The sequence below is a fragment of the Symphodus melops genome, assembly GCF_947650265.1.
Source record: "Symphodus melops genome assembly, chromosome: 10".
NCBI classification, from domain to species: domain Eukaryota; kingdom Metazoa; phylum Chordata; class Actinopteri; order Labriformes; family Labridae; genus Symphodus; species Symphodus melops.
In genome coordinates, this window is record NC_136700.1 from 3,803,113 (window position 1) to 3,925,065 (window position 121,953).

The following is a 121,953-nucleotide window of genomic DNA, read 5'->3' on the forward strand; positions in this document are numbered from 1 at the left end:
TGAGACTCTAACGGCCTAACTGTCTTTGTTTTGTTTATTTGTAGACGGTAAAACAGTCAACAGAGCCCGTCAGGTCATTTTCCAGTACTTACAACGTTGCCTTACCAGATGAAGGTACTGTGTTGTCTGTGTTTGTGGGTTCATATTTTACATCTCAAAACAAACTTGTAACTTTTTTGTTTACTTTCGTCGAGACGTGAGATGTTCACGATCATATTTTACACGTATAAAAAAAGTCAAATAAACACAGATGAGAGTGTGTGTGTGTGTGTGTGTGTGTGTGTGTGTGTGTGTGTGTGGCGTCAGCGTCTTTCTGTTTGTTTGTTCTCTCAGGTTCGGAGAGTGCGGCCCAATCACACCTGGGTGAAGTGCATGCTGAAGGCCAGCTGGACCAAAGGGGCATTGGGGTTGCCATGGAAACAGCCCAAACACAGAGAGCTGGAACAGTGCATCAGCACAGCCAGCAGCAGGGACTCACCATTTCCCAAGAGGAGCAGACAATCCTGCTCTCTCTGGACAGACTCAACCAGCAGCTGCACTGTGAGGACTTTGCTGACGCTCTTTGCGTCAAGACAGAACTAATCGAATGGATTGCTGTGATCTGTTTCAATTCTTCTTCATCTAAATGCTGACTCAACTTTCCTGCTTGTTGTTGTTCGTAGGTGTGCGGGAACATGTAAAGGCGACTAGTGGTACACAAGGCCGTGTACTTGTTGATGCTCCCTCTGTAAGTATGCGATCTGATTGGCTCATCAAACAGGGTGATTTGACCCTCTTTTATGACTTACCTTCTCTCCCTCTTTTCAGACCAAGGAAGTGAAAGTCACAAACCATCACAAGCGCCGTGCATCCTCAGCTCACAATCGTACTCGATACCAAAAGAAATTGTGAATTAAAGTCTCTTTCCTGTATAATAGCCTCTTAACAAGCACTTTATTATCCTGTAAAGTGAGTTTAGTCTCCTTTACAACTAGATTTACCCAGCAGAGTGACCAGAGATCTAAAGGATCATCATCGAGGGACTGTACACTGTAGAGACAACGAAACACAAGCAAAACTTAACCATAGCACAGGTTTTGAGTTGTGTGCTTGCCTTGTGCATGGACAGTAACACTGTGTCACATAAAGACTGAAGCTATTTTTTATCCACTTAAGCATCAAATTATAAGTGCCTATGTAAATGATGCTGGCTTAAAGGGGATACGACACCAGAACTATGTCATCAAAGTGAAATATATCTATATTATATAAGATACGCTTTTTTCCCCAAAACGAAGCATTCTGTATTTATTTATTGAAGTAAAACTGTAGTCTGATTGAAACTGTTCAAACCATATCCAAGCTGCACAAAATAAAGGTTGTCCATCAACGTAAGGATGAATTGACGGTGTGCAGTGTGTGTTTGGCAGTGTTTGTGGTTTCATCACATTTACACAGGTGGACAGAGGGCGGACGTAGTTTATAGAGAGAAGTGTTGTAATGACGGAAGGAGAAGGTGTGTTTGTTGATGGCTGTAGAAAGGACCATTATGTCTTCTGCACTCGACTCAACCTACTGGCTTAACAAGGTGAGCCTCTGCCAGAGGGCCTCTTTAGCCTTCCTTTGCAATGACATCCATTCAGAACTTGTCTCTTGCTGCTTCGGGCCTACATTTGATAATGCACCATTAAGGTCAAGTTTAAGCCTATCTGTATTTCATTTAAGGGTATCAACGCCACTTTTTGGTGTCAAATAAAGTTTGATAAGAGTTATTTATAAACATTCCTCTATCTGTCTTGCCAGAAAATAGGTGCAAACGCTGCTGAGATTACTGCTGTCAGTTGAGTTGCCCCTCCCTCACCAACATGTCTGGTTCTGCCCAGTCAGAAGGCCTGTAGGGACTTGCTGCAAGAGGTAAAGGAAGCCCATACTCATTTGAAGAGTGAGGCTCCGGTCTGTGATGACACTTTATTTCGGTTTAACTGCAGGTTTCTGGTTCCGTATGCATACATTATGGAGTTTTTCAAAAGGAGCTTTAAACAATGCTGAGACTGTGGTGTCTTACTGACATGTAGAGTCTTATATCATCTCCTTGTTACTTTACACCAGAACTAAGAACAGACACAAAGAGAGAAAATAAGCTCAGCCTTCGTGCATAGTGATGCCTGCAGCAGCAGCTGAGGCCTTCTGACGGGTTGAAGAAAGTCAAAAGGACAAAAGATGTCCACTGTTGTTATTTGAGGAGGCCTTGAAGTGTCACTTCAAGCCACTGGGCATTGGGTCGCTGAAGTGGAATAACACACTTTCTCTATTTATCATGATGATTAACTCATTCAAGTGTAGTCAATACATATGTTGGGATGAAACAATCAGCCCAACCATGCAACCTGTCATCATCGCTACTTATGAATTTTCATTTCCAAAAAAAGAATAAAATGGAAAGTCGAAAAAAAAACAAACAAACCTGTCATTGATCTCATCGCCTCTGTTTGTATCGGTGAATAAAGCTGAATGCACAGATCCACAGATAAAAGACCAGATGAATCATGTTCATCGGTGCATAATATCTGCAGAGTAGTAACCAAGCTGTCTCTGAAATCTATTCCCTTTGGCCTGCTACCGTTCATTTTCATTCATTATACCAGACAATCCATGGCAACTTAATGACATTTAAGCTTTAAACAGCACAACACCCAGAAACTCAACAAGAAAGGGCAAGAGAGCTGAAAATAGGGGAAGACATTTCCATAGATACAAGTTCAAGCTTGTTGCTTTGGTCCGTAGTGAGGCTTAGTCTCACAAGCATTTTGTCATGTTTTGTTACCGTCCATTTAACATGCAATGAATGAGTGTCTGGTCTCACTCAGTTTCTGGTCAACAGGATAATAAGTTGGAAGCATGTATAAAGATAAAGTTTGCTGGATATGAGGTAACATGTTCCAGAAAACTGCAAAAAAAAAAAAAAAAAAAAAGAGAAGAGAAGAGAAAGAAACATAGTGTTGCTAATAACTGGTCACAGTTCAATGCACACATTTTATACCTGCAGATTTAAAATTCTGCAAACAACAACTTGAGAGTAGAGATACTGAAATGGGAAGAAAAAAACATCACACAGAAAAAGTGTACATAATAGAAGATTTTACAAAGATATATAGGCTACACATAAACTGAGAAGACATGCAAGTGTCCGTGGATATGTTGTACTTGATGTATTATATCTAATTCAGACAGACGTGCAAGTATTTGGGAAAACTACAGTTTGCCTGTTTATTGTTATCTGTACACGTCGTCGTTATGTTCCCTTGAAAGGCTGCAGGTGGCACTCGAGCTCCCATCTGCCCCTCTGTCTGTGGCAACACTGTACGTCACTATGTCCGATAATAACACCAGACCTAACGTGTTTTAAACAGGGAAGACTCATATAACCGCTCTGTCTTTCAGAGCCTCACATTCATTCAGGAAAACAGAGCCCCCCCCCCCCCCCCCCCCCCCCAAAAAAAAAAAAAAAAAAAAATCAAGCTACCAAATCCCAATGAGGCTGAATCCGAGGGGTGAAGACATGTTTACCAAGAGGGACCAAACTCTGCCAAGTGGGTGGTCCCCTCAGGGCAGCCGGGACACTGCAGTCCATCTCTTCAATGTGTCTGAGTACGTTACAATGATGTGAAAATGAGCACTTTCACCAGAACAATGGACATCTCTTGACCGGCAGCATGTGTGCAAAGAAAATGTCAGTCATAAATCAAAATATGAGGGCTGAGCTCAGTTATGAAGTGGCCTACAGAGATAAAAAGTTAATAGAAAGCTGTGAATTAAATGATTCTGTTATGTGCAATGAATGACACTAATTAATCGGGAGTTGATTTCATTCATAAATTAACCTATACAAATATTTAAATGATACAGGACAGGCATAAACAAACTTAAAAGTCCAAAAATGCCTGTAAGTCAAGCTGAACCTGTCGCATGCTGCTTGTTTTACACCATTTTATTTCGCTCATCATGGATGTTTCAAAGGTGCAACAGTCTAGAGATTATTTTACAAAACAAAAAATAACATGCAGCAGTGTATGTGCGCACATTATACCTGAGAAGTGCATCTGCTGAGACGCATAAGCGTGATGTCTCTTTACTGCAAGAGGGCAGCGCTTTAATCTGTTCGTAGGGGCTTTACAGTGTATGCGGGTATTAAATGGGGCTTCATAATCATTCATTCATCGGATGTATGGGAAAAAGAGTTGAAACAGAGCCTCTGTTTCCAAAGAGAGTGGATCTTGACAAAATGATTTCTCAATGGAAGAGGGGCCTCATTTGCATAACAATTGTGGGAACTGCATGGATCTACTTTTCATTAGCACTGTAAAAAAAAAAAAAGTACAATTCATATAGCGATGAAAGAGTGTGCTTTGGAGTAATTGTTAAAACTGTTGAGTTGTGAAAATGTATCTTGCCTCATCATCCATATGTAACATGTAGGCCTAAACACTTACCAAGCCAAAAGACTTACGTTATATAATGAACACATTTAACAAATAAGCCTGGTTAAACTGGGCTATTGTAAAGCCTGTTCGACTTCTAATGTAACCTAGATAATCTTAAAAAACACAAACTTGTTCATAGACAAAAAATACATTAAACAAACTTGTAATAGTCCAAACAAATGGCAGAATCCACGTCTAAACATGAGGGTTCGGTCAAACAGTCTGGAAGGTGAGTGTGTTTACTGTTTGTTGTTTATTTTACACACCTCTACATTTTGGCCAGCAAACGAGTGACAATTCAGTGTTTTCTCAAGTGGGCTCCAGCTGAAAAACCAAGGAGCAGCATGGGTCCTTTCCGTGTTCAAGAGATTGCAAAGAAAAAGGAGTGTCCATAATATTGTCGCCTAATCAATGAGACTGATTTTGACCCTTCAATAATACAGAATAACAAATGTATAAAACCGAGCAATTGTATTTTTAGATTAAAAAAACAAAACAAAATTAAATTCGCTTCTATGTAATAAATCTGTTCTTAGCGCATTGTTTGTCATAGACTTAATGGACGTTAATTTTATTTTAGATAAACTGGAAGAAAAAAAAGTGAATAAATGGTGTGGTCCCTGAACCGTCCCGGGCCCCTGGGCTACACTGACTGTACCTTTAACACTCACGTCCCAATTAGAGTGAAGCCCCGCCCCTAAATCAGCCATCCCATGAGTCATAAAGTTTGATGTCCTGCCCAAAGTTTAGATCCGACTGGAGCAAAAGTTTTTTTTTCTAGAAAGTGAGCTGCGGAGATTTCTTGCACGAACTATGAACCTTTTTTGTAAGACTCCTCTCTGACAGTTTCAGTCGTTTGAAACGCAGAAAAAGTTGGACTATTCCAACGAAGCGTTTGTTGTTTTTTCGTCTTTTGTGGCTGGCCCTGCTTTTTTTTTTTTTTTTTTTGTGGAAAAGTTGGGGCCGGACGACAACACAGATTCCTGTGTGGAGTAGATATGCGCTTTGTTACACTGACAAGTATGCCAGCAAAAAACAACAGGAAAACGCTGTGTTTCACTGCAGATTTCGACAGCTAACACACTTTGGAAGATTGAAAAAACAGATCCTGATCAACTTTAGAATGACTCGGGGTAACTTTTTCTGAGTGTCGTCGATATTCCCTGATTTCCTGCTGTGTGAGAAAAAAAAATTGGGATTGGCGCAAACTTCTCTTTTGTGAGTTGTTTTAAGAGACAATTTCGGACTCATAAAGTTTGCCGACAGTTTTGGGGGCAATGGATCCGAACCAGCACAACCCTCCTGCCGGACACCAGATCGTCCACGTACGGGGCGACTCTGAGACCGACCTGGAGACACTTTTTAACGCCGTGATGAACCCGAAAAACACCATCGTGCCCCCTTCCGTACCCATGAGGATGAGGAAACTGCCAGACTCCTTCTTCAAACCTCCTGAACCAAAGTCCCATTCCAGACAAGTAAGCCCGCCCTGTCTCTCCCCTGCCTCTTCCCAGAAATCACGACTAACCTCAGGCCCATCCTGTAGGGGCTCAGGCCTACAGTAGGCTACGTGACTTGTAAAGTCAGTCTGCAGTTTGCAGAATATTTTGACTTCATTTTAGTTTAAGATAGTGCCACTGTTTACTGAGAGGATGTTTGTTGTCATATCCTAAAATGCAGGATACTATCAAACTTTTGTGCGTAATTGGAACTTATAACATGATTATTAACAATACACTTTCACACGTTTTAATGTGTTTGCAATAAACAACTTTGGAATAACATTTCCAACCGGTCTGTGTAACATTTGAATAAACATCACTGCCACAAATAAAAACACCTTTTAAAAAGGGGCCGTGGAGGCTATGCGTAAAAGTTGTAGTATCCATAAGTGAATTATCATTTCAGTCTTTTATCTTGGCTCAGCAGGCCTTCATTCTGCAAAAAAACAAAATAAAAATGCATTGGACCGTAGCTTGATAACAGGCTATTAAAAGTGAGGTGTCAAATTGGCTGAATCCAAAGTGAAGTTGCTCATGTTTTCGAAATGTTTTGTTTATTTTCATGACTGTGGTGTCGAAAGTTCAGCGTCAGGGGAAGATCTTCAAACAGAGTCTCTTCAACTGAGCTGTTTGCAATAAAACGATTTGTAATCAGAAATCATATGATGGTTGAATTAGTCCTATTTACCCCTTCCCCTCCTCCCCCCTAACATCCTCCACAACTGTTGCTTGTCGTCTGTTGGAGTTTTATCGCCATTGCGCATGCGTTGCTGTGCAGCGAGTCTGCTCTGTCCCATGTCCCACACAAGCCTGGCTTCCTCCAATCCCCTGACTTTAACACCCAAACGTGCAAACAAATGCACATGAAAAGAAATGGTGAAATGTACTTTTAGACTGATACAAAACATATGAGAAGTTACTGAAATGTTAGGCATGTGTAGCCTAATATGCATTACAACAATGTCTTAGTGCAGTTTTTATTCTAAAGTACTATTCCTCTAAACTGTAGTTTTTTAAAATACTTATAAGAAATGTCACAACATAACTGTTGTAATGTCCTATTACACTTAGCATTTATCATATGATTTGGTTTATTTATCCTATACAATTATTGTTATTTATTTGAAAAGGAATGAGTCAAACAGATTACTCTTTTACTTTCCCCCCTCTGGGGATGAAGAAGATTTGTAAAGACAGTTTAGTTTATGGTGACAAATTTCGGCTCTTTAAAGCAATATAAGATGAAACCTCCCAAGGGAAATCACAATGTTTTGCTTCTCTAACCACAACACAGGCCAGTACTGATGCAGGGAGTGGCGGAGCACTCACACCCCACCATGTCCGAGCCCACTCATCCCCAGCCTCCCTGCAGCTGGGAGCTGTTTCTGGTGGCTCCCTGTCTGGCATGCCCCCAGCAGGTGCCTCCCCTCAACATCTCCGTCAATCGTCTTATGAGATTCCTGATGACGTGCCCCTGCCTCATGGGTGGGAAATGGCCAAGACAGCCTCTGGCCAGAGATACTTTCTCAAGTAAGTACTCCAGTAACAAGTGTTATCTTGCTGCTCTGCAAAGTCCGATGATAGCTGCCGGTTAAGTTTGCAGTATGAGTTTGTTTTTGAAAATGAATGGATTGATTCAAAAGAAGGGGTCGGGACTTACATTATAGGCAAAATGCATGTGGTCTCCAGCATATACTGTGTGGGAGCTACTTGAGTATTCTACTTCCTTTCAAGAGCGACATAACTGAGCAAGAGAAAAAGGTCAAATCTGACTTTTCAATAATGGCCAAGAAAAGTCCAAGATGCTCAAGAAGTGGTCTTTAGCTGGGACGCAGATTCAACCTTCAGCTCTGTTCAGTGCACACTATATGCTGACAGTAATTAGCTACAGTGCACAATGGTGGTCAATGTGCTACAAAAGAGACAATTGCAATAAATTACAGGTTATTAAATTTGGTGGCCGCTGCAAACAAGAGAGGTCTTTTGAGGGACTGCTGCTGTATGTAGTGTTCCTTTACTCAGGTTTCAGTCGAAACAATGGAGCTTTGTGGCTCCCCAGACAGCAAAGGACAGACAGCTCTGCAAAACTCATCTGCCATCCAGCAGCTCTCTTCCACATTGAAGTTTCAAAGTAACTCTTTGGAATAGTAGGTAACAGGTAGAGCTAAGCCTTTTGGCACTTTCACAGGGTTTATTGGTTACCTTTTTGGATCACTTCATATCTATTCCCTTCCCTGCAGTTTTGAGAAAGATGAATTAAGTTGCTCATAACAGTTACATCGTTTCCAACAACTTAAATTACGATATATCTGCTCATGTGAAATGTTCATACGCTTATGTTTAGAGCGATGTGCAATTAAAAGTCTAATGAGAGTTTCTATTTCAGGCAACGTGTTGTCACGTCAAGGAAATATTACTCTACACGATAGCCTCCAATTAACTTTTATCCAAAAAAAGAGCTTTCAGGACCAGATGTTTGTAGGTTTGACATCTGGAGAACATCTGGTCCATTTTGATGAGGCTCTTCTAAAGTTGTACAAAAGGAGTAGGAGGGGGAGGAGAGAGAAAACACCATTCTCCCAGACTCTCCCATGATCAGTGCAGTTGTTTAGAAACTGACTGAGCTAATGACTTTACACACAAGGAAGCAATTTCCTTAACTAGATTTGGTTGTCCAAACTTAACTGTTACCTCACATAACTTCTCGTTGAAATGTTTGTATAGAATAAGTCAATCATTTCTGTGGGATGAGACTCGATGCAAACAACAAACTAGAAGCACACACGTCTGAATCATTATCTGGAAGTTGTCGTTTTAGCACAGTTTGAGTCAACCCACCCATTCCTGAGAAGTGTGCAGACTGAAGGCATTGCAGTAAATCAGACACATACTGTTACTCCTCAGTGAAGGCAAAATAAATCTGAATATAAAACAATAAGTTCACATTTTACCAGATATTAAAAGACCATCTTTTCTCTTTACAAAGAGGAAACATGTAGTTAATAACTGTCTGATTTAGGAAAGCTCATGTGTTGAAATAGTCTTAAAACACCAAGCGTTCTACAAACTGATAAAGATTTGTGTCGTATGAGTCGTTGAGTCGCTGTGTTCCTGAATGTGTTTCAAATAATATGATACAATCGGAGTGGTACACACAGTGTCTGTGTCCGAGTGAGCCCGAGGAGACATCTTCATACAGCGAGCATCAGAGTGCAGATATTTGATCTGGAGCACAGCCGGCCTCAGCAGAGCTGCTGCAAAGACACTCCCCTATTTATAAACAGGAGTAGTCTGAGCGAGACGTGTTGCAGGAGGAGTGAGGCAGAGCGAAAAAAGTGTGTGTGTGTGTGTGTGTGTGTGGGTGGACGGGTGGGGGGAGGGAGTCGGTCAGCAACTCGCTGAGCAGAGAGTGGGAGCTCACATTTCACTCAGGTGACTGCTGTTGTCCTTAAAGATAAATCAGCTCAGGGTGAATGTTGTTTTTTTCCCTTGGAGAACAATATTTCTATCCCCGTTCTGTTGACTTCAGGATCATATAGTCGGTCACGATTGTCCTCAGTGAGTCACAGCGGCCCTCAGATGCCGATACCCGGCTCCCTTTAAATGCAAGGCTCCGTTTGGTATGAATGGATCCATGGCGCTGTGATGGTGCCTCCTTTGTGTCAATGGAGTTAAATGGCAACCATGTGGAGATGACTAGAAGAGGGGCCAAGAGAAACCCGGGCCCTCCCTTTGTCCCTGCAGTGAAACAGTGATCTTTATTCAGACCACAGGCCTGTTGAGTCTCATGTGAGCCTTCCTAAAATAGACAAATGGTTGACATGAAGTTTAAAGATGGCGGCAGAGGCAGCAGCTTTCTTTTGTTTCACCTTGTTCTTCACATCTGAAATGTTATGCAATGTAAATAAATGACCAGTGCTCATGTAACAGTGCTTACACTGAAAGAGATCATTTAATAATAGTAGTCAATTCAATTATTTATCACAAGTGTTTTTCCATTCTCAAATGTTAAGACTTCAGGTGTAATCAATGTTTATGTCGAGACAAAGAACCGATCAAATATCAAGACGTTACCTCATGCACCCAAACATTGTGATTAGATATATCTCATAAATGAATAAGACAGTTTAATAGTAACTTTGACTGTTTATTAGTTGATGCCCAAATGTGGGCTTTCACTTGCAAAATGTATCCGGTTGTTACGTTATAAAAACAAAAAGCCGAGGCTATGAGAGGACTGGGAGAAAGTCAACAGAGTCTGTTGACCCTTCCTCTTCTTTCTTCCAGCAGTTTGCTGTGGCCTTTGATTTATGACAGCAGGGGCAGGGAGGTTGGGTCACCTTGCTTGGTGCTGGGAGGGGGGCAGGGCCCGTCTCTAGGGCTGGGTCATAAACTAATGAAGGTTTCTAATTTAGACACACCGGTGAACTAGGAGGGGTAATCACTGTTTCCGGGCGCTTATTAAATGCAGCTTTGAATGAGCTTTTAGTCCGTGGGAAGTCAGCCTTAAGCAGAGGAAAGCTTTGGGGGAGCAGCTATTGTGCGCCCTCAGGGGCAGGTAGAGCTGTGTGTTGATGGACACTTTTGTCTTTTCTCAATTGGATTTTAAACTGTTTTGATGAGCCTGGTTTCCCACGACCAGAACGGCTGACTGGTGTCTCTCCAAACATAACCAAACAGTGATAGTAATTAATCAAAGTAACCCTTCTGATCAGAACAGTTTTTTTTTTTACTTTGCATGTGTTGTATTAGTTGCTAAAGCTGTGTTTCCTGTGTGTTATAACACTGTGAAGTGAAACACTCCCTCAGCATTACACCGACCGAGATCTCGTCCCTCTTCAGTGTACACTATCTAGAGTTTCCTAAACATCTGTTGCACTAAGCACAAGTGGAAGACAGCCGCTCTTGGAGCAGCAAAGATCAAAGTGCTCTTTGGGATCTCGTGCTTTTTTTGTTTGCAATAGATATCTGTGTTAGTCCTGATTTAGATTAAGAGGGGATTTCCACCAAACTGTTGTACCCCCTCACTAATAAATAGCATATCAAACTGAAATGACTTGTTCTTTAAGAACAATAAAAAAAAAAAATCAAAGCAATTTCCTGTTTGTTAAGAAAACCGTCTTTACACTCTGCATCACAGTCTCTTAAAACTTAACGAGCCTCAGACTATTCATGATGCTCCATGTGTTCTAAAGTGTTGTGAAAATGATGAAGCCAAAACAAACTTTTTGAAGCATGAAGTGTGTTTTTAAACTCCCGCTGCCCTTTGACAGACACAAGCTCCATTGAAGTACAAACTGTAATTGTTGAATTAAAGCTGCGAGGAGGAAGTTGTAGTGACCTGGTCTGCTTTATGAACATGTCCATGTTTCTATCGTCTTGTAAAGGAGTAGTGATGATGACTTGTCTGTCCATTGGCTTAACTGGGTTTAGGTTATCTAGTTGGTCCATGCTGATCTCAAATTGAACATTTAACTTCAGCATAAACAATAATAAAGGAACATCAGCTGTATCTTGTGTTGACTAATTTGCTGAGGATTGAGGGGAAGGAATTCAGCCTTAGATATCAAACTAATCTGTTATTAACTGGCGGCACTCACTCAGTCCCAAATGGCGGTGGGCAGACTGCACCGTAAGTCTACGTGAAGCCCTCATTTGGAGCAACTTTGTGTTTGACAAACTTTTGGTTTATTGACCACACACAGAAAAGAGCCTTCCTGTTCAACTGGGGCCTGTCAGCTCAGCACACAAATGGGACTGTGAGAAAGTCAGTCTTGTGTTTACCAAAGTCTTGATGTAACACCTCTGTTCCAGACATCAATGGTCCCCTCTGTCAGCGAGGGCATCTCCACAGAGATGTAGTATCTGAGAAGTGTTCCCTCTCAGGTGGGCTTCAGAGATCCTTCAATGACTTTACCTACTGGACTCAATTCTCCATGAGTAACAAAAAGGAAGGGGAAAAAAAGGGAAAGTATGTCACGAGTGGCTTCATGTGTGTGAGAAAAGCCCTTCTTTAAATCAGTAAACACCAGTTTTATCTATATTGTTTTATTTTTACACGTAACTTATCAAATTCCAAATTCTGGTATTGTGATAACTTCGTCAACAGAAAAAAAAAAGTCAGATGACAAAAAGTGTCAGATTGGTGTTGCGTGGCACTTCATAAAGCCACACTTTGAAATAATTACACTTTTTGATGAAGCTCTGAAAACGAGAGCTCCATGTAGTCGTGTTGCTTTGTGAATTAGCTGCTTTAGTAATTAGCGTGATGCTAAAAACCTGCCTTCAAAGGGGAACTTAAAGCCACAATAGGGTCACAGAGGTTGCCCCAATAATCTCTCTTGATGATGTCCTGCTGATAGAGAGGCAGCCAGGCATCCTCAGTCGACCAGAGAAGAGGTGGTCATCCTCATCTTAGAAGCCTGATTACATCTGGCCTCCCTCAGTGCACTCTTAAGTCATCTGCTTTAACCACCTTACAAGCTACTCCCTGGGTGGAGCCACTGTGGCCTGAGGAGCCCATTTTTAACATTTGACAACTCAGCTGTGGGGCGTGTTTCATCATTGCTGCACTCCCCATAGCTTCACTCCCCAGTTTAACACAAGTGAGATTAAGTTCTTTGACATCTGTCTTTGAGGAGAGACAGTTTTAGTCAAAGACAAATTGACTTGAACCAGTTTCGTCAAACAGAGCTTGGATCTTCAGTTTTGACAGGAAGCCGAGTTTGTTTAGACACGTGTTAACCACGCAGTGACTTCTTCTTGGATTCTACATTCTCCTCAAAGCATTGAACACAACATTTTTTCATGGGTGAAAAAGGCCGCCTGTGTGTGAGGAAGTTTGTCATACTGTAATCAGATGAGTTCTGTGAAACAAGTGCAGCATTCTGTCTTCTTCCATTTGATCGCTATTACGTTCAAGTCCATTTATTATGGGGTCTTCAAAGTCTTAAAGCATTTTTCTAAGTACAACGTTTTTAAGTCATACATTCTCATGATCCATGGCACTGAAAAATACAGAAGCTTCAAAATAATCAGATCTTCAGTGATAACTTAAAAAAGCTGCCGGGAGAGAAGATAAACACAGAAGAGCACAAAAACATTGGCCATGTAATGAAGCGTTGCCAGTTTTTTTTCAAGTTAGACAGTTTTTTAACATCGTGGTCATTAAAAAACTGTAATGACCTAATATTGGGTGCCTATAGGACTTTTTTATTTGTTATCATGGTTTTGATATCGGTATCATTTGATCTTAACTAGCATTTAATCAAACTTAAAAAAAGGTATCTTGATCACCAGTCATGTAAGACCAGTAAAAATAATGTCATACTGATGTTACCTATTTAATATGAAGTGGTCTTAAAAACAGAAATAGCCTTGTATTTCACTCTAAGAATCTTTGAGTTGACCTGTTGCTACTCAAAGAGAGGATCTATCTAGAACGCCGAAAGTCTATGGGGAAGATTCTTACCGTGATTGAACTCAAGAAAGTTGAACAGCAAATCATTGTAGCAAAGTCAAGTTTAGCCTTCTTGTTAAAGGTCCCCCTCCTCTCTTTCTCAGCAAGACACATTATAAATAACACTGGCACAATAAACGCCACCTTGATAATTGGGCCATCAGTCAAGGAGATGTCAAGAGACTGGGTGGATCAACCTCTGTGCTCCCTGTGCTCAGCTAAGCCACAGTCGACCATGATGACAGCTTCGGCAAAAGTTAGCAAGTGAAGCAGCACACTGCAGGAAACCCGCTTGATAACGGGGGATGTTTGAACCACATCGCCTTCGCCGGAGTACCTGGCCATTTTTAGAAACCTTTTTTTTTTCCCCTGAAGAAGCTAATGACGGGTCATATTTAGTCTTTGGAGGTTTACAACAGGACAACACAAACCACACAACAAAACTTGTGTCTGAGCAAGTGTATGTTTCCATCTTCTTGAATTGAAATGAGATGTACTGTCTAAATTAGTAAAAACATTTTATTTCAGGACAATCAACAAATCCTTTTTTTTTTTTTTTAGTAATGCTGGTTTTAAAGGTTTGAGTTTGTCCCTGTATACTCGCATTTTCATATATATTTTTAACTTCATCAATACACTCGCACTGTTAAGCATGTGAGTTTGGAAAACTGTTCGGAAAACTTTCCAAACACCTGAACATTGTTTTATTTAATAGAATGTGATGCCGTTGGCGTGCTGAAGGCCTGACCCACGATCAATTTGTGAAATGTCCACTGCCCTGCCCCGGGGGATTGGGGGAGGGTGCGTCGACCATCCTGCTGAGCTCGCCGTGGTGTCAGAGACATGTAAAGACAACACCGAGCAGTTGTGACTGTCGAGGTTGCAGATCATCAGCAATTCCTAACAGCAACTGGTGGCCTCCAGCCGTCCCAACAGTTGCCATGACATTGTTTTGTTTCATGTTTTGCCTACAGGAAGCGGCGTATAGCCCGGACCATATAGCGTCGGGGCATGTGGAGTGAATGGATTATCTTTTAGTTTTAAAACCTGGTGATAAATAACAGGCTCTTGGTAACTTATTTACCAGTTGTCTGAGTTCCCACACTCGGCCTCTTTGAATACAGTACTCTGCTGACTTGGGAGCGCTCACATTGTGGCGATTTTATCACATGCTTGTGTTCTGTCTCCTCTGTTTTGACCTGACCTATGTTTACACCGGTTTTGATTGAATTGAGCTTTAAAAGTGAGCCTCCTCAGCGAGGGTTTGAAAGACAATTCATTAGTTGTACTTTAATCAGTGTTAAGAGGAGCACAAGGTAAAGGGAAGAATTAGTTTTGTGATTAGACATTTGGAAGCTTGGAGGTTGTATATTTCCATCAGTAGTAACATTTGTGTTGATCGTGGTGTACCAGGATGTGCAGGCCTCTCATTTACGATAAGCCCTCCCTTCCCTTATCCCAGTCTCCTCCCCTGTTTTTCCCTCCCCTCCATAATAAATGTCATAGTTTCCAGAGTGGGAAGGAGGCAGAGAAGTGGGGGGGGGGGGGGGGGGGGAGGGCGGGCGCTCAGAGTGTAACAAGACCACAGCAACTAATGCAGCCAATGAAATTCAGAGGGATTGCTTCCGTGGATGTTTTTCTCCTCTTTCACTCTTCTTTTTCCTTTCTTTAGTTGTCTCACCCCGCTCCCTGTGACCCCTCTTTCTCAAGGGGCCCCACCAATCTGAGCAGTTCCAGCTATTTTGCTTGGTGTGTTTGTGTGCGTGTATGTGTGTGGTGTGTCTATGTGTGTGTGTGTGTGTGTGTGTGTGTGTGAGGGCTGGGGGAGGGTTCACTGAGGGATTTGGCAGCTCCTTTGATCAGTAAAGCATAAACAAGAGGGGGCTTCAAAATGGGTTGCATTGTGTGTGTGTGTGTGTGTGTGTGTGTGTGTGTGAGGGGGGAGTGCTGAGTCAGGCCCTCTCGCTCTCTGGCCTGGGACAGAGCGCAGACAGGCAGGCTGGGATTACCGCAGAGGCCAAGAGAAACTCTCTGAATCTCTCACTTCAGCCAGCTGTTCCAAAATCTGGACGAATGGCACTTTGGGATCATATGAACAGTGAGATGTGAAGAATGGCTGTCAGTGGAAAAAGACATGCAGGACATGATTTCTGCAAGGTCGAAAAAGAAAAAAAAAGAAAGATCCCTGAGGTTAATAATTAGGTCTGATTTGAACTGAAGCGTTATTTTTGTCATGTGTTTTGAACCAGTTGAGCCAGAGTTACACGATAGACAGAGTTGTGTTTCTGTACAAACAAGCTACCAGGTTTTGGTGCCTATTTGTTCGAGGTTAGGGGGGTCCCTTAAAGGGGATGTTTAAAAGAAAATAAAATAAAAAGAACAAGTGAATAGCGGGGTTTTAGGTCGTAGCTCAGTCTGTGCCTTTGTCAAGCAGGTGAAGGCTTTGTAAATGTGGCGCCAGATTGTTAAAGCCCCTGACACTCCACAGTGTCCGAGCCACTTCCAGGAAAAAAGACCCCCTGCGTTGAGCCCTGGGACTGACCCTCCCTCAATAGAAAGGGTCCTGCTCGGGAGAGGAGGGCTTCCTGTATTAGCTTTCCATCTTAATCAAGCAACAAGTACCAACAAAGCACTAATTATCAATGCCTTCACAGAATGCAACACAATGTCCCCTCCCCCAGTCCCCACTCCTGTCCCAGCAAAGACGAGCTATAAAATAGACGGGAGCAGCGCTGTCTGATGTTACAATAGTTGTTTTGAACCAATCATAGCAGCGGATACATTTTGGAGGAGATGTATTTAACTAACCTTGGACAAGTTCAGCTTGATTTATTTGAATTTTCAACTGTTGTGCTGGTTCAATTTCTGAAGCTTTATTTTAGTTCAGAATGAACAAACTGGTTAATGTAAAGCCCTTTGGGAATCTGTATTGTGGCTCTAGATTGAGTCCAACCAGACACAGCTGAGTTTCCTGTTACAGTCATCGTTTACAGACAGCAGGAGTTAGATTCAGGGTTTTCATCAAAAGAGCTCATTGTAACTTCTGAGTCATCAGTTCCTGGACATGACCTGCAGTTTTGAATTGATACGGCCTCTGCTTTGAACTCGCTTCTGAGGGAAATCACAGACTGCATAAAACATGAACGTCGTCTCAGCGATGTCACCCATTAGTTTCTGATATTGATCACGCTCACCTGACTTTTATTCAACCAAGAAACAAGCAAAGGGTTTGAGCTCGTCTGTGATTCAACTCTGCCACGCCCCTAGGTTTCATAACGTTTAGCCTGAAAATCAAGGAAATACTTTTTTTCATCTTAAGTGGACATATGAGAAACTGCAGTGTTTTTTTTTGTTTTGTTTTTTTGCACTATTGCAATAGCTTGCTTTTTCAACACTGGAGGTTCCCCCTTGGTAGAAATACACTGATGCTAAATGTTTGAACTAATGTTGTACTTTTTTTGTCTCCCTACAGCCACATCGATCAATCCACCACTTGGCAGGATCCCCGCAAGGCCCTGCTCCAGATGAACCAGGCTCCCCCGCCCAGTTCTGTACCAGTGCAACAACAAAACCTTATGAATCCAGCCAGTGGTATGTAAATGTTGATTTTCTTGAATCAAGTTTCACTATATCAGCAGCAAGTTATACAGCGTGTGTACAAACAATGATTGCAGTCTTAAGTCAGAACTACAAAGCCTTGCCTTTTTTTTTTCGTTGATTTTCTTAAATCTTATGCAACCTCCAGTCGAAGTTATGAGCAGCCTCGTCTAGTTCTTACAAGTCACTAAGACTCTGTGTACCTCCGTTTTGTCTGTGCAGTTGGAATTCGCCCGAGGTGAGGTAAGACAGGGGTAGAACGTGACAGGTCCTGTCTGACATGTTTGGGAGCTCCGTGACTCACAGATTACAGAGTTTATAGATGAAGTATCTCTGTATTTTCAAATCATCTCTGCTGCAACCTACAAGTAAAATATAAAAAAAAAAACAACTGTGTTTGTTCACTTTGATGCACTCTTAAAGAGGCTGCTTCCTCTCTTTTTTTGCTTTTATAACCATCTAGCCTTTTTCATTTTGCACTTGACTCCATTCAAGACCAAATGTCTATATGATATCCTATTGTCACACTCTATGATTGTCTTTAACTTTACCATGCTGTTAAGTGAATTATTGGCTATACTATGAGCTATTCTGCTGATACAGAGCAATCTAAGTATTGAGTAAAACACCAGGATCTCTGACATGACGTTTTCTGGTCATCCTTCAGGTCCTCTCCCTGACGGCTGGGAACAAGCTATTACATCAGAAGGAGAAATTTACTACATCAACCACAAGAACAAAACCACATCCTGGCTTGACCCACGACTTGACCCACGCTTTGGTCAGTTTTCTATTGACAGTCTTTTTAACCCCTTAGCTTCATACTTCCATAAAGCAAAAAAAAAAAAAATCTATGTTGTGCTACTAAATGAAAGCAGTACACCCACACTTCACTGTACTTACTTTAAGCTAAGTGTTTAGCTTTCTCCAGCAGAGAACTCTGGCTAATCCATAAACGTTGCATTGTCCCTATGTTAACACTGAGTACAATTCTCTATGATTCATAGTTCATTTCAATGCACTACATTGTTGGAGAGCGACTAGCCATACTATTGGTTGTTGAAAACAGATTTCACCAAACCCCCACCCTCAAAATCTGCACCTAACCTTTTGTCAGCCATTTTAGTGTTAGAGCAACAGCTGAGTTGGCCATTAATCCCCCGGGCCGAGCTAAAGTTTGACAGTTGTGCTTTCAGTATGTGGTGGCCATGCCTGGTGAATTAGTGACAGCACCAGGTACATGTGTTGAGATTCCTGTGTGGCCATGGGAATGAGCTAAATCTCCTGCACCAGAAGGAGATGAAGGTCCCTGCTTATGTCACTCTGACTCATTTACGCTTCAGGTGCCATCCTTTCATTACAACAGCATTCCCCAGGGAAGCTCACTCTGCTTCACAAAGGCAACATGTGTGAATCAGCGCGCAGCCTGTTATCCAGTTTAATTTTAGTGCTGCTTCATATAGAGCATGGGCACTTTCTTTTCTGTAGACAAGTGTTTGTCCCCCTTGTGAAGGCAGGCAGGAGAGTTCAAAACAGAGTAGTAAGGGGAGTGGGGCAGCTGGGGAGAGATGGCGGCACTGATCGGCAAACCGCTTTGAAGACTTATAAGTCTTGAAAACACAAGGCTGCTGGGCCTCCGAGAGAGGGAGAGGGAGAGGGAGACCACGTTAACTCATGATGTGCCATCAAACATAGATTACCTACAAATCAGATAAACCCACCTAAACATCCCAAACTGTCATGTTTTTACAACATATTTTATTATTTTATGTGTGGCTCATTCCTGTATTAATTTTTGATCCTGTAGCGCTAAAAGAGATAGTCAAGTGCTTTGCCATCTCTTGGTATTTTAGAAGTGAGGCTCTGTGTTTGAAGGAAAGCTTTACAGTCATATTTGAACACATTTTTTACATTTGAGCCTAAAAATGGGCTCCTGTGCTCCGTTGTCCTCTATACTGCTGCTATGTAGGTCTGCAATCATAAGCCAGCTGCTTTGATAATAGAGGCTAATTTGAGCTTTAAGAAGAAAAGCAGCAGAGTGCCTTTAACTGAGGGTTGTTGCCGGCTGGCTTTCCCCTGCATGAGGCCCAGTGCAGGCACAGCCCCATTCTGCTCCAGCTCCAGACAGACTTGAATCTCGGCCAGCCCTCTTTATTCTGCGGTCCAACTCTTAATCTGTTCCAGACCCTTTCAGTCAAAGAACTCCAATGTGAGAGGGGAGGTGGGGGTGGGGTGGGGGGGGGGGGGGGGCAGGGAGAGGCAGGGCGAAAGGGGAAGAAAGAAAAACGGAGGAACAGAGGGAAAATGCCGACGGGATAAGCATGCATCCTCTTAAAGATCCAAGGAGGTGGTGAACAGAGGGCAGGACATGAGCGCACTGTGGCAGGGTTCAAAAGGGGGGGTGGCTTATGTTTATATGATGTTTTCTGTATGTTACACTCAGGATGAACAGCATGGAAAACATAGTAGGAGGACACTTGAGGTCACATAAGGATAGCTCTCCTCTGGGAGTTAAAGTAAAGCTGTTTACCCAACACACATATGTCTGTATTATCCATCACATGCTGCTCCTCCACCTCTGCTCTCAGAGTACTTTACCAAGTGAGTGTGAATCTCAATGATGATGTCACTGCCATAAAATAGTTAAAGTGTGAGGAGGCAGCGATGAGGCACTTAAAACGGGTCAGTTTAGATTTTCCCATTTAGGTCTGTGTTGCTCCTATTTGATTTATGCAGACGGCCTATTGGGAGAAAAAAAAATACTTTTGAAAAAATTCAGCAGCAAATTAGAAAAAAAACAAGTCCTGTTAACTTGAGCGCCTTTTACAAAGCCTGTTCAATACAGCCCTGTTGCTCCCCACCTTCTGTGTAAAAGTAATTCTGCATTAAAGGCGGCAGCGAGAGAACACAAAGCTCATCACATCAATTTACCTCTTTTTAATTTCATGATTAAAATGGAAGTGATTTACTGTAAAGGTAAATGGCTGAAAAATGAATTAAACACGAAAACCGTTTTCAGATAGATTGCCGCACTGATTCTAAACAAACATGTTTGAATGACATTGAGACGGTTTCTCTTCTTTGCTTATATCAGTGTCAGAATCACAGCACCCACCTAAAGGGCTTTTCTTTAACGTGTTCAAACGACAGCAGACACATGTTTACAAAGCCCTCCGAGGTGATGTGCCCTGGTCACAAAGACAACTTCCCACAGCTGGCACACCCTCAGCTGTACCTGCCCCAGGTGATGTGCTGGTGTAATATGCCTGCCAGTGTGATGCCTGATAAGGGCTTGTGTTGCTGGCTCGTCGTGTTGAAGGGTGCGTGAAGAAGACAAAAGGCAGACAGCTTTAACTTGTCTCTTATCTGCCTAGTCCACCAGCTATCACCGCCCGCATGTGCTGCTGACTCCACACACACACACACACACACACACACACACACACACACACATACACACACACACACACACACACACACACACACACACACATACACACACACACACACACACACACACACACACACACACACACACACACACACACACACATACACACACACACACACACACACACACACACACAGACTTCTCAGCCTGGCCTGGACTGGCCTGCTTTATGCTATCAAACTGGCCCTGAACTGAACCTGTCCTTCGCTGCTATCTCACCCGCAGATGTAATTCCCTGCTTTGATATGCTCATTGTTTGTGCATAGTTCCTTCAGTAGCATTGGTTACTGTTAACTGTTTGGTCTGGGAGGGAGGCCTTGACTTCTTGACTTTGTGCATTAGTCTGCGTACAGTCATGTGTATCAGGGATTTTCTTTCTTTGTGTCAGTCTTACTTTTCCAGGACTACTCTTCAGAACCTGGACGTTTGTTATTTTGTTGTTTATTTCAAAGGAGCCATCACTCCAGACTTTGATAACAATGTTCTCTTAAAAGTGAAAGCTTACACGTGGGAACATCGTGAAATAATACAGCAAATAAAGTCTCATTGGTAAATGGACATACATGAAGAGGATCAGACATTTAATCGAAGACTGTTCAAAGTTATGAAAAGATTGATCAGTCAAAAGTGAACCAGGTGGTCTCTCTGGAAACATTATCATAAACATGCATACATCTTTAGCCTCAAGTGCCAATGAATCTTCCCCCATGTATCTCCACTCACTTTTTTAAAGTGTGGACTTCTGCAAAGATCAATCCCTTACAAATCAATAGCTGAGAACAGCGGACGGTTCCCTGATTGGGGGAGTGATCCAGCCACAAAAGGCCTCAGTATCTGCTAAAGATAAGAAACCGAAAGAAGAAACACACTCCCCAAGTGCTTCAGTGGATGTGTGTGGGAGAGAGGAGGTGGCGACTCCGTGACTCTGTGTGAGCTTGTGTGGGAGCGTATGTGCTGCAGGGTGGGGTTGTTGGGGGAAGGCAGCGTGGAAAGAGAGGCAGGGAGGAGGGGGAGACGGAAGGCAGGGTAGGGCGGGGCCACCCGAGCTTCCCAGGGAGAGCCCTGAGCCGATTTCATTCAGCTCCTGAGATAGTGTAAACAGACAGTGATTGAATGGTGATGAGAAAGGTGCCGGGGAGGGCAGCACAGAGAGGCGGCTCCGCATGAAAATTGTTCCCCTGTCAAGGCTTTGTTTTGGTTGTTGCTTTAATCACATAAGCAAACAGCGCTCTGCATTGGTTCAATTACTGTTACACCCCTTGTGGTCAAGCACATTTGCTTCTCATTCTCTACTTTAGTGATAAAATGTGTGACCTACTTTGCATGCATAGATTATTGTGTTGCTGTGCTGCTTCATAGTCATGGTTATTAGACCCACCCTCATTGGAGTGAAGAATAACGAGGATTTCAGTGGGGAACAGCTGTGTTTTCAATACACACACTTTTGTTCTGATAATGTAAACATGCAGTTAGGCTGTTAGTGCACAATGCAATTACATGTGTTGGGTCAAAGAACTTTGAAGCTAAATTCAATGGAAGTACAGTGTTTACAGAACTTTATGTAGGTCGACAAAATGTCCCATCTGCACGCTGTGCTGCTCTGCATTCATTAATCCAGTGCAGAGGAGTCACCAGGCCGAGGTGAGGAGGCCGTCAGTCTTCGGGGTTAATCTTTTGATTTGTTTAGAATGAAACAAAACGCATGATGATAGGATAAGTCATAACTGATGCAACATACAACACACAACTAACAAAGCCAGTCTTAGTCAGTGAGTGGGAGGGGATCAGGTCTTACAGGAATTGTGTTGGTTTCAGACACCGGGCTGAAAACCCGTGCTGGGACATCCCTCGTCATTACACAACCTGCTGCACTGGCTTGGCTCTTTTACAAGTTCAGCTTATAAAAAAAGAACAACGCTCAACGAAGTTGTCAGTCTTGTTATGCAGCGGTTAAATGCAGCCACGCACTGACAGGTGTAGCTGCAGAGATGCAAGTGTGGGGGTTGTCTGCTTGAGATCTAGTGTGTATCATTTTTGGTGCAAAAACTCAAAATGTTCATAGTCGAGCCTGCATTTAGCACAGCCTTAAAACATAGACCCAGATAATTGTGCCTGTATCCTCAAAAGAACTATGACTGATAGTTTTGGAAATTTTCCCTCAGCAGTACAAAAAAAAATCACATCAAATCAAAATCTTTTGTTTAATCTTTTTATTATATTTCAGTGCCAGTGGCTACATTTTTTTGATGAAAATTGTACATTTGTCCTCCATAGTTCCTTTAGGATGAAGCGTTAATAGAAAATGTCTGCACAATTTGAGTGTCAGAATATGCAACATAATGTTCTGTGTTGTTGTTTTTTGCAGCCTTGAACCAGCAAAGGATTACCCAGAGTGCTCCAGTGAAGCAGGGAGGCCAGCTTCCTCCCAGCCACAGTGTAGTCATGGCAGGCAACAACCAGATGAGACTGCAGCAGATCGAGAAGGAACGCTTGAGACTGAAGCAACAGGAGCTGCTTCGGCAGAGACCCCAGGTGAGGAATCAGAGTCAAATCTTTGAAGAAAATATTCAAATACTTGTCTTAACAAAAGAGGTCAAGGCTTTCAGTATTTCCCCATAAGAGTGGTCACAAGACGCTGGACCCCAAACTTCTCTATCGTTAAATAAGAGGTCTAAAAAAATGTTATGTCCTGAGATTTAATGAAAACATTGAATTGAATTTTAATTATGAGTCATCATTCATTGGTGTGGTGTGGATCTTAAGCCTCTTTTGATCACTCTTCATTGTTACACTACCCTACAATGAAGTCTTCTGAGTCATATGTGGTAATTTTATCACTTCCTAACAGTGATGTGTCACAGTGCCGCCCACACAGGGTGTTACGGCCAAATCCAGCAGTTTACTCAAGGCTGTGTCATAACACCCGAAACAGAGCTTTATGATTATGAATGAGGGCTCCGGCCACTTTGTTTACAGTGCCTTTCACATTGGCTGTTTAAAGTTCACATTGGAGGAAGTGACTCAAGTGTGTACATGCACCAGGCTGTAAAAAGTCGAGTATTATATCGACTCAACTCATCTTTAACCTTATTTGTCCCTGATGGGCGAGACAACACAAGGAGAGCAGAGAGTACAGGTCTGAACCGTCCCTACTGAACCTCCTCAGAGGCTTTTGTTGACTCTGTGAAGCATCTGGTGGAGAAGAAAGCTGGTTTTCATAAGGGGGTGAGGAATTTACTTGGTTAGCAAGGGCACACTTTTTTTGCCCGAAAATCAGAACTTCTCATCCATGTCAGAGCTCGACACCGATTTCTAACTTTGTCTTTACACTTGCGGGTTTTTCAATTGCATGTCTTCCCCTTAATTTATCCTTGTTTTGCTGTGTAACCGATGAAGAATCCACTCATAAAGATTGCAGGCGAGCCTCAGTTTTCCAAACCTCTGACATCCATGCTTGTCATTTGAACACAAACCTGAACTAAAAAAGGCATATGAATATTAGATTGCAGACCAGACTGTAATCAGGCCGTTGACTAGATTTCCCTAAAGTCAAGTCAAGTCAAGTTTATTTATATAGCCCAAATTTATTTATATAAACCCAAAATACCAGTCACCATTCAGATAAAAGACATTTTAAAAACAGCTGCCGTACTGTATTTGCCAATGGAGTTCAACTTTGGGACAACTTTGCCGTGCCTGCATTTATTCCACATTGTAGAAGTATGATGAAAAATAGGTTGCGATATAAGCAACTTGCCAGTGGCATTCGAGTGCTGACGCTGCTCAGTCATGCACAAAAAGAGAGGCAATAAAACTATCAAAGTTGTTTACAGTACACAGTGCTCATATTCCTGCTTAATAACAACCAGATTGTTGAGCAGCGTGCATGGGATTCTGAGATAAATGTCATTTTTCAAAAAGGAAATGCGTATAAGTTATGCAGCATTTACATCTAAAATTGAAACAGAAGGTGTACATTTTGAACGAGGCTCATTCTGATAACTCTGTGCAAAAGAGAAAAGCAGGTTCATTTCTACTCAACCACAACCAATCAAATCCTCCAGCCAAACACTCTGGGCGTCTAACAAGCCATTTTACGTCTTCTCTGAAAAGGTTACATCCCATTGGCTGCCTCCATGTTGTTGTCCATCACCCAATAAAAGTTTATTGAGATCTCATAACTCCGCCAGACCACTCATTTCATCCTCTTGTTCAAGGACTTGCAGGACAGGAGGTGAAAAACAAACACATGACTTCATATCCTCTGCCCTATCTGATTCAGCGTGTGTAGAAAACAATTGTCTCGCACTGTGGTCAGCCCCTCCATGTAATCTGACACTGTGCATGAGGGGGGAAATGGAGAGCACCATGTCGGCTGTGGGTGTGTTCATGCTTAATTCAACATTTTATGCGGTGGACAGCACAGCAGCGGCAGTGTGAGGAAGTCCTGACATGTTTTCCCGAAGCTGGAGCTGTGTATAATTAGCTTCTGAGGTTACGGGTGGGGTTGATTGTGTTGCTTATGAGTTTCGTTCTGTATCATCCACAGGAGCTTGCTCTAAGGACTCAACTGCCTATGGATCAAGATGGCAGCACGAACCCTGTGTCCTCCCCTATGGCCCAAGATGCCCGGACCATGACTGCCAACAGCTCTGACCCATTCCTCAACAGGTTGGTTTCATACTGAAGCCAACAGTGAAGCCAGAAAAGTCATATGTAGAGCAAAGAGCAAGCTGAGGTGCACTGATTGACGTCAGAGCGCTTGGCAAAGGCTCCGAATTCTCCTTCAGCTTGTCAGACTTAATGTATCCCAGTTGAGGGAGACTGTGTGCTCTCCTGTTTGATTTTGAGCTCCAGTGAGAGCTCCCCGAGTTACACAAGTTATAAAAACAGCAGAGAGAGTCTCTTGGCTTAACCCTCTTCACATGGCAGTGACTCATTTACACCAGCCGGCCTGTGCTCGAGGTTTACTGCACAACGAGGACCTCTGGTGTACAACTGCTGCAATAAAAAAAACAACTTCAGACTACCGGTAAATGGCAGTGTAACCTGTGAAAACATGTGTCAAACCACTCCTTAGTCAAAGTGGAGATGGTTAAAAAAAACAAAACAAAACAAAAAAAACAAAAACCGATAAGGACAGAAAAGGATCTGAAACCAATTGGAAGAAAGAAGAGGCCCGAGCTTTGAAGCTGCCTGTTCTGGGAAATTAATAGTAGCTGTTCAAGCTCCAGTTCTTCTGTAAGCAGATGAAGTGAGGAGAGAGCTGAATAGCAAGCAGGCCATGAGAACATGTGGTCCAGTCAGTAGACAGGCCAACCTAATCTCCCCTCCTCCCCCTGTTGCCTCCGCTCCCCTGCTTTTACAATGGCCTCATTCATCCTGCCTCTGCCATACTCTGCCTACATATTTTTCCTCTGCTAATTAGTATAGGCTTGTCAAATGTCTTCTCTCTGCCTCTTTGTCTCTCTATTGCCCCATTCATCGTTGGCCTTTTTCCTGTATTCTGTAACAGAAGTGAAGCTCGTTTTCCTCGCTGTCACTGTGGATTAGTCACCACAGTCTTTCAAACAGATATATCTGTGGAAACTGGGATGTATGCAGAAGGTCCCTGAGGGAATTAAGGCCACACTGCTACTTTCCAGCCTGTGTGTGCTTTTAATAACTCTCTGTGTTTGCTTTGTTGGATCAGTTAATTAGATTCACGCAGTTAAGTGCAGAGTAATGTAAAGTAAAGGTCATTAGGGTCAATCAGAAAACCTGACCAAGACAAAAAAAAAAGCTTTTCTTTCCCTCCCCTTTTCTTGAAATCAGGATGTTTTGAGTGAAATTGAAGAGTTTCACTCAGACATGTGTCTTTCTTCTTGTATTTTTTAGCGGGACCTACCACTCCAGGGACGAGAGCACAGACAGCGGCCTGAGTATGAGCAGCTACAGCGTCCCTCGCACTCCAGATGACTTCCTCAACAGTGTAGATGAGATGGACACAGGTAAATAAACCCTCGCTGCAGGTGGTGCTTCGTTTTTGTTTTTTGTTCCAGTTTAGTTTTGTGTCAGGATACAGAGTACTCAGGTTCATGAACACTGAACATATGGACTCTTTATTCAGTTTGTTTGGTATTCATTTATCATGTATGCTCTTTGGTTTTTTGTTACTTGGTCTGCCCTCATGGAAAGCGTTCTTAGATCTTTTTAAAGTAACTGTGAACCCTTTACAACTTAAATAGAAGTTTCAAAGTCCCTCAAAGAGTACAACAACTTTCAAAAACTTTCTCTCTCATATCCACAGCGCAGCCTCGTTGCCTGCTTAAAACACTATGTACATGTTTAGCCCCCTCTGCTTGTTGATGCTTTTCTTCACATGGTGATGGTTTTGTTGTATGTGTGCAAAAAAAAAACCCCACATCCCCAGCTCTTTATTACAACATGGAGACAATATATTTATTTTATTTTACATTCCGTATCTTTAAGAAACTTCTGTAGCTGTCTCCCTGATTTATTGTTGTACTTGCTGTTCTTTAGGGGACCCTCTTCAACCCTCCATGGTAACACAGCCCAGTCGCTTCCCCGACTACCTGGACGCCATTCCAGGGACAGACGTGGACCTGGGCACCCTGGAGAGTGAGAGCATGGCAGTGGAGGGCGAGGAGCTGATGCCCAGTCTGCAGGAGGCCCTGAGCTCGGACATCCTCAACGACATGGAGTCCGTGCTGGCAGCTACCAAGATCGACAAGGAGAGCTTCCTCACATGGTTATAGAGACCCGAGCGCCTCACTGCTCTGCCTCCACTCTGAACTGCTGCCTGCTCTGATCTGTGAAGGATTCATAGATGCTTTTACAAGACATTTCAGCAAGCGTCTCTGTCTCGGCATATAAGGCCGACCTCTTTTGAGGCAGTATTTTTCCTGTTCTTCTCACTGGTGTGTTATCTCTTCATTTTGTCTGTGTCTTCAAGGCTGGCCCATGAACAGACAATTACGCAAGGGTCCCCAAATCTTCCACAGGTCTGTCAGTGAATCTAGGGCATGTTTACCCTGATCTTCCCCTGGTCTCCCCTCATAACTGAGCTTGGCGAGTGCATGCGCTCTTCCTCAAGGACTGCCGTCATCAGCTATCGCCTGGAGTCTCTGGGGCCTCCTCCTCTTACATTATAGCATCAAGCAGCAGTGCTTATCTGAAATAGGGGACTGTTGCAGCTAGCTTAAGTAGCTTTATATTTGGCCTTGAAACTTTTTATTCTTCAATTTTTGTTTGTTTTTAACAAGCCTGAGAAACCAAAAATGATGTATTAGAAGCATAAAGAACAATACTGATTTGGAGTAAAGGTAATGTAAGGCCCAGTTTGGACGTGTTGGCTTGGCTGGGGGTGTGTTGTGTTTGAGAGGGGGGGGGGGGGGGAGGGGGGGGGGGGTTGTTGGAGCCTGGGGACCGACTACATTGCTGCTTGGCTGTGCCAGCAAGTCTAAGTTAAACCTTTGATAGATCAAGTGCCTTCAGTTGTATTTTTTGGGACACGAACAATGACTAAGTTTTTGTAAAGCAGCAATAAGCATTAGGCTGTTTCATTATTATCAGCCACTCTCTCCTCTGTCTTGTGTTCAATAATCAAACTGTATTTTTTATTTTATAAACACATTATAAGGGGATTTAGGGATTTCTGTTTTTTTTTTTTAACCCTAGCTTCTTTGTATCTCAGTCTTATCCAAGCCTTATTCATGATTCATTCTTTGTTTTATCATTTTAGTATTCTTTTATTTTAGGTTACAACATATGTATGATAGCTTAGAACAAATGGCATTGTGCTTGTTTTTATCTTCTTTCATAGATGAATTTATTCATTTGAAACATGGCCGATCTTCACAGCATGTTACTTCATCAAGATGAAGTCTGCCAAGACACACATTGATTCAGTTTGGGCTTTTATAACCAATAAGCTGATTCTCTCATTTACTTTATACATTACATTTAAGTGTTATTGTGTATTTGTTGATCACATGCAGCTTTTACTATCTTCCTGAACATTAACCAAAAAGGCAGATCTCTCAGCTAAACAGAAACGATAGCTCTGTGATCAATTAAACATTGTGATGACATACAAAACACAAGAGTTACAGTGTTTGAAACATTCTTCCCGAAGAGGGAGATGAACCTGGAGCCGTGCTGGGTGTTTAGAGAAAACTAGACTTGGACAAGTTTAAGCAGGTTGAAGAGTCATGTCGAGGGATGTAAAAGGCCAGGGTTTGACTGATAGTAGTGAGTTGTGCAGATTGGTGATTTTTTTGTGTGTGTGAAATAATCAAGAAACAATCAGTTATTATCTCAGTCAGGAATTGTTGTGGCGGATTCCAAAGATGTTTTTGTAATAACACACATTTTTGTTTCCATTTTCACAGAGTCCAGAAACAGTATGATGTGTAAATCAGCCTGTGTATGAACACACTGTATAAGCTAATGAGAACATGAGGTTGGTTTTTAAGTGTTAATGGACATGTATGAATAGATCTAGCTGAGAGATTCTTTTTTTTTAAGACGAGATGGTTGTTTTGAGTGACTAACCCTGAGATTTAAGGAGGAGGTTTCAGAGCAAGTGATTTTTCTATAAACACTCACATGTTTACATTCTGACTAAGAAACTGCGACAGCCACAGCGACAATTCTCTCATAATCACATTATATTGATGTTTACAGCATGACTAAATCTTTGCATCACGGCAGTAACTGTTGAACGATCAGACTCGCAGGTTGTCACACTGATTCCGTTGCCGCCAATCCTTTAATTGGAGGCTTTAACTTGATGGAACAACTTTATTTTTAGATCAGAGAACATGAACATTATTTCTATCTTGTGTGAGAAACCTCTTTCTAGTTTTGATTTCACTGATCATAAAATCACGTATTAATGATGGTTTAAAGATGGATAAACAGTGTTGGTGAGAACAATGCAACTAAAACGAGTGGTACACTACAGTGCTTGTATTGCACGGCTACAGTTTTCATTCAAAATGCAATGATGCATTTAGTCATACAGACCTGATTTTATGCTAACTTAGTGTGTAATAGTCAGAGCATATTAGCTGTTGACTGTCTTGTAGCAGTAGAACTAATCACACAAGTTAAAGGATTTTGTATTTAGAGTGTTCTAAATGCACATGAAATGAATTTATATTCAGTGATGATCTGTTCATTTTTGATAGTTATGTGCATGTGTTTTAGAGCAATAAATTCAGTTACATTATATCTTGCTTCATATCATACTTTGAAATTGGCCTGAAATAAAGTATATTCTTTGTGGTAATGATGCCTCTTGTCTTCATGTATACACGTATGTTTAATGTGCATTACCTTTTCTTTTTTTTCTTTTTTTTTTAAATAGAAGCAGCTTTGCAAAAATGAATGTCCTCTTCATGTTCACAACATTCAAACACTAATTTATGATATACACACACCAGTGATTAAAGGGCAACAATGCTTTAACAAGAGGTACTATGGACACGTTGGTAAAAATACAATAAAATACATTTACTCGATTATTATTTCATTAATTAATGTTGAATACTTTATGCAGCTATAATATATCAAATATTTGAATTGTGCACCTGCACAGGCAGATTTAAGAGAGTGCATTCAGTTTTATTTGCATATGAGTTTAGGTACATTATATAAGTTGATCTAGTTTTTCACCATTATGATCGAAGCTGCAGAGTACACATTTACGTCTTATTTTGAAAGGGTTAGGTTAGCTAAGGGTTAGTTTGTGACCACTGGAGGGCAGTATAGATAGCTAGATAGATAGATAGATAGATAGATAGATAGACGTATGAGTCATTGATAATAACAAGGGAAACAAAGAGGTCCTTACAGGATGTTTTAGAGAACAAATTCAAATAAAGAGTGTTAATTATGCTCTGAGCATTTTATTTACGATCATTTCTTTGTTTAGTGTTTTGTTCAGATTCAGCTCTGAATATCTGATGAGGGATTTAGAAGAGTTGGACTCTTGTTTGGAAGAATCTGTCTATAATTTAAAAACTAATGTAATGATAATACAAATTAAAGCATCTTAATATAGCTCAAGCACGGCAAACAGGATATTTGAAGTAAGTGAGTCATGTCTTTGGTTTGATTGAAAACCGAAATGAAATATTGAAAAAACAAAACAAGCAAAAAAAGTTTTATATATTCATTTATTCAAATCATTTAATTAATTACATGTATTATAATGTCTCATTACTATCCCAATAATTATTAAATATCACATGAAAAAAAAACCCTCTAATGGTTACATCATTTAAATCGCATCAAATTCTACCACAGATGAGTAAGCTTGAAGAAAGTAAGAAAACATTGTTCTCTGTGTGAATGGTAACAAAACTTCTGAAGGTCAATCCCATGTCATGCTAAATAGTGGATGCAGATTCAGAAACATAACCTGGAATCCCAGCAACACAGCAATGTTTTCTTTTCACAGTGTGAATTTTATCATATACGACAGCACTACAGCATGAGTATGACAAACAAACCACAAGAACTGTGACTGCAAGAAAAGCACTTACATGGCCGTTTTACCAGGAGCCAAATGTGTGTGGTACTAGGGACAGAACACAAATTCTTTCACAGTAAATACAATACAAAACAATACAGTATACTAGGATAACAAATAAGAGTTTATAAAATTCCTTTTTTAAACAGTATTTAAAAAATGTTTCCCCTTGCATCCGTTATCTCTATAACTTGAGGTGCTGGACTTTTTTTCTTTTTCTTTAAGCGATCTCTGAGCAAAATTCACGAGTGACTCCCGAGAATCTCATCCAAATTAATATCTTTCATCCAATCATCGTTCCCCGAGCCTGATTTGAGCAGAGAGTCGATAAAGTCTGAGTCTGTGTTGATGCCTGGAACTGTGTTGTCTCCCTCAGGGAGGAAGTCAAAGGTCAGACGGTTTGCCCGGTTATTCTGAAAGCTGCCAGAGCTGGGACTGGGCTCTGCAAAGGCTCCTGCTGGCACCCTCTGCTCAGGAGAGGCCTGGTTCAGGTTTCCCACTGCTGAAGGAGATCCCATCAGTGGCTGGCTCGGTCTCAGGCCTGTGTCTCTTATTGAAGTATTAAGAGGGAGCATCCCGATATCTGAAGCTACCTGGTTGGGAGGGCCGATGTGCCTCTGTTGGTACGGATGGTTCTGGATGTCGAGCTGTGCACCCTGAGACTGAAGGGGATTGGGAAGCCGCCTAACACTGAGTCCTGTTGTCACTTGTTTGTTGGCTGAGCCCCAGTTGACATTTTTCATCAAGCCTCCGACACCCTGTCCTGGTGCCCCGGAGGGATGCAAGTCAGCTGTTATTCTGGGGTGTTGACCACCTCCTACATTGTTCATCCCAAAAGAATTTCCGCGGACGTTCGGGCCTGGAAACCTCGTTTTATTCAGATGTAGTCCGATTCGATTCTGATTGTTATGCTGCTGGAATTGACCAATACAAGAACTCGTGTGACAGTCGGTCCCAATGCTAAATCTGCGATCTGATGGTGAAGGAGTCATCTTGGAAGCGGACCCACTCTGGAGGTGACAAGTCATGGAGTGAAGGTCATTCTCAGGGACACTGCTGGAAGACTGGGAGGAGTTTTGACCTGAAGAGAGTTCAAGAAAGAATCAGATTATGATGATTACACTCAGTTAGCAGTTAAAGCCTTCCTGACCCGTGAGAGCTGAACGTACCTGTGAACACGTTTCCTTGCTGAACTCCCACCATACTTCTTGACTGCTTGTAGTCAGGGGGCGGTCTCGTGAGGTGACGACTGAACTGATCGTGCATACTATCTTTGTCCTGAAATGAAAGACAGAGTTGTGAAAACTGTTCATTTGAATAATTCATTCTACCAAATGAATTCAATCTCGTATTAATGTAGCATACTGAGTTGTTAATGGTGAGCTGTTGCTGGTTTAGCTGTCTCTGCATGGTTTTATTGGCCGGGCCTTTCTGCTGGTTGTTGGGTGCTGGAGGCCGTGGTTGTGACTGAGCTGTCAAGACTCCTAAGTTTCCATTGGTGGGCAGCCTTGGACCAGGAGGCACAGCCTGAGAATAAAAGAAAATTATTATTATAAATTATAAAAAAGGATTTTATGTTGACTTCAGTGGCGCTTCTTTCTTTTTTGTGTGCTTGGAGATCGGAGTTAAGATTGGTGAAAGCTCTTGTTGAAGTACAAGAAAAAAGAAATGATGCATCAATATGTTTCGACCACTAGAGGGCAAAACTCTACAAGGTATTACAGATCTTTTTTCAAAGATGCTATTCAACCTTCAGAATGTGGTAAAGGCGACTCCCTCTGCAGATGAAAAAGGAAGACTTGGAAGGCCCATTTTTTCGGAAGGGGGAGCACCAGCCCTCCTTAAGGCTCGCTTCTCCCTTGATAATTGTGTCTAAAGAGAGTGGAAAGAATCCCTGAGACAGCAGGAAATGTGTGCCAATGGGGAGTTAAGCGCCAGCACCATGACTACCTTCATTTAATAAGCTCTCCTCTACTGATCACTGTGTTGTGTTTGGCAAGAAGGCCTTCCATCCACTAGAAACCCATTTGGCTCGTGACACTATCACACTGATTAATATGTATTCGGCAGAACTCAAATGAAACAGCGCTATCCACACTAGCTTTTTGTTTGAAGTCGTGTCCTGAATGCATGCTTTTGAAGATACGTTTCACATCCCTGGGTGTTAGAGATGTAATTTGTTCCTGTTCTGCATATTTTTTAGGAGCGCTGCCGCGGACCATCCGAGCGCTCCAAGTAAAACCTGTCTTTCTTGTGGACACAAGGACACTAACTTTGCTCAGGCTTTAACTCTGCACGATCATTTGTCATGAAAGAGGTTAATGTGCACCGAATCAAAGTCAACACGCGCTGTGTGTACAATGTCAGTCGTTCTGTTGACTCAAAACGTTTCCCAGGGTGAAATGGATTAGAAACCCAACCGTGCATTTAGCAGAAGCTATTACTTAGAGGACAGATTCTGTGCAGAAGATGAATCTCTACAGGGTGGTGACTGTGGTCCCAGAGAGGGAGAAAAAAGAGGGAAGTGTGTGTGTGTGTGTGTGTGTGTGTGTGTGTGTGTGTGTGTGTGTGTGTGTGTGTGTGTGTGTGTGAATGTTAATGGCTGGGGCTGAGATTTGGAGAACTAACAAGACAGGATGAGAGAATCAAGGAAGTTGAAACTCATCAGGAGTCACAAGCCTTTTCAGGAGCTAATATTCGCCTTCTCTGCCTGAGTTCAACCCACACAGCAAACCAAGCATTGCAATGAGGTTACACAGGGACTAAAACATTAAAACAGCGGTTTCTCCTGTTACTATAGAGAGCAGAGTCACTGGCTTTGATCCACTGCATGTAGTTATTGAGACTGTGAGAAATGTGACCATCAGAGTGTTTTCCTTGCAGAGGTACACCAGAGAGCACTTATCCTATCTTTGTTGTAAGAAAAACCCAATGAGGAGAGTTTTAGAAAGCACAACTGAGTAATCCTCTCTGTCATCCCGATGTGTCATAAAGCTGTTTTCCATGTTTTTTTCCCTCCTCTCATTCTTCACAAGCTTGTTGTTAATGAATACCACATGTGGCTAAGGCCTCAGAGAAGGAGCCGGGTGATTTAGTCTCCCATCCTGCAGCAGAGCAGGCAGCTGACAGTGATCCAGGCCCAGCCTTGCCGGCTCTCACACTGCACTTCCTCCAGTCTGGACCCATGACGCTGTCCCCAGGGAGTGCCTCGGCATCTGGACTTGGCTGCAGCTCCCTTTCCCAGGAAACAAGCACTCCCTTCACAGCGCTGCCAGAGTGACCTGGTAGTCTCAAACCCCCCTGGCCCCACTCTTATCCGCATTGAGGATTTGGTGCCACAAGATCATCAACAAAATGTTGAGGTATTTTAATAATTTGCAGAAAAGCAACCTTTATCATAAGTCGCCATAATAATTACAAACTACTAATAACTACTACATACTGATACTAACTAACACAGGTTTGTTCATTTTCAGGAAAGATAGTACTCCACTCTGCAGAAAGCAAAGAAGGAGCTGCTGTGTAGTAGTCAAAGGGAAATCTGTAAAAGCTGAAGCTGCTCACTGGGATGATGAAACTGCTGCCAAGTGCCTATCCTCACTTGATCTAACAGGGTTTTCTTATGCAGAGCAGACGCATAAGTCACTCTGGAGAAGATCGTCTGCCAAATATTGTAAATAACCATCTGAATGTACATTTTTAGAAACTATTAAAATACAAAGACACAGGAAACTCTCAGCAGATTGAAAAAGAAAGCAAAAGAATCATGTGACGCTTAAATGCATGTAATGTATGTAAGATGGGTTCATTTTTCTGCTGATGCATGGTCGTGTTATAGTTTTTCACAACAATAAAATCATACAAATTGAATTTTTAAATTTGAAATGAAAGCAGTATGTTCTCCAAAGGGGCATAGATGGGGAATTCATATTATTTCATGATAACAAATCAGACCGTTCATTTGAATACATTTGTTTTTGCTAATTAGACGTTGGTGTAAGCAAAAAGTCATTTTTCTATTTTTTTTTGTCTTGAATACACACAATAGCTACACGACCGATGTGACGAGTAACACTCAATTTTGACCTTGAAAATGCGCCGCTCACCACAACCACAGTAACTCAGGTTTCATAATGCATTAGTGTCCTCTGCTGTGTGCTGCCACAGGATGCATTCCTACTTTAAGTGAGGTATTATTTATGCGTGACCTCATAGCTGGAGAGTTACTGAACGATGGATTTTAATTTTTAACATGGTTTGACTCAGCAGCCGATTATTGACCTATACAAAGCTTTAAACACCGAAGCTCACATCTCTGGTCGTTTTTTAAAAAAAAGGTCGTCAGCTTGGCTCAGTGGGAGGAAGTCCTCGTCTTGATGCCGGTGTTACACAGGGGATCAGGGCACTCTTTCAGGACCTTTATTTCTCTGCCATTACTAATTCAATTCACTGTGGGAAGAGACTCTGCTGGTTTTTTCTCCTCGGCGTAAGCTGTCCCTTCCTCGTTAGCTCGGCTTTTAACTCTGTCCATGCTGAATACAAAACACCTTATCAGAATGTTGTACTCTTCTGTAAACTTCTTCAACAATATTCTAATTTGTCTCCCCTTTTAAACAGTATGACACTGAGATCTTTGCTACCACATTCCAATTTTAATGAATTCATTTTTTTTAATTTGTAACACGATCATGAAAACACAATGTCCTTGGGAAAGTTGCCTCATCAAACTGTTTCCCCCTCGTGAATTGGACCACATGTGAACGTCCTCAGCATTTTAAAAAGGTGACTGAGCTTCTGATTTTATAAGCTGCAAGTTTTTGGAAAACTCTGCTCTCTTCATTCATTTATCACTATCCAGGACTTTTTCATGATTTGATTCCCATCTCTTTTAAGACTTGTAGGCTTTTTTTCATGCCTCTCTTTTCCTCTATAATTAAAGTCTTAAACTTGATAATTAGAATCAATCACATTTAGAAGATCGCTCAGACTGGGGCTCATGTGCAGCAAAAAGGAACATTCATGGAACCGTGAACATTTTCAAAGAGACTGAAAAAAGGTTTAAAGACAACAAACATCGCAAGCCTTGAACATGCACAGCCATCCTTTAAATCTACAGTGTAAACTACTCTCTGGTGGCAAGGCTGGTTCTTCCCATGCGTGATGATGTATTTGCCATCCTACCTTGTTTACTTCCAAGTCAGTAGAACTCCCTCCCTCCCTCTCTCCCTCCTCCCACCCTCTCACAGTCACTCAAGCACTTCCCTTGATCTGTAGACGTTACGAGAGCTCTCTTGTGTGGCTCGCGTGATCATTTCACACAAAGACGGCTGCAGATACTGTTTGCACAAAAAATAAAAGAGGGGACGGTCTAAATCTCCCCAATCATAACAAATCAGTGATTCAACCTCTGGCACCAGGCTAAGAAGATTACTGTCATTTTCCACCACTTGTCCCTTGTAGCTAACAACCTCCAATTAGCAAATCCCGCTGTGCATATCTGTGCCCTGACAGGGAGCCACCATGACAAGCAGAGAAATTAGAAGTCCTGCATGTTAATCTACCATGCTCTGGCAATCTGTGTCATCGTCAAAACACTTTCAGGGGAAATACATATTCAAAGGAGTCACAGCAGCAAAGGCACAGGCAGCAGCTAGAACAAAGACAATAAAGTCCTAAAACACACAGCAGAGCATTGTTGTTGTTTCAGACAGCAGGTTGGCTGCTGCGAGCGAGCTGAGGAAACAGATTGATGAGGAGGACTACAGAGAGCAAGTGTGACTGCTATGTATAATTTAACTACACCTTCTAGAGGGAGATGCTATTATTCACTTTGTTTACGTCTTGTGATGAAATCCACAAGTCATTCAAAGTCATGGCACTAGTGGGAGACTGTAGATTAAATACATAAATCAGCATTTTGTTGCACAAACTTTGTTTTTTTTGGGTTTTTTTTTTATCCTATCACAGATTATGGTTTGCCTTCTGTGGGCATACATGTCTACTTAATCCCTACAATTGCCTTCAGCTGACTCACAGAGTTGTCCTATGGTAAACTTAAATTATATCTGTGTCAATTGAAAAACCTCTAACTAAAAATTCATTTATTTTTGAAGCACTTCTGAGGAACTTTCTATTTGCATTGATTTTGGCGCCCCCTGTGGACAAAGCAATTCCTCTAATCTCTTGGCAGATATTGTACAGATTATGTGTAAGTATTGATGTTTTTTTTAACAATAAACATCATCCTTCTTTCTTTAACACTCAACGCATCACTCAAAGAATCTCTGCTGAGTAAAAACTGTCAGCAAGGCTTTTTTTTTTGTGTGTAGCTCTTAAATTGTCTGACACCTACCCTGCTTCATTGGGTTCAAGCATTTACAGTAGCTTTATAGAGATGACTAATTGTGTCACTTGTTGTCTTTTGTTTGTTTTTGTTGCCATTAAAAAACGAATCAGTTTCTCCTTTAAAATGTTGAGTTGTTTTTTTTTAATGCTCCTAATCAACGCTTGTAGATAAGAGGTCTTCACTTCAAAGTCATCTTGTGAGTGATTTTTGTACATACCTGTCGCTGTTGTGCCAGTTTGAGAGGTATCCCGGCGGGGGTAGGCTTGGGTTGCAGACAATGCGGCCCAGACGTGGAGATCTGTTGGTTCTGGAAGTGAAGAGCTGGATGTGGCTGATTATGGCTGGTCAATGGAGACTGTTGTGTCTGCTGCTGGCCTGAAGTCTTGTTCACTGAATTTGCCATGACAGGCATAGGCTGGCTGGCAGAATGTGGGGCTTTAGGACTGAAGTGCAACGTGGGTTTGGTGCTGAGAACCTTCATGTCTAAATGATGGGAGCCGTTGTGGCCATTTGACTTGAAGAGGCAGTTGATACCTTTACCCTGGGAGCCAATCCTCTGCTGGCTGAGTGGGGCGGGGCTGGAGACCTTGTCCTGGGGGAAGGCGCTGGTGGAAGAGTGGGTGGTCATAGCAGGAGCCCAGCTGGTCAATCCTGCAGGTGGTGTTTGGTGGTGGTGATGTAGCAGAGAGCTTGGCTGCTGCTGGTTCGCTGCCATCTGCTTCAGCTGCTCTGCGTGGGATATTTCTGGCCAGCAGGGCATTGCTCTGGGGTGTCCTGCCTGAGTGTTAGCTTTCTGTGACGTGGTTGTGGAAGAGCTGCTGGTGAGCGTGAAAGAGGGTCCTGCAGAGGCCGGTCGAAGCTGTGGAGAGCCCCCATGAACCTGGCCGAAATCTGGAGAGGGCTCCATCTTTATCTGCTTCTCCAATGGAGAACACAGACTGGCAGCTGCCCCTGCCGAGCTTGGCCGACCCAGGTCCAAACCGAATGTATCATCCTGCTTCAGGATCTTCTCAAACTCCAGATCATTCAGCGTTGGCACCGACTTTGTCAGCTCATCAAAAAGATCCTGAAGATCGGGGTCAATTTGACCCCCACCCTCATCTTTGAAGTCAAAAATCATATCTGAGTTTGACTGACCACAAGACGGCACCTCAGTGGGCTCTTTTTTCATTTCTTTCAGGGTCATGTTAAATATGTCAGACCCTACTCCATGGGGCATCATGTAATTCTTCCTCTGCATACCCATAGTTGAGGACCCTTGCAGAGTATGAGGCTGGGACAAGTAATGGTGGCAGGGCCCATGTCCCAGACCCCCAGGATCCACACGGACCCGCTTGAAGTCCGATCCAGAGAAACCACAGGAGACCCCGTTCTGCTTTTGTGCGTGTCCTGGTGCATGCCCCTCGATCTTCCTTCGCAAAGATCCTTGAAGCTGCAAAACACAAAGAAACAGAGAGTATAAAACACTTCATAAACACAAAGACCAGTTTATGACCAACTCGATGCCTACACTCCCACCAGTGAATAAAAAATTATCACAAAAACCATCAATTCTAGAGGACGACTGAGAATGGAGAAATCATTTTCATAGCAAGAGAGGAATAAATATTTCACTTGATTTAAACACCGTCTCTTGAGCCAATTTGGTAAAAGGGTTGGGTGTGAGTGCATTACATGCTGCATTCAGCTCAAAGTAGTACCATGTAAATTAATCCAATTTCACAATTTGCCTCAAGGACTTTACCAACTTGTGACATGTAGGGTTACTTCACCTCTTATAGACAGTGATTTCTGTCAGTGAAAAAACGTTCATGTCCTCCCTGTGATCATGTAAAAATGCTTCATTTGACAGAAATCATTGTGATGCTTCACTTTGAAAGAACATGCAATTAGACTGCACACACAAAGCGTTTTACATATTCTATACATTTATAAAAAAAGGACTATTGTAGCACTAAAAAAAGGTTTTAGTTTGAGTGCAGTGGATGGGCTGAGAAGATAGCTAAGAATCTGATACAGCTGACAGACTGCAGAGAGAAGAATAGAGTCTTTGTTTCCCTCATTTGCATACATTATATTTTTTTTTCTTTTGTGCTCAGTCAGATAGCAGAGTTTCTCCTTTGTGGCTGAGATTCTGCTTAACATGCTGCTGCAGATATCCAACTTCCTTTTGTCCTATCCCCATGTCTTTATTTAAGGTAATAAGCATACGACTCCCAACTCAAACCACTCAGTATCACTCCGTAAGACTGAGGCACTAAAAACCAGAACACAATATGCTTGTTAAAATAGCAAAAAAGAACACCATGTTTTTTATATTTTCAGAAACAGATGTTTTCATGCCTATAAAATGATGGAGCCCCTCTTTGACATGAGCCTATGTGTCATTAACAGAAACTGAATAAGGAAGAAAGGATCGATCCAGCATCTATCTGAGGCACAGTCCTGTAGACACATTATAATGACTTACTATCTGACCATGTTTTAATGTGGGGCCTGTGTGGAAACAAAATGTTGCTGATTATACACCAATCCGGCCACACGAGAGGAGTATCAGTGTGTTGCATATTTCACTGTGGGAACAAATTTGAGTCATTTCCACCTGCTGGCACACATTAGATTAAGATGATTCATAGCCTGCGGCTTTGGAGTGAATCCTGCAGTTCACTTCATTTCTACTCTGTTCGTGTCTGTATTACTTCTGCTAATGCTCTGAACAATTGCTCAAAGATACATCCTCACATTTTAATCATGGCACAAATATCTGTGTGACTCACCAAGCCTCCTTTATCAACGCTAACAGTGAGTGGACGTTTCTACATATTGAGCGGATGTGGATGGATGATGTTGATTATGTATGGTGGAGATGTATCTTAAAACCAGGCGGACATTGAAATGATCAGTTCTATTTAGAGGATCAAACGCTGGCATTGCTTTCAGCTATGTGAGTAGGAACCATTAGACTTTATGATTGCAATGGCTGCAGGATATTCACTGATTTTCTAGCAACAGAGTAACAATTTGGTAGATTTTAGTATTACAATCATCTTACAAACACCTGAAACTTTCTTGAGCTCCATGACAACGCCGGGGGAAAAAGCTGCCGTGTTTAGCCAAAGACAAAAAGAGAACTGAGATTTATGAGACCGATGTCAAAGCCAAGCATTAGTGATAAGCATTAATGATGTGTTTTTTTTAAAACAGCACTGCAACTGGAGGAAGAAGCCTGTTCAAAATGTTAGTTGATGGTGAATTCTCAAATGTCCCTTTGACATATGAAATTTAAGTTCTTAATGTGTTTTTAGAAATGCATTACAATAGAAAAGTCTTTCTTGCATTGAAATGTTGTCATTTGTGAATAACCATTTATTAAAGATCTCTTAAAGGCACGGTAGGTCATTTTCTCCAGATACACTTTTTAAAATGTTGGTTGTAATTGCCTTAAAGTCCTGACAGTCATTAATAACTCACGTGCTCTGAAAAAGAAACAAAGTAGCAGTAGCAGTTGTAAACACGTAAAAATGTCAACCAATGTCGGAGCATGACCACGTTTTAAAAACCAATCAAGCCTCTCTACACCATGCATGCACAAGCCCACACTCAAAGCATGAGCTGAAATCAGCTTGTGGACCAATGGCGCTAGTGAGGGGCGTGTCTTTTCAGGAGAGCGCAGAGGGGAGGGGGGTGGGTGAATATGGAGAACGGAGAGGATGCTACTTTCAAAATCAAGCTAGTTTTCAAAAAAATGACCTACCCTGCCTTTAAACATAGTTATCGTTTTCATTACTTGACACAAGGGCAAAAAGGGGGGGAAATGTGGTCTAATGGTCAAATCCATTCCCACAGTTTACAAACTGGGCCCACAGATAGCTAATCTATTCACACAGACTTTTGAGCCACCTGAACAGATTTACAAACAGCTTTTTGTTTGTTTCTTACCTGACCCTCCAAGGGGCTCGGCAGTGATCAAATACCAATCAACATAAACATGGGGCAAGAATAAATATACAACTGACTTTATATGCAGTGCTCTGAATTTGAAATGCACAGTTTGTCCAAAAAAAATTTATCATCAATCATGAACGTTTTGTCAAATAATATTAAAGGGAAAATGCAATGCTCACAAAGAAAGAGCACTGCTGTGTAAAGTATCATTTTCCACAAAAGTGAAGCACAGGAAAGAAAAGTTCTTGACAGAAAAAAAGAGAAAAAGAGAGAGAAAGACATCAGCTGATGTGATGGCTGTGTGTCTGGATAAAGTCAAACTACTTTGGGGACACGTACAGTTTCAACTTGTAAATTCAACACAAGTTCATCTCCAGTCTTTTTCACCAGCTCCCTGTTGGCCTCTATCTCTGAGATTCACTCACCCCGGCTCTCCAGACTACTGGACATCTGTTTTTTTTTTTTTTCCTCGAGATGCAGATGAAAACAGTACTCCTTGTGTGTGCAGCTAATGCACACTTTCTCTCCAACCACACGGCTCTTTCTTAAGGAGACAGACAGACTCTCTCCTCATGGTTCAAGGCACAGTCTGAGAAAACACATCATGAATAATGGAAAGGACAGTGGACATGTTGCAAAAAGTCATCGAGAGGTTGCCTCACTACTGCCTCTGTGCCATTTAAAGGTGGAGCCTTGTGGAGCACAGTTCTTAGTTCAGAATTCATTATGCATCCTGACACTTTGTTCGTTTAAAAGAAAAATAAACAAACTTATAAATAACCCAAGACACCGTGTTTTTAATAATTTCAGAAAGTGAAGGACTATCTTATTCACTCGGCTCTCTGGCCTCCTAGCCGGCCTGAAATCCTCATGACAGATCTCCAAGTGATCTGAAAATAGATTTTTTGATTAACATTTAATGAGCTTAGAAGCTCTGAATCACTTTGAAAGTGACTCCTGCTGCATGAGCGGCTAAAATGTATGCATTATATACACCGAGCATCTTAGTGATGAAAGCATCGCAGCTTACATTCCCCTTCCGTTTTGGCAAAATGTAATTCAGCCTCGGTCAACGTCTAGGAGGTTATAGTGAGTTCACTTTTATTTGATTCTTTTATTGCTACAAAACCCTCACTACATCATTTGTTTTGCCAGAAGTCACGTCAAAACTTCAACACTTAAATTACATAATGGTGTTAACAGATTGGTTTGTATCATAAAAAAAAACATTTTGATCCTTCTTATTGATGCCCTTTGACTGGCAGGGAAGAACCTGACCTTGGCCCTGTCAACAGAAGCTATCTATTCCTGGGAGCTAGAGGGCTGGTAGCTCGTGTGTCAAGCTGAGCAGTGTGGTGATGCTGAGCACTGTGGATGGGGCTCCGGGTGAGCCATCACTGGGACGCAACACCAGGCCTCCTGGTACCATCTGTCAGTCCGGTGGCACAGCCCTGAGAGCCCTGCATGCTTGAAGAGTACAGGTTTGAGAGTGTTCGAAGGTTTTTTTCTCTTGGAGTACGAGCATGAGCATGAGCATGTGGCTCAACAAAAGATTGAGCTCACCAGGCTTTAATCTATCCACCAGAGCCCTAAAAAACATGTTGCAATCCGCTCCAGTGAGGGTGAGAGAGAAACCATCCTCCCAGCATTTGAGATGGAAAAAACAACAACCTTTAAATAAAGGAATAAATACGACTATTGTGTTCCTAGGGAGACATAATATTGATGTGGCTCTGCCGGTTGCATACTGTTGCAAGAGGGAATTTTCAAAAGAGCCTTAAGACCAGTGCCAGTGATCAGCTGTCATATAACATTCAGATATCTGCCTGCAGAATGCAGAGTGCGGAGTGCTCAGTTTAATTATAGGGTTTCTACTAGCTGTCTACAGCTGTGAGCTATTACACTATATCCAAAGAAATTGAATAAAACATCTGGGTTATCTTGAAATTCTTAATTATTTAACAGCAAGTCTGCTGCAATGGAGCACATCATTTCACAAGGTATTTAATAATTTCAGATAAATGCAGGGTCTCCCGTTTACAAGACAGTGTTTTCTATTGCACAATCCCTCTTTGTTTCTAAGCTGTAGCTCCCATCTATTCAGTACATTTACCTAAAAGGCCACCTGAGCACTCGTTGTGATATTAATCAAGACAATGGATCCAGAAAACCTGAAGTACTTTGAGACCAGCAGCAGAGAGACAGTACTGATCGTTTTTTTAAATCTTTTATGGCTGTCGACTTGTTTTTTTTTTTTAATCTAAAAGGTTTGATATAAAAAATGTGCAATGCACTTTAAGAATAAAGAAAACGATAGCACTTTGAGGGCAGCAGTGAGCCACTATAAACTGACCCAAAATGAAAAGATATGTCAAACAAGTGATGACAGTTCAACAGGAAATTCTTCACCACATATCTGTTGAGGCTTCATTGAGATGAAAAAATGTGCCTCTTCTGCCCCTGGAATTGAATCAGTAAAACGGTCATTATGTTTGGGACAATGGCTTAGTTGCTGACACAATGATAACATGTGTTGTCTCGATCGTTATTTACATAAAGTAGAGTGTTTTTTCTGTTTAAATGAAGCACGTGACTGTTTCTAACAGGGCATGTGCAGTGAGGTTACACAGAAATGCAAGCACAGGTTCATGGTGTGCTTTCCTAATCAGGCTGCCGCGTGTTGGGACGAAGCAGCATACTGCAGAGGTGGGCTACTTTTGGCTCATCAGCACTTTGCATCCCCACACTTCCTGACACAGTTGTATTAGATTGAGGCTGCCCTCCAGAGAGCAGGCAGGAGAGGAGGATGAGCAGCAGCGGCAGCAGGAAGAAAAGAGAAGCAGCTTTGTGGCAGCCTCTGGGAAATGGAAAAAAAAAGATGATAAGAGCCTCTTTGAAGAGAAATCATCCATTATGTTTACTGAAGGCAGGTTTTTTTTTTTAACACTTCATGTAGCTCAGCTCCAAGATTTCATAGAGAAATTTGCAATTTTAATAAAAGGCATCTTGCATGTAAAAAATCCTGTAATGGACACGTCCCATTCAAAAACCAGCTCTCCAGGCACAGCAGTCCTATCAGTCCCGCTCTTTGTTCTGAGTCAGGTACATCAGTTTAATGTGATATCCCCGAGGCCAAAGGAGGCAGCTCTGAAAATATGCATCAACCTTGGAAAACTACAGTACATGTGGCGCCCATTTAAAAGAATCACAAGCAGTGCAAATATCTGTGCACTGGTTATTGCAAACCCATCATAGGGATGCTCTGACCTAAGGGTGCAGTGACACGATAATCACAACTGCTCTTATAGTCCAAACTTGACCTGTGTTTATACAAATAAATTATCTAACAGAACATATTCTTGACCTGGGCAGGATGTTTAAAGGTCAGTTTTTTTTTCATTTGATTTAATAAAGGTTTATTCTCTGAACAAGAAGAGCTGGGGCTCCTGGTCCGCAGAGTCCCAGGATGACAGGACAGCAGTGAGGTGACGCTGGGAGTAAATATGGGATGTGTTATTGTTTGTGGGAGGAGGAAGGCAGATTCTGACAAGACATCACGAGGACCAGCTAGGCCACGCCACTGCAGACATACCATAGGTCACCAACATTGCAGTGACAAGCCGTCACATCACATCACCCATGGCCATGTGGCTCACAGAGCTCCTGACACTGCTGTCGCCTCTCATCTACATGTCATTCTTAACCACAGAGACATCCACTGTGAGGAGGACCGAGGGCTCGCCGCTCTCACCAGCGGCCCTGTGCAGCATGCATCACTGTAGCTTCCAAAGCAAAAGGGATTCCTTTAACCATCGCTTCCAAGTGGGGAAACGACATGATACAGTTTACATGCTGTAATACACCGAGCGAGCAGAAGCGGAACTCTACATCATGATCCCAAACTGCTCATCACATCATCATTTGTTCCCAGTTTAGACAAATTAGACAAAACTGAATGTTGCAAAGAAGAACACTTTCCAGAATTTACCAAGCCCAGAGCTAGTCACACGTACGCATACCGCTCTTGCCTGCCAACAACATATAGGCTGAGCTGCTAGTCAAGCGCTAAAAGGGTTCAATTAAGTGGTAACACAGTCGAACGTTCTCATTGGATCCACAGCAAACATGCTGGGAACGCCCTTTGTGAGCCATGGCTTTCCCAGCCCACATCTAAAGATCTGCCTGCCGCGCGTCACAGAAGTGCATAGACATGATGAGGGAACATCTCAGGCTGGGAAACTGCACCTGGGGTCACACTGAGCATGAAAAAAGAAAAAGGATCATGTAAAAAACAATGAATGTAAGGCAATGTGAACGTGAATAACACGACAGCATGACGTCAAAAGTTTCAGGTGCATCGGTTAAAACTGATGAGGCGCATGAGCTATTATTTGATGGTTTTAGCTTCTGTGGAAACAAATCCCTTGTTAAACAGGTCGAAAGCTTTCCGAGAACGTTTGGACCCTTAAAAGGCCATTTCCATACAAACATGAGTACCTTTCTCCCAGCAACCGTCAAACACAAGGCCTGCCTCCGGTCATGCCACAGGAAAAGGCCCATAAGCAGGGAACAAGTTCCCTTCCTGTTTTCAAAGACGATTCCTATGGCACGCAGAGCCGTTTCCTGCTCGCTAGGCTCATTTCACCATCTCCAACATCTGGCTGCTCTTCAGCATGCAGCTGCAGGACGGTGAGAGCCAACAGTGCCACTGCTGCGTTGAGCAACAACAGTCCAGTCATACAGTATGTCAGACCACTAGCTTGACTCGCTAGTGCAAGCTGTCTGACTAGTGTGTATTAATCATGGCAACCAGTAACTGTTAATAAGATCATCTATAACTGTACCATATTTACTTATTATTCAGTTCTTTTTTATTTCACTGATCATGAATTATTTCATACTGGCTTTCAAGCACAGTGACAGCAGTTCCAAATCAGGAAATCATTTTTGTCAGTATCTGATGTGATTACAGCAAAGTGCTCTTTAGCATCACTGTGATGACTTCCTGGTGAAACAAGGATCCATTTTATATCCCGTGGGAAACATGGGCTGAGTGGTTAATGCTGCTAATGCTGCTTCACTTAGCGAGGGCTTGATAAGCCTCGCGCTTTTAGAGAGTCGCCACACATTTAGTGTTTTAAACCGCTTCAATAGAGAAATCATGGAAAAAATCCACGGGCTGAAAAGCGTGTGCTTGTTAAGTTTTGTCATCTCTCTCGGCTTTCACTTAAATTATACACACGCGTTAGGAGAGACGAGCAGACGCGCTAATCTGCAGTCATGCTCTGGAACAATCTTCTGCTGGTTCGGTTTGAAAAGGGACTGCAGCAGCTAGAAAGTAAGACGAAAAAAAATAAATGAGTGGGAAGCTTTGTTTGACTCCCACTACTATCAGTTCTGACATTCCAAATAAGGCCTGTGTCGACCGGCGCTGGTGGAGACGGACACAGAAAACACTGCAGAGCTCTCACAGGCTCCAACCAAGGAAAAAAGTGTGTTTGGTGGGGGGAGACACTGGGGGATCATGGTGCAGAAAAAATGTGACCTCTAAAAATGTATCATCAGCCTGACATTTCCCAGAAGGACTAAAAAACAAAAACATCACATGGTACCGATATATCTTAGGTATTAGTTAGATTCAAGTTTTGATTAAAAACATGATTTAGTTTACTTCTTAACTGTTTACTGAGATCTGAACATGCAGTGTTCACGGTGTTAAGACCATTGAAAAGTCTTTGGATCAATTAGACTTCCATTTAAAAAACAAACCCACAAGAGCAGTAAATTAAATTGTGCATGGGATAATCCTGCACACTTCTGGCTGCAAATAATTGTTTTAAATAACTGGCTGGTTGGAACTATAAATCATTGTTACGACATACCGTTGTTTAACTGTGTAGTTGAACAGTTTTACAATCTCATCACAAAATCCAATTTTTCACAAAAGGAAAAGGAACATATTGAGAAAACACTTGTTTGTCTTTGAGATTCACAATGCTTCAGGAGTTTGCCATATAGAGCCTGATTCACAAACAAGGATTGTACAGTTTTAGTGCTGGCTAAACCAAAGGCTAACTGTGCTGCAGAGCAAACAGCATCTCTGCAGCGCCCGTTTAATTAGTCATGATGCAGTCCAACACTTTCTATGGAACTGGGCTTGACTTAAAAACACTGATGCTCAGATAGAGTTGAAGAATTATAGAAACTAGCAGTCTGCTGAGAGTAGTTGGAAACAGCGCAGTTGCATTTGTAGGAGATGTCCCAAACAAACTTTCCAGGAATCATGACAACAATTCCAACTCTGTATGACTTATAAATAATGCTCTTTAAATGAAGTCTGACAGTATAACTTTGACATTATTAGCCTGTCATTAATAAATATCCAGGGGTTAAATCCGTCTGGGGCTGTCAGCTGCTTTCCTCTTCATCCACATGTGAGGGGAGGGCTCAAGTCAATGGTGCAAGTGTTGGCTTTTTTCTTCCAGTTGCTTCATAACGGTTTGTTTTAAACAGTGAAACTCATCATGTATTTCTGGTCTGGCCTCTCAACAACCTTGAAAAAAGTTCCCCCCTCACCTTTGTCTTAGCACCACTATCACAACAGAACTGTGCTCCACCAACATGAGAGCACAGCTCCGGACAGATAGGAGTTGCCAGAAGCTTCTCTCCCCATTCAGATGCAAAACTCGATCAAACTGCACGGAGCAGGAAAAGGTTTTGGGAGTGTTAGCGCCTGTATATCATCAAGGCTTTCTGCATCGCGAATTAGACCTTGAGACGCAGCTGTTAGCAACAACAATCCTTTCTTAGTGAATCCAGCCGTCAGTGTGATGTCTGATCTGCCCCCTAGTGGTCAAGACTTTAGGCTTTTTGTCACCTATGTGCCCAAAGAAAATGAATAAACAGCATTTAAGGGATAATTAAGAGCAATAAGGGGATCATTCATTAAAAAGCTCTTCACTGTCTGAGTAAGTGGTGGCTCTCGGTGGCAGAGAGAGTTCAAGGTTGCAGCAAAGCCGAGTCTCTGAGCAAGTTTCTGCATGCATGCAGCTCTGGTGTGTGTGTGTGTGTCTCTGTGTGTGTGTGTGTGTGTGTGTGTGTGTGTGTGTGTGTGTGTGTGTCTAAGTAGGCCTTGTGAACCAACGCTTAAGGTCTTTCTACATGTCACAGCTAGTGAGAGAGACTGTGTGCTCTCAGGTAATACAGGTAATCTGTCCAAGTGGAAAAAAACAGCTTTCCCATGATGTGATCACTGACAATCATTCAAAGTTAATGGAAACACTTAGCAGCTGCTTGATTTCAAACTGATTATAAGGACTTCATCAAGACAACAGTGTAAACAATGTCTCTAATAGGTTAAGTGTCCGACTTGTCCCCTGCACCTATAGTCACATCTGATCAAATACACTTCCAGTCCATACTATGGGAAAAGACACACTGTTCTTAATAGGGGACATTTTATCAGAAGGTTACAGGTGAAGGGTGTAAGTTTAAAGTTTAAAAAGGACAACTCTTCAGAAAACACAAATCTGCTTCTCAGCATTTTTGAAAAAATGACATCCACTTAGGGTTCAACGGTTTATAAAAGTCTAACTTGCTTATGCCTGGTATTACTTCATGAAATGTTGGCCGACAGTGAACCCTCAAAATCCAGCTGATGGTGTTTTCTCACTGAACTCCTGAATATGTTCCAACATGTGTGGGGTCAGCCAAATGTTTCACCCTGACTTTACCCCAAGTGTTTCTTGCTATAGCGTCCGAGTAAAGTCTTGATGTAAAGTTGGGTTGAGCTCATGTGAGAACACAGTAGGTAATATCCCTGAAAATCCACTGCAATCGAGGCCGATGACAAAATATCTTGTAAAGGGTGAGTGACCGCTAAGCCACCCCCCCCCCCCACCCCACCCCACATCCGTGTCCAGGGAAAGTCTCCCGCTGTGAGTTTCTTACGTGAACAGGTAAATCAGAAAGATTTTAGGGGACGGACAGTCTATATCTTTGAATTGCAATTGTGAAACAGCCAGTCATGAGAATGCTGCTCAGAAAAGGATCTCAGACCATCCTCAGAGTGTGCAAAAAAAAAGAAAATAAAGGATGTGGCCATACTCCATTTTCCATGTGATGAAGAATGAGCAGGAGAACAACAGACTGACTCTCATAAACTTTGAGTTTTGAAATGATTAAAAATACAAGTCTATCTATTTCTCACCTCTAGTCCTCCCTACACAATGTCCTCAGCAAGAAAAAGGTTGTTACATGAGGCTTAGGATATCTCAACATGTGTGCATCAACAGGAAACAGGCAAACAGGAAACAACCTGTGCCAACCTTGTGCAATGTAGAATTTAAAATCCAAAGCAGCATCATGTGCGACGACTTTTGTATAAAAATGGGTGACATTTCATTTCAACTAAAAGGAGCATCTACCTTTAATGCCAATGTGAAGAGATTTGGGATATCACATTGTTCATTATGCTGCTGTCACATTAAATTACATCCTGTTCACTCACAGTGGTGTCAATGGAACTATCTGCATTTCCATCCCAGGATATGATATTTGGTCTGGGTGGGAGAGATTATCCTGCTTGCTTATGTGGATTTTACAGCTCAACTGGCAAGGCATCCCTTCATGGGCCAGACATCTGTTTTTTTTCTTTGCTTTGACTACATCAGGCAAAACAGATGAGCCTGGTGATTCAAACTCAGCCAAGGCAGCAAAACAGGGTGAAAATTCCCTCTTACTAAGGGAATTTATTCACTGGGAATGATGATGAGGACACACACAGATAAACGCCGATAAAGTGTCAGTCTTTAATCAGCGCTTTGAAAAGTTGTTCTGGTATAATGTACTGTGAAGAGCTTAAGGGGAAAAAAAACATACGTATTGTATATTTGGAAGCTCAGTGGTCCATTTCAGGACAATCTCTTTTCTAAAATGAAATCAATTCTGTGTGGATTAAAAACAACACTGCAGGTAACCTTCAGGTAGCCTTAAACACTGTCATTTCTTTACAGAACATTTAGATCACATCTACTAATACTGGTCGCCTCTTGCTTGTGCAATAAATTTGCTTGCCTTTTGGAGGCAGCCTCACATGCATGCTTTCAGTTTGTCCCTGTGGGAAAAAAAAACTGGTTCCTCAACACAAAAATCCCCCTTTCAAAATGATTTTTCCCATAGGTTGTCATAAAAAGAAAAAAGAAAAAAACGTTTAACTGACGACAGAACACCTTCCTCTATAAACAATGTTATCCATTTTGCTGATTTTGTAAAACCAGGCCGGTTTTATATTGGCTTCACTTTCAAAGTACATTTCATGAATTAGCCTCCCACACCAGAGGCCTTCAGGAGAAAGTGCAGCATGTTCACTGTGAATTTAGAAAGTAACATGCCAGATTACTAAAAGCTGTTTATGTCTAACGTAGCTGTTATAATTTGCCCTCACTGTAAGGAGAAACTTGTTATTTGAACTTTAGTAAAACTTGACAGTGACTGAATTTCAGACAAGTTCAAATCAGTTTGTGCTCATTCAAAAAAAACACAACATATCTTTGTGACACATTTTCTAAATTTGAACAACTTCCAATTAGTTTAGATGATATATACAAAATGTGAAGTTAACAAAATATTGACACTAACTTCTTAAACAATGAGTTGTAAGTAATCATGGCTGCATGTTCTTTACAGTGCTGATTCTACAGGCTACATCCAGCTCATGTACTGTGATGTGAGATCTGAACTGCTGTTCATTGTTATACTTACTTATACAAACTTTTAAATTCAATATATAAAGGAATAATATATATATATATATATATATATATATATATATATATATATATAAACATAAGATCCCTTTTGCCTGACTCAGTACTATCATGTCTGCAGAGCTTCCCTTAGATCTGTACACGTCTTAAATAAATAATTAAAGTGTAGTCATTGAGATGTTCAGGTTTTATCTCATAAATCATAAATTCACACCCAATAAAAGTGCATGCAGTCAAGATAAAGAAAACTGATACAGCCTGTTAGCTGATGCCTCTCTGGACTAGCGATATCATTGGACGGTACAAGACACTGCAGACTACCTGAGCACTCATCCTGCTGAGATAGGAAAGAGTAAGCTTCAGTTCATTTACCACATTCGACCGAGCGTGTTTGTATCTGAACCACAGAACACCATGCTGTTAGGTTATGGCATAAAAAGGCTGGCTTTGTTGCCGGATGTGGGAAAAACATCCAATAGACTCTAAAAAAAGCACAGGAAGGAAACTGGGGGTGGGGTGGCAGCGAGTAGCAATGGGGGTGTGGTGGAGGAGAGTGGGAGTGAGAAAGGAATGTTCTCTTCACTCTCTTTCTCCTTCTTGTTATCATGCATGCACACACATAATAACCCCACTTTCTCACTAAAAGCTATGAGAAGAATGTGGCATCACGGTTTGTCTCTGTGAGCAGAAGGGCCGAACAATGAGCCGTTACTCGTTTATTAATCATGTACTGTCAATTCCACGTGAAGGTTTTTTTCTATTTACAAAGCCCAAAACCAGGAATAAGAACGTTTACTCCGGGGGGTTTAACAATCAGTACAAAAAACACACTCTGTATCATAAATCCCTTTGAAAGAACATGTCAGAGCCAATTCATTTAAAGGGGCCCGAGTACTGAAACTATTCCATTTCAAGCTGTGAAATTCATGCAGACTGACCCTAAAAGCTTTCTGAGTTGGCTATTCAAAAACACACCTCACAGAGAGAGAGAGAGAGAGCGAGAGAGAGCGAGAGAGAGAGAGAGAGAGAGAGAGAGGGAGAGGGAGAGAGAGAGAGAGAGACCACCCCTGTCAGACAAGGAGGTTTGGGGGGGGGGGGGGGGGGTCTCAGGAAGCAGGATATGACATACAAGACCAAAACGGAAAAGGCAGAAGAAGCATCACAGTTCAACGCTATGGTAGCAAACTAGCTGTGTTAAGATCAGAGTACAGAGAAGAAGATGATGGCGAACAGAAAACATGATGAAGCACTTTTAAAATGTTGATGAGATCTCGCCAGGCCGGGCGCACGTCGCGCACTACAAGCCCTGCCACTTGCCCTGCTGTGTTCTGACATTGGCTCGACCCCATAACACAAACAAGGAGGGCTGGCAGGAACCGGGTAAAGTCAGGGTGAAAAATTCAGGAGGTTTTCAGGAGTTTTGTAAAAGTGTGAAAGCACTATCAACGCGTCCAAAATGCTGTTAAAACAATGAATCAAGAACACTGTCAGTGTTCTCCCAGTACAGAAGAACTCTGTTCAGTACGGACTTCTCTGCTTCATCAACAGAAACATTTGTCACAGAGGTTCATCTCGTGGAAACAGTGAGGATTTCATAATAAGTTGATTGATGATCCCAGAGCAGCAGCACTTGACCTAGCACAGAACTCCCCCCCTTTTTTCAGAGTGATATGTTTCTTTAAGGGTCCACTTCACCAGCATAATGTCGATTCTAGTACGGACCACACATACAGTCGTTCAAAAGGACAAGCAGACTCCACACGTGATCTGCTCCAAGGCCTATCTTTGTTCATTTTGGCGAAATGATCCACATGAACACATGTTTTGTAAAGCGTTCGTGTCTTATTTTGGATTACTCCGAAAGCTTACTTGAAAGCGTCTCCCATGTCGTTACTGGATTTGCTTCTTTAATTGCTTTCAGAGTCATCATTATCTTTTGGAGGGAGCGTTTACCTCCTGGCTTTACCAGATGGATTAAACTGACTTCAGACAGTGAAGACAAATGAGATCCAAACTTAAAAGGGGCCAAAGCAACATTTTGCATGAATTAAGAGCCCGTTCTTTACGACCTTAATAACATGAGGAGACCTTTCACAGAGACGGTGAAAAGAAAAACCCTACCTGGCGCACAGGAATCTGCTTGGTTCTCTTTTCTATGAGCTTATTTTACAGCTAAATACTCGAAAAAATCCCCAACACAGTAATGAAGTCCAGTGCACAACAAACTGTCTACAGTTTTCACAACTGTTTGGCAAATCACACCGCATGAGGTCATGATTGTTATTGTCAGCTGCATGACTTCAGCGTGAGACTCCATGTTTCTGCTCATTACACCTTCATGTAATGCTTCGATCATCCCATTCGAATGCAAACAGAGCAAACACATAGCATGTATGTTGTGAAGCATTTTATTTTAACAGTTAGGTTTCATGGTCTTTTTCCAATACAACTTTTTAATCGAGAAAAGTTTCAGGATCTGAGGGTCTACTCCCACCACTGTCACTGCACCATATACCAGCGGGTTAGGCCTTGTATTATTAATAGTATTATATATGTTTCTAACAAGAAACACATTGAGTTTTAAGGCTGTTTCCTCATTAATTGAAAAACTAAAAGCACAGTAACCTGAGTAATGTCATATATCTCAAATTGAAGTAAACACTATCGGTACTTTGGGGCTTCTGGTGTGTCAGTAGAAGAAAAACTTTTAACCAAGACTTCCTTTTCCATGCATTGCAATTGCTTACACCCCAAACAGCAACATAAACAGTGAGAAGTGTGTTCTATGTCAGCTGCACTTGCATGCAGATACTGTACCTGTTTGCATAAAGGCTAAATCATCTAAAGGTTATAGCAGATGGGTTCCGGGATTTGATAACAGTGGATTGCGTTCAGCCTCTTTTGTCTACAACAGTACAGTTTCCCTGCAGTCTGATTTTTCCAAAAGCAAGTTGACAATTGGCATCCAACTCCAAAAAAAGACAGCAGAGTACTCCCAACACCCCAAATCAAGCGGCATGCCAGATTCTGCAAATGTTATGCAGAATCTGTGAGAAGAGATTACTGTCCCTTTAAAGGCCAGCTTCCTTTTTTAAAACCAACTTTGCGATGACTGGAGAGGACAGATAAAGAGCAGAGATCTCGCACTAGTTTCATCTATGTGAGCTCTGTGGATGCAACAGCAGTGTCTGTGTGCCTCAAGGCAAGGTGAAGAGAGAGCAGGCGCCAGAGCAAAGCTGAGCACCGTGACACCTCACCACAGCACAGCACTAACACAAACATTCCAGCTGCCACTTCTCAGCCTCGCTGGCAGAGCCGAGGCCAGAAACAAGACCATCTATGTTCCTCCTTCCTCCGTATCTGATGCTCCAGACAGGCCGGTCACACCGTCTGACACAGAACTAAGATTTGACGGTTGTGTGGATACACAGGGCAAATAAAGCGCTAAAATAAGCAATAGATAACGGATGAGTCTGATTGATAAGACAGCTGAGGCATCAGTTCCCTATGGGCCCCGCCTGCAGGTCAGCTGATTACCGGGAGACAATGACAATATTTTGAAAAGTCAAACTCAAGAGCTACGTCTTCAGTCGGACTTGACTTTTATTTGATTTTAAAGAACTTTGTACACACAGTATCTCTCTGACTTGTGTTTGACTCTAGAGAAGGGGTGGGGGTGGGGGAGCTCTCAAATGACTAGCGTTAATTCACATTTATAGCAAAGTCACTGAAACAAAAATACTTTATTAAGTTTACTGTGCTTATCTCTGATCACAGCAGAGATGATGTGAGTCAGTGCAGTCGAATAAACAGACAACTGACAGGCAGGAAACAGTTGTCAAACCCTTCATTGGACGGGAAGCAAATTAAAGATTAAGGAATGTACAATACGGTGAATTAACACAGCTTACATCTTGTGTCATAATATCTGTGTTTGCCTGTGTTTTGTCCTCCACATACGTTGGCTTTCCACATTTACTTTATATAACCGTATAATGGTCTGAACGTCCGCGCCCATGTCTGTCTCATATTCTCACGTATCAGCAATGTTCTTGCCGAGAACAATCGTATCAAAGCAAATGATGGAAGCAACAGTCAAACCTGCAAGATAGAAAAAGAAAAAAGAAAAACTCATCTGAAGTTTTCCACAGAAGACCAAAGTGACCAGGCTGACTGTGGTGCCACCCATGGTCCTCCCAGAATCAAACTGCCTCCAAAGCAATAATCAAACCAGTTAGTTTAACCAAAGAGAAGAAACAACAATCCCTGGCTGTTCCTCTAGCTGGTGATGCATATTTAGTCTGAATAAACCTACCATAGGCTCAGTATGTGAGCTTCATGTTCGAGGATGGAACAGCCTCCACCAGATGTAATGTTGTTCATAGTGTTAGCTGAGATGGATATATGCGGTTATGCATCTCAAACACGTCTTTAAAACAGATACGTATAATGTATTCTTATGCTAAAGTTGGTCTATGTTTTTTTGACATTTACTTCTAAGACAATGTCAGCCACAACATTTCAGACAACTGTTTGTGACTTTCAGCTTTACTGTACACCCCCCCCCCCCCCCCCCCCCCCCCCCCCCCCCACACACACACACACACAAGTAGCAGGGAACACAACATTACTTCAATGCAAATGGAGTTGAACTGTGGCTTCGACCTCCGAGCCGAGCCGAGGAGAGGAGAGGAGAGGAGAGGAGAGGAGAGGAGAGGAGAGGAGAGGAGAGGAGAGGAGAGGAGAGGGTGGAGAGAAGAAAAAGTGAATGCTCTAGCCTCTTTTCAGCACTTTGCAACTCTGGAGCCTGGGAACTTCAGCAGCTTGGCCCAGCTCTGAGAAATATCCTGAGCTGTAATGTAAACATGTCTGAACTCTGATCTAGCATGGCCCTCCCCTCCCCCTCCCAGTTTAACCCGGCATTCTGCGCACAGGGTTTGCCAGTGACATCAGGAGCCCACTTTCTCATTTCCTGAGCAGGGTAATGACCCTGGGGAGAATAGGCTGTTTGAAGTCCTGCAAATAAAGCTGCTTTGCTCTGAACCCAATTGTTCCTCAGCAGAGGAGCAAGATGGCTGATTATATTTGGGCTTCAAAAGGTTTTTGCGGGCTAAACAGATCTTGTTTTGAGGCTTTCAAAACAGGCGAGATGCGTGTAAAGACATTCCAGCAAGGTGAGGACAGTGTCAATGTGTAACACAGAAACAGAAGTGGACATCCACACCCTGTTCTCCAGTGGCCGCTGTGATAATCAGATATGTTTACAACAACAGCTGCAACAAGTCCAGGAAACTCTGACATATCAGGTGGCTGATTGTCTGATAAGTGTGAGAACAGTTATAGATAAGCTCCCGTGTTATCCAAGCACCTCACGACTGTCAGCTCCAGAAACAACAACAGTCATAGTTGTCAAGTGGGGACAGAATACGTTAGGCAGAAATGGGTGAAACCAGTGTCTCTCGTGCAGGCGCCGTCGTAAACAAAGTGACAAGTACGGCTTGCATGCAGTCTGTCCCCTCAATTCACCCTCCACGCTGAACATTAAATAAACCTGAACATGCTTGTTCCCACAGGGTTCCAGTTTCAGGACTGGGTAGCAAAGCACTTGTGGAAAGACACTGCAAGGCACTACACCCCCCCCCCCCCCTACTCCCTCCCTCCAGCCCCCCTTCCCTCCTTTTCCTCACACACAATCCAGCCCTCTCTTCAATTAAGTCAAGCAGGAAAAACCTGACAGACCTCAAAGAGCTCTCTCAGCAGAAGAAATCGCATCAGGCATGAACGGATACCTCTGCAAGGCCTCTCTGAAGACACTGATGTACATAAGCATGCCCCTTTCTTACTGAATTACCACCCCGGGCTTCACATATATATTTTTACTCTTTAAACTCAAGATGATAAAAAGCCATGAAAATACGTTTTTCTTCAGTCAAATTCATGTAACAGCTACAACGGAGAGCAAACATATTAGTCCTCTCAGATTTCTGTCTTGAGTTTTTTTTTTGTTTGTGTCTTGAGGTCCACATCATGCTTGAAATTCAAACAAAGTGCTGGCAACAACTGGAAGCATGCTGGAAGCACAAATCAACAACAAAGGGATACAGTGGGGACTCTCTTATCCGGACCTCCAGGGAATTAAAGTATTTCCACCCAGTGAAATGTTCACAAGGAATGAAGCACTGAACAGTGGGTAATTCATATTCAAAACATGAAACGTATACCCATGCATATTCACCACAGTCTACCGCAGGGCCCAATTTGCAGTTGGAGAATCAATATGTAAATTTAAACCATTTTAAACAAGCAGCATTTTTTGGAACTCATTTCCATACTTAGTTTAAGATAAAAGTGTAGATTAAGGACTTTTATCTTAAACTAACCTCCATCTGATTTGGCCCCGACTCACTTATCTTTTCTTATTGAATAATCCGTAGATAAGAGAAAAATCATTGACCGGCAACAATCCGATATCCTAAACATGTTTAAGTCTCATTGTGTTAGGAAAGAGAAACAGGAGTGTGGGCGCTCCGCACACACGCTCAGTCTCACATGCGCACACACAGCACTGCGCTCCCCTGCTAGCTCTGCTGATCCTGTCTCACCCCTGAAACACCGCTGTCACATTCATAGTGAAGGAGAGATGTCAGAGGGGCCTAAACATTGTGCTTCGACAGTCCGAATGAGGCCAACATTTTGTATTGAAGACGCTTCGATCAAACGGAAGCAAACTAGAGCATGAGGATTAAGATTGATTAGTTCTATGAGGTTGTTTTTTTTTTTTTTTTTAATGCACGACTGAAGAGTAGGTCTCAGACAAAGAAAGGAAGCACATGTTGCAGGAACAGCCTTCGACTGACATTTTCCATGACAAAGACACTCGCTTAAAACAACCTTCACAAACACAGGGCCAAAAAAGCAAAGAGATAAATGTTACCACCTCGTCCACAGGGGTAGCCAAAGTCAACACAAACCAAAATAACCATACAGGAGCTTTAAGCAATCATTTCATTTCCCCTCACTACATTTTCTGTTGACTTAGTCTACGATAAAATGACTAATAGTTTCAGCATTGAACACATTGGTCTTTCTGTTCATGATGTTAGAACAAACAATGCGTGGCTTATTAATTATTATTCCCTCTGAGTAAAATCTGCAGATTGGACACATAAAAACAACTTGTCCCAGCAGGGAGGCAATATTGCAAGGTTGATGCTGATGATGTGTTTTCGACTGTGTTACCCCGGCGTTTGAAGGTAAAGCTGTTACCTTGCAAGCTCTGCTAAAGGCTCCGGACCACAGCCAAGGACAGCAATGAGAAGTCTACGGAGGAAAGGCTTTTAACCTGGGACGGGCGGGACTTCAAGTAACACCGGAGGCTAAATATACCCTAAAGGCCCAGCAATTATGTGCTTCATCCAGACGCAGAGCAGACCTGGCCCACCTGGGCTGTCTAAAGGCCCGTGTCCCTCTGAGCATGTAGGTACACACTTGTACTCGATCAGCCCTTGAACACTGAGGAGGAGATGGGTCTACTACACAATTTAGGCAGCACTCTTCAAAGACAGACACAGCCTTCCCATAGGCCACTGAATAAAACATGAGGCGTGTGCGGCAGGCTGGGTGAGGTTTGCTGTTTGTGTGGCACTGAGGGAGGGTGGTGCAGTGGAGAGAGGAAAGGAGGATGAGGGGGTTTAGAAGACACCAGCACGAGAGGTAGTGTATTAGTGACGAACACTTTTGATTTGACACATATACTCAATGACCTGCTGGGTGTCTGATAACTTCCATCTCTCTCCCAATTTTCTTTTAGTGTGATTCTTTTCAGTGTGTTTTTTTGGAAGCATGGAACTTGATAACAAAGATTTGAATTAGTCCAGAAAAGAAGGAAAGTGTGTTCATTCAGGGGATGTTAATGAAAATCTCGCCAGGTACAGAGACGTCCCAGATTTACGGAGAACTATTTCAACCGATGTGATAGCATGTGCTTATTGAGAATTGTCTTCTTGGGGATAATAACTGTTCTTGGAGAACTTTTCTAAATCCAGGCTGCGACGTTCTTCATAAAGTCAGCGAAAATAAATAAGCAGGTCATGAAATCATAAAGATTAAGAAATAAATCTTTTAGATCCAGGACGTTAAAATAATTGAAAATAATACTAATAGACAATTTATTGTTTAAAAATAAATCTTTTTGTGTAATTGGACGAAATAAAACTGGTAAATTCAGGAAAAATCAACAAAAGGCTCGCTGGGAAAAGTTTGTCTGAAGACTGGATCTGAAAAAAAATAAAAAAAATCAGATGACCGGGTCTCCTCGGGTATTTTGTTCCAGAGTTTTGAAGCCCTGAAGTCGGCTCAAACAATGTTTGATATGTTGCTGGCCACTGTCTTAAAAAGTGATCAGTAAAATGTGTAAATCATTTTTTGTAATGAACAGACGCTTAAAACAGGAGTGGTGTGGCCATGCTTTGGTGCTGTAGTTAAAAGCTGTACTCTCTGTATGCAGGCTGTGATTTAGGCAGAGTGAGGCACTATAAAGATGAGAAGAGATTGCATCTTTTCTGGAGTGAGAGCATTATAGTAAAATCCATTACTATATGAGAACATTATTACATTCAGAATTTAAACCTACGTTGTTTTTCATTCATCAAAATAGAGTAAAAACTGCCGTTTAAGTTGTGTTCGTTTTAGCTCGGGTGCTCATCGTCATCTTCACAGAGATGTACACGGTTAAACCCTTTTCACCTCAATTACATCTTTCCAATGTGATTGTAAAAAGACAAAAATGTGAAATAAATCACACCAGGGTAAGAAGGGTAGGTTTTTTTTATGCTTCCAGAGAAACGTTTTTCAATTACTTAAATTGCTCGATCAATAAAAGCTAATCTCTAATCCCACCTTGACTCAGCTGTATAGATGACATAACTGAAAATCAACTCTGAAAGGTTACACGGTGCATGAATCCAGTGGCTCAGAAGGCCTTTTCTGGGAAATATCCACCGGTGCACAGGAAGTGATACATGTTTTCTGGTATTTACAACCTTGCTTTGAGCTGGCTATGCAGACACAGCAACCATGAGTGAACAGAAAAAGGGAGTACACAAACATCACAGTGCACAGTTTGATCTTGAAGCCATGTGACAAACAGCATTACAGTGTCTGGTAGCACTTAAAATGTCATTAGCATACACATTTGAATCTGTTGTATGACCACTTAAATTTTCATTTGAGATACTTGAAGATGATCAAAGTACAAGTGATTATGTGTTGAAAATCCTCCCCTATTTTTAAATTGGATGGTATTCAAAGCCGTCGTTTATAAGACTGAAAACACACTTTATAATAAATCGAGTAAAAATGTAGTCTTTAACTCAAAGAGATTGAAAAATAAAGCTCCTCTGAGAAATGTCAGTGAACTCTGCTTGGTACCACTTAAAAATCCGGTGTCTGCGTCGGCTGCAGACAGAGAATCTTGTTGAAGCTTGTACTCCTCGCTCTCCCTCGAGGACACAGCAATCACCATCACAAAATTTATGTTGAGCTAAGTTGTTTAGAATGCATGTTTGCTGATGTTATCATAAAACTATGTTTACTAGGGGATCGAGACATTCATTTCATGGACGATTTAGCCAGCAGATGATACAGTAGCTATTAACTAAGTCATAATCAACATAATGTCCAAACAAATGTCCTCCACAGGCAGCCATTTCCAGGAAACTGACGAGCCCTAGCATCAGCTGTGTGTGTGTGTGTGTGTGTGTGTGTGTGTGTGTGCGTGTGCATGTGTGTGCATGAACCCGCTCCTCCTTCCGTCAAAGACACAGAGCTGGTTGGTACTTCACTTTTATGAACTGCCCTCAGATATAACTGTAACACAAGTCAGTAAATCAGGCTGAAAAGGTGCAGAGTGTCTCTCAGCTCTTCTGTCAGAATGGACAGAATGGACAGAATGGACATGGACGGACAATTCAAAACATGCGCAAGTGGGAAACAAGGGAATACAGACTTTTGATCACCCGTCTTCTTTCTGGTCCCATTTTTAGCCTTTGTTCAAAGATCTGGAGCCTTTAGGGTTCAGTGTTGTAAACTATCAGCATCAATACTCGACCACACAAAGAGACATATTAAGAATATCATGTCTATCAAATACAACACGGGGACTAACGAGGCTTTTTAAGACAACACATTCTCCGTCGTTTTAATGGGTGAAAGTGCCACCAACAAGATTTAGTTTGATCGCTGCATATAATGATTCTTATGTCTGAGGAGACAACTGAATCCATCAAACATGTCAAACAGACTCCTGCACACTGTCACTTATTTGTGCAATTTAGACAGTGTGTAGGAGTTTGCCAGCAATGTCTGATAATTGGAAACAAGGAAGTTACACATATTGGCTGCCGAGCACTTCGAGTTTGTTGGTTGTGCTATTGAAACAGGAATTGATATTTGATTTGATTTTTACTATATCAACGTTTAGTGTGGTATCATATCAACCCCAGCAGGGACATGAGCTCCTTTTTGTACCCTGATTTAAATAGTAGAGGACATTTAAATACATATTGCACACCTAAATATGATGTATGCCTGAGTGGAATAAAGTTGTGACTTTTTTTTTTGTGTTTAAAGCTGATCTTGGAATGAGCACTAATCCAAATTGGAAGAAGGAGATTAAAAAAAGATGGCTTTACTGCAGTATGTGAAGACTTATCTTAATGTCTTTTAATCAGAGCACTATGAGATGTTCGACTAATCTCACAGCTACAGTCTACACAATAAGACAAGCCTGATCACATCGGGCCCGTAGTGTATTGGTGCTGTCAATAAGAACACCCACAGTGAGTTCGGTCCTCACTGAGAGGACTCTCAGTAATGCAGCAGTCTGACCAAGAAGAGCAGCTATCCCTGCATGAGAAACTTTAGGCTTCCCATGACAACGTGGAAGCAATCTATGAGACGAACATGGATCGTGGCTGCATCCAGCAGGTTGGGTAAAGCTGTGGGCTTCACTGTGGGTGGCCCCTGTGGACCTGGGCTAATTGTTTCACATCACAGCCGAGGCTGGCTGAGATCAGACCACCGGCAGCTCTGATTCAGGCCGTTCAACAGCCAAACAGGGTCTGCCAGGAAGCACTTACAGTGCACATCCCACCCCACACTCGCACACTCTTCATCCATCATACATGACCACAGGAGAGTACAAGGGATTTCTTTCCCTCCACGTATGTGAGTAAGCTGTCAGGGCACTGGTCAGGTGGTGGGTTTAGTTACAGCCAGAGGATGATTTGAGAGCTGTGATTGTTTGGATTCATTTTCAGTAAAAACAAAAAGGTGTTGTAAAAATATGTTCTAGGAAGAACATTCTTCTGACTTTTATAGATCAGTATAATGATCTTTATATGAAGCTTAACATTTGTACCAGTGCTGTATGTGATGACTATGTAAACAGCCTTTAACTGTAGGGCTGTCTATTCTTATCTGAGGGGGGCTTCATTATATAAAGTATACAAGAGTGGCACATCTGAAGAAGTGATGAATTTAGTACTCAATAACTAATTCATTGTAACAAAACACTCAGCAAGAGGTACTAGCATGTGAAATCCCAATAAATGTTCTGAAGGAACTGTAAAAATACAAGACACTTACATTGTTAATCGCTGGTTAAAAAAAAGTTATTATAAAGAAGTGGGCTAAAAGGGCTCCCCTGACATAGGAGCACTGGGGAGACATAATTGAGGAAATCTATATAATGGAAAAAATGACCCAATGCTTAAAAAGGGAGAGAGCACAGATGGAGGAGAAGTGGGAGAAAATGGACATTATTCTTTATGACGCAATGCAGCGACAAGTAAGAGGGAACAAAAGAACTGACTTAGTGGAGAAAAGAGCGAGTAATGGAAATATGACTCCCCAGACCTATTTATCTATTCATTCATTCTTTGCATTAGTTTTATGTAAGGTGTACTTGTCTGTCTACAGCAGCACACAAAGAGTCTGGGCGAAAACGGCGCTTATAATTAAAATGAAAAAAGAAAGTTTAGTCATTCCACATGTTAATCTGCAAGGTCCACCATGCACCTCTCTGGTTTGTGACCCTGTATAGAACATATCAATGTTAACGTGAGACTCATCATAATCTTTTAATAAGTCTACTTTGAACTGATTATTGCTTTTATTAGCCTTCCTTGTTTGAGTTTAATCACGACGATACAGAAAGCTAAATCAAAGCTAAGTCTGACAGATGAACACTCGTTATGCCTTCTCCTCCTGGTGATAAGCGCGTTGCCTTTGTCTTGGTGTTCTCGTCAACTCGAGGTTTCACCGACAAAGGTAGCTCCTTTTTGACCGATGCTCGTTGTGCTTTGGCTCGAGCAGCTGCTATGCGGTGAACATTTAGTCACATATCAGCCTGCAGAGCACTTTCTTTACGAGCGCACGCTGCTCTTTGCCTGCAGTTCCCAGATCTGTCACTGGAACAAGAACGGGAAATAACAAAACTCTCCAGTACACACGGGACCGTTAATCACCAGGCATCCCTCGCCTACTGCTTTCAAGGCCTGTTTGACTTTATGTAAACACATGCAGGAAACGTATTCAGTGGCTCCAAACATTTAGACGGAGGCCTTGTGCATCAAACTGCTCCGTGGCCAGCACATCTTTCAAGAAGGTGCCGACATGTTTCTCTCGCGTCGTCTTGTGTTCACACTATTGTACAACATTATGAAGCGGGCAAAAGCAAACGCCAACGCAGGGCTGTCCTTACAGCAATACATCACAGCCTCCTTTTCCCACTGCAAAGGTAAACAAATGACACATGCACTGGTCTCCCTTTGCATTGTGGGATAGCTCCATTACACCGAGTAACAGGTGCTTGTTAACCTATCAACACAATCAGTGGTGGATTGACTTGGAGCAGCAAGAAAGTCACACTGAACTCAACCAGTTGTTGAACCAGTCGATACAGTATTTGTATTTCCAATGAGCATTGCCTTGCAGTCTACATATACTATGATCGGTCAGCCTGTTATTTGTCCCAGTTGCTGGGTTAACTTTGTTGTCACTGCAAATTAACCGCTCTGGGTTTTTTTGTTTGGCTTGTTTTTTCTGTATTCAAACTAAAGCGGTAAACTCTGGTGTTGAAAAATAAAGTCAATGTAGAAATGCAAAAAAAAAATAAAAAAATGCAGTTTGTCAAGTGTCCACTTGGGATTGGCTAAAAAGAACCGCCGTCACAAACATATTAAAGTAAATGTCTATGTGTGCCAGCTGAGATAAACATGTTTTCAGTCTGGTACAAAAATCAATTTCAGTCTGAATAGCTCATGTCTTTATTTGGTACACGCTGTACTGGGGGGAAATTTATTTTAAACTCATCCGTTTGGATTTTATGAAGGATAAGGGTTATTTATAGAAAGGGACGTGGCTGATCTGACTGACTGACAAGCTTGTTGCAGCTGTTGACCGGGCGGCTTAAGACTCGCCTCCAGCTCCAGCTCTTTTCCTGTCACCAGGTGACTGAAAGTTAGTTTGAGACAGCATTTCCAATATGGCAACCTCCACTGAATGGCTTCAAAAGTCTGCTTTAGGAACCAACAGGGCACGTCAGACTACGTCTACGTGTAGCCTATGGGTCAAAAGGAGGGAAAATGCCCCCCATTTCTGAACATCTTCTCCAAATGTTCCAGCTGTGAACATGTAGATTCTGTTTGGCGAGCTCGACTCTGACCCATTTCTGAAAGCTGCAACCAACACAGGTAAGAAGGAAAGATTGAAGCAAAAAAAAAAACTATTCAAAATATGAATATGTAAAAGGTTTGATGAATTCATGAAAGCATAACAGAAATCATTTTCTCAGTTGTTGGAGAAGTAAGCTCTCATCTTTTCCCTTCCCCGTTTCTCCAATTTCATCTAAAAGAATATCCTTTGTTAATCTGTTCTCAATGAGCACCGTTGTTAAGTGCTGCTCACTCTGCACTCCCAGCCAGTCATAATCCATTGTGTTGTTTGCCCCTTGCTTGGTGTACATTTCCATTGAAAATTCCAATGTGAACGGCCAATAAAACAGATGTGGCCATTGTAGCCTCACTTTTGAATTCAGAAGAATGTTGTCCACTACTGCACGTCTTGGGAATGTCTTGCCCACAAAAAGTAATATCTTTATAGCCAAAGGACTTCCATTTTGAAGTTATCGGTTGTATGATTAATCTGCATTTGACTCTGTTTAAATAGATTTGAACTCCCTGCAGTGTAAATGCTGGATTGATGCAGTTTAAATGCATTCAGGGGAATTTCTGCACCGGCCGCTGTTCTGCTTCACCCAATCATCATGAGATGTGAAACACATATTAACCTCAGGGTTGATACAAACATGTATGCCAGGACTTCATTTCCTTCACACCATTCTGCTGCACTCATCAGTTTTATGTAGAACACACTTCTCCAGAGTCAACACCAGTAAAAATGAAACAGAACATGATAATGATGCTCCCTGACCTCTTTTAGACAGCCAATATAATCCACGGTGTTGTTGTCTTATCATGTTCCGCTGATGTGCTGCACCTCACAGCATGAAAACTAAATACATGGAAAATAAAAGGGATAAATCAAGCTTCATATTAGCTCTATGAATCATGGAAAATTCACTTTTTTTTTTCTATTTGAGAGTCGTGAAAGTTAATACAGTTGCATGACATGGAGAGGCTATCCTGTGCCCAGTGATGACAATGAATGAACTGACAGAACAATCATCGCTGCCCTTTTATGGATATAGTGGAAAAAAAATATTACACTGTTTATTTTTCCATCGAGCATCTCAAGCACATCCAGAGCAGGAACATCTGCAAGCTTTCACCGTGTTGACGTTATATTAAAACGCTGCTTGGGAAATAATTCACAGTCTGGATGCTGAACTCCCTCATGCCCAATGAAAGAAAACGACTAAATGGATCTCATATCTCTCCGGCTGCGCCCTTAACAGATGCCATGCAGGAAGTCAGTCCTATCAGCCCTGGCAGGCACACAGAAAGCCCTGCTGTGCTTCACAGTTTAGTTTCCCCACTCTATTATCTTTGTAAGGCTCTGTTGTTGAGGCATGAGCACTGTCTTTATATTGTTTCCATACACTTTTTTAAGAAGACTCACAAAATGAACCCTGAAACATAAAAAAATGATCATAAGGAGCACAGTTCATAAAGCTGGTGATATGTAATTCTGGAGGAAGTTCAAGTTAATGTCTGAAAAAACAAACAGCCCTCCTCCCTCAGAGCATATTCACAAGCTCTGTGTTCACGGTACATTCATGGATGCACATTGCAAGGGAAACCACTATCAGACAACAAAGACAGAATCTGCACAGTCTGCTACTCTATGTAGGTGAGCCTCACATATTGAAGTAACTTTCACCACATTGTGATGTGTTCCTTGTGCAATGTGCATATAGAGCAGGAACAAGGGGAGTTTTAAGTGTTGTGGATGAAAGCTAACTGGTGGACTGGTATTTCTGGACTTGTCTGGTGAAGCTATCTATTGGCTACTTTATTGACTGTCAATTTCAAAAGCAAGGGACATCAGATTTTTATTTTTGTTTTTGTTTTTTGTACATTGTGAACATTGTGCGTATAAAATGGGTTAAACAAGCCACAGAATGCATCTGCATCCCTGTTTGGATCAGCTGCGCAGTAGAACTGCTGACATGTTTGCAACAAATGCAAAGCATCCCCATGGCCCAATGACCCCAAAACCATTTCCTCTGAATAGATTGCTTTGAAAACAAGCTTTGTGATCCAGTATTATCCAATCTGCTTCAAGGCACTCTTTAATCAACAAAATCTGGAATCAAAACAGTCATGCTCTCATCTTACAAATATGTCCTGGCTGGTGCCATTTGGTCTGGATTAGGTTGTGTAGTTAGGTTGGGCAGATATTTAGTTGTGTGTTTTTTCAAGAATCACAGCAGAATAATTGTTGTGAACAAACATAGTAAACACCAAAGCTGAACGAGCTCTCGGTTTAGCAGCAGATGAACACATTTCTCAACCACACAGTGACAGCACCTGTCACAACCTTCATCATGTCTCATTATCAACATCAAATCAACATTACCAAAAAGGTTTGCCATGACATCATGACCCTCATCCCCACCTCAACCACCATTATGTTGATCTTTTACGCTCACCACCATCACCAACTCACCGCTATGCGCGTGGAGATCTTCTGCTCGCCCTCGGTGCCCTTCTGTTCTCCGTTGGCCCTGTTGTACTCTGGGGGTTGCTGGTTCGATCCCCTGCCGCCTTTTGCCTTTCGGTTCCCTGGTCCTTGGTGGACTATGTTAAGCAGGTGGAGCGTGCTCTCGTGTTCCCGGTCCGCGTTCTCAGCCTGTCCTCGCTGGTAACGGTTCTCGCAGGTGGAGTGGTGCCTCCTGCACAGCTCTATGCGGGCGCGTAAACGCTCCACGATCGCGTTGTGCAGCTGTGGCACAGCAGAGCCTCTGTTGGTGGCGACCACCGGCCCAGTGCCCACACCACCGGGCATAGTTCCTAAACCGACACCCAGCATTGGTACGAACGCTCCTGCAGCTGCCTGGGCAGGGGTCGCTTCTCCCATGCCCGCTGGTCCACGACAACTTTATCGACTCTGAGGTCCAACGAGCTGAAAATGGAGCGCAGTTCGGGCATGGAAGGAAACAAGACGTATGGACTCGGCTATGATCCCATGTGCAAAGAAAAAGACTACAGTTCACACAGTCAGTCAGCTGGGAGAGAGAGAGAGACAGAGAGAGAATATTTGAATTTGATAGTTGATAAAGAAATGTTTGTACAATTATCTTGTCCAACTGATAAGAAATAATAATAAAAAAATATATTTAAAAGCAATAGTCTAAATTGAGATAAGGTCAGACTTTGTTCCACCAGAGACCAAATGTTACAGAGTGTTTGAATGTCTTTCTGTCTCTGGGGTGTCACCACGTCAGCCTCTAATTAAAATTAAAATGATTTAACAACACAAGGGGCTTTATGGATTCTCAGCTGGAATAAATCCACTCTTGCTTAACGACTCGACCTCTACTCACAGATAAATTCAATTCAATATGAAAACCCTGGGATGATTCAAAATCACAGCACGCACAACTTCAGTTACATCGGAGGGGCTTACATCCCTGGAACATCGGCGGCTTACTTTTTCCAAACGTGCCACACTTACTGAAATATGTCGAGAATGGAAAAAGATATGGAAAGTCAGGGTTTGATCGCGAATGATATCTAGGAGAACACAAATCCAGCAAACTTCAAGACTCACGGCATTGTGGTTTTGGAAATTAGTCCTTATTCTCTCAGTGTCTCTCTTTCCGCCCGGATAAGAAGAAGCTGGCTGCAATTACAAGTCTCAAAGCGCGCAGCTGAAGCACAGGGAGCCGTTTCATAAACCCACAGAGATCCGTCTAACATAGTCCATTGACAATCGTTTGTCCGTGTGGTGCACCGAGGCAATAGCGGAACTACAATACACAGAGCCTCATTGTGCGAACATTCCTCCTTTGACATGAGACACTCGTGTGGCTGCAGCGGGGTCCAGCAGCGCACTCTGGTGGAGAGAGAGGTAAACTGCACTGCAAGGCTCGAGCAATTACAGGAGCTAGAGGAGGGTCAGTAAAATGTTACATCTTACACAAACAGTACGTTATAAATTCAAGCATATAAAAATACATAAAAAATACAAAACAATGGCAGAATAAGGACATTTCTGATATTTAATTGAAATCACTGCTTGGGATTACTTACCTGAAAAATAGAGATTCACAGTTGGTGTGTGGCTTAAAGAATAAAAGCAACAGTCCACTAATTGACTAATTGATGGTATTCAAACTTGAGTAGTAACATGGATAGTTCCACAGAGTGTCAGTTCCACTTAAAAAAAAATCCATAATCCCAAAGTTAACTGAAAGTTCTAGGTTTGTTTTTGTTGCAGTAAAATCATTTTTACCATGTTGCAATCATGTCAGCATACAAATAAAGTTCGATAGTATAACACTGGTCATCACAGATTTAGACTACAACAAGCACATTTAATTAACACTTACCTAATGAGGTGGAGAAACCTGAGGCAACATACTGTAGTACTAATAAAGACAATCACAGACAAAGGATACATGTTTCTTTGTAAAGCGAAAGGGATGGTAGGCTGAATATGCTCGGTCAATTCAGAAATATCCAGAGGGGCTGGGATGGATAGATGGATGGATATTATTGATAAAAATAGAAAAAGGAGTTAAATTTATGCACAATGCAGTCAGTGCAATAACAGCACACTGAGGGAGAAGATACTCCTACACACTTGCTCAATATGCCACAAAGTTTTAGTTGACCCCAATTCATCAGGTTATAGAAAAGTATCCCCTGAAGAACACCTCTGGTCGAATCGCTGAGATTGTAATGAATTAAAACTGTTTGTGGCATTTGAGCGAGCGTACTTCCAGAGCGCACAGTGCAGAAGACATTTAGGTTGTTTTCTGTGCCGACAGCCAGAGAAGACCCACGAAACTTTAACAGACACAGTATCACTGATATCCAAGAGAAAGTCAGGGCAGTCTGCAGGAGTTGGATAAAAGGAATATTCTTTGAATTACTCATTTATTTTTTACAAAGCTTTTGATAACATAGCTAACTAATATGAATTTAGCTCTTAGGGTGACTCAGACATTTTTAGCCAAACTTTTTTTCCTGTATGGGGCAATGATACATTAGTCACTGCTTTTTACTGGAAAATGGTGTTCTTTTGACTTATATTATGATTTTAAAGCACTTTAACAGTCACTGAACTGCTCCATGAGGTGCGGATTGAACACATTGTTTATTTTGGTATCAAGTGGCGGATCCCCTCTATTGAAGCAACAGTCCCATCTGCATGATGCGTGTGCTGTCCTCCACAACAACAGACGTTTAATTTCAGAGCATTACAGCGACAATTAGGAACGTGTGGATGAGAGAAGGGTAATGTTATCATGGCTGCAAGAAAACAGTGTTTGAGTTGATATTTAAAGAGGAGCCCGAACAGCAATGGTTCACTTCTTGATTTATTCTATGTCCACAGGTTTTAGTCTACCATTATACAGGAAGAACAAAGTATTCTTTTCTTGTGTATCCCAAATGCACTGTACCACATCACCATCACTCCGGACATTTTGTAATATTGCTTCACAAAATCAAGACAGTTTGCATACATCAATGTTAGTAGAGAGAAGGTTTCCTTATTTGGTTTTTGTGTCCTTTTTACAATAATCAACTCCAAAACGCACAATAAATTAATAAATTAACACACAGGCAATCTGCAAATGCTTTACAGTAGTAGCAATATCAGTGGTAAAAAAAGGACAACGATATCTACTAGTACAGTACGTCAACCCAGTGACAGTCTGACAGTAGATCTGAGCAGTGTTTTCAATCTCGCCCAGTCAAGCTGTCAATAAACATACTAAAATACACAATCTACCACAACACATACACAACTCTTCTGCTTACGACAGTTCTCACAAGATCATAAATTACACATCCATTTCACTTCAGAGACTGACAAGGAGACAGGCTTTTCTTCAGTCTTTTCGTTCCTCTCTCCCTCTTTGTTAATCACAGTCCACGCAGGAAGGCCTGCCAGTGCGACTCAAACTACCAGCCTTCCCATTTCACGACGAGATCATAAAATTCAACCTGGAAATTTGAAAAAGAAAAAGAAAAAGAAAAAAAAAAAAGAAATAAAATACAAGATGTAACAAACTTAGCTTAATTTAGTCTGACCTGACCTTTGGGGATATCTCTTGCTTACACCTATCAGTAGAAAAGAATCATAAAAACAATACAAAAAACTGTAAAAATGGTAGAAAAACATTACGTAATCTCAACAGAATAATCAATAATACCATCTAGAACTGCATGGCCACACTTTTCATATCAAGATCAAAGGGATTCGCCCCTCAGTGGTTCCAGCCCACAGTGAAATACTGGACTTAGGTTGAGCTAGAAACTGAACATTCAGTTTTCCTAAATACAATATGGCTCCTATTGGGAATCATTTTTCCAAGGCAAAATGTACATCTCAACTTACATGAAAATATAAGGCAAATTAAACCAATAGAAAAGTTCAGGAATTGAAGAAAAAACATCCTTACTCAAACTCATTTTATGTGACAATGATCACTGGCAAATCTTCTTTGTGGCAGGTTGCCTTTGCAAGAAAAGCACAATTTTACACAACTGTAGTGCACTTTTTGTCTCAGACAAGTGCTTCAGATTTCTAACAGTCAACAAGATGTGCTGCAAATATGTCATTCTATTAATAATTTACATACAGGAAACAATTACTCCTCAGAGGCTTCGCTGTAGTGTGTGGCTTATCAAAGAGCAAAGACATACATCAGCAAATGGTTGAGTTCCAGAAAACATAAATATGCTATTCTGCTTCTACTTAGCTTGTATTTATGGTCTCTACGGGATACAGAGAACAGAACGTGGATAACTAAACTCCTTGGAAAGAACACCTCCTGCTTTATTTCTGTTTCCAACTCTGTTTTCTTGGTCAGTGCACATTTACTATGAAATGTATTAAGATATTACCTGAAGTTAATTTGACCTCTGTAGTCAAACCTACAAAGATACAAGAAGCTTTTCCTTGTCTTCTGTCGTGTTTACTTCATTTTGAACATTTCGACGTTGCAGACTTTACCTGCACTGAAACAATTGGCCTGCCGTCCAGGCCGACAGCTTTTAAATACGGTGCGGGCTCACATTTAATTGAAACAGGGCCAACCACCATGTAAAGTAATCATGAGGGCTTCTGACATGAGCCTTTATGTATGTGTAAGGCTGCATAGCCCCCCCCCCCATCCCCCACGCCCACTTCTCTTACCAGACATGCACTGCTAAGCTGAAATTATTGCCCGCAGTGAAAATAATCTCTTCACTGCTTCTGCAAGACTCAGCACAAATGATGGATTGAAGTGAAAAGAGAAAGTCTGCCTGCATGCCAAAATTGGAGTGCATCTTGGCATTGCTGAGACCAGTCAGCGTGCTCTTACAGTATATTAATAAGGTTATCGACCAGTTAGCCTCTGCTTCTCTTTTAAACGGCAGCAAATAACCAGCGAGATGCACAAAAATGTTTGACTCTTAGGGCGCAAGTCAGACAGCTTTCATGATACACTGGTTATTTCTAAAGGATGGAATGATGAGTAGGAATGATATTTTCATACACAATAATCTAAAATGTTTCTGTTCAATTGCTGTAACAGTCTGCATGAAGAGCTTTGGCAGGGCACTTCTCCTGTATGGCCTGATATTCCGAATGTTAGCACGAGACTGCATTAAAAATCATCACAGAGATCAGGCATAGGATAGGTTGCATGGCTTTGTGTTCAAATAATTCAGTCAAAAACAAGGCCAACTGGTCATCATAGTTATGATAGAAACATGATACCAGAAATGCTTCACTTAAAAGTGTCATTTGTTTCCATTTTCTTTCTTATACTGTTTGCTCAGGTCAGTGTCAGGATTTGACCCCCTTGGCAGGTTCAGTAGACTGCCGCACATCGGTCCACTCCTGCATGGTGCTTTGCAGTGCCTGGGTCTTCTCTTTGTCCACTTGCACGTAGTCCACCTTCTCATCAGAGGTCACAGAGGATGTAGAGGGCTGTGGAAGAATAAATAAAGGAAGAATTGAGATTCTGACGTCAGGGCAGACTACACTGTGGTCAACATAGGAACAAATGCTTTTACAGTTTCAGTCTGTGAAATCATCTGTATACTTTTCTGTGTGGGCTGGGTGAGCCAGGCTGGAAGTCCAAAGCTAGGTAGTCCACGTTGCCACATTTCCTAGGGGCCGGGCTGCTGGTGCCACTCACGGCTGGGGAGGTAGACGCTGGGTTCTGCTAATAGAGACAGGACGGAGGTTTCACTCACAAAGGGTTCAGTAAGAAAGCCTAGCATGCAAACAAGTCGATAAAAAAAGAAAACAATGTGCTCCCCTGATCTCCCTCCCAGCTATTGGGACTCACCATAGCTACATAATTCTCTTCACTGTCAGCAGAGTCAGTGCTGGTGATGCTTTGTGTAGAGATTGGTCGACAATGCTGAGAGGACATCGAGTTCATAGCAGGCCTGGAGAAAAGCAGACAGGACTGTAAGTGCTGCTACACACAGAGACGAAGGACAGGATTTATCTGCACCCTCAGGCTGCATGTGGGTGTGTGTGTGTGTGTGTGTGTGTGTGTGCGTGTGTGTGTGTGTGTGTGACCTAGCTTCATATGAGACTCACATAGGTCGTGTCCAGGACATGGTGACTGGGCTCTTAAATGGCAGCTCATCAATGATCCCATTGTTCTTCAAATCAAGAGGTGTTGGTTTTGCTGTAGAAAATAACATACCAAACACTTTCAACTAAAAACATGGTCTCTGTAAAAACAATGCAGACTTTACAGATGATGATGATGATGATGATGATGATGATGATGAGTAATAAGGAAACCTACGCATTACATTAGTGAGAACTTGGTTGTCAATAACTTACATTTCCTGTTAGGTTTGAGGTTACGATTGATGGGTGGTGGTGTGACATCGCTGAGACGGCTGGGCCGGTGACACAGGGAGGCACTGCTCCCCTTGCGGGCAGGTAATGTTGCAGAGAATCCTGGGAAGTCAAAGTGATGCGGCCCAGGGCTCATCGGGATGTAGATATTCTTAGGACTGTCAGCCTGGGCAGCGCTTAGTGGCGAGGAGCCAGGATTCATGGGCACATAGTTGTCATCTGAGTTTCCGCTGTCTGACCGTGTCAGAGGGGCTCTGGTTCTCTGATGTGAAAAGAGACAAAGGGCAAACAACACTCTTTAACTCTGCCGGCTCAATATTGCAGGCAAACTGCTGCGCTCAGTTGGAGTAAATACGGCAGAATAAGGGTTTCTCTCTCTGCAGTTCATAAACCGCTCCGACACTCTGTGTAGACGGGAGAATGACTCACCAGGTAGGAGCTGAACCCATCGTTGACAGACTCCACAGACTGGCCTGAGTTACTGAAATGGATGGGACGGTGATGGCTGTTGGTTTCAAAGGAGGAGCCTGTCGAGAGAGTCAGGAAGAAAAATCAATATTTAACACTGGCATGAACTCCAAAAAGGTACAAAAAGTGAAACACAGTACAATGCCAAACCTAAATGTGTCAAATAAACATCGACTCCAATGAAGGTCAACTTGAATGAATAGGATAATTCAGCTTGTGAACACCTTTTCATCATTATTAAAAACCCATTTTGTATTTCATGACATGATTCATTAGTTTATAATTAGGCTCTGGTGTACAGGTGTCTGAACAGCCTGTAGCCTCACTAACAAGGGTCACAGGTCGATTCTTGACACAGTCCATACGAGACGTGAGCTTAAGCTTGGCAGAGCAGAGAACACGAGATAATAAGAGGCCGTGTCGTGTGTCTGCAAGTTTTTTTTTTTTTTTTTTCATTGCTTATCAGGCTGGAACGAGGCATTCTGGAGAAGACTGTAAAGCTTGAATTTCATTAGTGTCTCAAATAGAACAGTGTCTGCTAGACTAGACTGTTTGTTTCTGCTCAGCTGCTAGTGTTAAATCCGTAAAATGAGAGATAGGAGAAGAGGGAAAGAGTGAGTGAATGGGGGGGGGGGAGGGGGCCTAAAGTCTCTGCGATACCACAGATTGAGTCAGACTTGCATTCAAAAACAGGAAATGTGTGATTGAAAAAGATCTGTATGAGTCAACCGAGTTTCTATTAAAGAAAAAGCAGCAATCATGAGGAACATGCTTAGAAAGCAGACAAATCACTCAATGTATTCAGTGTACCTCTGTGCAGCCTGATGTTCTCTACAGCAGGGAGAGTATTCCTGCGAGGGATAACGGACACCGCAGTCACATCTCCGTTCTGGCTCCCTACTGACTGAGGACTCCCCCACTGGCCCTCTGAGCCCTGATTGGGTTTTGGGGGCCTTGGAGGAGGAGCACAGGAGGATTCGGAGCTGGATGGTGTCAAGGCATTATGATTCTTATCAAACGTCCGGGGGATCTGGTAGAAAGAGCCAGGCGTCGTGGGAAGGTCATAATTGTCAGTTGGACGCTCATTGTTGTGCATGGTGGCGAGGGTGTTGCAAGGCATTTTGAAGGTGTAGATCTCTTCGCTTTCTAGCTCAGCCTCTCCCAGACCACTGTGAGCAGGGGCCTCAGAGCTGTAACCCCTCGGCAGCACGTAACAGGCCTCCTGGGGGGAGTCATCATGCAGCGGTGACTGGTGTTTTCCTGGTTTAGGGAGGCTGTAGAAGCCATGCAACTGAGCACCCATGCCGTTCAGACAGTGGGAAAAGCCATGGGAGAGTTTCTGCACTGCAGAGTCGCTCCCCATAAACAGATTGCTTCGCGTGACCTGGGAAAAGCTGGCACTCCTGCAACATGGACAAAGAATTGCAAATCAATTCATTAAGGTTCTATTTTGCACATTTTTTTTTAAATGAAGCCACAACTCCCAAGAACACAGAAAGTTGTGTGACAAAATAAAATGATCCAAAATGATCTCAAATAATATAACATAGTGCACATTTAAATGTAATACCTCAAATAGTCACTAGATGGCAATGTAACACTTCAGAGGAATCATTAGGTCACAGGACTAAATTTAAAAAAAACCCATCTCTGCACAAGACCCCTAGTGCTGCTATGGCATATCAATCATTTTCAGTAGATGCAATGCGTTCTTGAAAAGATGATTTTTTTTTACACTTTCACAGCATATTTCTAGGGAAAAAAAAACATCCATGCAAGGCTCTGCTCGGTACCCTAGGGATGTGCCTCATTTATTCTAGCTCTTTGTAGAACGTGACCTTGAGTGCCAACTGGAACAACCTTACAGAACAGACATTTCTGGGCCAGTTAGCTGACCAATGGCCTGGCTAAGTTAGCCAACGCAAGGATAAGATATCCTCAATGAGTCGTTTCTTTATGGCTTCATGAGCACTTTGCATATAAGCTCCACTGTACTACTGTACACTTTAACTATGTAATGGTTAAGTTCAATCTTATTTATAATTCTTTAAATGTAAATGGAGTAATGCATCAAAGTAATACAATAATATTGGCATAGCGTTTTGTTCTCTCTCCGCTAAATGGCACATTTCCTTTCATTCTTCTTCTTCTCTCCCACCAAGATTTCAAACATCCATCTATATTTTGGTAATCGCTCTGCCTCCCATCCTTGTAGCTGCATGGTTTGTTTTGCATTGATTAATTCGTGCCATTTGTCATCCGACCGGTGAAGTTTATCCTGACATGAATCTTACTCGATCACCCGATGCCTGTCTTAATTAGCAGGCTGGAGTGAGGGAGTGACAGAAATATCTGCATAAAGTTGATGAGATGGATTCTGAGGTTTGCGTCCCTGGGTCTCACAGAGGTCCAACACAGCAGATTTATGTGCAAATGCTGTGGCTGCGAGGGCACTTCTACCCTGTGTGAGTCTGAATCTATAGGAGTGATGGATTGCAGCTTCACCCTCATTGATCATCTACTGAGCCGGCTATCTGCTGAATGGCATCATTATCAAAGCAGCCTTTTTAATTTGAGAAAGCGGGTATGATGGCAGAAGGCGCTGAGGTGAATGTTGATGAAAAACTCTAAACTAAATCTTGGTCCTTTTGTTCTCCTCGCAGCATGTAAAGCTGTATGCTAGTTACACAAGAAATATTCACATATCCCTACCTGCACGTTACTATTTGCCTATGTCTAACATTTAATCCACTTAATTGTTAGTTTTCCATTTTTGTGATCAAGTATCTTCATTTTGAGATTTTTAATACACTGAATTTCCGAAAAAGAAATTTTTTTCCTTGAATACATTTGTCATTAAATAATTCTCAAGAGGGCACACAAACAAAACCAAAAATTGCACATTAATTGCCTTTGTTAGACTTTTCAGCAGTAGGAATTTAGACCTCTCTGCCATTCTTATAGAATAATTAAGGTTGTCAATGACTCTATATGTCTCTACTTTTTCAATATCACACGTTTAAAAATCTCAGCTATTTTAATGATTGATAGTATCTAAATGACCAGCGCTTTAAAAGGCTTCATCTATTTCATAAGAAAGGGATGGATCCATCAAACATTGCACGAACACCTCTATACAAGTTTTGAAACTTTGCCAACAATTGTGCTATTTAGACTGTGTGTAAATGTTTGCTGGCAGTTTTATATTATGGAAAACAAGAAATGGCCATATAAAGCTATGGTTTTGGTGCCATGGTATTACTTAAGCGTAAGAACAATAGGTCATAATTGGCACTTATCTTTACAAAATACCTGTACCACTAACATGAACCCAGATAGACACATAAGCAGATCATTTCCACCCATAACAGTAGTTCTAACCCTGAGGGGATTCTTCACTGAGGAAGCGGCGTAAACCTGTACGTTGACCTGCATTAGCGGATAACAGGAAACTGACACAGGACGCCTGAGGGTCGTGACCCTTACCGTGCACTCTCCGTCTTCCTGCTCATGCACTGGTGAAGGAGGAGGTAGTCCTGGGGTGCGCTGTTGGACAGGGAGCCGTGGTGTGAGTGGCGTACAGGCACATCGAAGGTGAAGAGGACTGGCTGGCTGGAGTGGATGGGGGCAGAGGACTTGCGTTCTCCGGTCAGAGGAGCCATTGATCCCGTGACATCTGCTCCAACAGAACGGGGCATATGGTGCAACCTGCCGTCTGCAGACAGGAGAAATTGGAGTTAATGGTCATTCAAGCCACAACAGATTTATTTATTAAACCCATCATGAGATTTGAATCAGTGTCTTGCGGGAACATTACGCTTCAGGGGCAACACTCGCATATTCCATTTGTTGTCAAAACCCTGAAGTCAAAGGTCAGTTTGTAAATCATCTGAGGGTTTAAGTCTTAACATGACCTTGCTTTGCATGGAGTCTTGTATTCAGTAGCTTTTAGTCTGCTGTCTAATCAATAGAGAGGAGAGCTCTGTATGCAGGGTGGAGAGTATTGTCTGCTTTTTCTGGGCTGCAGGCTGTGAGTGGTTGGACAGCACATGACACAAGTTATCTGTTTTGTCCAGGGTCAATGTGCATTGTTTGATTCGTTTTTGATGGCCATTGTTTCCAACAGAGGAAGAGTACGCACAACAAAGTCTTACAGTCTCAGTGTATCTGTGCGACATCCGTGATATCTGCATTGAAAGGCTACAAAAGAAGCACAAATCTGAGACAGAGATGCTGGGAATAGAATGGGCAGGAGGCCAAAATGAGGAGGTGCACACTGAGATGTAGGAGTGGAGAGTGGGCGGCCCACTGATCCATCGACCCATGTTGCTGTGTGCAACAGCTGATAGGAGAGAGGAAAGAAACACCTCCAATCATCTTGTGCTCATAGTAATATCTCTTTGACCAGTTAATATGAGGATCTGCTTTAAATCGGGGACACAAGTATTTTTGTTTTAGTTGTTTACTAATTGGTTGGCAAACATCTAAAAACAAATAATGGATAAACTGTAGAAGTAAATCTTCTTACGTCAGAAATTTGAATCATTGCATGATACATCTGTGTGAAATAAATTACTGATGTTCTTAATGCCTTGTCTGTCAGCCGACTAACCAAGAAGTCAGCTATTTAAGTTCTAATCTAAAACAAATCGGAGAAGTATCTTCCCTGTGTTCCCTTGCCTGTCCTCCACCATTCTCCTCCTCTCTCAGACCTTTACAAAGCATGCTAAGGGTCAAACTGCCCTTTAAGAAAAGGCCAACGGTCTGAGTCATGATGTGAGCTGACCGTACAGAAGGACCACAGAGGAAAAAAAAAAAAAAAAGAAACGATCACACACAAATGCAGTGTGTGTGTGTGTGTGTGTGTGTGTGTGTGTGTGTGTGTGTGTGTGTGTGTGTGTGTGTGTGGGTGGGATGGTTAAAGGGCGGGGGTATTCTGGAGCACAGTTAGCTGAATGAGGTCACATCCATGCCTGAGGGGGAAAAGGCCTCTGCTGTGGGGTCTACAGGCCAGTGGACATCAGTGACACACCGAGGCCCACAGCCACACAGGCAGGGACTCCCCCCAATGATCCTCAATTACACCATTGTTCTGAGTGATTCCACTCTCCCTAGGCTGGTTAGGCATCATCTCCTTTTCTCCACAAAAAGCTTTGTAAAAGCTTTCATCCAGTGCGGTGAGTACTAGGCCCACTAACATGGGTAGATATATTGATTTGTTGTAGAAAGACAGCCCCCGCCGCGCGCGCCCGCCCGCCCCGCCAGAGGAGTGAGATGCATGGAAAAACACACGTGGGGATTGCTGACTTAAATGCTTAAAACACAACAAAACTTCACAAGCAGAACATCATCTTGTGAATCTTTCTGGATGTTTGTGTGACAACGTCTTTCCGCGTTTTTCGATTTACTGCCGCACATGACCGTCGGAATCCGAAGGAGAAAAAGACGACTGGTCCGGTCTGCTGACAAAATAGCCTACATGGCTCATCACTGACACTAATGGATCTAATGATGCATGTTGCCACTGGGAAGCAATTCCATCAAGTCAGTAGAACAACAACACAGAAGAAGAGAAAACAGCAGAAAATAAAAACAGGGATATTTCCCCCGAGGTGCTTCTGGGCCCTCCACCAGCGAACGCTCTGTGACTCTCAATGTAAGGCGGTAAATGTTTATTAAGTAAAGTGAGGAGTCCTTCTTAACTTCATTTAACAAAAGACAGTCCTTGGACTGGTAGGGTACCGTTCGACTAAAGTAAAGGCTAATCAGTTACTTATGGATTTTATTTCAAGAATCATTTTTCTTTACAACTGAGCCAAAACCGAAACATCAAACGAGAGCCAAAGACTCTTTCCCACGACATTCTTCATGTTGAAACAAACATCAGACTATTAACAGCAATGCGTTAAAAGACCCTTTTTGGTTGCTAAGTGACATATGGCTATTGTGGGTCAAAGAGCTCCCAACTTCATGAGCAGTTTTCCAATTATGCTCTCTAATACATCACCTACTGTCTCATCTGCTCTGTGGCTATAATCTAATAGAAGCCGGCTGCTGGTCTCACGGGGCCGAAATTAGAACCCTGCAGGATCACTAAAGACAAGAACATCTTTGTCGGGTGCCTCTCAGTCCAGCCAGAATTAGACGAGAACATATGATCATTTCATCTGAAAACGAGATGTAAAAATAGAACATACCACTGACCTTCTGAACTGAAAGAGTAAAGGAAGAGGACGCTGTTGAAATGTCTCAATGCAACATTTGCAATCATCTTTCATGAAAGATGATCATCGAAAAAATTCATGACATTCACCTGCCTTCAACCCGGGTAGAAGAAAAATGCGATGTCCTTAATGGTTTCATAGACGATTGCACGATTTAGCCTCTGGGGTGAAAGCTACATTGAGTGTTGCATATAAACTCTGATATGTCGAGACTCTGCAGGGTGGTCTGTTGATGGGGAAGGCCATTTCTTGACACAAAGGTCAGGGAATCAGTTTGATCCCATCACGGGTCGTGTCAAAGTGTCCTTGAAAAGTGGCCTCTACCTGCTCACTGCTCAGTGTGAGTGAAAGAGAAACGAAAGCGAATACGCTTGATATTTTCACTGCTGATATTTGCAGTCTGCAGAGAGTACCCAATAATGTTTGTCTGGCACATATAACTTCGTCAGCATGCTATTAAAACAGGTAACTACATATTGTTTTGTTGTTCATGACATGGATGTTTAATTCTGGATTTGCCCCACCCTCAACCCCACTACTTTACTGCCCTGCAAGGATCGCTCTGTCCAGTGGCTCATTAAAGCTACATGGTGTCCCAGGAGGCCACATAGTGCGGTCCATTTGCATGTGTGGTTAGCAGGGGGCGGGGAGCTTTCCATGTGAATGACAGAAATGGATGAAGAAGACAGTTGCTGCAGCAGAGATGAGCTAGGTATCCACAGGGGAGACCTGTTCGCACTGAAAGAGCGTGACACTCAACACGAGGGGGGAAAATGGCGTCCAAACTGTGCTCTGAAGAGAACAAAATGACATGGCTGTTTTGCTCTCCTTTGAACCCCACTCAGAAGCATATTAAGCAGAGCAGACACACAGGAGCATTCCCTGATCACATTACCCCCTGTGTGCCTGCCCGGCCCGCGCCGCAGCATCATGTGAGCACCGCCCACTGACAACACATCAATTTGTCTCAAAACACTGCACTGATCAATCACATCAGGACTTGTTGGGGGCTAGGAATTACGGAGTTTGCTGTATGTATAAAACAGCTGCTATATTTGAACGCTCTGACCTCATTTCTGCAGCGTGATAAATACAAGACAGTTTGCAACAGTAAGGTGGACGAAGATGAAGAGTGTTTTTTTTTTTTTTCCTCTTCTTCCCTCATTATAAACATGCCAGACGTACCTGGAATGGATCATTTGATTTGACCGTACAGAGCATTACAAAATGGGAAACACATGATGGGCTGAGATCGTGATACTTGTGTAGCAGTGTACAGTGAAGCGAGTTAGCAGGGGAGGCTCTTCACAGTACCATGACCCTTTGCTTGTATTAACTGCAGTGGTAACAATCCAGGCTAAACCTGCATTGCAGTGGCACTTTAATCTATTGCACAGATCTGTTCATGAAAAAAATGTATTTGAATTGAAGATGTGAAACATTTAAGTGACACTTTGTACCGCCTGTCCCATCTCCTCTACACACTGAAGCATCGTGTTCATATTTCTAAGGATGAGTATAAAAGTGCTCCACACTGTAATTCTACAGATGTGCGGGCATATACAACTACCAATAAAACACTGACATGGAATAAATCTGTTCACCCCTGTAAACACAGGAAGCAGCTCTGCAATAACAATGTATGAGTATTAACATAATCGGTCTTCCAGTTACAGTGAATGTATTATCGTGCTGCAGAAAAGAAAGAACAATCTGCAGATTCTATTTCAAATGACTGATCAGAAGATAAAGACAGGTATAAAGATCTTACGGTAGCAGCTGGAACAGTTGGCTTTTACAGGTTTAATATTGCTAAAGCTTGGACGGCAGCGGCCCATTACAGTGATTGGCTTTTCCACAGTCTGATTCTAAACCTGTCATTTAGACAATCAAGCTGATGCCAACTGGAAGATGATAAGTAACTAGCATACAGTCAGAATGTGTGCATTTAAATCCATTAAGATTACTGCTGAATAGGAAGCTGGAGCCCAGGTTAGGATGAGCAGGCATCAGAAGGAAAATGAATGAGACTAGATTGTCAGTGTCGTAAAGTTGGAATAAATGAAACAAACTTGAGACTGAGTTGCATTTCCTACATGGTAAGATTTCACATCTTTCTGATGGAGCAGCATCATTACACTCATAGTATTTAATGCTAGAACTTGGCTTGACTTGTACAACATCATGCAACTACAGGGATACGTTTAATGTGTTGCATGAGATGAGATTCCTTCCTTGTCAATAGGTTGATATGTTACCAACACTGTTATATTTTAACTATCATTTCTTTGGCAGAGGGAAAAACAAACAAGCAGAACTCTGCTACCCTTCAAGATTCCTATTTAATCATTGTTGGTTAGTCTTGGTTTCACATTGAGTCAACAATCTGTGTTCCTACTGAAAGACGGAGCAGGAGGGGAAGTTCTGAGGTGATTGCAATGATTCGTCAACAGTTATATTTCCATCGCTTTAGAAAACTGACATCCTCCACGAGACAGAGAGACAGCAGAGAGCTGATTTATCTCATCATGACACACTTTTAAGCCACTGAGACCCAAATCTGCTGTGATGAAAAATCAGCATCGCATCATACAGGGGTTTAATGTCAACACGCAACACACTCAAATATTTTGTTAAAATAAATGAAAAACATCTTCAATGTCTATTTGACACGAGCTGCTGAGACTGCTGTTAGAAGTGCTGATTTAGTGGTTATTCTGTTTTTTTCCCCCCCATCTCTCACCATCTTAAGGGCAAGAGTTGAGCTGAAAAACAATACTGACTTTATTTTTTGCCAGGCGACAGCCGGGGGGAAAAGACGAAACGGTGGAAAACAAAACAGAGTGGGAGCTGTCATGCGAAACGAGGAACAAAAAAAAAGCAGAAAAATAGGACCGCTGACAAGTAAAAACCTCGTCCCTTCGTTCAGATTATCCTTGTCTCAGAGTTCAAACAGCTGGGAGGGAACAGAACAAAGCCTGTGATTGACGAGATGATGTTCCATTCATTAGATTGTGCTCGGGGGTGGGTCTCCCTGGCTGCAGACACACGCCACACGCCCAGCCAGCAGTATCTGATAACAAGAGCACGAACACCCATCAACAAAACTACAAAAACATGCAAAGCAGAGGTGCTACAACGACGTGTTGCTAAAGTCAGCTATTGTGTCCATTTTCTCTTCAAAACACTTTTTTGTTGTCAGGCGTTAACTGAGTGACAAACACATCTGCACTTCAGTCACTTTGGTTGCTGTGATGAAACAAAGCAAATCAATCACCGAAAAACTAACACGCAATTTCAGAGCACCTGCATCCTGCACGATTTCTGTTCTTTGACACACAGAAAGTGTACACCCTCCTATTTGATGATTTTGATGATGGGTGTGCTCAATGTATACTCAGGTCTCTGGTTTCAAGTCGTGCCTGAGATGCTGCCAACAGTATTGAGGGATGCATGGCAGAGGCAGCAGCAGCGAACTGCCCTCAGACAGTGTTGTGGGAGCAGAAACCTGACCTTCATGTGCCATGGAGTCTCATTATTTCAACAAAAATCAATGCAGACGAAGGGCACTTTGTTAGGGGAAAAGGCAGACGGCCATGCATGTGTTGGGGACTGAGAAGCCAAGGAAGAAGGAGTGTGTATGTTTTGTTTTTTTTTGTGCTGAATCTGCACTGTGTGTATAAATAGATTTTACAACGAAGATTGGCTCCTTGAATAAAAAAATAAATAAAAAAAAGGCCTGCATACAAAACGTCATTTTACTTGTGCGTGCAGGTTGCAGCATTGTTTGCACCCTGTTTAGAGTTCTTTTCACACCTATGCACCATTTCTAGGACCTTCCAGACCTGAAATCTCTTTTTGAGTTGCTCATTTGATCACACTTGCACCTCACTGGGGGACTATCCCTGTCAGCTGGCAGGTGCAGGACGTGACGCAAAAGAGAAAGCAACTTTCTTAATATCTATGTAGTTCGACACATTGAAATGATAAACAACAAAAAGATTAACATGAAGGTCAACAGAAATACTTTAACCCACAACTTTAGTCATCCCATTGCAGAGGTGTATCAAACCGATGTGTAGCTAATAAAAAAAAATAGATCACACTGCAAAGGTTGGACAGAAGACAGTTTGTTTTTCAGAGACAGTCAGGAGTGTGTTTAAAGGGATACTGAGAGTATCTGTCACAGTAAGCTGTGTGGATACACCTATTAAAAGAAAAATCAACCTTACAGATATGTATAGAGTTATATAGGACCCAAATTTACAAATGTAACAAACAGCACAAATATCTACTATCTACTGTTGTTAAGGTATGAGCACGTGTACCCTAATGTATGTATCTCAGATGCATTTTATCAGTGCGTGCATCCATGCAAACGTGTGAGAGAGAAACGAGATACAGAGAACGATATGAGAGACGCTTTTAAGAGTTGTGTAACACGGAGCTGCGGTCATGTGCTGCCCTTGGCCAACCTTCCTTGTACAGTCCACTTCAGGCTGCAGAGACAAACTCTGATGGACAAAAAAAAAAAAAAAAACTCACCTGAGAGGCGCCAACACTTGTACACATCGAAAGGCCTAATATTGTCCAGGTGAACCTGTTCAATCTCTTTCGTATGATTTCATTTTTTACCTCAGCTCTGGAGTTTTACAATAACAAATATGACCTTGTGCACACATTTAGTAGTTTTATAGCTTCAAGAACAATCAGTATGGATTCCAGACATCCATGTTTATGTGATTTCAGTGTGCTCCAACTCCTGTCTGCCTCTGGGGACTTTGTTATTTACAGAAGAGGAACTAACATCTTGTTTTTTTTTAAACCTGGTTTGTTTTCTTTCAGAGAGGGAATTCCCAGTCTGTTCAGTGACACACCGGCTCAGACCTTCAGCTGCCTGCTGGGAGAAAATCCCACAAACTATCTTTAGTGCTAAAGGATGTTTGTGAGCTGGTAACCGCTCTGATACTCCACATTAACATCACTATATCTGAGTCACTTCATCAAACTATAATCACAGAACCCACAAGTACACGATAGCGCATCAACCCATTAAAGCCTTGGCGCTCGTTGAACATGAGTTTATGTGTTGCTCTTGTGACACTGTGGCTCAGCTCCATGAACACTATAGTGGCTCAGAGATGAAGACGGGGGTTCACCATTCTCGCTGCAGACATGCTAGCAGGCAAGCGTCAGTGCTGCCTCTGTGGTTAGTTAGTGACTTCATCAACTGATGTTGCAAAAACACTTCCAGGTATTTCAAAAAAATTCTGACAATTCCAGACAACATCTTTTCTCATTGGTTATTACGGGGAGGTTACTCCTGTTGGAGTAGCTATAGATAAAGAATAGATCCTACAACTAATGGCAACACACATTAAGGGAGTGAATAGAGAACAGAATGTAAAACACAAGAGACTATCTAGGACTTTAACAGATTTGATGGTGACTTCTAAAAGCTCTCTTGATAAACCCTTCTTTTACAGTGTTACACAACACGTAGTTTCCAGTGTCTAAATACTCATCTCACATTTCTACAGAAGGCCTGTCTTATCAAAACAGTAAAGGTGAGGTGAGTTTTTTATTTCCTCATTCACATGGACCAACCGTGTTCCACACCGAGAGGCAGGCAGGACCTATTCAGTGGAAGGATGGATGGATCTGCTTTAAGTCAACACCTTCTTATTAAGCAAAGAAAGTGACGTGAAAATGATGTTTGTGCAAACCGCGAAAGTTGGTATAAGAGGGGAGGCGTGCGTGTGCACTGATCTTAGGTGTCTGTGTTTGTCAGCTCAAGATCCTGATGAAGCTGGGAAGAAGAAATGTGTAAGAGTGGAAAGACTAGGAAACTGGGATAAGGGAACGGGAAATGACGGCAAAGTGCAGAGTGTGGGAGTCATGTTGAGCTGCCTGCTTCAAGGACGACAGCCTCTGAACACGGAGTGTGCAATATACTCCGTGTAGGATATCCAGCGCCTACAGGAAGAACTTTCTAAGTGGAAAAAACATAGTGTTGGGATCATCATTTCAGTATCGGGTCAAATCTAAATCGTCTTGTTACTACTCTGAATGCCTTTAGTTTTCTACAAACTGAGATAATTCTCAGACAGCTGAACAGTCACCACAGGAAACAGAGGTTAATGAAGCAGCTACGTACTTATATGTGAAAGAAGCACACACAACACCACTTCCTCTGTTTTGTTCATAACTAACATAACCATCTTGGAAATTTGAAGGGACTACAAGTAAATAACTTCAAGTGATCCATTACTTCAGAGAGGGGAGAGGCTTGAATTCATTATGAGATGAGAGTTACATTGCATTTCCATGCTTATGACGAACACACATAAACTCTAATCTAGTGTTAGTTTTGATTTGTAATACTTTGAGAACATTACGACCCTCTGGCAGTGGCAGTGCTGAGAATCAGGATGGTGCTTGGAAGAAGCTGTTAGTGGGTTTTTTTCAGAGAAAAATGACTCTCATAGAAAGGTGCTCATGAATCCTAATCAGAATATACCATCTAAAAAAGAGCTTGGATGCTTTTTTAAAGAACATAGAAAGCAAGCTGTTTCATAGGATGCTTTTCAGAAAACTCAACATTTCAGTGAAAACACAGCCACATGACCACGAAGAAGCCTGATGGTGTTGTTTACAAAGAAAAAGGGCCTGCAATCACTAATACAGCTGTCATGACATAAACTCTCTCACTCCCCCAGCACATTTTCCCAGCCACACCCCGCTGGCTGCAGTTGATACAGTTTCATAACAGGGCCTCACTCATGGCTGAAGTAGAGGATCCCCTCGTGATGTAAGCTTTATTACACTCCCCACAGCTGGTTTCTATTCCACACCTGGACATGTGGCCTGTTTTAGATGATCAACCATGTGCACAAAAAAAATTAACGTACAGCAGCTGCCAGGTGGAGGAAAAACAACAGCATGAGTGCAATCTGGAAGGGTAAGAGCAATAACAGGAGGAGAGCATATCTCTGACAAACTCCCCCATGATCAAAAGTCTTTAAAGACACTGGTCCATTTATCCTGGATGGGAGAGAGAGATGCAACAACCGGTAAACCCCGAGAGGAGTCGAAGAAACAGAAACTGCAACGTTGTTATAGACGGTCAATAACAATGTGTTCGACAAGAGAGAGGGAGAAGTCTCGCTCAGTATGCCAATCTACAATTTTGGATCAAAACGTCACACATGCACTCCTGAAAATGTCCAGCCTGTGCCTGAAATCTTCCCGAGTTGCTTGTTCACAGCGGGGGAGACTCTCAGGGGGCAAAACGTGACGTCAAAAGATCAATGGACAACGCAGCAGAGTCTGGCAGAGTGATCATATGCTGCCTTTTCATTAATGCGGTGTGTAGTTCGACATATTCACAATATCAATGAAAGAGCCGAGAAGAACATACTGGAGAACAGAGAACATAAAAAAGCTCACTGGTCGTGAGCAGACAAGGCTGTCAATGGTTACAGAATATAAAGTCTCTTTAAATCTCTGAACTTCTCCTTCTCACCCTGACTTCACACCGGAACATTTCAGGAACGAGTCGGAGCGACAAACGTGTTTGTTTGTTTTTCCCACCTGCATCTCAGCCTGAAAATGTCAGGAAGTTTTCAGTTTTCTTTGTTTGATTATGGCAGAAATCCTACGAACAATTACGTGGGTTGATATTAAGATCGTAATTATTAAACACGATTAATCATTGATGTGATAACGTCGGCGTCACATGAATTTATCGGAACAAACACTCTTAACACATCCTAAGGATCCTCTAAACATCCTGAACACTATGAAAAACAAGTTGATAATTATAAAATATAGGTTTTTCAGCTTGTTGTGATTGAGTGATTCCTTGCCCAGCACTAGTAAAAGCAGTACACCATTTTTGTTTTTGAAAGGTGAGAGGTCATCGTGTTCCTGTGTTCCTCATCCAGACACATTTAGAGCTCGAAGCTGAACAAACTGTCTGCTGCCCACCGAGGTTGTTTCCATAAACATGTCTTCAGCTTGTCTTCAAGGCATTCAAATACAAACTACTGTATGGTGCTAGCAGTGGACTCTTTAGCATTAGCCCCAGAATGAAACTCCTGTATCTCCGGCTAACTTTAAAGAGGCTGACATCCTAATAAGAATTTCATCATCATCCTCCTCCATGTACGTGGCTGACATCAGAGCTTTTCTTCAGCAGATGAAAATGAAGAGAAGAAAATCCATAACACTCACAGACACTGTGGCCAGTAATTTGGCAAGCACATTAATCCACTCTCAAATGGAATAAAGATATAAAACACAGCCTCTAATTATACTGTGTGGCTGGAGCTGTGCTGCAGAATATCTGTGAGAACTGGGATGCATTTTGTTCCAAACACCAGAAAGCTCTGGGAGTGGGAGACTAATAACAGGAAGGTGTTTTTGTATCCAATTTTATACTCTTATATGTGTTAAATATCAAATCATGCTAAATTAACTCAGCAGCATATATGTAGCTCTGAATCAACAACACGCAAAGAACGACAGTAAAAAAAGACAATCACCATTAACCAAAGTGTAAGGTGACATCTCCATCTTAAATATATACGTTTTAAACATACACTGACCTAATACAGACGCTCAACAATGATTCCTATTTAAAAAGCGAAGTCTGGAGATTCAACACTTTTAGTAAGAAGATAAACTGTATTCACTTTAGGTCGACATATTTCAGCCCGTCTACTATCCAAAGAGTAGATGGATTTGTGATGATCAGCAGATGTCATTTCTTGACTTTTTATTTCCACTGAATTTATTGTGACCATTTTTACTGCCTTTGTCTGAAGATCTGACTGTACACAGCAGATTTGAACAGATCAAACAGTGGTTCTCAACCGGTGGGTTGGGGACCTAAAAGTGGGTCACCTATGTGTACCTGGAAAAAGAAATGTTACAAAAAGTCGATGATGCACCTTTTCAACTTTTTGTTTTGTCACTTTCCTTTCCATGAGGTCCAAACTGCACCATTCATATTCCATAACTCTGAGTCATTGACATTTTTAAGAAATTGTGATTTCTTGTGGAGCTTATAGAAGTCACCATCAAATCTGTTTATGTCATAGATAGTCTCTTGTGAGGTGGAGGAGAGTCCTGAGGTTGAACCCGTTTAGAAACACAGACCTAAAAGATAACCACGTTATAGAAGTCTGAAAAAAGGATGTAGACTAATTCATTTGAAACTTCGGCCAAAAAGGTGGTTTGTAAGACGACTGTGTAAAGATACTCTGGAGAAAGTGGAGAGATGAAAGAGGGGGAGTATAAAGCAGCAACTAGAGCTCAGGGTGGCCTACCCTGGTTGTCGTCTGACTGGTTGAACCCACACAGCTGGCAGATGGAGCGGACCCACTTGTTCATCTCCTCTTCAGTCTCAGCTACGAGATAAAAAGTGCGGTCTGAGGTCTTGATGTCAAAAACAAAACTGTCCTGGAACTCCTTCCTCTTAAAGGTCAGGCCCGCGTCCACCTGCTCGCAGCAGTGCAGGTCGATGACTCGGATGGGCTTCTTGGAGTGGTCGTTCTTGTAGTACTCGAGAACATCGGGGTCACCGCTCATGCGGCCGCTGCGAAGTATGAACCAGCGTTTCTTCCATGCCTGAAAGAGGAGAGAACATGACCTCGATTAGCCAGAAGAAAGCTTTCATCCTAACTTATCATACCTGAGAAGTCAAAGTCAACATCAACATTTAAGCAATCAACAAAGGAGTAAATGGCATTTTAAATTATCTCTAATCGTACAGATTGAGATCGATTTCTAAGTACAAGTGATGCACTTTGTAGCCATGGAGACGACATCTGGAAGTGAACTGTTGATAACAGATTACCGAGAAAGTGAAGTCTGCTTACTTGAGTAGGTTCCTGTGTTTCAGCACACGTGTGGTTGTGTGTGGTTTGTGTGTGTGTGTTTGAGACTGTGGAAGGGAGGCAGCAGGTGTTTACTCCCTCCCAACGTATTTCCTGTGCTGACATCCCTCAGCCAGCTCAGAGAGAGCTGCATCACAACGTCTGAGAGGTCTACGGATTCCTCCCACTTTACAAAACAGCTGGTGATTAGCACGACATTAATCCAATCAAAACTGAGAAACATCTGCATACCGTCAAGTTAGTGAGGCTGGAGTTTCTTCAGAAAGTATAATTTAACAGTCCTTGTCATAGCCACATGAAAGGCAGAGGAAATACACGGCAAAAAAAAAAAAAAAAGGCAAGCAGCCATGATGCAAGGGCAAGAAATCTACAGTGAAACGTGTTGATTTCACACCAATGACACTATTGTTGTACTTGTCAGCTGGAAAAGCATGAAGGAAGAACAGTGGCCTTGGTTCCAACAGCCCCATATGTTTTTTTCCAGTGGCAGTCTTAAAGGGCCTCTGTGTTCTCTGTGCTCAGAGACAAAAGAGGAAGATAGACCAGGAAGAGAGAGGGGGGAGCTGAGGGGGGCTTTTGGACATCTGCCAGTGATGCACTTCCGCCAGGCAATGTCTCTTACACACAGGCTGCTGACACACAGGATCCTGCAGGCCCGCTCTCTCTCCATCAACACACACTGCCGCAAGGCTAACTGCCCCAAAACCCCCTCCAACAACACTGACACCAGACAGACGCACACAGGGACATACATGTCTTTTTCACTGCTTTAAAAGGTTTTACAATCTTCATGCATGACTTGGCTTTAACCTTTAACTGTGTCTTTAATAAAGGCAGAATAATCCACGAAGGCGTCATTGTCACAGCTAATATTACACAGCTTTCCTTTTTACCACATGTCAAAATGAACGCTATGTAAAATCCTGTTCTGACTTTACATGAAGCTGTAATCTGCATTCTTCTCAGAGATCATCCTGTCAGGGTCTGGATCAATCGAATCCCCCAACCAGGGTACGGGGCCTGTTTAACAGATTTACACTCATTTAAGTAAGGCTGGTTGTTGCTGCTAATGCTAACTACAGGAAGTCTCCCATGATTCTGATTTCCCTTGGAACATTTTAACAGTGTTTAACTGATTGTGCTGCTAATCTGTGGAATCACATACTAAAAATTAGATGGGTTTTTTGCAATACTATTTACTGTAAAATTGGAAAACATATTCTATGATCTGAATAAGCTGTGGTTGATAACTATGGGGTTAAAAATGATCATTAACAAACAGTGAGGGTCCCAGCAGCCTATAGTGGCTGATGCACGTGCAGGTGGAACCATCACCTCTGTTCTTTATCTGTTTTTTTTAAATCACAGTCACACGTTGTCGCTTTGACTCAGGTGTTACATTGACACACGAGTAATTTTCTACTTTTTTTTCTCAAGGAAATGTAGATAGTGATCATATTTTGGCGGTGTAGCCGAAGTACTCCTGAGGTATAGAGGAATAACACTTTCTCATTTTGTTTTATCTACGACTGATACGCTGATAAAAAAAAAAAAAAAAAAAAAAGCTGGAGGCTATATGACCTAAAAGGAGCTGATAGTAGAGCCGCTCTGCTCCACGCATCTCACCAATATCGGCAGACTCAGGAAGCAGAAAAAGGTGTGAATATAATGTTAGATGAGATCGCTAAAGAAGGGAAGTTAATGAAACACAAGGTGTTAGGTCTTTTCTGACTTTGAGAGTAGACTATGAGTGTTTCCTTATGTCATCAAACTGGTATCGAGTGTAAGAAAACAGATTCCAGTTTCTTTATGAAAGACTGAAGCATGAACTTCCTCATAAGAGAACAGTCATCATCACACTTCGACAGAAGAACAAACACACGTGTTCTTCCTTTCCTCAGGTCCACGAAGCTCTTCGGTTCAGTGCCATGACACCATTCACAGAGAAATGGCCATAACTCTTGCAGGCTCCATTTAAATATTATTGCCTTTTCTGGAAGGAGAGAGCATCACTTAATTGAGAGCTGGAGAGCTGCCCAGTTTGAAGAGGTCAGTACGACCCAGCTGGGTTATTCCTGGCATCCCTCAGCTGCGGACAGCACATGAAGCCAGGACAGCTACAGCCCTCCACCATGGAGGAAACACAACTGGTTTAAGAGGCCTTATCATACTATATATAGAATAAGTATTTTCCACAGGAAAAGCAGTTGCAGTCTAATTCAAGATAAAGATGATGCACAGCTTGTTGTGAATGAGGGTGGACTTGTGTTTCCCCCCCCCACTCTGTCACACTTACTGCTTAACTGCTAACAGATATTTTACGCGGAGAGTAAATGCAAATGAGTGCATTCATTTTTGCATCAGCTTTTTAGACAGCACTGATGATTCAGCTTCCATCTCACCCTCATGCACTCTTTATGTTAGTTTGAGTTAACGTCCCCAGTGAAGTAAATCATTAGAGGGGGGGGGGACACCAAAATGAGCTAACCCACACACCGCCTGTCCTATAGAGCATGTCTAAGCCCATCGATCACTGTCCGAGCGCTGAGAAGTGAAGCTGTAAAACTAGGCTGAACTCTCTCAGCTCTCAAACTTTCCCCTCCCCCTCGTCGCTTTGGTTTGAGCTGCATCACTGTTCAGAAACAAACGGGGCTTAGCCGAGATCCACTGCGCCCATTAACAACTGGACCGGACGATCCGCTGCACCACTGACAGAGACGAGAGACAGTGACGCTGATGACACCCAGAACTAACATGAAATCAAAGAAACACTTCATTATCTGAGCGACTCACTAAAAACCAGAAAGGACACGCAAGGCCCCACTGATCTCTCAACAGCAACATCAAAGTCAAACACTGCAGATGAGAAAACAGTTAAGACCAAACTTCCCTTCGGATCACAGTCGAAACAAGCGTGCTTATCAGAATTTAGAGGGTCGCAACTCCAGGCCTTAAGAGAAAACAAGGATACCAAAATAGTTGCTTCCAAGATGAAGATCAGCCATCATGTTTAGTCTTATTCAGTCGTCCTAATAAAGTTGGCCTGGACCTTGTTCCAACTTCTCGTTTGTCCTGTGCTGGTGGCAGCCCGGCACAGATCCAGAGAGACTCCAGGGGAGTACAAAAGATAACCTGTTTGGCATCTTTTTTCAATGGCTGGGCAGGAAAACATCTCATAACAAGACCGCACAAAACAATCTTTAGAGTGAGTCTGCTTCTTAAAATAGATAGATCAGAACTGGGTTTTTTTTGTTTTCTTTCGTTCTCGTCAATTCCTTTTGTTTGTTCGTGTTTTGATAAATATCCTTGTTTTGCTCTATTTCAGGCAGATTGCAAAACAAGGATACTGTGGGAAAACAAACACATTCATACAAAAGCTCCCAGTTTACGGATATAAAAGGGAAACCATTGTCTGCTACGTGTTGACAGTTCTCCAACACTTTATAGCTCCTTGAGGAGAAAATACACGGCACGGCATGACCAGTTACAACAATCATTGACTGTCTTTGCCAATTTCCAAACAAGCACAGTCAACACAGGCCCAGTCAGCCTCCTGTAAACTCACCACCCTGCTGTCCTAGTAACACACACTGACGAAGTCAGAGGTGGTTGTGGCTCAAACGATAATCCGAGGTGTGCCTATGACAGCCGAGCGAGCCATAGACAGTGTGTGTAGTAGTAGGCTGTGTCAACAGGCTGCCTGATAAGCATCACTCCATATGTTTTGAAATGTGTGCGAGCAAACATTCAAAACACGCGTGTTAGTTAAAGGTTAGTACGCTCTTGTTTACCTCTCCTCCTTTCAGAGCGAGGAGAGGAGGAGACAGCAGGTCGTCGTCTCTGCCTCCACACACTGTACAGCTGCACAAACAGCAGCACTGTGGAGCGCCAACACAGCCTCGTATCCATCATGCTTGTGTACATTTTTTGTCCATCTACTACCAGCTTTCATAAAGGTCATGTGTTGAGGCGGGGTGATTTACCTCTTGTGACTCTGAATACTTGACTGAAGTGTCAGAACGGACACCTTAGGTAGCGTGTCCCTCGTTTCAGAGTATCAGAGGAGCAAGTGCTCATGCTATCACCGCCGCAGTAAGACGGCATAAAAAGGCAGCGGCACTGTCGCACGAGTGCTCGTAAAAGGTGAGTTGAGAAGGATCCCATCAGTGGTCCCCATGGTGGGCTTGTAAGGGATGGTACGGAGAAAGGAGGAGGTCTCTTATATCCTCTTATCAGAGTTCAGACTGAGGTGTCACATATCTTCAAGCTCTGTTGCTTTTTACGTTTCATTTCTGGATGGCTTCTTCTTTCCGGTTCTTTCCAGCAGAGAACTTTCCGATTGTTTCAATTTTGTTGACCCCTGTGGACAAACCGGGACCATTTATGTCTTTTCTGATCCGGTCCTGTACACGTGACAAACACAATTCTCATCCTGCTTCACTTTGAATCTCGACCATGCTAAACACAATGAGTCTTTGCTTCCAAATTGGCTTCTCTACACTCGCAGAGACCGCCTGAAATACTTCACCCAGGGGTTCTCCTGACAGATCCCTACTTTTTTTTTTTTTTCTTTTTCTCCGTAACAGGTCCGATTGGGCTGATTCAGCAACGCAGCAGGATACTCTCCTGATAATTGAACTCAAGCCAGTTGGAGAGGGCGGGGTTAACGTTTAACATCGTGGGACTGGAGTCAGCGCATTGACTGTATGCATGCTACCCCTACGACCTCTGTGTCTGCAATTGAACACGTTTGTTTATGTTCATATGTGAAAAGCACGGTCAGGAGATTACCCGGAGCAGTCCTCCTGAACTTGTTCTACATATTCTCAGTGCATATGTGAAAACTGCTCAACAGGTTGAAAAAAGGCTGTTTAGCCTGCTGTGGACCACGTGGTCCTCCACCGGCCACGTGACAGGAGAGACAAAGACACAACATAACAGGACAGAAATCCTCTTTTTCTACATCATGCTCTGTCATGGTGCTCATGCAGGTTATATAAGGACATCAGTATTCATTTCAGGCATCTCATTACCAGCTAAAATACTCCTCACAGGAGCTTTAAATTATAGGTGTCACGTCTTCCCTCATTTTATTCCCTAAAAACACTTTATTTAACACTTATGTGTGGGTTTTTTTTGGCTAAATGTTTCAATGTGAGCTCCAGCCTAACTTGCTTTACCTTCTTCTTGTCCTCTCAGTGTAAATCCTCCTTGTTTACAAAGGCTACAAATAAAACCTTAATATAAACTACTCCTGACCTCTGCTGCTCATTTCGAAGCATGAGGCAGTGTTTTGTGCCTGTCGCCCTCAATTGTAAGTGAAAAGAAGAGACATAGTGGTCCTCCCACATAAATATCCTGTAATGAACTCTTCCCACATCCAGTCTGTGGGGGTGGTGTTTTCTACTCTCTCAAAGTGAGTGAGGAACAAAAGAGGAATATTTAGCTCATTGCAGATTTCACTGCTGCTTGTCCCTGCTCATCAAGGAAAACAGCCCGCAACAAAAGAACAGCAGCGAGGGCCATTTTGAATGTGTGAATCAAAAGGTGGGACAGACATAATGGCCATGATTGTACGGGGGGGAATGTCGAGACGCTTGTGATTCTGGTTAATGTGGGGAGAGAGGGGGGGGGGGCCTGGCTGCAGCTCACAATGACGACAGAGTACTGATTATGTGCTCCTAATCAATAGCGGGTCACACGTCACATTCCAGGAACATATGGGAGTGTTAAGCAAGGGATTCTCTCTAAAGGCATATCACCTGCCATTCAAACTACAAATATGCACTTTAATTATAGTGCCTTCACAAAAAATCACAACAAGCATTAAATCCTCAATTTAGTCTGCATAATTTGTTTGTGCTTTTCTCTCTGCTTGACAGGTGTAATTCATCTGTATTTATGCGATATGAGTTTATGCAACAGGGAGTAGTAAACCACAACTGGACGTAGGTGAGGAATGGGAAGTTCTTTAGACATCTCCTAGTTTACACAGGGCTTTGAGTCTCAGCTCTGAGTAAGAAGCTAAGCAGACGGCCTTCCCAGACAAAGTTTATAATCCACGTTTTTTGAGCATGCCCCATAAATTCAGTTCAAAAACAAAACAGCAGTCCAACAGTATGCCAACAATGTGAGGCCATTTTGCATTTTCAGCAGCGAAAGCCCATTATCTGTCTCGAGTGCTGAGGAGATCCAGATGCTCCTGGGTCTCATCCGGAGAAGTAAACATGAACAAAAAAAAATGTTCAGCCGAACTACTCATGTTATAAAACTACAGGCTTGTAAGTCCAGCAGACACATTAGAGCACCACTGCAGTTTAAATCAAACTGCTCGGGTTTCCCAATAGTCAAAACACTGACCTTGGAAGGCCGGCAGCTGCAAGACTTAACACATGCAGATAAGACCAAACCAAGCCCATAAATTCCTGTGTGTTAATAAAGACGGTGGGAGGTTGGCCGCGGTGCGCCAAGACAGACAGGGTTCCTCTTGAAGGTGGGAACACTTCACACTTTTACTGATGTTTGCTTCATGTGTGCAACTGCCGAAATCCCATTGTCCCTTGGAGCAAGCAATCAGCTCAAACTCATTTTGTGCAGGAAAAGCAGAGCCTGATGCAACTCATCTTTCATGACATTCTAGAGAAAAATGATTCCACACACAGTGTCTTCATACCACGTTGATGGAGAGCTCCATCCTACAGGTGTGATGATGATGATGATGATGATGATGATGATGATGAAGGGGGATGCTGCATTCAATACCTACAGTTCTCATTCACTCACTTCACGGGAGCAATGATCTGTGAAACCAGTAGCACACACCATGAAAAACAACCTCTGAAAGGCTCTCAGTAGGTATAATCAGCCTCAATTTACAGCTGCACACTTCCATCATTAGAGAAATAACGTCATGTCTCCGTATCAGCAAAAGGCTGGGTTTATTTAGCATGAGCCCGCCCCGACGCTTTGACTGGCGGGGAACATTTATCTTTAATCAGAACTCTTTGTGTCACTTCCCCTGCCTCTGCCATCTGCAGAGGCTCATACATGTCTGCATGTGGAGGATGTGCTGCGTGCTTCTTCTGCTCTCTCTGACGCCTTCCAAATGTGGTTTCAGATTCTCAAAGGTGGATTCAACGCAATATTGAAACCAGGAGGGATCGCTCTTAAAAAAAAAATCTCTTCCTCCTCAGAACGACAGAATGAAAATATTTACATACAAGGGGAATTCTGACCAGAGCGCATCAACTGTCCCACCATGTTTTCATTGCTCCTTACCTTCATGTGTGCATCATGACTGTCAGTCACTGACGGTGCATTCAGGAACACACCCGTGTGACGTCTGTCAGTGCACCGTGAAATGTGTCATGGCTGCAACACATCAGAATACAAAGCGAATACGGCGCAGCACATATCTGTTGTTGTAATTCTGCCTGCACTTAATACTGATATATGAATTATTTCATATTTCATAAAGAATTCAACAGAATTGTATGGTGGACCATCAATCATATGGGAATATGGTTAATGTACATAAACGCTAGCTTCTTCCACTGGATCCGTTCCCTGCAGATTGAATGTCTTATCAATGCTATATGGAGAACGTTTAGTGTGAGTTTCTTTTATCTTGACTAATTAAACAATCCAAAAGTTTAAATGCTGTCATACAAACCTGAGTATCATAAGAAGGTGTTTCACACGAAACAGAAACATCCTCACACTCTCATTTGATCAGATTTACAACCGGGATACAATCATGATTTTAACAAAAGTTAGATATAATATCCATCCGTTTTACATAATTCAATCCATTTCGAAAGGCTATTATTACCTCCGTGTCATCGTAATCATCAAGCTGACCAATGAATGTCGTGCGCACAAAATCTGGAGCTTCCAGGTAAAAGATGGACCACTGTTCAAGAACAGCATGCTCGCCCCCTCAGTGAGTATCTGACACTTAAAACCTTAGATATCAGCACCGATGAAGACCTATTTAAAAAAATCTGAAAACATCATTGAAAATGATCTTTTTTAGTTGTATTGTATGTCTTTGCATGTGGCTGAGAGAGCGAGCCAAAAGGCATTTGTCACTGACTCACGTCATGGCTGAAAAGCCCATTTGCTACAGAAGGCCAACCCCATCTAATGACAGTCATATGACATGGCAGCTAACAGCACGTCAGACCTAGTAGCATAATTCCCGTATATGACCGAGCTCAGATCTAGTCAAGGGTGCACAAACTGGATTTCTCAATCTTTATCTATTTTCTATAGTATCATTATTATTATATATTGGTATGTGGTTTCAGTAGAACAGTACCCTCAATAACTAAAACCGTTTATAATGGATCTGCAGAGGGGTCTGATCCAAAAATAGCCTCTTCCCAGAAGTTGTTTTGTTTAGCTTTATGATCCCTGTTGTTGTTTGGTATGACTCATTTATCTTCATCCTGAGCACCACTTAATCAAAAAACCATCAATCCTGTTAAACTGCTTGTTCTCAGAGTTCAGAGAATACGTTTAAGATGATCACTTCTGTCCCAAATCAAAAAAAGAACAAACAAATCCATGGGATCTCGCTGCCCCAGAGCAGGACTATTGTAAGCTCAGCTGATGGGGTCTTGATAGATTTAAATACTTTTATAGACCCTGAAACTATTTAATTTCTTTCCCTGTCATGGGACCTCTGTCAAAACACTTCCTGTAGGTATGATCCTCAGGAAGTCCGGCATCTGCTATTGGTGCAATAATTACATTTTGGACAGAAAACACACAGGCTTGACCAGAGTTCATGGCAAAGGACAGGATATTATGACAAAGGCCATCAAACAAGGCCAGCATGGGATTTCCACAATGAACGTGAAAGAATGGATGTGCTACGGGTCGGAGAAGTATGCAATATGCTGCTTCAGGTTCGGATTCAGGTTTAGACTGTTCTGTATTCAGACTTTGGTGAAAAGTTGATGAATCCAATTAAAATATATTTAAGTCTAAGTTCAACCTCAGCACTTCGCTGGTTAAGTGAAGTTAAATACATCAACACATGAACAAAAAGCATTTAAGGACCCAGCTTCATATGAACAACATGAATCCTTTTAGGTGAACACATCTTTAAATGGTAAAGTAATCTGACTTTGACACTGTAGTCACATAAAGCCACCCCAGTTTTGTAGCTTCTGGGGAAAGGCCCTTTTGAGGGCCCTCAGATAAAGTGGAACAAGGAAAATGTCTGTGTGAGCGCTGGGTGTCTGTCAAAGCAGGAACTGGGAGGCGGTCTCCATTGACCTCTGAGGGCAAGGACTTCCCAAAGCCCCTCTGCAAAACAACAGCAGACCCTGCAGCTGACAGTGGGACACAGGCGGCCATTGCTCCGTATGCCCTCACTAACATCCCCCCACCCCGACCTCTCTTCCTCTTTGTATACCATCCACAAGGGCAACACGCGAAGACACTGGCAGTGGGAAAAAGCAGCAGCTATCACCTTGCCGATATGATCTGTCTGGAATGTGGCAATGCTTTACTGTATGTGAACAGACACGTTTGTGATGTCAGATACAACAACGGGTAGATGGGAGGGTTTAGCCGAGAGCAGTTTGATCTCAACCTGTGATCAGGGATTAAATTGGTAAATGCATGATACGTCACATGTATGATTCATTTTTCTCATGCAAAGAGGATACGTGTTTGATTAATTAAAATGACGTATGAGGATTGCATATGTCAATATTTGAGCTACAAAGACACGTACCTGGCTTGGGAAAACTGGCCAAGGAAGAATATTATAGTGTTTTCTTGTTTTCTACAGGTCAGGGTGGAAAGTCTATGGACAACAAATGCTTTTTAAAGCGGATGTAATGTGTGATAAGTGATTTCCTCAGTAGCGGCTACAAATAAAGAGTGCTATGATTGACATGATGAAGCAGATGTTCTGACCGCTCTCTGTTGAGTAAAATAACCTGATGCATGTAAGAGGTTTTGGGTAAGAGCCGTGTTAGTCAGTTGTTTTCATGTTCCTTTCTGCTTATTCGGGACATTGTTCAACAAAAGCAACCAGGCCACTCCCACATATCCTTAAACCCCTGCCCACCTCTGGAGCCTTGATCGGCCCCCGACAAGAGATAAAGCCAACCAAGTGAGTCACTTAGAAGCCCTGAGAAATTAGAGCGTAGCTGTTTTCCTTGTGGGGATGCAGCGTGTGTGAAAAGTGACTACACATGCCTGCAGTGCTGCTGTCACATGTCCGGGGGGGGGGGGGGGGGGGGGACACAAAAAGTTTAAGCTCATCGTGTGTTTGGGCAGCAAGTAAGCTGTAGAAAGAGTGAGTCACAACGGAGAGGTAATAGCTTTTGTAAACAATTAGAAAACATTTAACCAGGACTAGTTGTGCTTGTTATTGTGAAGACATGTTGTCTCCTGTCTCAACTACCAGATGAATGCAGGCTTTAACTGCCATGAGTGCTCGGCTCCATGATTTTGCATATGATTTGCATGCCAGAGCTGTGGTGGAAGTACCAGTTCTTACGTCTCCCCTGGATGAAACACGGCATGTAATACTTAGAGCTGTGAGATATATATATATATATATATATATATATATATATTATATATATATATATATATATATATAAACGTGTGTGAAAGGTCAGGGGACAGTTTTCTTTTTAAAACAATGACCAACCATTTCAACATGACAACTGATTAACAAACACAGACGTCATCTGGCTTAGACCACGCCATCATGGTAGAAAGGGGTGGAATATTGACAGGGTATGTTGTTACAGTGTTGTTAAAGATTAAAACACACTTCCTATACTGCGAGAAAAAAGGTTGCCAGGACACCAGACCCCTTAAACTTTAAGTCAAACAATGTTAGATAACTGTTTAGATACCACAGCAGCAAACATTGAAGTCCTAGGCTCATAATATTGGGAACTTTCTTTTTTACAATCATTAGAAATTGAAAAGCAAGGTCCTGCAAACTGTCTAAATAGCACAAATAATCTGCAACGTATGTGTGCAATTTAGACAGTTTGCAGGATATTGACTGCAATGTTCTAATGGATTATTTCCTCTGCAACACAGCCGTCATATGAAACAGATAGAGCCTGTGTTTTAAAGTGATGGCCCTATTTCTGAACATGAAAATAACAGCTATGGCATCAAAAATGCATCAAAGTGTCAAAAGCAACAACCTTCGAAACGATAGTTGTAAATGATCACATCGAAGACACACCGCAGTACAAACAATTTAACACGTCATTGAAAGATATGAAGAAATACATTCCATTAACGCCTCCTCAACTCATTCCAATATAATGACCGATCACACTTGCCACCATGTTTGAGACACACAACACACACCTTGAGGCTGGAATGTCTCAGAGTATGTGAAAGTAGTATCTGAAAATATCCCTCTGCAGCAGGACGTCAACTATGTCAGATGACAGCAATACCGGGGAGTAAATGGCCCCGATTGTCCATAGCCTGGCTTTAAGTGGAAGGAATTTCAGATGGACAGATTATCGCATTAACAAGTCTGCCTGCTCTGGATACTGTGTCTCGTGACACTGTTTTCTGGCTGAAAGTGGGTGCGAGAGCTTGTTTACAGGTTATTGCTCAGGGTGAGAAGCAGGTTGAGAAGGGCTGAGAGGCTGCTCCCTGCTCTGCTGCCTGAGGAAGGCCATTATGTGAGCTCCATTATGCCCTGTGAGGGCCTTTTTTTTCTCTTGTTGTTTATACAGTACTGCGATGAACCAATAGTTTTTTCCCCTGTACCACTGCAGCTGCTGTTCCATACTGACCATGGTGGTCTCTGTGTAAACATTAGCTAGCTTTAAGTGGAAGACAATGAGGAAACGACAGGACAAAGGGGGGGGGGGGGGGGGGGGGGGGGATGCATTTGAAGACATTCAAGGATGGATTTCCAGATGAAACAGAGGGATGACATCATGGCAAAGTCAGCTAGTAGGAACATGGAGAGTCCTAGTAATGCAACACCATACATAAACAGTGGACAGCTGTATTTATAGGAGATTGTCTCATGGCTCTATCTGTCTCCATAAATCCTATTATCTGATTTACAGACACCCCTGCCCAGCACCCAACAAGAGATGAGCAGCTTTGGCTTATAAAACCTTATCAAGTCTCCTAAATGCTGTGGAGACATCACTGCTGTTGTGACAGGAGTTGGCTTGGCCAAGATGAAAACGGTTCTAATCAATACAGACATTACCTCATCATGGGGAGATACAACAATATGGCAGCTTGTTTTTTGTGTCAGTGGGCTATTTAGTCAAGATTGTAGACAGCTGTTGGTAATACAAAGGCTTACCTCCATGTGGTCATAAGACCCCAAAGTGGGTGGCCAACAATGTAAAGCATGGTAAGTGTAAATGATATAAAAACATGTATTCCTAGACTGATGGATCCAGACTGTACTCCATGTGGGTGCCTCATTTATGGCTTAGAGAGGAGAGGTCCAGATGGTCGTGGGTGCACCTGCTACAATGGGACTTTAAATATCTGGGTATGACACCTGAAGAGGCACATTAACAAAACAAAGAGCCTCAGTTTGACACAGAGACGCACATAACCTCAGTAACCCGTACAACACTCAAACTGTCAACTTCGGAAAAAAAACTTAGCGAAAGTGTGTTTCACTTACATATCTCCTCAGTTTTTTCTCCGGCGGTGACTTTCTCAACCAGCCTTGGAAGAGGATTTCTCCGCCGCTCATGTTGTTCACTGTTTACAGTTTCTTCTTGCTCTACAACTGCTGTCTGTCACTAGAACATGACGGCTCCTGAAGGCTTGCCTCTTCAAAGTGCTGTCGGCGTTTGGCTCTCCCTGGTGCAGTCTGCTCCCCCCATTTGATAAAAAAAAAAAATCAAAGTAGTGCTGGTCGGAGATGTTGCCAGTGGCTGCCGGTGGCAGTCTGCTATGCGCAACAACCGGCGCGCAATCCTACAGTTGGACTAAAAGAGGCGCAACTCGACTTTTGGGTAATTACGCACGTTGAGCTGACGAGGGGCCGCAGGGAAACTCAACTGATGCAGGGTGAGGAAGTACCGTAGGGTGTCTGCAGTTTGTTTTCCCAACTCACACCACGCCCACCGAGCAAAGGGAGGGATGGGCTGAGCTGGGATGAACAGGATGGGAAAACTGCCCGCCGTAAAGTGGCTTCGAAATCCCAAAACAACAACAAACGACTAAAGACTTTAAAGCAATTGTCTATTTGCGTAAAACCAGTTCAGTTGTGTTTTAATCCCCAAACAGAAACGCGTCCGCTGTTTAATAGAGAAACAACATTTAGGACATGTGTTACATTATCAACAGAATAAATCATTGCGAACGAAATAAATGTATGAGACGTTCTATTGTCTGAAAAAAAAGACAAATAGTTATTTTCTACTGTAGTCGAGTATGTTCATTTTGTTTCTGGGAAAATAGCGCCACCTTGTGGAAAGCCGAGATACTTTGTGTGTGGTTGAAATAAAAACAGGCTGCATGGAATTCATTTTCATATTTGTTTAAAAGTCATGAACCTCAGATGAGACTTCTTTAATTTCATTGACATTAATAGTGCAGTGACAATAACAAAGAATGACATCAAACACAAGAAATACAAAGGAAAACAACTTCAAGTTACACGTTTATTTAATATTTCACAATCAGGAACAACAAACCTTACAGACTCAAAAAAGTCTATAAGGCTTGCAATATGTTTCAAAGAAGACAAGAATGAGAGAATCTGGGGAAAGGAATCACATCTTTGATGTTTTCAACACCAAGAACACACTGCAAGTATCGCTCAAATCCAAGTCCAAAACCTCCATGAGGGACGGATCCGAAACGCCTTAAATCCAGGTACCTGTCAATAAAAACATGTTATTAAAACTTGTTTTTTTTATGATGGGAATTTTTTAAATCTTTAGAATATGAAGGTTTTTGTTTGTTTTTACCAGCTGTAGGTCTCTTCTAACCCGGCCCTGGAAAAGAATTAGAATTTATGTAAGAGCCTTTAATTGGAAACATAAACTTCAGATGAAAAACACTTCCCCATTCCAACATTTTGTTTGAAATAACTCTTTCAGAAAAAGAAAAAAAAGGAAAACTGTCTGTCAGTTCAAATGTATTAGCAGAGTCCTTCCTCGACTGCGTGTTCTTACTCCTCTAGCCGAGCACTCAGCAGATCCAGCCTCTCCTCTCTCAGCGAGCCCCCACAGAGCTCTCCGACTCCTGGCACAAGAAGGTCCACTGCAGCTGCCTGCACACAAACGACAGCCGGAGTCAGTGCGGATATGCAAATTGATAACCAGAACCCAACTGACATTAAAAGGAAGGAACTGAGCGGTTAAATCATTGATGCACTGTGCATTTTTTAACAGTGAAATGACTTCTTACTGTGTGCTCAGGATGGTCCTGGTTGTCTCTTGCATAAAAAGGCTTCAGATTATAAGGATAATCAGTGACAAAGACTGGAAGGTTGCCACAATGTTTCACCAGGTACTTCTCATGTTCTGTCTGAAGGTCACAACCCCACTGTAGGAAAGAAGAGCAGAGTGAATGGAGCTCTGTGTCTTCACAGAGTTAGTACAGAAGAGGTACTTATCAAATCTGCACAATCAAAGAAGAGACAATAAAAGTGGAGCCGCTTACGTTTGTTGGGAAGGCAAATTTCTCAGAGCTGCGGTTTAGGATGTCAATAGCCTCAGTGTAGCTCATCCTGGAAGCACAACAAGATAGTATCATCCATATGAAGTCTGAATTCTTTCAGTTATTACATTTAAATGCCATGTTTGGAGGGGGAAAAAAAGACTCACATAGGAAATCTCTTCTTCAGCATTGAATCTACAGTTTCCTTATAGTGTGTGGATGCAAAAGAAAAATATGTAAATAGGCATTAGAATGAACTCGGCTGCATTGTAAGCGACTGTTATTATCAAACAGGTTATTCACCAAGGTTAAATAAGCACCCATCAGGACTCACCCTGTGTCCGGGAGTCACATGCTTGTGAAACAAATCCACATCCTCCGGACAGTGAGCTAAGACATGCTCTGTGGCAGACCGGAACACGTCCTCCATGACCTACGAGTCGGGCCCAGTTTAATTATTAAAGCTCTCCCTGGCAACTGCGCACAAGGGCAACTTGAAAAGGGCACGTAGGGTTAGCGCAATACTTGAACTTCATAACACACAGGATGTGATTTAATGTGACGTGACATTGGTTCTCTTCATCCAAGAAGCTTGTGTTAAAAGTAATAAACGCTCTCTGTCAAAGGTTATCAAACTACATGTCATGCTAGGCAGCCCCTTCCTTCTCTGGACAAAATGATCCAACACAGCTACAGTATGTGCAGCAGCGTGGAGGCAACAGAGATAATATAATAAAAAAGTGGCACTATACTTGATTAAATAACCACAGACCATTTACTTTCCAAACAGTAAGATCAATCAGCAGTTTGCCCAGTAAGGAATAAAACACGTCAGACACTACAGCAGTTTAATCAATGTGCTCCTTGATTCATTTCCGAGAGCAATATTATATTTGAGGAAAATGACATTATGTACCTTGGTGAGATCCTCTAAGGACTCTGTGAAGGAGAGCTCGGCCTCCACCATGTAAAACTCAGCCAGGTGACGTCTGCTTTGGGAGTTCTCTGCCCGAAACGTCGGCCCAAATGTGTAGACTCTAGATAAAGCCCTGGGAGAGGGTGAGTGACGTGCAAAATTAGAAATGTGCCTCAGTGTATTTCAGTCTTCCTCTCTGAGCCAGAAGACACACGCACGCGCACACACGCACACGCACACGCACACACACACACACACACACACACACACACACACACACACACACACACACACACACACACACACACACACACACACACACAGAGAGAGGAAAGGCAAATCAAAAACAGAAGATCAGTGAAACATAAAGGCAGATCGTTTCTCTCACCCTGACATCACTTCCAAATGAAGCTGACCAGAGACCGTCAGGAAGGCGGGGACAGAGAAAAAGTTCTCATCTTCGTTGTTCTCTGGGCTTGGCGGCTGTGGTGACATCATCAAACATTTCTAAGCATCAAACAGTATCTAGTGGATTTCCTAAAAGCTTCAACACAGTCATGTTTATCGCAGAGAACTTGAACTTTTACAACCAATCTGGAGATAATCACCTCGACCTGAAAGAGCTCCCCCGCTCCTTCGCAGTCATTTGATGTGATGACTGGAGTGTGAATCTGCACAAAGCCATCTTTCTAAGGAACAAAAAAAAAAAAAAGAGAGAGAGAGAGAGAGATAAAATAATGAAGCCTTTCAGGGTTCAGTGTTAAAAAGTGTTAAAAAGTCTCCTCCTGGTGTTCTCACCTTGAAGTACGAGTGAATCGCTGCCGTGGCCTCACTTCGTATTCTCAACAGGGAGCTAAAGGTATTTGTTCGACACCTGAGATGAGGGAACTGACGAAGATACTCGAGGCTGTGTCTCTCTTTGATTTTAAAGGGAAAATCCTGAACACAAAAAAACCCCAACAACCTTGGATTACATTTACTACGAAAAAAAAACTTTCACGGAGCTGAAGTATGATGTGAAGCTAGCACAAGGAGTCACTAAGCCGTGTGTGGGATGTTTGCAGAGAGTGTTGTCCTTACCACCGGGTTACATTCTCCGATCACTTGGATTTGGTCAGCTTCAAGTTCAACAGGCTGTTTCTGGTGTGGACTTCTCTTGAGAGTACCTGTGACTTCAACAGCACAGCCAAACGTGAGCGACCTGAGACGAAAGAATGGAAAGTTGTAAAACAGCTGCAGCCGGTATGCTTCAGTGAAAGGTGAAGAGAAATAATAAGAAATCTGAATCTGAAGTGTTTACGGATTATTCAGCTCTGAACTGGCAACAATCTGCAAAGGCTGCAAACAGCTCCCATCATTCACATGGAGGAAGAGATTTGTCTTCTGAGGTCTTACAGAGCGAATCCATCCCTACAGAAGAGAAACCAATCGGATGACTGCACATAGAGAAACACCTTTTCCTTTAGTGTGAAGTTAAAACAACAGACAAAGAAGACACATGTCAGAAAACCAACACAGTGTACAGCTACATTTGACATCAAGCTGTAAGAAATGTAATCAAACATTGCCACAGCTCAGGGTGCGTGGTAAATCATCACTGATAACGTCTCTGTGAACGTGATTTATTCAACAATTTCCTGTGTAAAGTAAAGACATAATATCAGTCCCGTGTCTCTTATCATTATAATAACTGTTCATTTAAGTCTAAGAATATCTCAGTGACAGCTGTTAATGTATCTCTACCAGTCATTTTCCTTTTATCATGATTATAGTTGTTAGACTTGTCAGAATGTCCCCCCTCTGGGATTAATAAAGTATATGCAATTTATTTAAAAAAAAAAAGAATATATAACTAGTCAGTGTATTAGGGCAGAGAGATCGCCCCCTCTAAAGTTTGACACATTTAACTGTACAATGGTTGATGAAATTTATGTTTTATTCTAACAATATAGAATGACTGTTTTTAAATTCAAACTATATGAAATCCACTTCACTAAATACTGACTTTACATGTTAAGAACACAGGATAGGTTAAGTTACCTGTACTTTGATATTTCCACCCAGTCGAGCTCCTGAAACAGCCTCGGACACTCGTAAGGTTGTTGGTGTCTTCTTACAATAATGTCGAAGAGTTGACAGAATCTGCAGAGAAGTGCTTGATGCAACTGAACACGTTTTAGCTGCAGCCTGAAACATCCTGCACACAGCAGCTCCGTGACACACACTGACAGCTAGAAGAACAACATGTGTCCAAGACTCCGACACATGAAAAACATCTTGTTTTTATATTCAAGTATCGAGGATAAATCAAGTTCGTTTCGACTTGACTTTCACGTTGTCTTTTTTGTATGACATTAACACTTCCTGTTTGGCTCCCTCCCCATTCGTCAAATTCTGTCACGTGGCATATGATAAGCCAAACAACTCTAAGTAGCGTCATAGCGGTCGTTTGACTGCTCAAGGGAGATGTAGTTTTTCTTAACAGGATTGTCTACCATCATTTTATGCAATCAGATCTTTTTCCACAGTTTTAAAGTTGTGTTAAAAAAAGGCAACAAATAAAAGCTTCAACAGAAAGGTCTTTTTTTATTAAATCCCGGGTGGAAAGCTTCGATAATGTAATGAAGAAAGCAGGACAGCTATCATAACCACACAGAAATCCTCTTTAATCTTGCATGATGCATCCTCTGTCAGTGTGGGGTCCATTTGTGCATAAAACTCGTTAATCCAATCCCCACAATGACACTGGGTCTATTCCCACCATTTGCTGCTGGAGTAAATCACATCATGCCAGAAGTGTAATAAGATGCCACAGACAATTATTCACCTGGTCTCGCCTGTCAGCTCTGGAGCCCCTGGTCTGGCTCTGCCAGCAAACACAGAGTTGGGTGTCTCCACCTCCGGCTGCTGATGACACATCATCATTAAACTCAACATGATGCATTTGAAAAGTCAGCAGGGTCATTGATATTAATTATCTCCAACATGGATGGGGCAATTATGCACACGGTCTCCTCTTAATGAGGAGCAGAACAATTCTATTTTCCGAATCATTGACAAAGGATGCAAGATGTAACCTGATAATTGTTAAGGTCATGTGTATCTGTATTATCCTACGTGTCTGTGTTGTTAGAGTAGTGAGCTGGTGACAATCAGACATTTTGAAGTTATCACCAGAATGAGGCTATGGTAGGCTATACTTTACAGCAAGGAAATTACAGAGGTCTTAAAAGCTAAAACAAATAAATATCCTACATATAAAACCACCAGTATAACATTAAGTATCCATTCAAAGCATTCCCTCGCCTCCTAAATCACAATACCTTAATCTACCACAGGGTAGTGCTGTGGCTCCATGACACTTTCTACTCCTCCCTTCAATTCCACCTAATGTAGATTTATTCATTTACCCCTGAGATGCCTCCTATATTATTCATTTGCAACGCCAATGTCCACAGAAATGGAAACAGGCTAGCACTGTAATGTTCTCTCTGCAGTTCTATCAACAATAATGCAAAGAACCTGCTGGCTTTCATTGGCAGCTGATGATCCAGAGCAACAGTGAATTTAGGTTGCATCCAGGAACTGCTTTCTCGAATGAATTGGAACAGCATGGTACAGGTTCCCCAGTATTTAGCTACACCTTGATTTGTAATTTCCCCCTTTTTGGAGGTATGACACATGACAGCAGTGACAACTTGCACGTGGGAGTGTTGCTTCATGGCGGATACATTTGTGCTGCCAAAGACACACATCCGCCCACACAAACCACATGGCAAAGTATGCATGAAACAGTATGCCCCGGTATCTGAAGAAAAGTGGTGCACATCAAAGAAAAAAACACGCTAACCTGTTTACACCCCACATACTAATCAAATAAATCCAGGGTAGAAGCCAAATGAATGGTTGTCCTAAAGGGAGATACATTTAGCTCTGTGCTATTGGAGCCTCTGCAGGTGGACAAGTTGTTTGGCAGTGGCCTGACAACCTTATTTGGGCTTAACAACTTGTGAAAATCAATACATGATTAGTCAGCAAAACAAAGGATTTTGCTGTAAAAGCTTGGCTCTCAGAGGATCACTGAACTTGGAGGGCAGATGCATCATGTTCTCTCAGGCCTGCCTGTCCACTGACAGCAGAACCATATTGACAGCAGCTCCTGCCCCTTCCACGCGCCTTCATCAGCTCTACCAAATTTTCTGCATTCTCAAATAGAGGGGGGCATTGATTTTATGTAACATGGCTCGTTAAGTGCTGATTAGACCATTATAGTGATGTGATTTCAGGGAATGGGTTTGGGTGACAGGCAGCCAAACACAAATCAAAAGAAACTAACAACCCTTACAGAAAGAGATTTGGGCTGCTGCACGGCTTCACCTCCAACTCTCCAGTTACCTCCAGAATACTGAGTTTGTGTTGGTTTATATCTAATGGACCACTTTCACAAGTCTGCTGTGAAGAGAAAACATTCATTCAAGAAGGTCACTGTTTGGAAACCACAATGTTTTACTATAACAGAGCAATGACTTTCGTCTGTGTTTTTGTTTTTTGTTTGTTTTTTCAAATAAATGAATACTGAATACTGATGCTTCAATTATCAAATCAAAAAATGTAATATATCAATAAACAGAATACGTGTACATGTTTTAGTGTTGGTGACATGTTGGACTATTTATGTGTCATATGTATGTGTCATGTCATAAATAAACTTTATGGCATAAACTAATAGTCAAAATGATTATTAAAGTAAAACAGTGAAACTTGCAGAAAAAGTCAAAGACGACTAAGAATAGATTTTGAAAATAAAAAAAGCAGAACGGTAATATCATAACATTGCACTTCATCACACACTGTGTTATTCTCACCCACACACACAGGCCACAGTCAAATGAAACAATTCTTTCTCATCCACACTTTGCTCTTTACAGCAACATTGCTTGTCAGTGCCGACTTTAGAAGGATTCAGTGGGCGCTCTTTTTCCCCAGGTTCTTTAATTTAACCTCTAACAAGGATAAAGCTCTCTTATCCTCGTTTACAGGATCATTTACACAAATGAGTATAAATGTGAACTCTCGGTTGTGATTCAAAGATTCAAGTTATACTCAGTTCACTTGAGGTAAATCTTGAATCTATTTTTCAGTTCAAGCCTACGTGGGGATACTCACATGTTACATTACTAATGCATGTGTGATTACATGTAATAATCAAATATTAAAACATAGTTACTCTGCTTATAGTGTATGCGTTTTTTTGCAACTTAATGTTTGTTTCATTCAGAGTCTTGACTTATTCGGAGACTACTTGAAGGATTATTAGCGCTGACATAATATCCTAATGCATGTTTTGAAAGAAAATCACCTACTGTGTGGACGTTTTATGAACTGTAGCACAGCCTGTAGTTTTTACAACTCTTTTAGAACATTGTTTTCTTTCCTGCAATGCTGCAAACCTTATCTGCAACATACTGTATACAAAGTTAATACAGGCTCCTGAGAGGATATGTATTATATATTTATGTATCCACTCTCCTGTTTGTGTAATTGCTTGTGTGTCTGTCAGTCCCTAGTACCCCCTTGAGCTTTCTTTCACTGTAACGTCAAACATAATATCTCTAAAAATAACAAATGGCATGCCACAGGGCTTAGTTTTGGGATCATTGTTATTTACATTTTATATAAACAATATCATTCATAAAGTTCCAATTGAAAATGTTCATTTATATGCAGATGATACTGTTATTCTTTGCTCTTCTGCAAATCATGTCTCAACAAGAGGATGTTGATGCTCTTTGTGAGTTTAAATCCAAATAAAGCAAAACTCATAAAAATGTGCCATTGAACTACAATTGTCTTGTTAATTCTGCAACTCTCATGATGATGTGATTAATACGTCAGATTCTTGATCGATGATTTGTTCGTTCATGCTTTCTGCTGCCTCTTCTATGCCTATTGCTTAATTGATGATGCAGTACTTGCATGCATCTTCTCACTGCCTTAACTGCATGGAACAGTGACATTCACTGCAAATCTCCAAGCCACTTGGTACCTGCTGCAGGAGGATTTGAGTCCTTGGGGGGGGGGGGGGGGTCTCTTTTAACAGTTAGACTGAAGGGATGGGAGGAAGAAGAATCACATTTTAGATGTATTGTCTTTGACTGTGACCCAGGATTTGCTCTAACCTGTTATTGGTAATGTTTTATGTCTGTAACTGTTAATGTGTGTTGCTTCCTGTTCTGGCCAGTATACTTTTCTTAAAGACATTCTTAATCTCAATAAGGCTTTGTTAGTTATATGAATTTCTAAACATCAATTAAACAATTTGCATTTTTGCCAATACTACCTTCCTGAGCAGTATTTTTACAAAACCATTGAACTTCAGGTTGTCTCCTTGCTCTGTTTACAGGGCACATACTACGCTGTCTTTCAAGAATGCCAGTAAATGATCAACAGTTCACCAACAGCCAACTACAGATGAACAGCAGGAGCGGTTCTTTTCTATTTGTGTGGGAGAATTTCACCACAGCCCTATCATTAGTGTCTTTCCCTACTGATTTATTTCATTTACCTCCACGGCTGAAGCAGGAGATGATGAGTAAATGATAACTGGTTGTGTCCCCAATAGCAAAACATCATTAAAGTAAAAGAGGAATAACTCCTCAGCATTGACACGTGTAAACGGAACTGGGAATTATCAGCAGTTCCAGTTTGACGAAGACTTTACCTTTGTAGGCGAGAAAGTACATTTGATCAGTTATCCAGTGTGATACTCCTTTAAGGAGGACAGTTTAACCTTCGTCTTGTGTTAGGGTCGGCACCGACCCGTTTTAGTTTTTAAATGCATAAAAGAACCACGTAACTTTTTTTTTTTGCATCAAGGCTTTTTGACTTTGTCAGGAATCTCTATTTCAACAAAATAAAACATTTTTTTTGGTTTTCACTAAATTGTAAAATGCTCTGGTTAAAATTATGACCTTGGTGTTGTTAGGGTCGGTTTTGACCCAGTTATAAAAATAAGATTATAAAGCAATAATTAGAGCCAAAATTGAACACACACTGACAGCCAGCTCCTCTCCCAATCATGTGAGCTTTAGGGGATTCTCATTTTACCTTGTTATCCAGTACAAAAACAAAACAAACAACGACAGGCATTTCCAGACATGTGAGGTCAATTCAGTATAGAGTTGGTGACTCTATACTGACTCTCCAATTTGCAGCATGCAAAAATGAAAAAAAGATTTACAGTGAAAGAAGTTCTGGATAATATTTTTGCTGAAAATGAGGGAGTGGACACAGAGCAGCATAGTGATACGGATGAACAGGTTTCTGAGGAGAAAGACAATGACAACAAGTATCATCCAGAAGACACAGACACATGTGATGAGTCTGATGAGGAGGTCACCGGTGGTGAAGCTACTCCTGCTGAAAGATTCAAGTCCAAAAATGGTGAGATCTGTTGGAGCTCATTACATCATGATTTACATGGCAGGGTAGCTGCTGCAAATGTCATCAAAATGACCCCTGGAATCTCAAGGTTTGCTGTGACGAGAGTCACTGACATCAAGACATGTTTTGAGCTATTTATGCCATTGTCACTAAAAAGAGTCATCATTGCTATGACAAACCTTGAAGGAAAAAAAGTCCATGGCGACATGTGGAAAGACATGGATGAGGAATACCTGGATGCTTATATTGGTGTTCTTTTTTTTGCTGGAGTGTACAGATCCTGCAATAAGGCCACTGATAGTCTCTGGGATGCATCGACAGGTAGAAATATTTTCCAGGCAACAATGTCACTTCAGACCTTTCATATGATATCAAGAGTCCTCAGATTTGACAACCAGAGCAAGATCTGACAAGCTTGTCCCTATCAGGGATGTCTGGGACACATGAGTGCAGCTTCTTCCACTGATGTTCAACCCAGGGCCATAGGTGTTGTGTTTTACAACATCCTCGATGTATCTGCATATAATGCATTTGTGTTGTGGACCCACATCCACCAAGTAATGGAAAAATAATAGTAAATATACATGGGTCGAAATTGACCCGTAACACCATAGATGTTACTATAGTTAAAATTATTAAAATGAAAAAATAAATAAAACAAATTTATTTAAGAGATGTGTTCTAATACCCCTCAGTAATAGTCAGGTAACACAACAACCTTTTATTTATTTATACAATTCTCTTGAGGTTCATTTTACCATTTTTTTAAATTGAAATCGAGGGGTATACTGACAAAAAAAAGGCCCAATGGCCCACACCAAAAATATTAAAACCAATATTTTCATGGATAAGGAAGCCTAACAAGGTAACCAAGAGATGAGAAACAAATTGGATGATAGATAATTGTTTTCAGTGTATTTTACAGCTGATTTAAGACACGGGTCAAAACCGACCCGTTAACATAAGAGATGGTAACAGAAAGCTAACACAAGACGAGGGTTAAAAGGACATTCATGTTAAAATGTGATGACACCTCAGACATGGAGGTCAGTTGGGAGTGCATCCCTCTGCCCTTCTTGAGTCTTACATGTCTGCTGTAAAGATATCAGAAACTACCAGAAACATTTTTGACAAGATCACAATTGGAAGCAGCCTTCTGTTGTTTTGCGTCCTTACAAAGGCTATAATCCCTTCAGTAGATGCTAGCAACTGCTGTCTCAGCAGACATCCAACCATAAATCTATGACTAATTACTTTAGTTGATCCACACACACTACCCTCTAATTAGCCAAACAATGAATGGTAATGTCTTGGGTATCCATGTGGGCTTTTTTTAGTTACACTCACTCACTGCTTCAAACTGAAGATGTGGGTATTCAACCAAACTATATTCTATCTTTCATTGTACTTAACAAAGCCATGTGCCCATATGCTTCTGTGTTAATGATAGAACAATTAGGACCTGCCTGAACTATCCCTCAAAGAAGCCGTATGATTTTTCAACACTACAGTAAAGGAGCTGTGAATTTTTAAGAAAAAAAGAAATCATGACAGATGATCACAATAAAGTAAAACGGGAGAAAACAATATTTCAAAAAACTGTTTTCTAAACTCCTTTCATTGTTGCGGCGCATCACTGCCCTCCAGCTGCATCTGAATTGTGCATCTGATTTATTCATGTAGTCAAATCCCATGCAGACACCTTTTGTTGTACAGCAACAGAAAGACTGAAATATAATCATTTTTTTTTTCATTTGATAAAACAAAACACATGCAGAGTAACCAGGGAGTTGGCACTGTAGCTGCAGTATTCCTGAAACATTATATCATGATAAAAAGAGCCTCTGTCTTGCTCAGCAAACATTGTCGCTCGAAAGAAAAATGTATATTTGCATGCCAACTTTTTTTTTCTATGCATTTATTTCACAATATCTCCCCTCTGTCTGTCAGATAGTTATTGTTCATCAGTCAGGGAAAAAATAAATAAATTTTAAAAAAAACAGAAGCAGAGATTGCATTCTACACTTGAAAGTTGCCCTCTTCCAACCGTGTAGGATTTTACTATGCAGATTTGATTATTTGTGACAGCTTCCCCCCGTCCAAGTAAAAGCTATTTTTTTTGATGCACCGGGACATCACTTATCAAAACTGAGAGGTATTACTGATTTTCTGTTCCATGACTTGAGTGCAAATTGTAAAACAGCATCTCAGAAAGATAAATATAGTGTTTTTCATGTTTGCATGTGCAGTAGCCATACTGAGGGTAGCAGTGAGAGCTGAGGAGTGTGCAGAAGAATTATAATCTCATTGTGCTCCACTGCACACTCATGGTCTGCAATTTCTTGCCAGTAAACAATGAATTTTCACATGTAGAACAACAGTCTTTAAAACCTCCACACGAGCTAGGAGGAATATTAGAAATCTGAGTCATCCAATAAAAGGCTTTTTGAATGCGTCTTTGTCCTTCTGTTTGAGATCTTAATGATGTTCAATGTGTCACACAACAGCTGCACTAAAGCACTCAGAAAAAAAAAAAATCTTTAAATAGGAAGTGACAGTGAAAAACAAAAGTTATCAACAGTCCTGTTGAGGAAGAGGGTGTTGATGGTTTATTTTATGTGAAATATGGTTTATATGAAAGGAAACAAAGTCTCTGTGAGAAGCTCTAAACATTTCTTCAACACTTTAAAACATTAGGACTGGCAGGCTTATTTGTATTTGTAAATGAAATGAGAGGCCATGCGTGTCACAATCCAAATGCACAACATGGAAATAAATTCCCTGAGGCTGATCTACATAAGAGTATTCGTAATGGGCCCAAAGGTTCTGGAACAAAAATAATTCTGTCAGACCGACTTCAGGCTTTGTATTTGAAGCTGAAGACACACTGCTGTATATTCAAAGAAGGACAAAGGAAACCACATCTCTGCTATAGTTCTGTGGTCTTCATTATAGTAAATTACACAGATTTCTATTGTCAGTGTGAAAATGCGAGACAATATCAACTGCAGGATATTTACTTAACCACTTCCTCATGTCTTGACCCTGGAGAATTCAGAAGTGAGTTTGTTTTATGCTGTCATTGATTGAATTCTATTTTGAGTTTGTACTGCATGTCCTTGGGTGGTTGTACTGCAGTCCATGCGCACAGAAGTGGCTCTCAGGTGTGAAACATTTGTTAAACAGCAACCCTCCCACCAAAGAGATATTGTGTTTAAACAGAGCCAATGGCAAGGAGCACCTTACATCACCATGAGATGGGGTTTGATTTTTTTTATGTTTTTCCTTCACTGCACCTCAAACTAAAATTGATATATTGAGTCAAGCCAGCACAAAGCTAACTCAGCTCTTGTTCCACTGAAGGTTTAAAATGATTGTTAGATCAACTAGAGAATGTTAGGTTTAAAAATCTCAATTTAACAACACACAAAGTTCACTCTTCACTCTTCAAAGACCTCAAGGTAAGGAGAAGTTCTTACATCAAATATCAGCCTTAAAGCAAACACAACCTTTATACTCTTTTATATTTTTTCTAAAATGTCTGCTGCTTAATAACTTTGCAGCAGGGTAAGTCTACTAAATATATGTCTTGCTTCATCCCTGGTAATGTTTCTCCTCTTTAGATAAATGATGGTTCCTCTTTGCTGTAGTCTATGATTAATGTCTCCCGTCATTGATCAACCTTCAGATGATGGAGGAAGGTGGATCTGCTGATGTGTAGCTTGTTTTCGGGGTAACTTGAGTTACCTTAACTTGATGCAACAATTTTCTGAACTGATCTTTTTTTAATGTATTTGCTATTCATTTCTGCTGTCATGCTGAACTATGAAGACAGCTCCTGACTGATCATGACTGGAACTCAATTCAATAACACCTTTTTTTCTCTCTCATGGAGATAACGTGTTACATGATAAGCTGTCCAAAGAAATTAAGCACCAGCTGACCTTCCAGTCAACAACAAAGCTCCAGGACAGTCAGTTGGAATAGTTACTGATTATTTTCTTTGGAGAGGTTTGACCTTAGGCATAATTAGCCTAATAAAAGCATTAGATACACTGTCAATATGATTTGCATAATGTGCAAAGGCGGAATCATTCCTGAATGCAAGCCGTGTCCGAGTAACTTCAAAATGCTGCAGTGACATGACATTCTCGGGGTCCTTTGTTCACACCTGTCAGGGGAAATGTGATGGGAGATGGCAGCTACAGCTGCGCCTTCTGCCTCCAGTGAGTCCAACAAGACCACCAGGAGCCTGCTGGAGAGTCCGGTACACAACAACCACACACATGCACACTCACTGAATGTATTTCTAAAACGTGAAAGGAAATCATTTCCTTCCTTACCTTGTGCTGAAAGGATTAACTTCTTATGACTGCAATTTCAACATAATCCATGGAGATAAGAATGAGAATAGGACAGTCTTTCACAGCCCAACACAACTTACTTACATTCAATATAACTCAATGTTTGCATGAAAAGATTTTCAACAAACTGGAAATTCCTTCACAATAAGTCTATATGTAAGCAAGCTAAACAAAACATGACTTATACTACTTCAAGTCTGCAGTAAGTGCAACTTTAAAGTACAGGCTGTGAATCTGTGAGGCCAGTTTTGATGTAGCTTCACTTCACAGATTATTGATTATCTTGGTGATGTTTATCTCAGAGAAAATCACTTTCACACAGAGCACCATGTAATGGGTCACACTCATAATGACGCTGAGGTCAAAACTGTCACTGACTGTTGTGTCGCTCTACAATGGGTGTACACGCTCCTTCACCAGGCTCTTTAGCCAGATTTATATTTGTTTAAGCCTGTCATATATCCAGAATGCAGCATTGTACCTGCATCAGGTACTAGTTCTGCGAGTAAACGCTTCTTTCTCGCAGGTCAGTTGTGTGAGCAGCAGCCTTGGCCTCTGGATGACCCATAAAAATATGACACTTTGCACACCATCACTTCGGTTTCATTTCCGAGGTTTGCACTTAACTGAGTGCTCCTGTCGCGGCTGTGTTTTGTCATTATGGTGAGAATCTAAATGAGGCCTAAACCTTGAGGAAATTCCAGCCCTCTATGGTCAGTTGGCTTACCATTCTTTGCCCCATTAGGTTTTTATGATTGGTCCTCCATTTGCATAACTGTTAGAGAGGGGAATGTGGACCTGAATGATGATAGACAGAACCTGAAGCTGTCCCATCCATTCAGGTGCACGGTGTAATCAGGATGCACGGCAGATGTGGACCAACACCCCGTTCTCATCACTGAGTTCTTTAATGGCTGTTCAGGAAACTTGAACACGTGGCACTAGATTGAGGTGGGGAGAATCTTTGGAAACATCAGATTTGTGTTGCACTGTGTCAACAACATTCCCGATCTTTAGGACTATAAACGCTATGCGTCATGTCATTACAGCACCTGAGATTGAAAGAGGAAATAAAAGACAACAGGTGTTTCATTTCACTCCTATCTCTTCAACTGCTTATAAGATTCATCGAGGAAATGGATGGCTGAGGCTCAGCAAGGATCAACCTTTTGCTGAGTTTAACAGCAGACACCTTTGCCGGTGTTTGTCAAAAACCCAGGCTCAGAGTGTTTGAATTATCAGTAAAGGGAAACAGATGAAGTGTGAAAGCAAAGTGAAGATATCTATCCACACCAGACTCAGTGCAGGTAATAAGAAATAGCTCAAGCATGGTTTTAAGAGAAAAGTTTCAACCTCCATCAACAGTCGGAGTTTTAAAAATCAGACCAAAGCTGGATTTTCTTCCTTCCTCTCACATTAAATATCTGGAAGCTGTTAGTCAAATACGATTGTAATGGTTGGTGTTACGTGAATATGGAAATCAAGCTCAGAGGTCTGCTGCATGCACCAGAAATTCTGTCACTCTGATTGAACTCTGAAACCAACAGCTGTCAGACTGGTGATCGAAAAAGAAGAGCCACACAATAGGCAACATCATTCAGAAAGATAAATGCATCACTTATGTAACCTACATCTGCAGTGCTGCTGTTTTAAAGAAGCCCTCGTCTGTTCTGTGAATCTAGGGTTCAAAAGATCGTAGATTCTGCGTCATGTATTTCTAGACTTCACACAATGTTTCTTTAAAATCAGTCCAAAGGTTTTTATGATCTCGCAGCATGGATATCTGTGGCAACATTTGTGAAGATTGATGAGGTTGTTCATCAATATTAGATATGACTCATTCATTAGTCATCATTCATTTTTGTGGCTCCCTCTCTACCTGTCTTCCTGCTCAGGTGATTGGCTGATTATGGGTGTCAACTTCGTCAGTACTAAACCGATGACATTCCAACATGACCTTTATCTAACAATCATCCTGTTGCTGTCACAAAATCCATTCTTTCTCTGTGTCAGTCTGTCACTTCAGTTTGATTATTGCGACCCTTCTCTAACCAATCACCTCCAATACACCTCAACAGTGTCCGGGTTCAGAAGTCTACGCCTCAGCTCCTCCCACACTCTTCCATCAGTACTACATCAAGCATGGAGACTAATTACCAGAGACATTGCACATTTCTCTTTTTCCTAACTTGTAAAATAAATAATTGTTCATTCTTAATGAAGTCTCCCCTGGAATAAGTAGGTCGACTTTTCGTTCCATACCGTATTCCTTACTCCCCTCCTTAAACTTTCCCACAATTTTTTGCTGGAGCAAGGTTAAAGACATTGTGCAGACAATTAACATCACCACCACAGGAATGCTCTTAGTAAAAAGGAAAAACAATTACATTTAGTATTATTTATATTTAGTACCTTTTTCCCCACAAATAACATGTCATTTGGTTCTAATTAGGGGGATAGCTTATTTGTGTTTAGCAAACATTTGGCTTTGTGAGTTATGCTAATAGGTTGATGCTCCATTGTTCCTGAAATAGATCAAAAGTTACAACAAATGCTTGTTCTTAATTAGACCTGATTCTAATGATTAATTCAGTTATATAGAGGAATAACAATTCTCTCTTTCATCATCTGAGTGCAATGTGGAAACTCGCTCTCTGCAAAAGGGAATGAGGTGAAGTTATTGCTCTTATGATTGTAGCAAAAGAGCACAGTCCTCCAGGCTAAAGGACATTTTGCCTCTCTGCAGCGAAATTCATTCTGCACAGGTTCTCTGCTAGCAGGACTTTCTGTTCCCCTGTAAGAAATCCTCTTTACAGGAGGCATGTGAGGCTGCAGGCTCAAGCTGTCTCAAGGAAGACAGGAGCCACAGATTTGAATATTGCTTTTCAAAAACCTTGTGTAGTCAAACTAGAGCAAACATTAGGGTGTAATCTTCTCAGAAGACTGTAGTCGGTCATGCAGAGAAATCTGCAGTTTATTCCTCCCACATTAATGCAGAGTGGAGAAGAACAAATGAGAGTGCTGTCTGCTTTGCTAAAGCAGGACATCACGCTTTCTTCTGGGCACCGAGCTCAGCTCTGCCTGCAGTGAGTGTAAATGTTCCAGGCTCCCTTGCCGCCACCACATGCTGGCAGCTAACTCCCGAGCCAGCCTGCCTGCTAACAGGATTAGCCCCTGAGCTCCACTTGTTTCAACAAAGTTATCAAGTTGAAAACACAGTCTCCTGGTAGCTGTTGTAACATCAGAGGACCGGTCCTCAACTCTGACAGGTCAATTAATAGTCAAGTTTTTCCCGGTGTCTCTTGAGGCCTGCTTTCTTCTGACAGTGAAACACATTTACAGTAGAGATGTTTTCATTATGTGCTGCTGCACCACAATATGTGAGAATGGAATAGATTCAATGTCTTGGTAATGCATGTTGAACTACATAAAGCAGTGGTGTCCAAACTTTTTTTCTTGCGGGCCAAAATTGTCAAGTTAGAATCGCTCACGGGCCACAGGGTTTTTTGTTTGTTTGGTTTTTTTTAAATATTGGAAGGAACTTTTTGTATTTTGACCACTTCAAAAAATAATGTAAATACACAATAATTAATTGCAGTGGGAAACTGTTGTGTTCTAATTTTTTTGGAAAGAATAGTCAGGCTTTTATAGGTCTCCCTCGCTAACATGAAAAAGAAAAAGAACGAAATATGCCATCTGATGAGGCCTGGGGTCATAATCTTCTGATTCTTCGAACGAAGTCAAGGGCCACAAACAATCCACTCAAGGGCCACAAATGGCCCCCGGGCCGCACTTTGGACACCCCTGACATAAAGGCATATGATGCAATATAGCATATATATAATTAGCCCCATTAAAGTTGTTATAAAATGTATTTTGTGTATGTATCTATATCTAATGTATCTATACTGGACAGTAAAACCTGTCGGTATTATTATTGATGAGTAACAGATATCAATATAATCAATAAAGAGTGGTAATAGAAGATCATCTGTCTGAAAGACTTCATGTCTCCAACAGAAGCACTAGAAAATGTGTCCGTATAAAACCCCCCACAGTGAATATAACAGAACACATAGAATAAACACAAAATATTCCCTTTATTTTTTTCTACCTTAAGACTACACAGGGTCACTGATGTAGCTCTAAGAGGTATCTACATTTGCATTTTATGTACAGCTTACTTTGATGTCTTCATATTTACACGGTCAAAGAGAAGCGCTAAAAACACAGTGTTGAGAACAAACCAAAACTCAAAATGAGTCCAGAACTTTAGAAAAGATACAGTCTTATGAAGCAACAGTTCTCAGTGCAATATTCCACAATGCAAATATCCTTCATTCAT

The 121,953-nt window shown here is 41.9% G+C and overlaps 5 protein-coding genes across 6 annotated transcripts in view; 2 read left to right on the forward strand and 3 right to left on the reverse strand.

The window, feature by feature from the left end:
* Window positions 1–1,381, forward strand: part of cep126 (centrosomal protein 126) — an 8,266-nt gene extending 6,885 nt beyond the window's left edge. The window contains exons 8-11 of one of the 2 annotated variants that reach the window (XM_079353299.1): window positions 45–114; window positions 307–540; window positions 663–727; window positions 808–1,381. In XM_079353299.1, coding sequence (XP_079209425.1) covers window positions 45–114; window positions 307–540; window positions 663–727; window positions 808–891 — 453 coding nt within the window. In that variant the 3' untranslated portion in view covers window positions 892–1,381. The remainder of the gene's footprint in view (window positions 1–44; window positions 115–306; window positions 541–662; window positions 728–807) is intronic. The other variant, XM_079353300.1, reaches the window with a different exon arrangement.
* A 3,724-nt stretch (window positions 1,382–5,105) lies between these two features.
* Window positions 5,106–29,764, forward strand: yap1 (Yes1 associated transcriptional regulator). Its single transcript, XM_079353562.1, has 8 exons — window positions 5,106–5,938; window positions 7,257–7,492; window positions 16,894–17,012; window positions 17,686–17,799; window positions 22,835–23,001; window positions 25,019–25,140; window positions 26,347–26,459; window positions 26,992–29,764. The coding sequence occupies exons 1-8, from the start codon at window positions 5,738–5,740 to the stop codon at window positions 27,225–27,227; spliced, it is 1,308 nt and encodes a 435-aa protein (XP_079209688.1). The 5' UTR covers window positions 5,106–5,737; the 3' UTR covers window positions 27,228–29,764.
* Window positions 29,765–30,636: 872 nt separating this feature from the next.
* On the reverse strand, window positions 30,637–68,567 carry maml2 (mastermind like transcriptional coactivator 2). Its single transcript, XM_079353673.1, has 6 exons — window positions 68,363–68,567; window positions 67,259–67,817; window positions 37,573–38,787; window positions 32,375–32,536; window positions 32,179–32,287; window positions 30,637–32,090 (listed from the first exon to the last, which is right to left on the reverse strand). The coding sequence occupies exons 2-6, from the start codon at window positions 67,667–67,669 to the stop codon at window positions 31,252–31,254; spliced, it is 2,736 nt and encodes a 911-aa protein (XP_079209799.1). The 5' UTR covers window positions 67,670–67,817; window positions 68,363–68,567; the 3' UTR covers window positions 30,637–31,251.
* Window positions 68,568–70,120: 1,553 nt separating this feature from the next.
* Window positions 70,121–103,318, reverse strand: gab2 (GRB2-associated binding protein 2). Its single transcript, XM_079353748.1, has 10 exons — window positions 102,895–103,318; window positions 89,661–89,961; window positions 77,591–77,819; window positions 74,915–75,507; window positions 74,066–74,163; window positions 73,619–73,898; window positions 73,367–73,457; window positions 73,107–73,209; window positions 72,858–72,980; window positions 70,121–72,742 (listed from the first exon to the last, which is right to left on the reverse strand). Exons 1-10 carry the CDS (start codon window positions 102,964–102,966, stop codon window positions 72,599–72,601), a joined length of 2,034 nt encoding a protein of 677 aa, XP_079209874.1. The 5' UTR covers window positions 102,967–103,318; the 3' UTR covers window positions 70,121–72,598.
* Window positions 103,319–103,862: 544 nt separating this feature from the next.
* nars2 (asparaginyl-tRNA synthetase 2, mitochondrial) lies at window positions 103,863–108,192 on the reverse strand. Its single transcript, XM_079354731.1, has 14 exons — window positions 107,842–108,192; window positions 107,102–107,211; window positions 106,882–107,002; window positions 106,600–106,740; window positions 106,410–106,490; window positions 106,190–106,284; window positions 105,802–105,934; window positions 105,220–105,318; window positions 105,053–105,090; window positions 104,889–104,955; window positions 104,634–104,771; window positions 104,399–104,496; window positions 104,192–104,218; window positions 103,863–104,100 (listed from the first exon to the last, which is right to left on the reverse strand). The coding sequence occupies exons 1-14, from the start codon at window positions 107,995–107,997 to the stop codon at window positions 103,956–103,958; spliced, it is 1,449 nt and encodes a 482-aa protein (XP_079210857.1). The 5' UTR covers window positions 107,998–108,192; the 3' UTR covers window positions 103,863–103,955.
* Window positions 108,193–121,953: the final 13,761 nt, after the last annotated feature.

Excerpts from the sequence above, each read along its gene's own strand:
- nars2 (XM_079354731.1), bottom strand. The coding sequence starts at position 107,997 with ATGTTTCAGGCTGCAGCTAAAACGTGTTCAGTTGCATCAAGCACTTCT. Across the intron at positions 105,319-105,801 it reads CCTTAGAGGATCTCACCAAG|GTCATGGAGGACGTGTTCCG; the intron begins GTACATAATGTC and ends CCCGACTCGTAG. Across the intron at positions 104,772-104,888 it reads AATTTGCCTTCCCAACAAAC|TGGGGTTGTGACCTTCAGAC; the intron begins GTAAGCGGCTCC and ends TCTTTCCTACAG.
- yap1 (XM_079353562.1), top strand. The coding sequence starts at position 5,738 with ATGGATCCGAACCAGCACAACCCTCCTGCCGGACACCAGATCGTCCAC. Across the intron at positions 5,939-7,256 it reads CAAAGTCCCATTCCAGACAA|GCCAGTACTGATGCAGGGAG; the intron begins GTAAGCCCGCCC and ends ACCACAACACAG. Across the intron at positions 26,460-26,991 it reads TGTAGATGAGATGGACACAG|GGGACCCTCTTCAACCCTCC; the intron begins GTAAATAAACCC and ends GCTGTTCTTTAG.
- gab2 (XM_079353748.1), bottom strand. The coding sequence starts at position 102,966 with ATGAGCGGCGGAGAAATCCTCTTCCAAGGCTGGTTGAGAAAGTCACCG. Across the intron at positions 75,508-77,590 it reads AGGAAGACGGAGAGTGCACG|GAGTGCCAGCTTTTCCCAGG; the intron begins GTAAGGGTCACG and ends TCCATGTTGCAG. Across the intron at positions 73,458-73,618 it reads CCTCAAACCTAACAGGAAAT|CAAAACCAACACCTCTTGAT; the intron begins GTAAGTTATTGA and ends TATTTTCTACAG.
- maml2 (XM_079353673.1), bottom strand. The coding sequence starts at position 67,669 with ATGGGAGAAGCGACCCCTGCCCAGGCAGCTGCAGGAGCGTTCGTACCA. Across the intron at positions 32,537-37,572 it reads AACTGGCACAACAGCGACAG|GCTGTGCCTCCTGGTCCAAG; the intron begins GTATGTACAAAA and ends TTTTATTCTCAG. Across the intron at positions 32,288-32,374 it reads AGCTCACCATTAACAACTCA|GACAAAGATAGTATGCACGA; the intron begins GTATGCTACATT and ends CTTTCATTTCAG.